Source organism: Strigops habroptila, chromosome 1 (assembly GCF_004027225.2).
Source record: "Strigops habroptila isolate Jane chromosome 1, bStrHab1.2.pri, whole genome shotgun sequence".
In the NCBI taxonomy this organism is placed as follows: domain Eukaryota; kingdom Metazoa; phylum Chordata; class Aves; order Psittaciformes; family Psittacidae; genus Strigops; species Strigops habroptila.
The window spans coordinates 13,386,683-13,511,645 of record NC_044277.2 but is presented as its reverse complement, the minus strand read 5'-3'; the positions used below and the strand labels follow the sequence as shown (position 1 = coordinate 13,511,645).

At 39.9% G+C, this 124,963-nt stretch overlaps 2 protein-coding genes across 8 annotated transcripts; both read right to left on the bottom strand.

Annotated features, from left to right (window-relative positions):
- Nucleotides 1–35,570: 35,570 nt before the first annotated feature.
- On the bottom strand, nucleotides 35,571–98,717 carry TAF2 (TATA-box binding protein associated factor 2). 5 transcript variants are annotated; one of them, XM_030480048.1, is made up of 26 exons: nucleotides 97,979–98,717; nucleotides 96,381–96,435; nucleotides 95,384–95,544; nucleotides 85,549–85,667; nucleotides 84,065–84,206; nucleotides 83,459–83,690; nucleotides 81,961–82,145; nucleotides 81,284–81,397; nucleotides 80,234–80,333; nucleotides 78,503–78,588; nucleotides 73,454–73,589; nucleotides 72,296–72,450; nucleotides 70,643–70,757; nucleotides 70,433–70,542; nucleotides 69,596–69,661; nucleotides 67,374–67,626; nucleotides 64,551–64,691; nucleotides 63,139–63,249; nucleotides 61,325–61,518; nucleotides 60,606–60,745; nucleotides 55,629–55,698; nucleotides 53,939–54,048; nucleotides 51,321–51,550; nucleotides 48,512–48,664; nucleotides 47,997–48,102; nucleotides 35,571–37,231 (listed from the first exon to the last, which is right to left on the bottom strand). In XM_030480048.1, the coding sequence occupies exons 1-26, from the start codon at nucleotides 98,029–98,031 to the stop codon at nucleotides 36,966–36,968; spliced, it is 3,603 nt and encodes a 1,200-aa protein (XP_030335908.1). In that variant the 5' UTR covers nucleotides 98,032–98,717; the 3' UTR covers nucleotides 35,571–36,965. The 5 variants fall into 5 exon arrangements, with proteins under 5 accessions (XP_030335908.1, XP_030335918.1, XP_030335945.1 ...); XM_030480058.1 differs by having other exon boundaries at nucleotides 85,549–85,664; XM_030480075.1 differs by lacking the exon at nucleotides 35,571–37,231 and adding an exon at nucleotides 41,865–41,926.
- A 1,747-nt stretch (nucleotides 98,718–100,464) lies between these two features.
- Nucleotides 100,465–112,777, bottom strand: DSCC1 (DNA replication and sister chromatid cohesion 1). Of its 3 annotated transcripts, none has more exons than XM_030504826.1 (10): nucleotides 112,544–112,770; nucleotides 110,203–110,371; nucleotides 108,741–108,875; nucleotides 105,784–105,874; nucleotides 105,545–105,700; nucleotides 104,316–104,454; nucleotides 103,747–103,799; nucleotides 102,407–102,564; nucleotides 101,699–101,847; nucleotides 100,465–100,924 (listed from the first exon to the last, which is right to left on the bottom strand). In XM_030504826.1, exons 1-10 carry the CDS (start codon nucleotides 112,711–112,713, stop codon nucleotides 100,816–100,818), a joined length of 1,329 nt encoding a protein of 442 aa, XP_030360686.1. In that variant the 5' UTR covers nucleotides 112,714–112,770; the 3' UTR covers nucleotides 100,465–100,815. The 3 variants fall into 3 exon arrangements, with proteins under 3 accessions (XP_030360686.1, XP_030360694.1, XP_030360699.1); XM_030504834.1 differs by having other exon boundaries at nucleotides 102,407–102,561; XM_030504839.1 differs by lacking the exon at nucleotides 105,545–105,700 and having other exon boundaries at nucleotides 112,544–112,777.
- Nucleotides 112,778–124,963: the final 12,186 nt, after the last annotated feature.

Genomic DNA, 124,963 nt, shown 5'->3' with positions numbered 1-124,963 from the left:
GTTTTATCTGAATAGCTGGAAACCACAGACTTCCAGAAAGGAAGGGAAGTGGCATGTTCCCTCTGCTCCACATTTTCCCATTTTCATCAACAACAGAAAGCTCGGCTGTTTGGATAAGCACTTCTATTTACAAAGCAAATGATAATGCTGAGCAGACTTAAGGTTCAAATCAGTGACTTACATATTATTTGCCAAGGCAAATTATTTACCAGGGTAGTTTGCCACTTTTTTCTCTGGTGAAAGCTTCTTTCATCGAAGTGTTTACTAACAATCACATTTAAAGGGACAGAGCCAAGATTCGTAAGCCCTCAGAAGGTCTAGTGGAAGGTGTCCCCCCCATGGCAGGAGGGTTGGAACTAGATGATCTTTAAGGTCCCTTTCAACCCAGACCTTTCTATGACTCTATGATCTTATGATTCTATGGATTGAGCTTCCCTTGGGACCTGTCCCATATTATATACTGGCATTAAGAAACTTCTTTAAACTATCTTGCAATATTAAACACATACAACTTTGAGCTTTGTTTAGAGGTATCTTTTACCTGCTGCAATATCCCTCTGCCCTTTTACAGGGCAGGGGCTAAAAAGCCTCCCTTTCCTACCAACATCTTACCACCCCACCAGCCTTTGCTGAGAGCTGATCCTTTTTTTATGCAGTTTCTAACGCGACTCCATTGCGCAGCTGCATCTTTGCACTGTAAGGCTCAGGAAAATGTAATTAGCCTGAAAAGACCTACATCTTAGCTACAGCACGACATCATGCACCTCTCCCTTGCACAGACCAGGACTGTGAGATCAAGGCCCATCTTTTAATGTTCACTTCATCACTAGCTGGGCTGGAAATTGAATAGGTTGCAAAAAATCTGTGCACAGAGGTCTAGAGAAAAGTAATCACCAAAATTTTTACTAGCTGTTCCTATAAAATTCTTCATCATTAGCCTCTGGTATATCCTGTGGTTAAATAACTTCACAACTAAACACTAAGTAAGTACAGCAATATGTGACAGCAGCAGAAGGGAAACCAAAGGTGTCACAAATAAAGTCACTCAATGGTGTTGCCTACATATCTCAGCTAAGGAAGTTCATGATTCCATGCGCAAATCATGAGAATCAGCAGCCCCAATCTTTCCTCCAGCCTGGGACCCTTGGGTCACTGAGTGACCCAGGCAAAACACAGCTGAATTTTCAAATCTGGTGGCCAGTTTTGCGTGCCCAAGCCAGTACGTCCAGCCTCATTTTCAGAGATGCCGAGCCCTTGCTTTTCCTGAATATCTTCCTTACACACAGGTGCTCAGTTCTTTTGAAAGAAAGTTCCTACATAAGTTAAGTTAAAAATGGCCACCCAGAAAATTAAAGCAAGAAACAGCCCCAGCAAAAATACAGCAGCATGGATGACTTCTACTGATGTGAAAATACATATTTCATTTTTCCATTCATGTAACCTCTCTGGAGCTCATAAACTGCACAATTTTACATAAGTGGAGGAGCTCGTTTTATGTTTTCTGGCCCATGTTGCAAGTATATTCTATTAATTAACTTCCTTTGTAATATCCTTTAGAACTATAGATGATGATGACTCTGAAACTGCTAATCTTTTTCATATGTGTTATGTAAGACACATTTTTCAGTAGCTCTGAACTGACCACATACCCAGATGCACAATCATCTTTCTGTCACAAGGGTTCTGCCTGAAGCCACCCCACAGATGCACAAGGAACTTATTAGAATAAACAAAGCCTGATGATTTTGTCCAGCAAAATTTCACTGCTAGGATCACTGGCAATTAACTTTTTAAACAATTAATTGCTGATCTACTCATCAGAACAGGAAAGACTTCCCCTGAAGTAATGTATTCCCAGCCCAAGAATGCAGTGGTTCAGTGCAAGTTTTAGGGCTAAATGAAACACATTAAAAAGGAATTTTAATCAGATCAACAGAATATGAAATACCCTTCATCAGTTATTGTGCATAGGAATTGGTCTTTGGCTTTTATGGCTTATATGATCATACTGATTATTAAATCCGGGATGCAAATCTTCCAACCAGCCACTAGGTGACACTTTACATGAGAAGTTCATACCGTAACATTTCCACAGTTACAAGCATTCATAGAACCGTAGAATGGTTTAGGTTGGAAAAGACCTTTAAGATCATCAAGTCCAACCGTTCACATAACACTGCCAAGTCCACCACTAAACCATGTCCCTGAGAACCACATCTACAAGTCTTTTAAATACCTCCAGGGATGGTGATTCCACCATTTCCTGGGCAGCCTGTTTCAATGCTTGACAACCCTTTTTGGGAAGAAATTTTTCCTAATATCCCACGTAAACCTTCCCTGGCACAACCTGAGGCTGTTTCCTCTTGTTCTATCACTTGTTTCTTGGGAGAACAGACCAACATGCAGCTCGTTTCATCCTCCTTTTAGATAGTTGTAGAGAGCAATAACGTCCCCCCTAAGCCTTCTCCTATCCAGACTTCTCTCCTCATCACACTTGTGCTCCAGACCCTTCAACGGCTTCTTTGCCCTTCTCTGGAACCTCTCCAGCACCTCAATATCTGGTTTGTAGTGAGTGGCCCAGGACTGAACACAGGATTCGAGGTGCGGCCTCACCAGTGCCCAGTACAGGGGGATGGATGATCACTGCCCTGGCCCTGCTGAACACACTGTTGCTGGTACGGGCAAGGATGCTGCTGGCCTTCTTGGCTGCCTGGGCACAGGCTGGATCATGTTCAGCTCCATCAATCAGCATTTCCAGGTTCTTTTCCACTGTGCAGCTTTCCAACTACTCTTCCCCAAGACTAGAGCATTCCATGGGGTTGTTGTGACCCAAGAGCAGGACCCAACATTTTGCTTTGTTGAACCTCATACAGATGGCCTCAGCCCATCAATCTGGCCTGACGTGATCCCTCTGCAGAGCCTTTCCAACCTCAAGCAGATCAACACTCCTGTCCAACTTGGTGTCATTTGCAAACTGTCTGAAGGTGCACTCGATCCCCTCGTCCAGATCATTGATAAAGACACTAAACAGAACTGTCCCCAGTACTGAGCCCTGGGGAACACCACTTGTGACCAGCCACCAGCTGGATTTAACTCCATTCACCACCACTGCTTGGGTCTGGCCATCCAGCCAGTTTTTTACCAAGTGAACAGCACACCCATCAAGCCAAGAGCAACCAGTTTCTCCAGGAGAATGCTGTGGGAAATGGTGTCAAAGGCTGTTCCACAGAGTTAATACAAAAAAGGCAATATTTACAGTCTGATTTAAACTAATTTTTCTTTATCTTTTTTTTCATGAGACAAGAAAATGCAGGGAAATTAGGTATATTGGCTGAATCAGAGGCTGGGGAATGAGTGGGCTCTGAAGAAATGAAGCTTTTCAGCTACTCATCTCCACTTTGCACTGGATGCTAGATGCAGCCACACAGGTGACTGGGGGACCAGGGTGAAAGCCTCCAGTATGCTTGACAGCAGCATAAAAGGCAGAAAAGTGAAGGACTTCTCCAAAGTGACCAAGAGGTCTTATGACCCACACTCTTCCCACCAAAGACAGCTCCCCCATATAGTTGTGGCCAAGGAAAACTGTTTGGTACATGAAATAGCAACTCAAAGAACAAAACCTTCTGATAAACTATAGAAATTCAAGCAGTGCCAACATCAAGCCTCCCCAGATACAAGTTCTATGAAACCAAATAAACTTCCAGCAGCCAAAGTGAACATGGGAAGATGTGAGTACGTCGCTGAAAACACCCTGAGTGTTTTTAGCAAAGCCAAAGAGGCACAACATAGCAAGAAGAGCCAATTTGATGTGTAAAGGACTTCTAACCATATTTTTTAGACTTTATAGATCAATAGCTCAAAACCAAATATCTTTGGCTCTCAGCTAGTGCAGTGACAGATAAACAAGATAGAGAAGGAAGGGAAGGCAAGTGTGTGAGAGCAAGGACAGTAAAATGAGCCAGGGTCAGCAGTCTCATGACAAAAAGAGAGGCAAAATGAATAAGATTCAGTGCAGGAGGGGATGAGCAGTCCCTCAGCAGAGATCAGCCCAGGATCCAGGCTACAGCCATATACAGAAGCCCAGAAACATGATTGCACAACCTTTGTATGCAAGAAAATACACACCAGGGTTGCTGAACGACAAGGGACCTGTATCAGCTCAGCTTGTAAAAGTAGCACTGAATACCCCAAAATAGAGTCATTGAGAAGTCCTTTTTACCTGAAGGAGGCAAAACGCTCCAGCAAGTGATAGATATCAAATGGCTGGCAAGATGGCTTGGGAACAAAAAGTTATGATCTGATCACAAAGGGTAGGAGAGGACACAGATGTTCACATGGGTACATTAGGGGATAGGCAGGATAGAGAGGATAAGAAGCTGTTAGCATAGGCAAGGGTAAGATTGTTCCTTCCTTGGGCTGTGGGACATGTTGTGAGATTTGCAGCAGCTTCTGTAAATATCTTTTGTTCTTATACACATAAAAGCTACATTTTGTGAAGGAGGTGAACTCCCTGGCAGGGGGCACAGGACTGGCTGCACCACCATGGCCACTGCTACCCCATGAGACTGGGAAGACCCACAAACCAGGCTGTGCTCCTGCCAGTACACCCTTCTTCTTGTCACAGTACCACAACACACCATGTGTCAGCACCTTGGCGCTTGAAGAACAGTCACCAGGTATCTGTCTGCTCATCACCACCCTGAGGGGAAAGTTATGCAAACCATAAGGCCTGGTGCACAGGAGGAGTGTGCTGAGGACAGCTTTCTTGGCCAGAAAGATCCATAAAGGGGTGCCAAACCCTCAGGGACTGTGACAGACAAATTAAAGTCTTCAACATTGCAGTTTGCTTTAGCCCAAGCCCTGAGGCATGAAGTGCCCTAGGCACCTATAGGTCCATCAACATTTCTGAGCATCCTACATAACGCCTGTAGGGCTCATAGAGCTCACAGAACTCGCTGAAGACAACCAGCAAAGCACGTCGCATTTCTCCTTTCCTCACCCTACTGTAAATGCCCTCCCAAGATGGCTGCCAAACTATGTTCTGCACAAAACACAGGTATATTGGGTGCATTGGGTTCATGCCTGTCTGAAACTGAGCCTACATGCTCTGCCTACCTGGAGACAGAAGACGAACCACCAGCCAAGGGAGGACCTGAGCGCCAGTCTCTGCTTTACTCTTGTATGGTTACTGTGATGAGGACTGAAACCCAAGTGAGTAGCCTTGTGAATATGAGGAGGACGTAATGCAGTGGAGAAATAAATTCTCCCCCACCCCACTTTAGATACAACAATTTCAGTGACTAAATGAGGGCTGTGGATTGGTGACAGCACTGCCACGCCCGAAGCTGCCTCTGAAGCATGTGGAGGGGCCTCGGCTCAAGAGCACCCTACACGCACAACCACCATTTGTGCCTGCATGCAAGCAGAGCAAGGTTTATAAGCGAGATCACATCTTTTATCAGATGTCTTTATCTTCCGATAAAGAGGTTTTCAGTGACCCGAAGAAAGCTTTGCGTGCCTGAACGCCCCCATCTCTCTCCTCCCAGCAGTACTACAGCTAATAGACCAACCGCTCCACCTCTCCCTGTGAACCGCACGTATGACAGCAACAGTATTAACACTAGTTCAACACGTATACCTTCTTCATCTTCAAAGAAACAAATATTTCCCAATTCAATTTCTGGACAATATTATTATTATGAAGCAACAGAAGTGCTTCATTAAAATGCACCAAGTTCAGAACTACATTTCTTAAGATAATCAGATATAAAAATTCTAGCATGCTGCAGAATAAAAACTGTCCTGTGATGAAAAACCACTTTTTCATGGAGTCAGTGAATGGGTGAAACATGAAGCCAAAGAGCCCATGTATGCAGCCCATGCAAGACTAAGCATGTATTCAGGTCCTCATGCTTGCTTTTTGTTGCTTGAGATGGTGACAGGTGTCACAGGTGCTCATCAACAGATTTACATCTGTCCTTTTAAAAAAACTGTAGACTTCAGTGGTGTGAAAATCCCCCACCTACCCCTTGACAGTAATCTTGAGGTCTCAAGGGCCTTGCATGGTACCTTGCATGTGCTACACACAATCACTGTTATTCATTTGGATTTTAGAAGTGATACAACCGATTCTGTCCCACAAAAACCTTAGCCCTTTAGAAACAATGAGTTAAAGCTGAAAGACAAAAAAACCTCCCAACAACTAAACCCAAACAAAAACAAAGAGGGGAAAACTACTTCAAGATGCAATAAAGCAGGTTTTCTAGATTTCAGATCATATTCTTAGTTTCGTTGTGTAACTTCTATGTACATCCTTTACCATGTTTGAACCTTTCTCAGTAGAGTATTAGCTTTGAATCTCCTGGGTATATAAAACTTCTTGTGGGGACTTCCTCAATAATCCTGTAACATACCTCTCCTGCTTAATCACTTTTACCCTCAGCTCAAACTCTATTTTGGCACACTTTTCAAGCTCAAGGCTTGGATATGATTAAAAAAATTCCAAGTGCTAATCTCTCCCCTACAAGTAAAATGTGGATGTAATTAATACTGGTTTGTTTACTTTGAGTTTGTTTTCTTTGTGAAACAAGAGTTTCTGTTTGTTTGTTTGAAATACCTTTTTTTTAAAAATGGTTTTGGCACTTCGATCAAGAAAGAAGTATTTTAATTAGTATTTTTCTTCTTGTTAATCTGAAAAAACCCCAACCCACTGACATTTTCTCAATATCAAAATCCTATTTGATTTCAGTTTAAAGAGATATGTCACTAAGAATATTGTTCTCAGATTGCCTGCAGCTGAGGCTTTGGACATTCATGCTCTGCAGCACCAATACTTCTTCAGGGGAAAAAGTGAAGTGGGGTCAGGCTGGAAACAGAAGGCTCCTCTGCAACAAACAGGGACATGCCTTCACATGGGCACATTTTCCCCCTGTTTCTATGCATAAAGAGGCATCTCAAGACTGAAGAACTGGCTGCCGTTACGGTGACCTGTAAGTGTCTGTGCCTAGGAAAACTTTCTTTGGCACGGTAAATGACTGCATGAACATAGAACAGGCTGTGGCAGTGTTGCAGTTAAGACAAAAAAAAAAGGCTGAGGACCTTCTGGGGTTTGAACCTATTTCACATGAACACAAGTCCGATTCAAGTGCAGAGCTATTTGCATAAGGACTGCAAGATTGCACCATTAAATGCAAGCAGTCCAGCAGAAATGGAAAAAAATCCTCCATTGAAAAGAAATCCTGAAGAAATTAGGGCAGCTGATGAAGATGTCCTCTGAAAAAGAAAAACAGTTATTAAAAGCTGCCTAAACTGCCTGATCAGATTCACTGAATGGCCTCATGAGCATTTATGTGGATTAAGATACAATGGGAACTGCACAGGCTTTTGCTCAAAGAAAAATGCATAAAGACACAGCTGACACTGTCACAAAGTTAGTCCCATCTGCAGCCCCTTTTCTGGGGTACTGATTTATCTCATCATTGAAAAACATTTAACTTACACAAGCTTAAGCTACCCCCAGCTGTTGAGAGGGGTGAGATATTCGATTCACTTGGAAATAACTGGATTTTCTGCCCTTTTCCTTCAGAACAGAAACAAAACCAGCAGCAGGGTCCAGATATCAAGTGTCTACCAGCAGTCCTGGCAGACTGGCTAGTCCTTGCCATCACTTCCATCCCTCTCACCCCAACCAACCATTCCTAGGGCCACACTGCCAGTCAAAACAGGCTAAAAAATTCAGGTTCTGCAGTTGGATGAGCTCCCTGCTCTGGTCCTCAGCCCTGAAAGCAGCGTGCCTGTGAGATACAGTGAGCTGCCAACTGCCACTGCTTCTAAACCCCAAGCTGGGTACTGGAGATAAGCAGCATCCCATGGCCAGGGAGGCAGAGGGCAAAGTGCAGACAAGCTCCTCTTCCCCCTCTCCCTGCTGCTCCCAGGGCAGCAGTGCCATGCTCAGATCTCCCCATTTCCTAACATGCATCTGCTGCTGCCCGTTTTAATGGCAATGCACAAAAGGGTAAAACAATTGCATGTTGCTTTTTAGGTCATTTCAGACAGATGGGCCACTTTCCAAGCATCACAAATTTTCCTGACTTGAACTGTGTCACCACCGCTTTAGTCCAACGCCAGCTCTTTTTTCTGATTACGGCCGAGTGCAAAGATGACAAATGTAAGTACAAAGGGAAAAACATCCTGTTGGAACAGTATTCCCTGTTTGCTACGGGTGAGAAGAGTAAAAGCAACATTTCAGCAACAAAACAATGTGGTCTGTTGCTGGATTATTTCTTTTAAACTCCTATTATAATGTGTAACTGAAGAAATGTCAAGCTCTGCAGGAATGCAATATAGAAAAAAGTAAAAGAAGGAAAGTGCTAAAAATCAAAAATATGCAACTCTGAGCTAGCATGGATTTGCATAAGGATTATCAGGGTTTTTTTATGTAAATACTTTTTTCACCTTTCAACATAAAACTTTGGAAAGGACTAAAGAGTCATTTTTTTAACTGATTAAACAAGTAGGCTGTAGGGAAACTCTGGTCACAAGTATCAATAGATTTCTTCAATATTTTGAACAAATAATCTAAGTTATTTGAGGTTTAACTTATCTTTTTTTTTTTCATCTAGCAATACAAGATTTTTGGAAAGAATAGATTCCTTAGCTTAATGGTTGCTGACTGCTGTAAACCAAAAGCAGCCCTCACAGAAGGCTCCCCACCCCAGTAAATCTCTTTTTCAAGGCAGACAACACTAGAGTCAGCTTGGAATTATATTTGTTGAAGTTTCTCAGGGCAGATGTTCCTGGACATCCATAGAGAGCCTGCAAAGCAGCTGGGACTATTTAATTTAGCGTCCTTTCACTGCCCCCTTCTCCAAGATGCTGCAACCAAACACCTTTGAAGGCGACATCTGACTCAACCAACATTAAAAGGACTTTAAGAGTGGAGACACGTTTTCCAGCAATAGTTTTGCCAGCTGAAGGTAGGGCCCCTAGGGCCTGCTGTCCCTGCTCAGGTGTGCAAACTCAGCATTTCAACCTTTTGGGTGAGAAAGGGTGAAGAAGCCCATCCCGGCTGCTTCTCCCCCTCTTCTGCACCATGCTGACTATGGGAGTTTCACTGCTTGCGTGATCTATCTCCAGATTGGTGCTGAGGGCAGGCTGGTGCTGAGGAACACTATGATTTAATCACCTTAAACAAAACAAAACAGAACAGGACAAACAAAACAAAAAACTCAACAGTTTGAGAAAAAAAGCCAGGATGGAGAATGGAAACAGGCAAAGAGCAGCAATATCTCCAGGTGGCAGCTGAAGTCAGCAGAGGAGATGCACCACTACCTGTGGAGTGAACTAGGTTCACTTTGCCCTGAGACAGAACAGGAGCAAATACAAGCTTCCTCTGAGGTAGCTTCAGCCACAAGAGCTGTTTGAAAATGAGTATTGAACTATACCCTCATGTTCATACCCTGCTCGTAGGCAGCCTAAGCCTGTTGAAGCATCTGCTTGGTTCTGCAGACAATTCAGCATAGGTTTGGAAGGTATTGGATTAAAAAAATGACACTAGTAAAGCTTCTGCTTTTGTTGCTTCCTGCTCTGACACATTATAAACAAAAGAAACAAGTCAACCCCAAAGGCCCATTGTGCCAGGGGAGGTGGAAGTGCAGTTGGACTGCAGGACAGAGGGCACAGGGCAGAGGCCTGGAAGGCTTTTAGAGAGGTGGCAGCTTCAGCAAATAAACCAGGTCTAACGCTGCCAGCAGCAACTGCCAGGACTGCACAGTGCTGAAGGGCACCCAGTATTCCATGACTGTCACAGCCACCTCCTGCCATGTGTGGGGAATGCTGGGCTGGCTGGACAGAACAACGGAAAGGCAGAAAAAGACATCTTAATATTGGGGGCAAACAGACACAAAATATATTAGGAGAACAGAACTTTGGAGTCTCCAAAATGGAATCTTTCCTTCTTGTTCTTTGTTGTTCTTTCTTGTTGTGGGGATTTGGGAGAGAAAACCATCCTTGTGATTTCTGCTCTATTGTGATTTCTGCTCTGTTGTTAATGCTCTGTTTCAGTTGTACTCTACCACACAACTCCAATATAAGTTAAGAGACATCAGAAAATTAAAGCCTATTTAGATGCGTTGAATTTATGTGGTCAAGCACAAATGACCTGAGTAATGAATCCTTTTGGACTTGGCATCCAGCTGAGACTGGGACCCTTCGGGCTGTTTCCTTTAAGAGAGGACTTAAATTGTGGCATCAAGGGATTCTTTGGTACACTCCTGTTGTTTACAAAGAATGTACAAAAAAATGCTGTTTCCTCGAGCAGGGAAAGGAATCCTATTGTTTTGGATATCCAAGAGGCACTTAAAAGCTTCTTACGTTTATCCTGAAAGGCCATCAGCTCCAGGGGAATTTCACCTAATTTTATAGCAGCATCCCTGTCCCACCCCAGGGGGGTGACCTTGCCCGTTTGCCTCTTTTCTTCACTGCCAGCTTAGCTGTGCACCCTCAGTGTAGAAAGAAAGAAAAAGCAAGCATTTACAAGTGACAGCAACATAATTATTACAAAGTGTTATTTCACTGGGACATTTTCTCCTCACCCCCTCATAGTGGCCATATTTTCATCTGCAGCATGTTTTGTCTCAGCCAAAATTCCTTTTGAGGGTGCAAAGAGAGCCTTTGAGGAATGCCCAAAATGACTGAGGAAGCTATAACTCTCCTAGGCTGAGCCACACACTTCCAATGTCACCTGCTGCAGGTACCAGACCACAGCCGCAAATTCATATTCTTCATTCTCCAAAGATGTCTGAACCAAGCCATATGTTATCTTTACGCAGCCTATGAAGTGTTAAAGTATTGCACTCAGCATCCTTCACTGATCCTGATACAGATGAGGCCTGGGCTGTCTTTGGTCTATTCTCACCATGACACTCACATCTGAGGCCAATGCAGAACATACCAAACCACTGACGATGATGCTACAGCTCCTGCAGTTGCAATCAGTGTTTCTCTGTGCCAGCTTGGTAGCCCTGACACCAATTTAGTATAGGGCTGATCCCTGCAGACCCTCTGCTGCTACCACAACACAGGTTCCTCACCACTATCAAGTCCCAGCTCCAGGAACCCCCACCAGCCCTTGGCCATCCGCTTGCTCTCCTGTCATGGCTGGGAAAAGGTTTTCAAGCTGTCACATTCATCAACAGCACCAGGGATGTACAGCTAATATGACTAAAAAGGTTATCCTGCGAGGGGAAATACACAGCAGTAAGTGAGCAAATATTCTGTAGATAGTAATTCCTACCTTGAAATTCTCCTACCTTGAAATTCACTTCATTGTTGTCCTGGTTTCAGAAACTGGGGCAATTATCTTTGCTTTTTTTCCCTGCTATTTGTCAAGAGTGCTGGTGCACCCTAGTGCACCAAAATGTGGTCCTGCCTCAGGCACTTGCACTTACATAGGGCAGTTTGTAGCAATTCTGCAGAGCTGAGCTGCTGGAGTCAACTCATTGAAAACACAAGGAGTGGGATGGGGTGTCCCTAGGCTCTATTCCTCCTCCCTGCTTTGTTATGCTGTTTGCAAAGCGCTGAGGGAAGTGTTCAGATCCTGTCCTAGGTTTGCACAGAGCTCTGCGTAAAACCTGGAGTGATTCCCTGTGGAACCCATTCGGAGAAGCCACATGGATCTTTCACATGGAATTTAAACAGTACACAGCAGCAAAATAGTTCTCAGGTGTTGATAGGCCCGTATGCATTTATTTCTATATTGACCTTTTTTTTGTGCACCAAAGTGACAGCGACCCTCTTCTCCTTTGCTCTAAATGCACGAAGCACAGAGTTTCATGGGTTTTGAGACAAAGGAAGTCTGTGAGATCATTTGGTCTGACACCCTGCAAACATAGTCATCATCTCATCCGGGGATGAGCCCAATGGAGGCTGCATCCCAGCTGAGCTGGTGCTGGCCTGGTGCAGGTGGTTCAAAAGCCCCTGTCCAGCAAGGTGCAGCACAGGTCAAGGATGCCACCAGCTTTGCAAGCCCATGAAAACCAGTTTGTGTTACTGGTGTTTCAGCAATAACAGGTTTTGCTCCGTTTCCATAAGTGACCCATTAATTTGGTGAGGTGCCATAAATGAGCACTTACAATAGCACATGGGAATTCGGACAAGGTTGGTGCTAGCCCCACAGCAGCCTCATGCCACCACTTTTCATTCAGGTCTCAGAAATATTCATTACCTCCACTTCCAGTTCAACTGATGTCAAAGGATTGCATTTGGCATCCTTCAGTAAAGGCTACTGTGCGAGCGCTGCTATTAGCAGCTACAGCTTTCAAGAATGATGCTAACATATCTTCACATATCTGGCATTCAAACTCAGCTGGTGTCCTTGATGAATAATTGGAAACCTCCCCACTGCAGTCACTTTAAACTTATAGTTTAACCATTGTATTACATCCTCTGAAATAAGGCAAGACTCTGTAGAATAAATATTGCTTCACAAATGGAGCATTGTTTTGTTTTCTTAACATCCTATAGAGGCCAGTCTCCTAGGAGGAAACATTTTTATAGCCTTGGACTTCATGAGAAGCTCTTTCACCCACCACCCCACTGCACATACAGAGGGGAGGGCTGCAGCACTTGTGTAAGCTGTATACAGAGCCCTGACACTGCTCAAGTAACACGGTCTTTCAAACCTGCTTTGCAATAGAAATGAGCTATTTCCTGGGTTTTTTTGTATCAGACAAGTCAATCCCCTGCTTCAACTTTCAGAGCTCAGCGTTTCCATCACAGACGTGATGGCAATAAGAGCAGCCTGCACAGCACTGACACATGCTGACAGGAAGATTGCATAAATCAGTAGTAATAAGAAGTAAATCACAATTAAAATCTAAGCAAATCAGAAGCAAAAGAGACTCAAAAGAGGGACCCAGTGATTAATACTTAAAAATCAGAGTAATTAAAACCATTATGAATCCAACCATATGGAGGGGAACTGCAAGGCATGCATGAGTTTTATTAACTCCTATCAACTTGCCTCTTTAGTCAGCACTTTACATTTGTGGCATAGGGAGTTATGAAAAAATTACAGATCCTTGAGGTGTAATTGGCCTGATTAAAGAAATCCATATATTTCCTCTGGAGAAAAAGTCTTAGGTAGAGGTGCCTGTAATGGGAACCCTATTTAAACAGATTGCCTTTAAGACTTAAGCACCTTAGAGGTGCTCGGGAAACTCCAGACACTGGAAATTTTAATATAAATCAAAAGCCAAGTGATGTGGGAATTTCAAACTCATAATTATGTACTTGTATAATATTAATATTGTAGGAGGTAAATACAAGCAAAACACAAGATACTTTGCTTCTGTCTGCGCCGGATGCCAATTTTAACATTGCTATAAGGTAACAATATACATGAAAGGCAGTTACTATGAAAATGGTTAAGAGAGAAGCTACATTCAGAAATCAAAACAAGCTATAAGAGATCGATGAGGCTTTAAAAATACATTTTCTTCTCTGTGCGTTAAAAATACTTTTTACTTTACTTATGAACCGGAGCACTTCAGCATCACCCCTGAATGCTCATTGAAAGGACTTCCAATTTGCCAAATCCCAATCCAAGTTGCGCTTGGCAAAAACACATTCACGCTACTTCATAGCCTGACTTTGCTTGTAATTATATTTATTTAAGGCTATTTTAACAAGCCAGAAAAACACAGGAGGTAGGAAGGGAGGGAAGATGCGCCTACCGTACCAGCGGGTCTTTTTTCTCCATGACTGAACCTTGACATGGAAACATTGCTTCTCCTCAGCCTGACAGCAGCTCCTGCAGATGGATGCGATTGCCCAGGGAGGTCACAGGCTGCCTTTGGCCCTGGCCACCCTGGGCCTGGGTTCCCGGTGCAGTGTTGCTGAAGTCAGGGTGCCAGCTGCCCCTTGGGACAATGGCTCCATTGGGAGATAACTGAGGGACAAAGGCGCTGCTTTCAGGAATGATTTTATATGCACGCATGTGACCTTTGCCTGAAACGAGTCTATGGAAAGCATCCCTGTCCTGAAGCTCTGCTTTCAAATGCAGCAGTCTGAAGCACTTGCTTAATCTGTCCCTTTTTTTTTCTTTTCTTTTTCACTTTTTGCCACAGATGCCTCAGGACAGGTCATGTGCAGATAACAAGGTGGTGCTGAGCCTTTTCTGATCATTAATAGAGCTATTCAGTAATGGATAGGATTAGTTTCTTCGCTTTTCAAAGTCCTTCACCAGAATCTACTAACTAGAGTGCTTTTATCTGCTTTTAGGAATTTAACTACAAAACCAGAGTACCCTAACTTCCAATACCATATCCTAAGCTGCTTCCAAGCTCAGGCCACTTTTGCTAGATTGCATATACTTTTAGATTTGTGCATCCAAATAATAGCAGTGCCTTTGGATTTTTAATGGATTGGAGTGATTTATTTATTGATTGTAAATTCTTTTGTTGCAACCAATTTTAAAGTATTTTGAAGGTTTCCTACTTGACTGGATATAAAATAGAAGCTGTCAAGACGTAGCACACATGAAATCCAAGTATTGCAGTAGCTAGGCTGGAGGCGAGAGTGTGAAGTTGGAGTTTATCACCTTTATGTTGGGATATGACAGCGAATGCTGCAGCTGTGGCGGGTGAAAGGAAGGTCCCTCAGAGCAATTCTGTGTTAGGTTATAGGAAAGGGTAATAGCAGGGTGTATCTTCAAGGTCAGCCAAAGTTTCCTTTGTAAGATCTCAATTTTTGCTGTTTATTGCTCTGACAGACTAACATTTGCACTGACATTTTTGCGCTGGAAAGAGTCAGGCTTTTTAATCTATTTTTAATGTAAGGTAAAATACACTGAACATTTTTCAGACTAAAAGGAAGGATGTATACTTTGCTATACTAATGCTAAAGAAAATTATCTGTCCTTTCCATAAACAGATCTCAGGCCTTCATACCCTAGAGAAACAGGTTGTATTTGGGGGCCAGGGAAGAATGGTCTTTGTTAAGTGAATACGTTCATCCGCCCCTACCTAATTCCAGCCAAATTTGGTCAAGTTACAAATCTTTAAGAGATCTTTGTGTATGTTCAGCACCCTGTGCAACTTGTTCACACTTAGTAGCTGAGCTCTCTGAAGATCATCTTTGGATGTCTTTGAGCCCCTTAGAGACCATGGGTCACACAATAGGTTTTAAAAGGTGCTCACAGTCACAATGGAATGCAGGAGCAGGGTCACATCTGTCTGCCCATCACACACACCCCCTACCAGCACAGCTGCACACAGAACTCGCATCTCTCCTGTTAAAAGCATGTGTTTGTGCATGCTGGGGAAGTGGATTCCTTGTCCTTAAATAAATCTTGGCCCATCCCCCAGACAAAATCAAATCCCACTGAAATCTCCCCACAGATTCCCCACCCATCCTCCGGGCTCCCTACAGCCTCTTCCCTCGCCATCAGTCCTTCAAGAGAAGGAACATTGAAAAGGAGGATAAACTCAAAGCTTTGAGGATCTGCTGAAGAGGTAGAAGGTCCTGGTTTGTAAATAAAACAGGGCTGCTGCTGGAAAGACAAAACAGAGTACCTGATAATGCACAGAGGCCATGGAAGCAGGCAGACTTCAAGTGTTTGATTTAGAAAGCTTAAAATACAGTGCCAGTATTTTTGCATGTCCCATCAAATAATTTCAAATACAAATTCAGTTAGAGATACAGAAGTACTAAAGGCAAGCAATTTAAAAAAAAATATTTTGCAGTGTCTAGAAGCAAAATATCTGAGCACCTTAACACAAGGGAGGAAAAAAGCACCAAAGAAGAAGAAACAAATTAGCAAACTCACAGATCTCCCCACCTCATAACAGGCTGTTCCCAGCATTGAGCTCCCTGATACTTGTTTGAATTCCATTTAAAGGAAGATGCTTCTCACTTCCCTTAGAAGCTAACGTGCAGCCTGCCAGGCTGTTGGCAATTTGTTATCCTTTGATCCCATCTGACTTTAATATAGTTTTTCTTTAATTTTTTTCTTTAATTTCAGCTTATTATTTCTAATTATTTGTTGCCCCAGGAAAATGTATATTCTTCTACAGCAGAGGGGCTTAAACTCATTGCTACAAGTGTTCTGCTGAATAAAGGCATGTTTACAGAGCATTATATGCTACCTGTATTTGGAGACAAGCACAAGCTTCCCCACTTAGCCTCATTGCAGCATGGTTCACAGGAACTAGCATGATTTAGTATTTCCCAATATAGCCATTGCAATCTAAAAATATTTGATAGATCTTTACACCCATTTAACAACACAGCATTCTCGGTCATATGGCTATCGACTTCTTTGAGTCATACTCTGTTAAAATAAATCTTAGTCAACTCTCATTCCGTATAAACAAACTCAGGCTATTTAGCAAAACAGATGCTGCTGTCTCTAGATGTCATGGGGAGCAGTGGGTGTTGCTTTAGATAATGCTTTGTCAGAATTAATGCACACCAGCTAGCACAGTTCAAGTAGGGGCAGTGGCCCCGAGCAGGGCACAGTCAGAGGAGTATACAATGCTGCAAGTGGAAACCAGTGACCATCCTTAAGGCCCCAAAGGCACAGGAAAGGCTTTAGGAATGGATTTTAACCCATAAACACATCCTTATTATATGTATCCTGGGCTGCATCAAAAGGAGTGTGACCAGCAGGTCAAAGGAGGTGATTCTCCACCTCTACTCCGCTCTCATGAGACCTCACTTGGAGTGCTCTGTTCAGTACTCAACATAAAAAGGACATGGAGCTGTTGGAGCAATTCCAGAGGAGGCCACGAGGCTGATAAGGGGGCTAGAGCTCCTCTCGTATGAAGACAGGCTGAGAAAGTTGGGGCTGTTCAGCCTGGAGAAGAGAAGCTGAGTGGAGACTTCAGAGCATCCTTCCAATATCTGAAGGGGGCTTACAAGGATGCTGGGGAGGGACTCTCCATTAGGGACTGTAGCGATAGGAAAAAGGGTGATGGCTTCAAACTTAAACAGGGGAAGTTTAGATATAAGGAAGAAGTTCTTTACTGTGAGGTTGCTGAGGCACTGGAATGGGTTGCCCAAAGAAGTGGTAAAGCTCCGACCCTAGCAGTGTTCAAGGCCAGGCTGGACAGAGCCTTGGGCGACACAGTCTAGTGCGAGGTGTCCCTGCCCATGGCAGGGGGGTTTTAACTGGATGATCTTAAGGTCCTTTCCACCCCAAACCATTCTATGGTTCTATGATATAAAGCTAAAGAAGTAGTTAAGGACCCTAAGATGGGTTCTGTGCAGTGCTACCACCAATCTTTTACAGACCTTGGCCAAACCCTGTGGAGTGTAACCAGTGAGCCATGACCAGGACTGGTGGATTAGCTTTCTGGACTTGGCTTCAGGCAGCAGTGAGGGCAGAGCTGGACATGCACAGAGTTATAGCTGCTACACTTAGGAAATCTCCACATGTGGCAGGCAGCTACTTCCCACTTGAAGTAGTCACTGCTCACTGTCACAGCTCAGCTGGACAGACAGTGGATTGCAAGTCCTGGATGAGGAATTAAAAATTCACCAAAAAGTCCTATATTGATCATGCAAAGCATCCAGTCTAATGAAAACCAAATCAACATGTTTCCAGGTACATTAGGTTCAGAAATTAGTATTTGGGAATCTGATTTCACAACAAATGCAGTGAGGAGAATACTTACAAAGAGGCACAGTTTCATGTTTTCATCTGTAGCCCAGACCAGGCTGTACTGGGAGGTTAATGAAAACAATAAAATATATTCTTTCTTTTTCAATATTCAGAATGTAAAGAGATGATAGTGGGTGAGACTGAACCTTTGCAAGAGAAAAGATTAGATAGGCTCAGCTTTAAAGCAGCTGTTTTCCTCATCAGAATCAGAAATCTGAACATCTCTTGATCTGTGCAATCAGAGGGAGTAGCTATAGACTTAAATCAGGCCACACATTGAGCACCTACATATGGATTTCCAGAGCTAACATTAAGATTTTATTTCTAAAAAACGTGTTTACAGATGTCCCAGTCTTCTAGAATAAAGGCCTTTTCAACATTATTCCTTTTAATCCCTCCATTTTCTGCATTCAACTTTAAACAGTATTGTTGCAAATAAACTCATCAAAAAATTATCCCGGCATTTAAATATGCCTTGGGCAGAACAGCACCAAAATCAACCATAAAAAACAGCACTTCAAAAAAACTCACATTGTAGATAGTCATGAATAAAAGAAGATTGTGATTTACAAGAAATCTACAACCCCTCCTCCTGTTAATCTGTTCCATATTTGATGATTGAGCATGAATTACAGTTGAAAAATATCCCGAGGGATTACTTAATATACCGCCTAATCCAGCCATCCACCCCCTGCAAAGTACAACCTCATGTGGTTTTGCTTCATTAGGAGTTTCTCTGCAGCTCCAATGTCCCGGCTCAGTTTCACCTCCTGCAAACAGGTCTGAGCATGAAGAAATGGCTTCTGTGGCCAGAACTGTGCAGAAATGTGTAATTCTCTACAAGCATAGTTGCACGAGCTGAGCTAATGGAAAAAGCATACTTTGTCCGGCTACCTTCTAGGCATGGCTGGAGTTGCTCCTTCTGCAATCTGAATGGGTGATGTGGTCTTGTATCTCTGGCTTTTCTTTGGTATGTTTTATTTTTCTTAACCCTTAGTTTACAGAATTACAGCTGGATAACAGCTTTGCTCAAAATCCAAAAGTTTGCCGCTTGTCCTACTTGACAACTTTTGTCCTGTTATGACATGTGGTTTCATTTCCATTACTTTGCCCACCAGTGGGGATGTTATATTGTTCTTTATCTTCAGTTTATGCCAAAATGTATCTTCACTTTGAAAAGTCATCAGGCCCAGAGCTTCCAAAGATCCTGTCAAAAGATTAATCCTCCCCTCCTGAGCAATGATTATCACAGTATATGAAGCTACAAGCAGCTATAAAATAGCACAGCTCTACAAACCTGCACCAGCAGGATCTGCCTCCTTGAGGGTATCTGCCATGAGGAGCTTGGGGTGGAAGAGAAATGGCCATAAGCTGTAGCCGTGAGTGAATGTGTGCAGGGAGACAAAGTGTGGATATACGAAGAATCATAAAGATCATAAACTAAAGCTCAGTTCCCCCTGACCAGCATGAAAAGGCTCTGCATGGGGTGAAGGTTTCCTCTGAGAGAGCATGAACTTGCTGAAATAGGTTAAAGCTTTATCACTTGGGCCATCATGCAGAGCACTCCAGGTGCTGGATAAGGCCTGAAAGGGGCCACAGGGGAGAGCAGAGCATTACCAGCATTGGGCAAGATCCTGCTCCTTGGCCCCAAGGCTAACACCACAGTTACTTCATCTACTTTCCATTTCACTAAAACATTGCTTTCTACACCTCCTATCCTTCTCTTCTCCCACTGGTTTTATTGCCCAAGGCCAATCCCCTATGCCCTATCCCAAACAACATCTCTAATCTAACACAGGTACAGCTCCACCTCATTGTGAAGTTCCTAGCCTTGTACAGTATGTACAAGTTATGCCAAATTCTGCATTCTGAACGAGATGTACAAATTTCTTAAATGAAACAACGAAACAGTAACTCACAAGTTGTAACTAGGGACCAAAAGGGAACACCAGGAATTTCAGTGCTGCTCTTTTCTGCTACAGAAAATCTAGTGTTGAAACCTGGTTTGTAAAGACCTGAAAAGAGATATTCCACTAGGAATAAGGGATATGTAGATTTTCTTATTTATTTCTTTTTTTTAAGATGAAGCAATATAAAAGTTACACAATCCCCACAAATTGTTCCCTTTTCACCAAGCAGCAATGTACCAGATGGTAACACCAATCCATAAGTGAGAGTAGCCAACAAACACAGCCACGAGTACAGCCAACATACCCTAGAAAATGAGCAGTCAAGAAACTCCAGAAAAGGCTTACAGAGGAAGGAGTGATGACTTCCAAGGGATTGGACACACAGATGGATTTGCAGGTCATACAATAAGAGCAGCCTTTGAAGCACAGTGAGGAATTCTGACCACTCACCAGTTGCTGTGCCAGCACGAAGCTGTTGGTCCGACAGTCGTGGCATGGTGGGTTGTTCATGTAACGTTTGTAATTCAAGACCAGCAGGCTGGCCTCCATCACTATGGTGCCTGGATTTCCATGTTCCTGAAAAGAAAGCTATAATCTGGGAAGAACATAAACATTTCAATCTTTTTGGGGCCAGGGAAATTGGTTGAATTTTTTGGAAGGGAAAAAAGAAAACTTGTTTCTTATTGCCTACAATTGGGGTATAAAAGCTATTTCAAGTGATTGAACAACTCTTCCTTTAATTTCAAGTGAAACCCATAGAAAACCCATTCTGAAAGGAAGCTACAACATGGATTAGGGCTTTCTAAGTATCAGGCTGAGCAGATACCAATCACAGTGACAGTAACAGCTGTCCCTGCATCGAAATGCACTCAATTCTCTTGAAAAAACAGAGAGCAAACTGGCCTGTTTCGGTTTGGATATTGCAGAGAGAAGCCGCTGTGAAGTGGAGGGGTTTGGGCTACGCAAATGATGTTTGACTTGAACTTTACATGTAACTGTTTGAGATGTATAAAGCAACTCCAGTTTGTTTGCAAAGCTTGGTTTATATTCCTGCTTACAATTTATCTTCTGCTTTTGATTCCTTACAACATCTGTGTCCTTTTTCCAGACCCCCCTGCATGGTTTTATTCACCAAAGCTTTCAGAGTTTTGTTTTTGTTCTAATGTTTTTGTCTTCTAAGTTGTTTTTATTATGATGTACGCCACACTGAGTGCTCTAGCAGCCTGCGAGGGATGTTTTCTAAGAAGAATAAATTATGGGCACTAATAAAACAAAGCACAGAGCTTTTGAACATTTGGTTTCAACGTGGAGGGATACTCTTTCATATGAGAATCATGTTGAGGATTTATTTCTAGGGGGACTTTTTCTGTTATTAAGATCTAACACAGCAGTATTTTAATAAAGGCTTTTTGTTTTTCCCTTGCCCACTCTTGTCATGGTTATTGCAAAGCTCTTCTGCTGTTTCTCATTTCACTGCAAGGTACCGATGTGCGTATGAAAGGTACACTGTGCAGGGTTTGCTTTCAAGTTTTCAGTTAAGTGGGGGAAGGGAGTATTTGGGGGTTTTGTTTGAGTTTCTCTTGTGGAGAGGGATGAAGGTAAGGATACAGAAACCAGGGGCAAAATAATTCTTTAAAATAAATCCAGGTCTCCCCTCTGTAAACACATGCCAACCAAATATACAAATTATGGCAAATTGGTTGGCTGTATTCACAACTAGGTTAATGCAAAAAAACAAGAACACTATAAGCAGGAGTTACGGCATTTCTTTGGACCTTCTTGAAAAGTCTTCCTTTCAGTAGGCTCAGTCCTGCAACATAAGCAATTTAGCTCTCATGAGTAGTCCTATTGACTAAAAGCAGGACCTGGATTTACAGGGTCACCTAAACCAACAGAAGAGTTTTGAATGCAACATTTTCCCATAAGTCACTTCCCATTATACCCTTTTGCCACCTGGACTCCATCTCCTTAAATCTGCTTTATTGGTCCCATATGTCTTTATTCAGTGAAGTGCTGAAGCTTTGATGGAATGGAAGGGATGTAAGCGAGCACCGAACAGCTTTCCTGAACCAGTGCTGCAGCCGCACTCCTGATTAATGCCTCCTTTCATATAGCTGCGTCCCTGCACTGCATGCATGGAACAGCCTCCCACTTGTAGTTCCCAAACACGCTGGCTTTCTCTTCCAAACCCGCTCAATGCTTAAAGTCCCATAGGGTTCCATCCCCACTGGTTCCTCAGAGCAGGGTCTCACCTTCAGCCCAACAGGTCTGAGGACTGGCAGCACCCTTGCCCCCTCCTTGTACCACCTCTGGCCACCACGGGACATAATTTATGTCCCCACAAGACACAAACACATTTCCCACACACACACTTTTGGTTGGATTTGGTTTCTGGCTATCAGCAAACTGACTCACCCCATCCAGGTGAGCCTCTGGGCTGATGCATGGGAATCCTCAGAAGTGGAATGGGAGGAGGATGGGAGGACGGACCACTGCATCCAGCAGTACTGGATAAGCTAACTCTAGAATCTTACCCTAATTAGGAAGGAGACAGCAGCAGCTCCATATATCCTTCCTGCAACCTGTCTCCATGCACCTTCTCCTTTTTGTTTGCATTTTATGATACAAAAATAGAAGAAAATATTTTAGTGCAGATTTCCCAAAAGCAATGGCAATTTTTGTGCCTAGGCAGATTTTTAGCTGCATCTAAACATATTTTAAAGGTAATATGTATTAGCTATAAACCTACTTTTACGTTAAAGATGCAGTTTGATTACATCATGCTCCAGATCAAAAAGTGGGGAGAGGGAACCATAAACTTTGCAATGTTTAACTTGAGCTCCAGAGAAAACATCTGAGAGCTTTTATGGGTATTTGCATTCCTCAGTGACAGGAATCAAGGTAAAAGTGTCTTGATTGTTTCTTCTTATCACTTTCCAGCTGTTGTGCAAAACTGGGAATCTGTTAATTGCTTCAGACACTGATGGGGTCAGATTGGCAGCAACGAGCAGCTCTGAGCCTTTCCCTTGTAACTGCTGTCATGAAAAACTCCTGTGTGTTTCCTTCCTCACTATGTCTCACAAAGAGATTTATGGCTGTGCTTTAAGCACGCGTCAATGAGCCAGTCAAGATTTACAGCAGCAAATTTGGAGGCTTATCTGCAACAGAATTTTCCCACTGATATATAATCCAGGCCATAATTTATAATAAGTGCTTGTATATTTAATTAGCTGTATGATGAGATGAAATACTACAGAACGGTGGCCTAAACGAAGGAGGCAAATCAATGGCTCTATCTCCTCCTAGGAGGGTGAGGAGTAAGCAGGACCTGAGGAATGAGACCAGATTTCCCAGCTGCACCATGCTGCTCACAAGCAGCAACAAGTAGGTGTATAGGAATACCAAGAAATGGATGTTTATTTGCATGTCCTGAGGTTTTGCTTCAGTTCTTGCAGGATCTCTCACCATCAGTGCTACTTCTGTCAACTCGTTTTCAACTGGACTCCCCAGCTTGCCAGCAGAGACAAGGACCTATACAGTGAATTTAAGCTGGTGATTGTGTTGATTTGTTTAGCCACCTTTTACTAAACAAAGGGTTTGAAAGCCATTTCTCCAGCACAGGACTATGAGGCTGGAACAGTGAGAGGCGAAGGACTTGTGAGAGGATGCCAAAGAAGAGGCCTGGGACAGGTGAGAGCTTAACACCCGTATTTTCTTTACATGCCATCTCTTGTCTCTTGTCACTGTGTTCCTTGACAGCTGTCAGTGATTTTATGAAATGCATGCCAGGAACGGGGACAGCAAAGCAAGGAGTCCCTGAAGATGGTCTAAGCCATACAGTTTCTTGTTACCAGAGCTCAGGTCTTCTCCCAGCTTATTACTTCTCAGCCAACAAAAGCTCAAATCCAGCTCCTCCCTCTCACTTTTTTGGCATGCGACGGGAGCATAATCTTCCTCCACATTTCAAATATCAAACCTTTCATTAGGGCTTTGAGCATTTTCAGTTTCAGTTGTTGTAACCTCTTCTGCAACATATCCACGTAGCCAAAAGAGCTTATACAACTCATGCACCACAGCAACTTGCCAGGCTGTGTTGAGCTGAGTTTCTCAATTCCATTTGGAGTTTGTTGTTATGGATCACAATTTTGAAATAAGCATATGTCAGACTTCATTAATGAAGAGCTGTTGAGCTGACTCAGAAAACTCCGTAAAGCTCTCTCTCCATCACAGCTTGATTTCAGGTTAGATTTCTTTGGTCCATCTCTCAGGAACTCTATTCGGGTCTGTTATTTGTAGCACCAGTGCTGCTATCACCCCTTTTGGCTCAAAAGGTAAAAATACCTCCAGACTCGGCTTCTTATCATCCCACCTGTAAATTCATTCCTTCAAAGAGAGAGAAGCATTTAATAGAACAAGCACAGGGAAGCCTGACCCAAATTAGCAGGTGATACCATCTGTCCTTCTTCTATTTTCTCTTCTTGGCTAACTGATAATCATTGCCATATAATGCCTAGCATATGAAGATCTTGGTGTAAAACCTGGTTTTTACCTCTTACAAAGTGCTCGTAGCAACCTTCAGAAAACATGTAATTATTACCAAACTGGAATTTTGATGTTTGAATTATCAGTCCTCACCCATCTTCCAGGGGACCAATATGAATTTCAAAAGTAAAATTAAGCACAAAATATACTTTAAAAGACAACTTTTCAAGGTGCCTTCCTACCTTTTAAAGGATTTACAGAGAACAATCTCACCTTTTTTCTTTCTCAAATTACCTGCAAGACACTCAGAAATTCTCAAAGCACAACAAAAAGCCATGTTAGGTATAAAACCCCACATGCACAGGAGAAATAAAACAAGCACTCAATTTTTAGAACTAATTATAGGAGCATGTACTCTCCAGCAGACTTTCACCCCTCTATTAACTCAGTTCATTCTTTATCAATAGGTAAAACCATCAGGATCAACGTGGAACTGTGCAAGTAAGTGAGAGCAGCAATAATATGATTTGCAAAGGGTTCCAAGAAGTTGTCGCCTCTCTCTTGCAAAGCAACAGTCTTCTGTCTCTGATCCCTTATGCTTTCGCCATTCGTCTAAGGTTGGAAGTAAGATGAAATTGTTAAATCAGAGGCTGGGGAGCACGCCAGGCTTCTGAGCCCGGGCTGTGAAAGGCCCCCTCTGTCCATTGCAGAGCTTTACAGGGACTGCAGACAGCAGACCTGAGACAGCCTTTCAGGCCTGTCTTTATCAGTCAAATCTCCTCTTGCACTCCAGAGGAACCCCCTGGAGAGGCTTCATCCCCCTGGTCGTGCTGGCAAGATGGGGCTCAGCAGTGCACCCCCAGCCAGCCAGACCGCCAGGCTGCCAAACGTTCCCTGCGCACAGCCAGTTGGCTCTCAAGCAGCACTGGCCTCCCTCTGCCTGCAGGACTGCTCTTTCTTACACCAGTTTTGATGTATGGAAAAATAAGATACCTGTCAGGAGAAGAAATTAAGCCCCTTTCAGTTTTATTACATTCCTTCCATTTTATAGGTAGGCTGTTTCTTTCTCGTTTCTTTCTCATTTGTTTTGCAAAAGACATTACAATGATAACTAACCAGAGGAAAGAGTTTGCTTTTGATTCCTTTGGATGAATTGCCTTAGAGAGGTTGTGTCTGAAGTAGGAGAGATTAGTACTGTATTTACTAACACACCACGGGCTCAGTGAAAGAAGGGGGGAGTAATCCCTCAAAAAAGGGCTGTTTGTTATAAAACCCACCACGAGTAATGAATATACCCCAAAAGAGCAAAGGCAGCGATGGAACAAATCCTTAATGTGAACCAGACCGAATAGCATGAAACAATCAGCCTGATGGGTGAAGTAGTGATTTGGCAAATGTTCTGACGCTCCTTGCCACGGGATTTCCGGACAGCCATGGTGAAAGTAAGTAAACACGCCCCATCAGAAATAATATTAGCAACAGGCACAGCAGTAACGCACAGCTGGACCGTTCATTCAGAAAAGGGATTCCTTCCTTTACCTGATACTAAAGCTTCCCCTCCCTTGGTGCCAAAACGCAGCTTGGTTACAAATGTCATACCAAAAATTCACTTCCATCAGAATTCACTTTTGAGCTGGAGGTGCAATGATGTGGTGGCTGAGTTCACACTTCATGTCAAAACCAAGAGGTTCCCTGAATGAATCCATATCCATAGTAAACATTTGAGGAAACGATCCAGATGCTGGCACTTTCTGGCTCCAAATCTCATGCTCTATCCATTACACTAAGAAATTCTGTGTTTCAGTGACAGGATTACCCAGGCCTTTCTGAGGAGTTTTAAGCCAAATCGATTTTCTCACCCAGAAAATAAGAATAAGAGGGTTAAACATGTAATGGGCTTTCAGTATTCACAATGAAAATGCTAATTGCTATTCTCCAATAGCAACTGAATCTTGATTTTTTTGTTTATATTTCATTGCTGGAACTCCTCCCATCCCTGAGGAGCATGAACTGTGTGTGCAGAACGGAGAGAAGCAGAAAAGAGATGTCTCATTTTTTCAAGAGAGGGATTCGGTCCCTCCAGGAAAAGGAATAAAATACACAAAATCACTTTATACTAATCCAGAGTTCCTTTAATGTCTTCAAGCTCAGATGACATCCTAAGGCCCAGCCCTTCTCTCTGATTAGCTGTGAAGAGATGTGAGCTTTTTTGGTGACACCAAACTTGGGGGGGATTTGAGACAATCCCCTAGACTAGAAATCAACAGCAACTATGGTATACAAAGGTTTGGATTGTTGGATAAAACACCAGGGTCCATGGGAAACATTCCCGCATTAAACTCAGCATTTGATTCCAAAATTTGACATCTCCAAGATGCTAGAGAGCTTTCCAGAAAACAAGACCATCACTCAAAGTGTGACAGGGGCTTCCAACTGTTTCAACATCTTCTCCAAAGAGCACTAATACTGAGCTTTAAACACTGAACACTGGGGTTTGATGCAGCTCCAGGAAAGTGCTTTGCTAAGCTTCGAAGAGGATGTGCTAAATTTGGAACATTGTCCAAAGAGAAAACCAATTATTTTCACCAGAAGTCCGTCTAATGTTTTGCAATGACTTTAAAGCAGGCAGATATAACAAGGGATGGCAAGTAGCCACTGACATGAATTATATTTCATCCCAGCTCCAAGGTCATTGTCAAATACTAATAGTGGTCAAATACTGAGGAGACACATGGTGTTCAACATGCAGCACAAGGCTGAGAGGAGTTTGCAGTATGGTTGAACAACAACCAGCTTTATCATGCTCTTAGAGGTATCAACATGGTCACCTAAACGCAAAATGTATCACCCAAAATGTACTACAAGTCACACAAACCAGGTTAGATTCCCACTCCCATCGGAGTGTGTCCTCTGGCAAGACATGGCTCTGCTGCTCTGACTCCAGTGTGTCCTCTTTATTCAGGTGCTTTCTGCACAGGTCCTGGTGCTGTACGCCCCTGTTTCGAACTGCATCATCCACAGTGACTAGCAGAAGGTCTTACAACACTCTTACTCCATCTGCTTCTCCACATCAAGAACACCCTGCAAACCAAGGCTGGGAGCTGTTCCAGATCAGAAATGTTGAGCCAGCTTGCTCTCATCAGAGCCATTTTGCAATGCTAAATGCTGCCAACAAGAAGGGGGCACAGCACCACACCCTTGCTGTTTGTACACTGCATAGCTGCACATCGGGGCTGCAGGACCAGCAGAATTTTCCAGTGCTGCCAGTGATACCAACAGCAACACAGAGCAGCCCAGCATGGTCACTACATACACATGCCTGACTTCTTTATCTCTGGAGCACCATTCAAAACCATTCTCTGCACAAGATAATCATAGAATGGTTTGGGTTGGAAAGGACCTTAAGATCATCTAGTTCCAACCCCCATGGCAGGGACACCTCACACTAAATCATGTGGTTGCTCAAGGCTCTGTCCAACCTGGCCTTGAACACTGCCAGGGATGGGGCATTTACCACTTCTTTAGATAACCTGTTCCAGTGCTTCCCCACCCTCACAGTAAAGAACTTCTTCCTTATATCTAAGCTGAACTTTCCCTGTTTATGTTTAAACCTATTACCCCTTGTCCTACTGCTAGTCCCAGATGAAAAGTCCGTCTCTGCCATCCAAAATTAAGAGATGTCTTTGCAGTAGCGCCCAAGAAATTTCCACGATACTGTGACAATACTCCTTTGAGGTAAAGCAGCATTATCACCATTTTCACACGAGACACAGAGACATTAACAAAAAATATCCATTAATTTTAAGAGCCTGCTTTAAGACTTCAAGAATCCCAGTTTCTAGAATTCATAGTATTATATAGAACTACTACTACAGTCTTTAACAGACACTAGCAGATACTTGCTGTACTGGATGTGTACAGCACAGACTCATCATCTCCAGATGGAACCATCAAGAGTCAGCAGTTCTCATCAGAGCTGTGCATTTCAAGCTGAGTGCTGAACAGAGAAGTTAAAAATGACCTTTTCTGAAAGTTATAGCTGAAATGACCTGCCAGCTTCCCATAGTAATCCTGTCTATGGGGACACAGAAACAGGACTCAGCTCTCCAGAAGAAGACTGAACTGATTTGAGCATGACCTGATTTCTCCTGCAGCTCATTCCCCACTCAAGTCACTGCTTTGGGATCATCCCATCATACTTTGATGCCACAGGGCTGTTGCCCAGATGGTCTTATGTCCACTTCAGTTGCAGCCTGAATCATATTCTCCAGAGTACTTTGTGATTGTTACTGATGCCCAGCTTCTCCACCTTGTTGCTGTTCCCTCTCAGATCTTCCTTTGACTTTATTCTCTGTCACCAGTTCATCGTTCCAGTTCTTGAACACAGAAACTCACAGGGCTTCAATTTCGCCACACTGGAGTCTCTTCTGGAAATTGGGCGAAGACTTGTAAATCACGTGGATGGTTTGGCCAGTTCCACCTCTCACATCCACTGAAAACTGCGAGCCTTTTCATTATTTCAGGCAGATGTTAGTGGATGATTCAGGGAGCAGATACACATAGTTGCCAGCCACTGAGCTGAAGAAGTCCAAGAGAGAGTCCAAGAGATTATGAAGTTGAGCAGAACGGAGTTATCCCAAAACTTGTAGCTTGTGCTCAGTTCCCCTGGGAACACACAGCACACACTGAGCAACGGATTCCAAAATATTAAGAAATAAGCTAGCGTGTAAGAAAAATAAGGATCTCCTGTTGAATTAAAGAGTTAGGTCATTAATGCTTGTTCATGTTACATTACTCACACTTGAGAGACAAATAACTATCTGTTGCCTCACTAACCCACATATTTATTTGAAGAAGTATTTCCCAAGAAGTAGGGAGAGAGAACCATTTCAACAGAAAAGTTCTATATTATGGTCTTACCATAACAAGCCACTTCACAGTAAGCTGATGTGTATCGTATACAAGCATCCATTGTAAAAAGCAATTAAGTGTATCTCATGTTACGGCGCTGACATGTTCGTTCATTCACAGAGGTCATTAGCTCACAACGGGGCCTCTCATTTCCATATGACTTACTGAGGTTTTGCTGTATTTCAGAATCAAACCTTAGTATGAGCATTATTAGCTCAGAAGGACATGAGCGGTGCCATATAACATCAATTTATATAGAAATCCTGCAAACATTCAGAACAAGTTTTATATAAAAAAGTCTACAGTCTGAATGGAAAGGATATAGTACATGATTAGCTCAACTTCACACACTCGATATGTTTAACAGAAGGCCATTCTTTCAAAAAGGAAAAGAAAAAAAACCTAATTCTAAACAAAACTACCTATTATCCTCCAGGCTGAAAGTGCCGCTCTGCTTCCTGTTTACAGACCGGCCTATGAACACAGTGCTGGACATGAGCAGTGTGTGGACGTGAGTCTCTGCTTATGTTTTGATCAGATACACTGGTCATCATTGCTGATGGAGTGCCAGCAGGATCCTCAGCCCAGCAAGCAGAGCCATGCCAGGCACACCGCTGCCCCTCTGCCCCATCACACTGGAGCTGTGCCAGGCAGCAAGAGCAGGACACTACCCATTCGGGCAGGAGAAAACACACGAGAGAGAGTCAAAACCTCCGAAAAAGTCAATCAATGAGCTATGGGAGTAGACAGTAGCTAGTTAGCAGCCTGCCCTCACCCACAGCGTGCTCTTGCTGGGTTCTCTATTAACACCAAGAAACACAGCACTCAAAGGCAATGGTCAAAAATTAAGCAGCCATTCCACATTACACGCATTATCGGTGTCTTGTTTTCATTTTATAAATGCATTTGTCTCCAGTTCAGTTATTGAACTTTTATTGAGAAAAGAGTACTGTTTTCAACTGCCCTCTCCACACTATTCTACTTAGAGGTTTCCATATCTCCTCCATCATAGCAGTAGTCAACCAATTCCTTGAAGTCATTCATCAATTCTCCTACAATGTAATTGCATTTCTCTCTTACATGAAGAGATGTAGGAAAAAGCTTTGTTCTCTCTCGTCCTCTGTGTCTTGTCCTAGATTGTAGGTGTTAAGTATTTTATTAAGCACTTTATTAAGGAAGATTTCCAGTGCTGTGGAAACAAACATCTATTTTTAAAAATCTGGGTCTTAAAGCAACTGGAAGTGTTCAGTATTTTGAAATTAGTCAAGTACTCATTAAACATGAATTCCAACATTTAAAAATGACTGAATTCTTTGATAAAATCATTAGAGATAAACTATTTTTTTATATACATACTGCTTCAAACATAAGAAAGATGCTTGTACAGACTCTGGCACTGTAAGGTGCCCATAAGATACAAGGAACATCCATGCCTGGTCCTCAGAGAGGAGAAATAAGCTGCAGTAGCCTGCTGGCCACCGAGCTGGGAACAGACCATGAAAAATCAAGAGACTCAAACCCCCAAGTCCAGGGTATCATCCTCCAACGCAGCTTAAACCACCTGCTTTGGTGGATGTCTTTGAGTGATGTCCAAGCTTCATCTCTCAGATGACTATTACATCAATAAACTGGAAGAAGACTTGAAGGTAAAGAAATAGCAGAGGAAAACAAGTGAAGACAGTCACAGCTCCATGGGTGAGCCCATAATACCTCAAAGCAGTAGAGACTGCAGTAGGAAGGTGAGTGATAGAACTGATGTGAGAGCTTCAATCTCTCCAAGTTTCCCTTCACTGCGGTGACAGGCCATCTCAGTCCCTCCTCTTCCTTCCTCCCTACCTCCAGTGTTTCACTGTACAAAAAAACTAGGAATTAAGTGACTAGAACTAGGAAAACAATAATGTACTGTCAGTAAACTTCCATGACCACTAGATCGACTTGAAAAGCTGTACTATTTCCAAAACTGCTAAAAAGCCTTCTTCCCCCATGTGCTTCAATTCTATTCCTGGGTGGGAGACGAGCTACAAAAAGACCAAGTCTTTTCTACGGTGTTGAAGTTTAAGGCATTAAAAAACTTCAAAGATTTAGCAAAATAAGTGACTGGGAGTTCAGCAGAGCCAGCAGCGTAAGTAAAACAGGCCTGGGACTGCTTGATTGTACACTGTAGCTGGGTGCTGAAGGAAAACCGTGGCCACCTTTCCATTGCTCTCACGGTGCCTCTTGGGTCCCATGCTGAAGCTCACACCTAAGAAGATGCAGCAAGGCTTGGGACAAGCATTCCAGCACCCGTGACAAACAGAGGGTTCCTCACATGAATTCAAACAGCTTTTAAACCCTAAGTGAATCCAAGTCATCCCACTTATTTCTGCAAAGGTGGGGAGCAGATAACCCCCAGAAGAGGCTTTTCTCTCTGAAATGGGTTTTTGAAAAGGAGAGCAGTCAGTCAATCACGTCTTCAAGTGTGCTTTATTTCTAATGTGCTTTCAAATGTTTTTCTTCATTTTAGGGCATATTTTTGTTTAGAAGTTTTATTAGTTACTTTTTCATATTTTACAGTATGATTTATTTATAAAATATAGGAACATTCAGAAAATGAAAAGTGCATTATCAGAATGAAATGCTTCATGTTAACACTTCTGAAATTCAATTCTGTGGATAAAAGTAAAATAGAATAGAATAAAATATAACAATAATAAATTAAAAATAATAAAACCAATTTAACCTCCCCCATTTGACCTGACACGACCTTCAGGGTAATTTCTGAATCATTTCTTTTGCCCTTTCTTGATGAGACCATTCGTCCTTTAACACAGCGAAGAAAAAATATAACGGCCAGTCACGTCAGCTCCTCTCACTCCAGCCTCTCAACATCGCCAAAATGAATCTGATTCAAAACATTCACTCAACCAATTCACAACAGAATTACAACTCCCAAAGAGGCACAGATGTAAAATCTGGAATTCTCCCTATCGCATTGTTTTCTCTCCGTGCAGTCGCAAGGAGCAGCAGAGCCAAACAAACCAGCTGCTGCTGCCAAAGAGGGTTTTGTTCCTGGTCGCGCCTCCCTCCCTCTCCCCGCTCCACCCTCAGCTCCACATCAGCCTCGCTGCCTACTCAGCCTCTGCCCAAAAGCCTCAGCTCAGTAACGTAGTGAGAACTACCCTGAGTTTATTCACAGGTGAGAGCTGCAGCAGGCCATGGAAGAAGCTGGTTGGCACCCAGAAAATCCAGCGTGGTCAGGAGCTTGGGGAGAAACAGGTCAGCCCAAAGCATGCCCACACAGCTGCACTTTCACTCAGAAATGAAAAAAATCTACTCAAATACGCCTTCAATTTTTGCTGTCACCTCATGATGTTACCACACCCTAAGCACCATACCTAGGTGAAGTATTTATCAGTAAAATACAAAGCCTTTCGAATGAAATCCTGACTCATCTACATCAACAAAGGTAACTAACGGTATAGGTTTCATTGGGCAAAAACAGTAATAAAAGAAAACCTTGGAAATGTGTTTAGAAAAAGTATATTTATGGTATCATATGACTGTGAAATAATACAGATTTAAATATTAGCTGCCATGGCTTAATGCTCATGCAAACACTCATATTATTATTGTAATTTAAAAATTATAAAACCAATAAATATATATATCATTAATAAAATACTTTTATGCATAGATAAAAAGATAAACATGAAAAAGTAATTACATCTCATCCAAAACATTTCTATTTATCTTGCGTATTCTAAAGGCCCCCGTGCAATATTGATGCTCCATTAAAAAGCAGGTTCTTAAGTTGCTGTGAATAAAGAAGTCCTAAGGAACTGAAAATATTGACATGACTAAAAATTCCTTATATTAAAATTTACAAAAATTATCATATTTCTATGAATATGAGATCCACCAAAACTAAACAGCTTTTATATCCCCAAAAGCTAAACAGTGTCAGATGCCTTGTTAGTATTGACACAAACCCTGATGCCAGCTGAAACACTCCATGGGATGGCACAATCCGTGACGGAACGATGGGATCGGCCCACCCACTAACTCAGTAGAAGTTGATTCCTGCTGTCCTTCCTCTACTGCAGCAGGACAGACAGACAGGGCCTGCAGTGAACCCCTTAAAGCTGAAATGAATGTCTATTCGGACACCTAAGGAAAACAGCTTATCCTAATCAGATACTTGAACATGTCTGTGAATCTAAGGGAAGCAGCAGTCACTTCATAGATGTTTTATTCTGTAATTGTGCGAAGAAATAAAGAAAAAAACATACAAAAAATAACCCCAAAAAGAAAATTCTGCATTAAAAATGCACATAGGTCTTTTAATATAACGTTTGCCCTATGCTTATGTGTATTACAATGTTTCTAATGAACACAATAAAGGAATTAATGTTAAAAACTAAATAGCAAAATAAATCCTCCAGACTTCGACTGCCTTGTGCATCTTCAACAACATATGCATTTCTGCTTTATACGTGCAATGTGTATTCTTCCCGTATTTGGATGCTACCTCACTTCAGTTTATTTCTCCTTTTGTTTCAAGCAGAGCGTACTGCAAACTAGAAGTTTTAACTGAAAATCAGAACCCAGACCAGAATCAACTACACAGGTTGGAGCCAACCTACGAGGTTTGAAGGTGGCAAGGATAAAGAGCTTAATCCACTGTCCAAACACAAAGTGTTAACTTCACGTCAGGTTATAGCCTTGAAATAGTCACTGATTTTCAGTAGACGAAAACCCCAAGTTAAACCTCCATCAGTGAGATCTCTGGCAGGCAAAGACCTGTGTTTCCTGAGCCTTCCATATGTGCCCATCACACCCAGTGAGCCACCACAGTGATTTCACTGACAGAAATGGAAGATCAAAGAAACCACAGAAATGGACTGCAGCAGCAAGTCCCTGCGCTGTGGAGGGCAAAGCATCTCATAAACATCCCCTGCAGCTGTTTGCCAATCTGCTGCTTGAAAACCTGCAAGAAAAGAGCCTTCGCATCATCATCCGGTGCCTGTCGAAGTACTTCCCGTCTCAACATTCAATAAAAGTATTTTTTCTTGCAAATAAAGCTAATCTTTCCCACAGGAAATATCAAGCAAATCTGAAACATTTTTTGTTGCAGCAATCGTTTCAGTATCAGAAGGGAGAGTTTGTTGCTCAGACTTCTTTCATTCTAGACAAGGAATACTGTGCTCCCTTTGTTTTTAAATTATATGCAATGTTACCCATTGTTCTGATTTAGAGGAATTTGCCCACCTAATTCTTAAAATGTGTTGCCCAAAATCACTGGCACTTGATAAAATACTTACTTTCATGTCTTACGTAACAAACTCTCATTAATCCTTTAGTGAGTTTCACTTTTGCAACAGTATTAAGTTGCCCATCTCTGAATGACCAGATGCTTTTCCCCTCCCTGCACCTTGCAAGACAGTGGGAATCTCTTGCTTTCACACACATCTACTTTCCCTCCAGTTCAGTATTTCCCATTCATTCTGACCGAGTTTGAGCTCTCTGTTGTCGGATCACCTGTGTAACCACCTGAAGTATTCTGACTTCTGAGCAGATCTACCAGTCTGAGCTCCTGCCTGTCCGTGTCACACTCCTTGCAGACCTCAAACTTACCTTGTATTCCATCACACACGTTAGTGGATGTTCTGAACCAGGATCGTGACACAACCTCAGAAATTGCACTGGAAAGTCTATTTAGAACTTTTTTCCCCCTCCAGTTTTCTATTAACAGTGTCTTTGCTGTATTTCCTTAGCATATATTCAATAATTCACTTTAAGCCCTTCAGTCAAATACATGACAGTAGAATTGCCACATTACAGCTCTGCCTCAGTCCTGTGCCTGAATCACTGAACAATACGAATACGGTTCCCTTCAGCGCAAGAGCGTAAATCCACGTCTCCAGAAGTAGAAACTACACCAGCCTAAATTATCCATGACCTCATTTTTAAAACATAAATGCATCTGCCTTTGCTCTCCCGAACAATGCCAGCTTTCACGGCTTATTAGCCCAGGTCTCCCACAAACACCTTTGGCACTGTTACCTCACTCCTCAGCCAAGGGAAAAACACCTACAACCATTTCCACCGACCTGTTACTATAGCCTCCTCACACCCCTCTCCCTGTGTGAGCTGATGACACTCACCCAGCAGCTCGCTGGCAAAAGCAGAGTGGTCATCTAAGCTGCACACATGGTTAGTGTACCCAAAACATGCTCAGGCCCTCATTCTACCTGTGCTTCTTTGTTGTTTTCCTGTTCCTGTTGCCTTTAGCTCATCTAAGGGGTAAGAGCTTGCATTTGTTGTTAGAGAGAAAACCCAACACACCAAGGAGGGCTTCCCCTCACATGAAGGAAGATTTGCTGGCATGGCAGCAGACGTGGGGAAGCCATGATGCTGCCCAGGTCCATCACAGCCAAATCCATCCCAAACTTCTCTTAACATGTTTTCCAAATACAACAATTAGCACAACTATCCATGCAGTATTAAAGGGACACAGTGTCTGAATAACAAAGTAAGTATATGTGGACTACAAAATACCCGAGTCTATCATCTTTCCATTCTAAAGATAATTTGGTATTACAAAAACTACAGGATTCAACAGCGGGTACATAATATAAAAGTATTTATTAACTTTCATGAAACAGAATATGGCTTAAAAAAGTCTTCCTGGGTCCCTGTTGAACTTTCTGCCTTTGCCTTAAGAAGGAGAATCAGCTTCTCGAAGGAAGTTGGGAAACTTCTTTTAAAAATATTTAGCCGAAATACAACCATCTTCTAGAAAGCTAAAGGTGAAGTGACCTCAGGGCAACAGAAGTCAACCAGTGCATGGAAGTAAAACCCCTGCCTTCACATACAAATAGAGAAAACACATAAAAAGTGGCAGAGATTATTTATCTCTCTTACCAAAACTTCTAAAAATGTAAGTTTTTAAATAAAACATCTGCTGGGTGTAAACAGTTCACTGCATAAAACACACCTGAAGTAAAGTAAATGTATACATCATTTGAAGTCCCAGACCTAGCTTAATCTACTAATGTATTTATTTCTCCTGGGGATTCATGAGCCGATCATACAGAATGCTTCCAAAAAACCACCCCTTCGCAGGAGGAAAGATGTGGTTTTCAATCTTTTAAGTTTATGGTTTTTAAAAATACATGGGGTTTTTTTAATTTTAGCAAAGCCATCTTTCAAAAGCATATTTCAATGTCAAGCTTGAAGAAAAAAATCTACCTCTGTCAAAATAATTCGCAAACTTTATTGGATTTTTAAAAGCCTGATTACAGGACAAAACATGCATTAAGCATTTTGCTAAAATTCCAAAAACATAATTGCAGAATGTCATTATATTCAAAGGGTCATGTCCATAATAAAAGCAGCTTAAGAGCAGCTTGGGATTTTTAAGAGTTTTAGTATGTGAAAAAGGCAAATGTTCTGTGTACTGTTCTTAAAATTCTGACATTACATTGCAATGGTTAAAGCAAGAAACAGCTCAACTGAAGACTACAGAAAATCCCTGTCTTCTGAGGAGGTCTACACTTGGTAATACAACACTACTCTGGAAACAGCACTTCACCAAAGGTCTGGCAATTGGCTTCAGCTTAAAACATACTCTGCTTCATAATGTTCTTCAAAGGATTAAAACATAATTGGTTCTGGCAGTACACATGGTCGGCATGATGTGCTGGGGATTGCCAGTGGACACAGGCCCTTACATAAAGGGCTGTTTTCTTTGTTTAAAATGGAAAAAAGAGTGGGAGGTGTGGAGAACAGTAAAATGCAAAATGACTCAGAGTCATAAAACATATTTTTTGAATCAGATTATTTCAACAACCGCATATGCAAATAGAATGCTTCAAACGAGGACAGTGGCAGAGCTTCTGAATTGCTAAGGCAATTCACATATTCTTATTTCCATAAAAAACGATAGAAGCTATAGTTATATACATCCTTCTAAGTATTCAGAGAATATTGCAAGTTGAACTCCAGAGAAGCCATCGATATCAGTCTGAAAGTGACGGGGAACGGATGGATCGTGCACTGGCTGGACTGTTAGAGAAAGCAAAGGGATCCTTTTCCTTTTCTTTACTGTCATGTTTATGTTTATGCTTATGCTTATGCTTGTGTTTCTTCTTCTTCTTCTTGTGCTCATGATGGTGGTGGTGATGGTGGTCACTATGTTTTGAGGAGTTTGATTCTTTACTAAACACAGACAGCGGAGCTGCTGAGACAGGGTGCATGTTCACCTCTCCTGAAGATTGTTCTTTACCTGAAAGAACAGATATAGGGGGGGTTAGTAAATGCTTAACTTGCACTGTTTTCAAGCAGAAGAAATTCTGAAATATTAGATAAAACCTACATTATCATTTAAATACACAGATAATGTGTTACAATACTTGTACCATTCACTACTTGGTTTATTTTTCTTCAGAAAAGGCTCTGAACACAATGTTCCTGTACTACTGACCATTTTGCAGAGCTACTCCTTCCTCCCTTGAAAGTATAAACAGACCCCAGACAATTAGGATCTGTAAAGAGCTAAGAAACTGCTCCAGAAATTCATTCTAAACAGAGTTGAAAGGCCACTATACCATGAATAATGAAAATATAACTGCTTGTGAAAACTCTGGTATAAAGTGCTGGACTGGCACCACTGAAGTGCAGGTTTGCAATGTGAATACATTTATTCAGGAGCTAACGTTCTCTGCAACAACATACAAACCTTCCGATACTGAACAGAACTTCTCACAACCAATTTAGCCTATTTGAAAGATTATACGGTTTTATTCTTAAACAAAAAGCAAATTCCAATAAAGACAATCACACCGTTATTAGTATGTATTTCACAAATACACTAGAACTACTTATATATTGAGTAAGCCTTGTATGTGAATCTGAGGAAGGAAAATCTGATTCATGACTTCTCAATTCCTGAATGACTTTCTCATTCTCTCTTTGGCTCATTTAGTATTTCATTATTTCACACAGACTGCAAAAGCTTCAATAGTACGGATGAAAGGGCAATAATCTAAGAATAACATTGTTAATGAGGGGAAGCACTTGGAAGGTAGGAAGGCTGGAATTCCTTTAGGCAGAAATTGAATCAAATGACTCACATTGTAAGAACGTGCTTTAACTACTACATAAATGTAGAAAAGCACCAACAGATTTTTGAAGGCAACTACTCCTTTTAAAATTCATTTTCTTCACAGCTGCTTTAAATGTTTGTTTGTGGGTTTTTCTTTTTTTTCCTACAGTTTTTTGTGAAAATATCCCTGTTAAATAACATGGAATTACTGTACATATAATTTGTAATTATCTTTTTCTGTATATTTGAAAATGGATTTTTTTCCCCAGTACATCTTTTTGGTTGGTTGGTTGGTTGGTTTCATTTATTTAAAGGCAAGGATGATTCGTTTATGGTAATCACTCCAAAGTCTGGAAGTCTGAAGAGCCAGCTCCCCGTAGTACGACAAACGAGCATTGAGAAAGATTTCCATGCAATCTTTCTAGCCTTATCCAAAAGATTAGGAACTGATTCACTGAAGCACACACATAGGAAAGTTTCTAGACTGTAGAGTTCTGGTTTTTGTTTGTTTTCAAACATGGCTGGAAAAAACAAAATCTACACCTGTATGCAGTGTTTAGAAGTCAGCATTAAAATACAAAACATTTTTACAGGGAGAATAATGGATGACTTACTGTGGGACATGGTGGAATCTCTATTGCTGGAAGTCTTAAATAGCAAAAGTGATGTTTCTTTCTCAAAATATGTTTGGGCTCAACCACAAGATGTAAGTATGGTGCAATATAAAGTTCTGCTGATGTTATGAAGGAGGCTGGATTAGAGTACAATAGGTTCCTATAGACTTAAAATCCCTACTATACAAGTATTTTAAACTTCCATTTGCCAACTTCAGTGGATAGTTACTACAACTGTTTTTAGATTGATACCTGGAGCCCTTCTCAACACTGCAGACAGCATACAAGTATTATATTTGATGCAAAAAACTACAAGATTGCTTCACAACATAACTATTTCTGATTATATTTCTTTTAAGGAACTCCTAGCTGTACCTAAACCTATCTCAGTAACCTGAGCTCATTCCTCTAAAGCATACAGCTTTTAGACAAGTAAGAACATTTTCTGCAGCAGCTGCAAGGATGCCAAACCAGCCCTTAATGAGAAGACAGATCAGTGGAAAAGAGCCTATCTGACTTGGGTCATTAGAAAAAGAATGGTTGGAGGCTGCACTTCAGAAAACCAAAGCACATGGTGTTTGACACCATTAAAATAGATTACAGGTGTTAAAGGTGACCTGTAGCAGGGACACAAACACAGCTTCTAGAAACACAGAAATAAAGGTAATGGCAAAAAGCCTGAAGATCAATTGGTGTTCATCCATAAAAGATGTAAAAACAGATTATCTAAGGTACAGAACACATTCTCATATATTCCTAAGCTATAGGAACATGATACATTAAAATATTCAAGGAAAACTAAAGTCAACTTAAAAGAAAACAAAAACCCCACACACATGCCACAAACCCTTAATACTTCACAGCTCCATTAGCTCCAAATTATGGAGTTATTTTTTATGGAAACTGAACCTGTAAGTCTAGACACTACATCTGTAACAACCTCAAACCAAGGTTAAACCTCTGAGCTTTACAAACTTTAACTCAGTATAACTGGCCTAAGGGCACGGGCTTAAGTCTGCAGGCATGATGGATCAGGAGGGCCAAGTGCCAGCAAAGACCAAGGATGCAATCTAACACACCCTTCTTGCCTCTGTTGCACTACCTGCTATTTGTGCACATTTCCTGCTGTTCACTGAGCTACCAGCTCTGCTAAGGCATCGGTCTGCACTATCACTTCTTTACTTATTTCAGGTGGGTTATTCATATATATATATATATATATATATATAAATCTATTCTTTAAAACAGTTAAACACCGCTGACTGAAGCAAATTAGGGAGCAAACAGAACAGTAACTTAAGTCAACAGGACTGAAGGGGTGATGATGAGCACCTAGAAACTGAAAAAGTCAGGAAGATCTTCAGGAACGGGAGAAGTAGGATCCAGCTGCAACTCAAGGGCTACTGAGGCTCAAGGAGACAGTCAACATCAGTAATATGCCACAAATAAGAAATAAAAGAATGTAATTACAAAAAAAATCTACTTTTACTGAGCCAGTAGTGAGAGTACGCATACACTTTCTTCGCAGAGGTAAATGATAGCTATGATCTGTGGGGTTTTAAATGCAAAAATAACTATCCAGAAAATTTCCTCCTACTGCTAAAGAGTGCTTTGAAATCAGTAATCAAATACATTGATCCTGGATGATGGTTCAGACAGGATGCACGCAGACTACCATGCTCAGTTGTCTGTAAAATGGACAGACCTGTAAAAGCTCTGTAAAAAACTTGCCAATTTTTACCTGTAAAATTCACCATTAAACTTCTTGCAGAACACTTACTCTTCATTTTAATTTCTTTTTAATTAATATGTACCTAAAGCCCATGCCAGGAAGCTGCCAAACTAGGACAGCAAGGCTAAGTAGGAATTGCTTTACAGGGCATTAATACTACCCTTGTATCATCAGGGGTAGCAGGACTGCTGTGCAGAGGCATGGAGCACTCCCTCTTCCTGCAGGGAACCCATTTCCTCCTGGCAGAGAGAGCAAGACTGGAACCCGGGTTTCTCAAATCACAGAAACCCACAATAAGTGGAGGGTGAGCCCAGGAGCTCGCTTCTGAAGTGGTTAGGAGCATTCCTTGGAAGAAAATGCACATACATGCGTCTATCCACTTGGATCTCCTTCTGTTTGGGATGTGGAGATTCCAATGTAATTATTGGCTTTGCGGTGTTCCAGCTAGCTGGGTAGGTGTTTAAAATTAGACAGGATAACTATCCCATGGGAGAAAGATATGAAACTGTCATGGGGACCAATGTGAGAGAGAATAAAATACGAAAACACAGATCTTGTAATTTAGTTTTAGAATGAAAGAAGGTTAGATCTTGATAAGCTTTCAAAGTAACACCTTCTGTCACAATGAAAATGGCTGTCAGATAATTCTAACATCCTCCTTACCAGTCATCCAGTTATCTGTATTTTTAAGAACCGTTGGTACATGAACACTGAACAACAGTGTTGGTTTCAGTGCTCTCCCTATTTTACTCTTGTTACTGAACTTTTACAATTTGGGAACACATAACTTGAGACTTCAACATGCCAACAGGCTTTCACAAGATCTTCCATATGGTTTCTCCTGTATTTCTGATTTTGTGTGTGAAGAGGGTGGGACACCACAGACTTACAGCCTCTAATTCTTTGCATGTACAATTTGTTTAAAATAGCTGACTTTTCCAAATCGACACTTGTTAAAAATGACCCCATGTGCACCCTGATTTATTCATATGTCAGAGAGAGAGAAACCAACTTCACAAATCACAGCAAAGGCTAAGGCCCATGAGTCCAGTGTTTCAGCTGAGGACAGGCTGGTCCTTCAGAACCTGACACCAGCCATCTCTGGGAAGAAGGAGACCAACACAAGCACATGAGCACTTTGTATATCTCCCCCAGAACATAAAGAAAGGTTGCTAATGAGAAAAATAATGCACTTTGCCCAGCTCTGGCTAGCATTTTCTCTAAAGAGAGAACACTGGGAGTTTTTAAGCTGAAAAGAGCTTAAAAATGGTTTTGACAATTACCCTGTTTTTCCTTAGTTCTACTTTTCTTTTTTAGTATTACCCTGGAAACATCCAAGATAGACTATTTTTTAATTTAATGCTGTGTTTATGCATCTGTTGAACCACCAACGAAGCACATACAAAAAGTTACCAAGCATAAATAATTATTTATTCCAGGAATAAATATTCCTGGAATTCCAGGCTTTCAGAGTGCAAGAGTGTCTTGTTATTTGTCTGAAGAAGTAGACTTTTCAAATTATATATATCTCTGAAGAAGATTTATCAATTTTCTGTCTAGCAGAGTGCTCTTTGAAGGACCATATGACAAAATTTAAAGTTTGAGAGTGAGAAGGTCCAGTTAAAAAAACAAAACAAAGCACCCAAAAGTTTTCTGAGGATGTGCTGAACAAATCAGTTAATTTGGCTTCAACATAAAAATTTTAACTAGTTCAAATTTACAGATTCATTTGACTTCACATTTTTTAGTGGGATTTATATCCAGATAGATAATTCCCTATACCTATACCAAAGGACAGCATCTGCCGAAGTACTGCATAGATGAGCTGGTGATTTAACCGAAATATAACTTTTAACATGTAACTGTTTTATTAATTTCCTCATTTGACTTTCACTTTACAACTATATTGCTTTGTCCTTATATTAAAATAATAGCTTAACTGTGGTGTTATTTTTATGATACCATAAAATATTCTTTAATATTCTAGAAAAATCTAGAGTATTTCCTACTCTAGAGAAAAAGAACATTCAAATTACTAAGTCAATTCAGAATACTCTGTGTGTCTACCAGTTTCAGGGAGTTCACTTGAAAATTTAGTTGTTAGCCTTATCCATCTCCTAGGTTTAGAATCATAGAATCAACCAGGTTGGAAAAGACCTTTAAGATCATCAAATCCAACCATTAACCCAAGACTGCCAAGTTCACCACTAAACTGTATCACTGAGGGCCTCATTTACACAGTTGTTGAACACTTCCAGGGACAGTGATTCCATTTGAGTGTGATCAGCTCTTTTCTCAGAGACAGGCACAGCTACACAACTATGTCATTTTTATTAAACCATATAGTTAATACACTGCAGCCACACACTGATGCAATTCTCATTTATATTGTCACTTTATCTGACGGGCTTACATTTCTATCAAAGCTGCTTTCATGCACTTTAGGATAAAGCACTTGAAAACACCCTTCCTTGTGAAGTGTGCAATTAACCACATACTATTTCACTGAGGCAAAATTATCTACAGAACCTCAAAACCTATGAGTCAGCAGTTTGGAAACAGTTATACTTTAGGTAATAAAGTCAACATATGTGTAATGGATGCTAGCAAACATACTATAGTAATGTTACATGCTGTTAAAGGGTAGTCTAACAGAACAGTTGTAACAATTTTTCCCTCATTAAAAATAATAGCAAAAGTCCATCATCAGTGGTGTCCTCATATCCAGGAAGTGTTTCTTTATGTATTTGTCTGTGTGCTGATGCTTCTGTAACCCTTTCTGGCAAGAAGCCTCTTTGGCTGAGCTCTGAGGTACTGGTGCTCTTATAGCTAACTCAGATAGCTCTACTGAGCTGCAGAGGAGTGGGCTTTTCATACAGCTCAGACTGGACTCCTACTATCTACTATACACTTGAAATGCAGTGATTTGCACCACAAGCTCAGACTTACTGTTGTAAATGCTCTGGTTAAACATAACGACTGCAGTAGTTTCCCTCTACACATTATTGCAGTATGTGCTGTATCCAGTTTCAAATTATTCCAGAAACAATTCAATACAGCTAAATCATTATCTCCTGAAACTGCAGACAGTAACTGTGATAACCAAGACCACAATCCTATCAACAGGTAATGAGTGTGACCACCAAAGTTTAATGTATATCTACATGGTAAAAAGAGTGACCTACAGGATCAGCAGTGGAAATTTCCAATTATGGTCATCCTGGAAAACAGCAAAGGATTAATGGAACGGCCAAAGGATTTTTGTGATCTGAGTTTGAATGCTTAGGATGTGTCCTCAAAGCTCCTGAATGTGATCAGAGAAAGGACTGCCAGTGTACAAAGAGAACACTGTTGTATTTCTTTTTTGGTTTTTTCTTTTGTAGAAATAAAGGGAGAATTGGACACTGCTTTGTATCAACTATCAAACTACCTAAAATAGTTGGGAAAATTCTAACTAAATGTTTACCACTGATGATCTGTTGAGCCTTAAAGATGTGTAACTTCACTGGCAGACCACACAGGCTACAGCCAGGCATTTATTTTGGAAGCAGAAAAGAACATGCCAATCAATAACCACTGACATATGCAGCATAACTTCTTAGAGGTTAGTTTTGGACTGTTGTACTTTCAGATAAGTAAAACATTAAAGTAAATATAGAAGTGTATCTTAATCTGATCTCACTGAAGTCAACACGTCTTCTTATAGTCTTAAATGAGAGTTTAAATCTACCTCTTATACAAAATCTGATCTTGAAATTCTTTTGATCTGAAGAGTAGGGAGCGTTACTACTATTCTTAGTGATTTAGTAGCAAATAAAGATCTGTTCTCGCATTAGAAATGTGATCTCGCACAGCACTAGAGGCTCTAAAGAGGCTGCCATGTTCCTAGCCCTTAGGGCAGATGAATAATCAATGCAAGAGCATTCTCCCAACAGTTCACAACTGCTTCTTTTAATAATGTCTTGAAAAATGCTCAGAATCTCTTATAGCAACCAGAGTTCACAGTTCTATTATTGTAGACAGGATGCTTTAGTAGGGTTTAAAAGATTTTCTATATGTACTACAAAAGGTGCTATAATTCTAGTACTGAAACCTGTAATCCTGCAAGAGTTGTAGTACAAGACTTCTTTTATTGCTCTTGTACTATGTCTCAACCCTAACCTTTCACATCCATGAGCAGAAGCACACAGGGAAGAAAAAAAAAGGTTTTAATGGAAAATAATATTTTCCTGGCTTTAGGGGGGTTACATCACCTTGAACAAATCCAAATTATCATTCAGGGTGGTGGGGAGCGTAAAAAAAAAGAAAAATAAAGGAATACACAGATACAGCAGGATTTAGACCCAAATGAACTTCCTCCTGGCAGCTGCTGTTCACAGGCTGTGTTTGGCTCATGACCTAACGCTTCATGTGACATGTAGGGACATAACCCACAGCTGTGAGAGGAAAACTGAGTATGGACTAAGAGCTCACTGCCTTCCAAGTAAGAGTCACAGAATGGAGGCAGACACAAGATTTTACAGATTTACTAACAACGCACTGAGACCATTTCAGAACCTGTTGTCAATCTATTTCACAATAAGCACTCACTGAAGTGCGCCCATCCTCCGTCATGGCTGCAAAAACTCCAAGGGCCTCAGGAAACATTATCTGTGATTCCTTTGTAGAACAGAACACTCCTATGCGTGAACAATTTTATTTACGTATGCTTTTATTTTTCCCCATCTGTTTCTTCTCAGAAGTATACAATTTCCTAAAGATTGAACTGTCTTTATTTACTCAGTCTGAAATTCATACATCTCTGCTTCTAAGAAAAATGCCATGAATAAGAAACAGGTGAAATTTTAGAAGCAAGGAATATCTGAAGTGGAACTGTTTCTTACTGCACAAACCAAAGAAAATGAAATTAATCTGAAGTGTTTCAAAATAATGCTTTTCAAAGGCTTATTATTGAAAATGAATTATGTAGCAAAACCCCTGCATTTGTCTCATTTGTTACCTAGGAAAGAAAATGTATTCCAGTGTGCTCAATGCCTGAATGGCAGAGGTGAGAAGGTCACTCAGCACACAAGTGAAACTCGAAGTAGCTTTTGACTGCTGTAGGTCTACAAAAGCAGCAGTCAACTGCCCATTACCCCACTCCTGATCAGGCCTTACCCTTTCTGAACTCTAGTGCAAACTTAATATGCAAGAGCTGGAGCACAGAGCTGGCGTACAGAGAGTCCCATAAGTCCTATTTGTGAAGTATTTGGCAGGGTTTTGTTTATGACTTTATAGTTCACAGAGTGTGTAAATCTAGTAAAAAAAATGTTGCAAAATACCATGTAAGAGTTATAAATACTAATCCTCAGTGGATCAGCTTTGCACTCGCGTGCCCTGGATGTGTCATTCTTTGCCGTAACAGAAAATGTGATGGTTGCCCATAACACTGAAGACAAACCAAGCAGCTGAGAGGTTTAAAGTAAAGGTTGAGCAGAATTAGGCTCCTAAGTTCGTAACAGCAACCTATATGCAGCCTTCGCCTTTACTCTCCTGAAATGTCTGTGCTTTAGGCAAAATGGTGTGAGTTTTGCTACTTTACATATCTAACAGCAAATCCATCCTGGTGGACCTGGCTGTATAGGCACATGTCATTAACCAAAGGCCATCTGGAATCCAGAAACTAGACCTCCCTGTGTTTTATGTCCCCATATGAACTTGATTTGTTAGCTGAGCAATGACAGCAGTTACCTTTTATAAAAAAACCAACAAAACCAAAACAAAACCTCTTGGCGGCTACAGCATCTGCCAAGGAAGTAAAACTGTTAAGTCCTAGGCCCTAAGGGAGTATGAGTCTTCGGCTTCCACACCCCCAGCCAGCACCACGGCACCAGCCTCAGCAGGACACTGAGAACAGGAACAGCCACCAGCACTTCTCTTAAATGGGGCCAGTAACTTGCCAGGTCACAGGGGAAGCAGATGAGGTCACCTGTCAGCTTAGCTCAGGACTAGGGCACTCAAGACTGAACCAATGTTCCAGATCCTGCTGCTAAGATCTACTTGTATTTTAGATTAAGCAACCACTGGATAAAAACAGAAAAACAAGCAAGAGGGTCATTACTATGAATCCTACTTCTAAGGCCAAATACTTCACTTCTACACATTGCAGTACTGCAACCTTAAAACCTTGGTTTGGATGCTTTTGTGGTTTAACTCCAGCCAGCAGCTAAGCCCCACACAGCTGCTCACTCACTCACTCACCCCCCCAGTGGGATGGGGGAGAGAATCAGACGGGTAACAGTGAGAAAACTCACGGGCTGAGATAAATACAGTTTAATTGGGAAAGCAAAAGCCGTGCACTCAAGCAAAGCAAAAGAAGGAATTCATTCACTTCCCATGGGCAGACAGGTGTTCAGCCATCTCCAGGAAAGCAGAGCTTTATCATGTGTTAATGGTTACTTGGGAAGACAAATGCCATCACTCCAAACATCCCCCCTCCACTCTTCCCCAGCTCTATATGCTGAACATGATGCTATATGGTGGGGAATATCCCTTGAGTCAGTTGGGGTCAGCTGTCCGGGCTGTGTCCCCTCCCAGCTTCTTGTACACCCCCAGTCTACTCACTGGTGGGGCAGAATAAGAAGCAGAACAGGCCTTGACTCCACGTAAGCACTGCTCAGCAGTAACTAAAAGATCCCTGTATTATCACAATGTGTTCAGTACAAATTGAAAACACAGCCCCATATAGCTACTACGGTGAAAATTAACTCTATCCCAGCCAAAAGCAGCACAGATGCCTACTGAAGGTCTCAAAAATGTTTGTTACATAGCCCCATTACCTCAGCTTGGCGCCAGTGGCACATTCTGGAACAAAACTTGAGAAATGTGGTTAAAATATTTTGAGAAAATAAGACTACCTACTGAATTTCTTTGTTACTGGCAGGAAAGTAAAGAATGTGGCTGTTCATCAATGAAGTTCAGCCTGCCTTAAAATTTCCAAGAAGCACTCTTCTTTGAGAAGTGATTTTGTCAAGTATTTTATCAAAAGGATACTAGGAGAAGTAGTAAAACAAAAGAAGTGCTTGAAATGAAACCATTTTACTCTTAGATGCAATATTTTCAACTTTGAAAAGCCCTTCTAAGCATTCTTGAGGCTTGTATGTTTTTCAATTACTGAAGATAAGTTATAAATCATTATGTGATTTTATGAGGAGAGATTTTCTTTTACCTAACAGTCTCACTATTTTTAAAGTTAATCTTCAAAACTATTTTTTTTAAGTGACTATAGCAAAATAAGTTTTACTTAATTACTTATGGGGTTCTATTTCAGCTTTATGTAACTTTATTTTTTCCTTAGCTTTTCACTTTTATAAGCATGATACATACCTGTCTTAGATATGTATGAAAATACATATGTACACAGTTATCTAGAAACATATTGGAAGCTAAAGAAATGTTCTTATGCACCCTTTACACACTTCCTGGAAATCAGTTAACATCTAACACTTACCAACACTTTATGTTTGGGAATAAACAGTAGTAAAAAAAAAAACAAAACCTACACCCAACTGAAATCGTTGAAAAATCCAAACTATCATTTTGCCAATAAATTTACTCATACCTGGTGTGGATGGTCTCTCCAACATATTCAAATGATGGTAAATAAAGGCTTGACTGTCATGAACTGTGTCCATATCAATTTCCTCCTCTTCTTGAGAGTTTGAGAACTAAGATATCAGGAAAAAAAAAATAAGCAGATGCTAATAACTCATAAGAATATCACTAAATAGAACTTAAAATATGTTTTTTTGTGGTAAACTGGGGGTGAGAGGGAAAGGAAGTGATATCTACCACTGCAAAGGAATAAAAATTCAGTGAAATTAAAAAGGGTCAGTGTGTTTTCTTCATTCTAATTTACCGTGAAGCTGTGTGAACAGGAGCATTAACCGTCAATTTTAGTTCTTGCCAGCCAATAAAGAATCTGATGGAAAATGATTTTGCAAAGCGTAACAACTACTGCACACATACACACAACGTGTCTTTTGTTTGAACACAGCTTTAAGGGAAGCCAGCAGAAGCCACTGCTGTTATTCTGAATATCCTACATATTGTGCAAGTTGAATTTCCATTTCTTACTCTGATTTTGAGTTTGACTTTACTGTCTTCATTCTTCTCTAGTATTTGCCCTGGCTCCAATGGAGACCCGAGTGGCATATCAGCCTTCCTCTTCACCCCCTGCTGATGACCAGAAATGCTGGATGCTGTTTCCTTAATAAGATGATCATCCTCCTGAAGCAGCATTAAAAGACCAAAATTAGAAGATAGCAAAAGCCATGTTTCAGCCTAAAAGAGACCTGATAGCTGAAAACACTTCTGAGTAAAGTGGGTGATTTGAACAAAGTTTTCCCTCTAGTTCTGGTAAAAAGTATCTTCTAAAACCCTGTATGGATTTGTGCCAACCTCTCCTACAAACATAGTTTCTCTTTACTTCTATCCCTGCTCCCTCTGCATATCTACCATTGGCATCTTTTCTGTCCCTTCTCACAATCATGGTACTGTTGGTGTGCAACAACATTTGCTGCCTCTGAATAGCCTTTCTATAAATCTGTGCCTCGCAGACTCTCCTCAGTCCAAATCACAGTTGAAAAACTATGATAGTCTCTGATTTACACATGGGATTTAGCTAAATCTTCTTCTAGTTAGCTTTAAAAGCTAATGCTTACTTTGTTGAATACGAATCATAACAAGCACTTATAACTTGGGTTGGGGTTTTTTGATTTCACAACAATATAATTAAAAAGTTAAACTGTTTTGTAAACTACTGCTTAGACAGTCCACATAAACAGGGTCAAAGGAATATAAAAATAGCAGGAGAGTCTACCAAGTTCCACATATAGCCAATAAAACAGGAGACAGGTGTTACAACAAGCCCAATACACAAAATATAGAAGGAAAAATACCACAGAAGCAAACATACTTAAGAGCCCGCTAAAAACTAGATAAAAGCTGTATCATAGACTCTCAAGAGCATAAGCTGCTCCACTGAACTGCTCTTCCTCTATCCTACAAAGGGCTTACAAAAGCCCCACATACTTGCCCTGAACAATTAAAATTCAATTTTATATAATGGGTGACTTTTACCATCCTCAGCAAATTCAGTGCCACAAGTCTATCAGTCCTGATTGCAACATGTTTATGCTATCAGAACATAGAGTCTACTTTAAAGAATCTAGTTAATCTGATGTATTCTATCACGTTAATTCATTTTCCTTCAAATATATATTTCCCTTTTTTCAACCCTCTTGTTTAACCCAACACACTACTGTTATGAATCACTTCTGGATAAACTTTGGCTGATGTGAGAGGCAATCTTTGGTTTATGTTTCTAGTTTGATTTTTTTAACAAGGAAAATCAGTTCCCTGAATTCTAGGGGAGTTCCATTGAAAATGGCAACCTTAAAGTAAGGGGTAGGAGAATGGACATAAGGCATAGAAGAAGATACAAGGAATGAAGTGTGAATTGAGGCTTACACTAATGCTGTATTTTCACACTAGTGTAAGCCAGTACAGCTGCTCTTCCTCACAGATTTCTGTCCTGGGCTGCCACAAGCATTTGTATAACCACATGATGAACTGGACCAGGAAACTGAACCAGCAGGAACTGTCTGTTCATAAAAAAGGTATTTTTCTACCAGATCCTGCCCTGATCCAGCTCACTATGCAGCAACACTCTGCGAGCACAAAGGATGACAGTATAGGAAAAAGAAGAGTTACAAGGAAGTTTTTTTGATTAAGATAGTGTGGCTGCAAGAAAAGTTTGGATGTTCACTGAACTGCAGCCCAAACATCTCCTAACAAAATGTCTCCTGCTATCGAATTCTGATGTTTATTCGCAGCAAATTAGGACTTATTACAAGTTGGGTAAATATATAGGATAGCTCTAAAGGTATTTGACTCTATCCCCCTACTGGAACTGGCCTGCAAGGTACTGTGATAACTGACTCTCAGTATACTTCTGAATATAAATGATATAGAAATCAACCATGTGACTGAACCATCCCATTCAGAAGGGTGGAAAGAGTTTCAAACATGCTGACCACATGTTCACATTCTCTTTCACGATTTACTCCGAAGCAGTTTCAATCAAATGTAGTTCTTGAATCTCATTATTTCCATGTGTGTTGAGTTTTACCCCTCATGATTGAATCTGTCCAACAAAAAGACTTGGTCTTGCAGCAGTGGCAGTTATTCTTAAGAAATGTAAGTTATTCTTAAGAAATGTAAGTTATTCTTAAGAAATTCAAAGACTTGAATAGCTTGTAACATCTATTTTTTAACTATGCAATGGATTCTGTGTTAGGACTGAAGCCTCCACAACCAGAAAGGTATCAACCTTCATGTATATGATTTTTCGGAAGTTGTTACAAATCCTTCAGAGCACAGCACTAAATAGTCAGATTCATGTGTTCAGTGAAGATGTGTTAAAGTTCCAACTTTCACATTTCTTAATGTTGTTTAAAAAGAGGTATATCTATTTTAAGATGTAATAAATTTCCTGATAAAAGGGTTTGTTTTGGAAAATTGCATCACTTGCCCTTAAGCAATATTCTTAGTCTAATAAAAAAGTTTTCATCACAGCATCAAACATTTCTGTGAATCGCTTCACGTCTCACACGCAATATAGATGAAGTTAAGTTTTATAAAGAACAGAAATGATGAGACTAGAAAAAAACAAGTAAAAGCTTGCATATGCTATGCAAAACAGGTAAAAAAAAAGTTATGGTATATGCCAGCTTTTCAAGTGGAAGGAATAAAAAGTAACAAGGTAAAAAGGTAGCTTAGCTAAAAGCATGAGAAGCTTGAACACAATACAAAATTAAACCAGCAAGCAAGGCAAGGACTCAGAGCCAGCTGAATGGGATGTATGCAGATGGTTTGTGCTTACGGTGTTCTGAAATCCTACTGACTGTCCGTGATTGTTAGTACTATTCACAGGTTCCTGATTATTTACAACTGATTCAGGGATAATCGTTGGATTAAGTACAGCCTTCTTTTCTTTCAGATTAAGAACAAGACCAAGCTCTGGTAATGGTAAACAAGAAGGTCTACTGAGGCCAAAGAGTGTGAAATAGAGATCCACAGCACCACATCGTAATCTCCAGTCATGTGAAGTTCCTAAAATCCAAAAGAGATTATTGTTAATACAGAGATAGAATCTTCTCCTCTCCCCCAAATAAAGCAGTTTAAGTGATCTGGATCCACCAGAGTATGACATTTTCTGTGCTTAAGATACGCTTCCCTCGATATTCCTGCCTTTTATTGACTCAAACTCACCTGCCACAATCTCTTTAAAAGGAAGGTTCTAAGTTGCTTGGGTTGTAAGCTAGACATGTTTGCAGAACAAGACTGGGAAACTAAGTGCTACACTAACTTAATGAAAACTTCAAGGAAAATAAATCACATCCACATAATTTTTTAAGTTTCACTTAAAACTTAAGTCTTCATTTTCACTTAAGTCTTACTATTGGACAATTAAATAGAATATTTTGTTACCAAAATGGCTTCCAGTATCAATGGATTTGGTCACACTTGCCTGTGTATTCCACGAAATATAGTAGTAGCCTTAAGCACGACCCTCTGGAAACTGCACTAGATAGAGAACACAAACCAGCAATGCATAAACATGCTCTCTGATGCCACTACTATGTCATGTACTTCACTGGGCACTCAACAGTTTAATCTGGATTCATACTGGAGATATGGATTCTTCTGCACAAAGCAATGCTTCATTGATTTTATTTTTCACTGTAAACTGTGTAGTGCTTTTGTATCTTCATACACAAATGGTCAAAGCACATTTGGCACCAATCACAACAGAAAGACATCTGACATCTGGTGCAACACTGCAAATACAGTGATTCTGGTGTTAACTCAGCCCAGCTCTTGACTGATTGCAAGTTTATTGAACATATTGTTCCACAGCAGGAATAGAACTCTATCTGGTAAACAAGACACAGATGTGCCAATGCCATGTTAATGTAGCTGTGCAAGACTTAGCATAAAATAAAATTACAAGGTCTATCCCTGTAAATACTAAGTTTCATGGGGCTAAGTAGTGTTTTGAGTGAGCTTAGCTGTACATACGCTTACCCAGTTATAAGTGAAAGCAACATGAATATTAATTAATCTGGACATTTCTAACATTAAAATACTCTCCAGAGAATGACATATTCACAAATACTAATTTAAAAACTCTTCTAATATTTCAGCAGCAAATAATTTACTCAACTTCTTAAACTAGTACATCTTTAAATGATAAGATGAATTCCCATTCAGTATCTCTCTCCTAAGCTTAAATATAACTGGTTGCAGACTTTCTCTGCAATCTTTGGAACTTGTGAGCATTATCAACTTAATGCAGATTAACACAGAAGGAAAAAGAAAAAAAGATGACATACATCGATCAGTTTGTTTTCCATTGCATGTGCTTATGTTAAATGAAAGCAACTCATGATTCTAGTATCGTGCAGCTTTAACCCTGGCTACTAACTTGTCTCACATTAACAAACATTTTTTCAAGGCACCCTGGAATGCTACAGTTATCCCTTACAGAAAATAAATTGAAACATTATGTCATCTTGATGCATAGAAATTTAAGTACTTAAAGCCCCATGAATCATAATAAGAATGTATACCCTATTTGTTACTTGCAAAAAGAGGTAATGGTTATAAGAAACACTACACACACTCTTCTCTCAAGTAAAACGAAAAACAAGCTCTGATGGGAACACCAAAATTGTTTATTTTCTGTGCCTGACACTTGGCAAATCCTACGAAACTGAACTACTGGTGGTAGTTTCCCCACTTCAACCCCTGGAGTGTATCTGTAAACTTCTGAACACTAAAAATAATGGTACACAGAGAACAGACAGCCTCCAATGACCTAAAAAAGCTATATAAACATTTATATGTAATCTATGTAGTAATGTGCCAGATGTTAAAGGGCAGTTTGTCAGTACTGGATAAAACTGCTTTAGTAATGAAAAACAGGTCAATGGTAAAGATGCCAGCCCTTCTCTCATTAGGATCTTTCCTAATCACACAAAGCAAATTGAGTCTTAAGTTTATAATATACTTCTAAAATCTCGTTTAAATTACCTATACAAATGTTATCCTCTCATATTCTCTCAGAGTTTAATAAAAGAGGACAAAGAGAGACTATCTAATCTAAAGCAAATTATAAAGAACAAGGTAATACAGACACCATCATTTGAGGAAACATTTGCGTTGAACATCTGGGTCAAAGAATCATTCTATGCAAAGTACATCAAAGCACACTACAGTAGTAGACAAAAGAATGAAAACCAAGGTTTGGTACCCTGTCACTAAGACAGTTCTGGAGGTACCTACATGATACTGAACCTCTGAGACCAAATTTTCAATTTCTAACTATCGAAATTAAGAGAGCTCTTGACATATTCTGAAACGAGTCTTTAATGCTTATTTCAGAAAACCTTACAGCAAAAAGGCAACAAAACAACCAACAAAGAAATAAAAACCAACCTGAATTCATCAGTTTCCAAAGTTGATCTACCAAAGCTTCATTACATAAAGGGGACTCCATGTTCTTGGTAAAAGGTGGATTCTTAGTCAGCATATCCAGAATCTTATGCCTGAAAGAAATAGAAGAAAACATCTTTATCCAAATGAATACACTAAGAATACAAAGTCTGTTCAGTTTGCAATGTTCTTACAAGCTTATTCAACACAAGATCCTTACTCAATACAGGATTTCTTCAAAAATTTTAACCAATGTTTTATGCTTTTAGCTCTTCCTTCTCTCCACAATATGCACAGACTCAGATTTACTCATAAGCAAATATAATACAAGCAAATAATAAAACTTAAAGATAACAACCAAGGTGCAAAGCAGCAGGATGTTATCAGACATTATTTTTAACAGTTAGGTACAAAACTGTAGCCTACATTATGCTCTTCTCTTTAGCAACAATCTTTTTTGCACACTGACTTTACAATTACAAATAAGGGGCAACTCTGGCAAATAAACTCTTTCCACACTGACACCGAAGAATTTTTAAACAACTTTAAATGTTTATGACTGATACAAAATGTCAGGACCAAAACCAGTGACTTGCACATTTTTCTGGAAAGGAAAACTGTCACCTCTGAAGATACGCCGGTGTATAAAGATTCTACACTTACCATGTTTGCTTACAGTATTTACACACTCAGCTGAAAGTAGACACATTTTTCTCCACTTTCTTTCTTTAAACTTGGCCTTGAAAACATTTTATGAATAAGAATAATTATTTGTTCTATTACTTCTTATTTTAAGTATTTTCCCCGTACAGGCAGCTTTCCCCTTGCTGTCTTATAATTTGGGACAATATTAGAGATATATTTCTTTTTTCTTTCTTTTGAAGGAGGCTTACATATTGCACTCAATTCAAAATTTAAACTCCTTTTTAAAAGGATACAAATAAAATTAAATCTCCTTCCTAGACTGAAGCTAAGCTTCCTCTCATGAGCCCAAATGTACTTAGCAAAAATGACAGAAATAAAACAGAGAACAATCTTGCAGCTATGATCTTTCTAAGAAATTACCTATAGAGAGAGAGTAAAAGTAATGCTATTTATCTTTGAAACTCAGTATTTTAATGGTGGCCATAAGAGGAAAGTGTTGGGGAAAAACAATTATCATGAACTCTTGTGTTCAAAGGTTTATAATGAATGTGCTAAAATATCTGCTGTTTTGGAAAACAAAGTTGGAACAAGCAATCCTAGAAATTACACCATATTTTCACATTATCCTTTCACCCCATCTACAGTCTAACAATTGCTTTACACTTCTTGCTGGCAAAACATTGTGTGCACTATGTCTCAACCTTTGTCTTTTCTAAGTATCACAAAGTCTTTTTGCTACCTGCAACATCAGATTTATTTATGATCAGGAAGTGACCTCTAACTTCAGACTTACACCACAGGGGCTGAACATAAAGAAGAAAAATAATACAATGGAGAATAAGAAAAGAGTATATATTAATTTCTGAGATGTGAACTGTTGAAACATCAAAACATGTTTCAATTTATATAAAATAACAAGAAGAAAAAACTGTTTTGTGAAGAAGTATTAAGCAGTTCAGGATTTGATCTATTCTAGAGATTCCAGGCCAAGAATTTGCTTAGCAGTTCCAGCGTTAGTGAAATACTGGCTCTTTATTAACTCACTAACCTTATGTAGGGTACAGGATCATTCTGAACCATAGTAAGTAACCATTGTAGTTCTTCATAGCTCCTATCAACTGCAAAGAAAAAGAAAATAAAATTCCTATAAATAAATGCCTATAAACGCATAAACTGGAAGGATTTTGATCAAGACAATCACAGGTTCCTGAATTAGAACACAAATGGCTTGAATCACTGCAACTAAAGAGGAATTTCATTAATTATAGTGCAAGTTCAAAGTAAAAGGTGGTTTACTTTACACTGAAATAGAAACCTACACAAAACTCCTTCATGACTCAGTTGTTCAACAACTACCACCGTGACTATCAGCAGGTAACTCTCTTTCTCGTGAGTGTTGATTGAGAAGATCACAGAGTAAATTATCATCTTGAGATTGTGTGCTTCCTAAAATGAACACATCCACATATCATTTAAACAAGCAAAAGTATTCTGTTTTCCATACGGAATAGAGAACCTAAAACTCTCATGTGCAGAAATCTGTGAAAGATTATTATCTATAAATAGGACAGAAAGAGGACAACTACAGGGCTTACATGAAACATACTCCTCTCAGTAGCCTTCCTTAGTTTTTTAAATCAGTATACTTTGCAATTCAAACGGATTTTGAAACCTACCAGCACATGCTTCTAGAAAATTGCTGCCTGTCACTGCTGGAAACAAAATCAGCTTGTTTAAAATTTAAATTAGATTAAAAAATTCCTTTGATTGTCAAAGTAACACTGCCAAACAGGAACCAATACATGATATCAGCAACACCAAATACACAAACCCTGTTTAGATGCAGAATGTATTACTTCACGTTCTGCGCCACTTAGACCACAGCTACACCATTCTGGAAGATGCCAGAGCAAATATCCATACAGACCAGAACCACAATCTCAGATATGCCTTAAAAATCAGAGAAATTTTTGAAAAGCTAGGCCTAGGACAAACTTTAAAGGGATTAGTGACTGCTTGTGCTCAGCTCCATGCACAGCTGCTTTTCCTGGCAGCTCCCTTCTTTGGGATAGAAGGCAGCTAAAATACTGCATACAAAAGTTGTTTTGCATGTAAGAAAAATATTATTGTATATTGTATATAATATTATAATTCACAATCATAAGCAACCTGCAATTATTTTGACTGCTAACAGAAGGGATTTTGAAATGTTTTTTGATTAGAAAATGAATCCTTTAAGCTGACAGTATTGGATGACAGAACCAAGAAACACCATACTTGGGGTTAAAAAAAAGGAGGGAAGTCTTTTCTTTTTAAACTTATTTCTGCTTGAAATAAAGTAAGTCTCTCCTGCTATTTGCCCTATAGTGTAAACGAGGCCTGAGAGACTTCCAAAGCTTTGCTATTAATGCATTTAACCTGCTCTTCAAATTTATGAAGCAACTACAAAACATTTTGGGGAGCAATGACAAATTAACATGATCTTGGATAGAACCAATCCTATTAGCCAGAATCATACAACAGCCCAGCTGAAAGGGACCTCAAAAGATCATCTGGTCCAACCTTTCCTGGGAAAGGGATAAGACTATCTAGCACCCTGTCCAACCGCATCTTGAAAACCTTCAGTGATGGGGACTCCACCACGTCCCTGGGGAGGTTGTGTCACTGAGTGCTTGTTCTCACTGTAAAAATTTCTTTCTTGTATCAAGACGAAACCTGGTGTAACTTGTACCTGTTACACCTTATCCTCTCCATGTGGCTCCTTGTGAAGATTGAGCTTCCATCCTCTGTAGCTGCCCTTTAAGAACTGGAGTATTGTGCAGAGTTCCCCATGAGCCTTCTCTTCTCCAGGGAGAAAAGACCTTCAAAAGTCTTCTCTCACAGGGCAGGTTCTCCAGCCCTCTGATCATCTTCGTGGCCTCTGGACTGCTCCAGTCTGCCCATATCTTCCTTGAATTGTGGTGGCCAGAACAAGACACAGTATTTCAGGTACAACCTAACAAACGCTGAGGAGAGTGGGATAATCACATCTCTATCTCTGCTAGCAATGCCTCTGTGGATGCAGCCCAGGATCTGATTTGCCTTCGCTGCTGCAGCAGCGCACTGCTGGCTCATGGTCAGTTGGCTGTCCACCAGGACTCCCAGCTCCCCTTCAGCATTGCTGCTCCCCAGCCACACAGATCCCAGCCTGTGCTGGGCTCTTTGGTTCTGCTGTCCCAGGTGCAGGACCTTGCACTCATCTTTGTTAAACTTCATACAGTTCTTGCTTGCCCACTCTTCCAGCCTGTCCAGGTTGCTCTACAAGATGGCTCTCCCTTCTGATGTGTCCACCTCACCAACCAGTTTAGTGTCCTCAGCAAGCTTGGTGAGGCTGCTTTCAATGCCGTTGTCCAGATCATTTATGAAGATGTTCCCTGGGGGACCCCACTTGTGACAAGTTGTCAGCCTGAGTAAAGACCATTGATTGCCATCCTCTGAGTGCAGCCCAAGACCCAACTTCCTACCCAGCTCACAGACCACCCATCCTGTCTGTGTCTTGACAGTTTGTCTAGGAGAAGACTGTGGGAAAAGAAAGATGTGTAGATTTTCATACTTCTGGTAGACATAAAAACAAGTGATTGCTTTCTGAAGTAAAAATACTCTTGATATATTTTCAGATTACAAGAGATGGTATATCAATTCTCAATTACAGCAAAACATCTCTGAGACCCTAAACATTCATGATACTTTAGAACAGTTTGTTGTTGCCTCTTCTAAACATGCAAATGCTTTGTTGTATATATATAGCTACTAATAGTCATATAACTATCAGAAGTGAACTTTAAAAAGTTAATAAGCCCTGTCCACTTCGAGCCAGTTAAGATCAACTGTCAAAGTCCTTATATGCTGCCTCAAGCATTTTACAGAGTTATCGTGTCTCAAAAAAAGACTTACTATTAAAGGCAAAGAAAACAACTTATTCAGTTCCATGGAGAGATTATTTCTTTTGAAGTAACTTTAAAAAAAGGCAGTGCTATTCCTACCCTGAGAGCTGATAGAAAAACATGGGAGTTCCACAGTGCCCCAGAAAATACAGACTTTCCTTTTTATGGAAATTACAAAATCTGTCAGCTTCCTTTACAAGAACTGCTAAAAAGCCAGCTTTGGCACAAGCAAGAGGTATTTGATAGCTGCTGGTTTACATCCAGTATGAACTGGAAACCAGGTAGCCAGGAACAATGAGAATCAGACCTCTTGGCAATAGATGGCAAATAATTTCTCCTTCCAAAGCCAGGTTTGGGCTCAGTGAGACAAGCGCTGTTAACTTCTGGATGGGTAGCTGAAGAAGTCAGTTAGCACACTGAGCTTTCAGATTTACCCCTCCACCAAACACTTGAAGTCTAACAGCAGAAGCTCATGTGGTTAGTGCTGGAAGGTTGTATCTGAGAAATGATATTATGACCAGTTAGACAGTAGGCTGTGTTGTGAATTGTAGTGACTTTATAGCAGATAGGTATTTGCATCTGCTACCTTTGCATCAGAGAAAAAGTCTTTGGCAAGGGGCAAGGCAGTTATGTATAGTAATGCTCTAATCCATCATTTCCAGATCTCACAGTGAGCTCAGTCAAAATTATGTTCAGTTTAATCACCGATTTCTTCAAGTAATCTTTCTACTACTTTTTTACCATTCAAGTTTTACTTTCCTGTAGACTATTTCAAGCAATTTATCCTACCTTGCTTGTACAGCAACCTGTTTGATCAGCTGTTTTAAAGTTCTACAGTATTACTTTGCAGTACAAACACTTTCTTATCCAAGTTAATTATTACCTATAAACACCATCCATGAAAGGTCATGAATTTAATGAGAAAACATTATTTCTATCAGTTTTTCTTTCCAAAGGGTGGGATGAATTAGTGAGGAGATTATTCTAAACGAATCAAGCTGATGAGTAAGCTTTCCATTCTCCTGCAAATCTTTCCACTAACACACTATGAAGGGAGGAACAAAGCGAGTAGCCTAACAGAGACAGAGATACACAACATCTGAATTCTAGTTGGGTATCATTCACAGGGTCACCAAATGGTGTATGTGGGTTATGGATAGAGAATGTGTGGTGAGTCACAAGACCGAGGACTGAGCCCGAGAGTGATACTCAGTGCACAGCCTCCCTTGAGGTTAGTAGTTTTTCGGTATGACAGTCTGGATTCAATCTGTAAGCATATGCCTCAATGCCAGATGCATTCACTCAAAGACTACAATTGCCTTAACACCTCCCGCCACCTATCTAGTTTGAGAAATCTTTGGACAGAATGACAGCATTAAGATCAAAGTAATAAAGCCCTCATAAAAAAGAGAAAACAATTATTCAAGCAAAAAGCAAAGGAAACTTTCCATTGCCCTGAAAATGAAAACATGATATATAGTTTTTAACTGCCACTAGCAAACCTGTCAGGATTGAATTTGAACTTCAAATGGCATTTAAGAAAGCTACCGAGTATTTTTTTAAGGACTTGCAACAGTCAACTATGATAAAGACAATACTAAGTAAATGGAAACAGCTCACAAACATAAGCTGTGTGTAAGAAATGACAAAACAGAACCAGCCAATAATCTAAGTTTTCAAAACATAACCACAAGATGCACGCAAAAAAGCAAAATAGCTTATCAAGAAGGTAAAGCAAAACCAAGAACTCTGACTAGCAATTACGGCTTAACTCAACTGAATCAAAACCATAGAAAACGAAGTGTTAAAAAGAAATTACCAAAACTCCTTACCACTACTCACTGTGCTGTCTATTCATTATTTCAAAACTTAGGTAGCTGATTCAATTTGCAAAACACTGAGAAACAATGCTCACCACATCTTCATAAAACTTGCATTTGCTAGGACACAGCATTAATAGAAATCTCACCTTCTTATTAATATATCTGTCATCACCCAAGCTCTTCTGGTGGGCACTATTTTAACCTAATATTAATGAAGTATTACATTTTTCTACTATATCCTAAGTGTTACAAAGTGTCAAAATACTTGACAAAAAGTACCTTTTGTGTAATCAACGACAGCATCCAGTGCTGCTATTCGGACATCTATGAAGTGCCCATATTCTGCATATGACTTGAAGAGAGCAGGATCACTTGGGACATGACCATTCTTCTGGAGCACCCGAATAGCTTTTAAACAGCTAGATAAGGTAGAAAGAGGAAATTTACATTAGATTGATGAAATGCCAGCCAAGAAGAATAAAATTACTTTCTTCAAAATCAAATACTGCAACTTTGCTAGAATTATATTATCAAATTAACATGCTATACTTACTTTCACACCACTAACGCACAGCTCTCATTAACTATGAATTAGGTAGAAACACAAACAGAATTCCCCACCATGTCAAATCTGTTGTTTGGTTTCACTAGAACTATACTGACACACAGAGAAAACACAGTTTGGATTACACTGTGTTATTGTTGCAAGGCAAAACTTCCATAAAGAGGCTCCTCTTTCATAAAGAAACTTCTTAAAGAGGCATAAGCATGATCAACTTATGCCTGCTGATAAAAGTCTATGCTGATAGAAATTAATGTTGAAAAAGAAAGCAATCAAGACAAACTTGCACTATCAGCTTTTGGAAATTGGAATCTGACACACATTTAAGACACACAAGCTAAAATCTCAAATATTAACTACAGAAGGGTACATAAACCCCAAAAAAGTAGCGTTAATGTGTCTGCGTCTCTTTACGTGTACAACTATTAAACCATACCTGACTGTAATTGTATGCCTGTAACTGGGAAGAAGCTTCTCCATATTTAGGAAACGGGTGATTTCCTCAAGGATAAGTCGAACATCAGGATTTAAGTTATCCAATGTTCGAACTTCATTGTTCACGCTGACTGCAGGAGTTACAGAGTTGGCTAAGGCATCGATCAGCTCGGCACGATAGTAGTTGTCTGAAAACTAGATAAAACCAGCATTTAAGCACAAGCAAATATAACAATACATATTCTCTAAAACCCAAGAAATATTGAAGCCCTGTTACACAGAACAAGATCTTCAAACAAAAATCATGTGAGAAACTGCATGAGAAAGAAAATTAGGAACAAATTTGTTCCAAAAATGGATTTGAGATTGACTGAGCAAGCAGACACACCGTCAATCATTAATCTTCACTCTGTAATAAAAGCATATTAATAGTAATACATTGTTTTATAAAAATGGAAAAATAAGGCATTGAAAATTTTCCAGATATGGAAAATAAAAGCCATTATTCCTAAACGACAGCATCTAAAACTACCTGTCTGTTTCTATATTCCATATCAAAGTTACCAAAGTTACTGAGTGCTTAGCACCTCAGAAAATCAGGAAGTTTATCTAGATAGCAACTTCACAAGATTCTGAGGTTAAGTAACAGGCTCAGTGGTGCTAAGTGTGGAAATTCTTCCTTCTTCATTCACTCCTTTTACCTAGGTTTACAGTTCTACCCCTTCCATTATGCTGGCTGGCGTTATTTGTTGGTCATGTTAGGGAGCAGCAAGAAGTACAAAACTAAAATTTATAAACCAGAAAAAAGAACTGGATTTGAATATTAGTTCATTTAATCTAAACAAACCCAATAGCTGTCAGATCCAGTAGAAGTTGTCGAATACATGTGTGGAAGGGATGTGTGGCAAAGTGAGGTGGGGTCTCTTCTTTGGTGGTAGGGAGATGTTAGAACAACCCACCACGTTTTGTGACTACTGGCGCTTGCATTCACGTGTCTAACTCACTATCTCTCTGCCCTCTATCTTCTGCTTATTTCAGTAATCTTGCAACAAGCATCTTGTTACAGTATGTGTTTCTACGCACAAGAAAGTGAGGCTTAAGATGCTTCAGATTTGTTCCACTTAAGATTGCCAGCAGTTGTAAACTCCCTCTGTAGCTAGGGAGATGGAATTTTGCATCGTCTCAGGATCTTAAAGGTCATCTAATCATGCTTCGGAGGTGGTCTGTGTGGGAAGGAACTTTAGATGACAACACTTCCAACTCAGATGCTTCAATTTAGTGATGGAACAATATTAACCTGGGTTTCAGCTGTCGTTTAACTAAATGAAGACAATCCAGTTCTGAAAGCTAGAGCTGAAATTCAGAGCCCACAATCCCAGAGCCCTGTGTATTGTTAAAAACGATTATTTACTTTCTATGCTCTTTCAAATACTCAAGATGAAAAAACCCAAAACCCCAATAACAAAACCAGTGCTTAACTTTGCAGGCTACATGTCAGCCTCATGCACATTTTCTCAAAACACATGGGTCTTTTGAATGAAAAAGAATGAAGTAAGAAAAGTATGCATGCACATGAAGACAGGCAGTTCCTTAGTAAGGCAGCAAGCACAAACAGCTTTGAAACATCCAAGAAATGCTGCCATAGAAATGTCAGCTACGGAACATTCTGTAACATTTACTGTTTACCTTAGTGTATCACCTTTTCATCAACTCTCCCAGCCAGATTTACATTAGCAGCATAAAACATCATGCAGTATATTAACTAAGACTTTTTTCAACAAAAAAATGAGGGATTAAAGTAAACACATTCTTTACCTTATTCTTCCTGTTATCGTTGTACTTGATCAAATCCAAAATAAACATTAAAACCTCCTTAGGACAGAGGTTGTGAACATCCCTCAGAAGGGCCATGGCAACAGGCATAGTCTGTGGAATAAAATTAATACTAACATCATTCTTACACTAGTGAAATAATAGTTATAGCCTGAAATGAGCTACAGCCTGAAATGAGCAATAAGCAATATAACCATAGCAAATCTCTGAAAAGTTGTATAGAAATACTTTCTGAAAGTCATATACACGCTATATAATATTCAGATCAAATCAACTTTGTAATTGTTGCTTAATAATTAGTCATAATGCAGAAAAAAATCTGTATATCCAAGAAAGGATTCTCAAGTCAAGGCACCATCAAAAAGGTAACAAATGAAAAATAATGAAATACAGAAAACGATGATGGAACTAATTCTGAGATGGGCACTGAATCAGGGTGTTTTTATGTGAACATGATTTCTAGGTTTTTATTACCATTGAGAGGTATAGACCCAATACAGTCGGAGAAGATGGAAGAATTATTAGCCAGACAGGTATTAGCCTGATTAGGTATTTATTTTAGAATGAGCTAAGCAGCTCTCTAGGCTCCACTCACACAGATTCAGGAGTCTTACTCTAGATCAATAAACTTCAGACATGGGATTAGAAGGGAGAAAGGTGTAAGATTTAGTGGGAAAGAATGAACAATGACAAAAAGAGCAGAAAAATACAAAAGAAGGTCCAGAAAGAGACAAGGGGAGAAGGATGAAGCTGTTTTGAACACTGTAAGAAAACAAAATCGGAGTTTTCTCCATACTGAGGAAAATGAAATCTGTGGAATAAGAACTCAATCGTCCAGTAATTACAAAATGAATCTTGAGAGAAAACCATTGTGACTCATTTTTGAGATTCACTGTACAACCAACTATAGGTTCCAGTAAATAAATCTGCATTAACACCAAAATAAGCTGCAGCTATACATGATGTTGACAATTGATAGAAAGGAGAGATCAAGAAGGATTATGCAATGCCTTGAACTAAAACGCCCACCACTTTAAAGTAAGATTTATGAGATTTTATTTACAATATGGTATCATTGCCAGTAATGAATAAGGACAGCTTCTGAATTCACCTAAAAGACAAAAGGAGTAGCTTTGTTACTGTGCAATAAATTCTATCTAAGAATGAGCTCACAAATATTCACAAATAATTATTGTATGTAATTAATCTATTAACTGATTTTTGACTAAGATGGAACAAATAGATGCCATATAAGAAATAACTACTTATTTTGTATTTTTATGAAGGGGTAAAGCAGGACTGTGTTATCCATGTTCCTGTAGTTGTCAACCATAGGAAGGTTTTGTATTTTGACATTTCTTTTAAAACATTCAGTGGAAAAAAACAAATCTTACCTTTTGCAGAAAGTAACTTTGAAAGTTCATGAAGTTGTTGGTCTTCACAATGTTTGGACAAGTCTTACAACAAAACATTCGGGTAAAGAGTGACTTCATGGCTGGTGGTCCTGTCCATGTACTTACCATGGAATTTGCAATCTGCATAATTAGGGGAAGGGAAATTGTATTAACATCACCACTGCAAATTTAGTTTGGCTGTAGAAAAATACACATTTCCCATAATCAAAAAGAATAATTGCCAAGAACATACTGTCCTTCAAAGATACATATTTTCATCAATGTATTATTTTACTTTAGCTAAGCTTTCACTGCCATCCCCAATATACCTTCTCTACAATAAAGGTAAGTTTTATGAAAGTTGTTCCACTTGGAAGATGTCTGCAACTAATTATCTTTCCATGATAAACTTCTGTTCTGAATTATTCTTTTATATTTTAGATGAAAATTCTGTGTTTATTAAGCCAAGTCTTTGACTCTACAGAAGCCAGTGATGGAAGAGGCTTTTGCAATACCAATCTCCCAAATTTACCCTGCCAGTAACCTCAGCCTAGACTTTAAGTAGGTCTCAGCCACCCTTAGACTAAGACCACCCCTAAAGTGAAAGGCAAGTCAGCCACCTCTAACTTCAATCATAAATCACAATGAGACCATGACTGAGACCAATTTATTGTTATAGTCTGTTTCGGTGTAAGGCGGGAAGGTTCCACAAAGAGAAAACCGCTCCTGTGCCTTGCCAGCATCCTTGGTTTCATGTGTTTGCAAAATCTAGAGATGAACAACAGTATTTTCAAATTAAATCACCAGTAGTTAAATCATCATCTCCTTCAGTGTTTTTTAGCCTCATAAGGTGTTCTGACTCATTGAATTTCTCTTTAAATACTGATAAAATCAAAGTTTTCTGCTTATTCTACTGATACACACTCCAAATTAAACGCATTTGCACATTCTCCGCACCATAACGCAAGTAGCCTGTCTTGCCTTATTTCTACTCAAAAAGACAGCAGGTACACTTCATTTCTGCATCCTTCAATTCAGTATAGCACAAAAAACTGGATGTAACTGTCACGCACAGCTAAGAAACTCCTCAGTGTTGGGGGGAAGTGGGCACGAAGTTTGTGGTGGGGCTTTTTTAACGCTTATAGCGCATCACCAATGCTGCGGTGGATCTGAACAGGGAAATCAGCCTTCCAGGAATTAATACTGTGACATTGTTTTCTCTTATCTCTGTAGCGTTATTTGTCATGAACTACTCAGCAAAGTGTGTGTGTGCGCCCCCCCCTTCTTTATTAATGAGGATTGAATATGTAACCTAGATACTTTACGCCCAAGACTAAAGTGGTTTACAACAAAGTATATGGTACATTTCAAAAGTGCAGGAAATTCAGTTTTATAACTGCTTGTCGCCTATCTTTTCTCTGTATCAACATGAATTCACCAAGAATGTTTTACAATAGTAAGCACAACCCAGCTAGAAGCTGCAAATAAACAAAAAAGAACCCTCCCCCAAATAAACATGAGGGACTTTGGTTTTTTTCAATGAAGAACACAAATCCTGAATGCTTACAAGCTGCAAAAATTAAACTGAGTTAATGACAATAGTAAGTGATTCTTACTGATTGGAACTACTAACAGAATGTATTACACTTTCCTCCTAGGTAACTCACATAAACATATCTACAGCTCTGTCTTGCCATGCTCCTTCACCTTGATTCAATGTCACAGCAATAATTTTTTACAATCTTTTTTCTGTAAGTCAACAACCTTATTTGTAGACCCCAGCTTTTTCATGCAACTAAGCAAAACCAGCTATGATTACCTGCAGCCCAACTGCCTGATAATTGGGCTGCAGTAAAGACCAAAAAAAGCCCCTATTGCATTTAAACATTGTAACAACTGCTCTTTTAATTTTTACCTGTGAATATACACTCTCAAATATTCCAGGTGAATTCATATTTGAAGTCAGATACTGACGGTACTAATACAAGTACATACGCTGCCGGTATTACATCAGTGTTTCATAATATTAAAATACTTTGTTACAAATATTTCTTGGATTTTGGCTTTAAAAATATGGCCAAAGGATTTATTTCTATACAGGTACTGAATTATTCTCAAGAGGTAAACAGCAGAAAGCAAGCTATATGCCAATAACCTGAACTCTACAAGCGGTGAATAAGTGTGCCTTTATGTACATAAAATATGTCAACAACATGCCTTTTCAGAAATTGTGAATTCTTCTGTGTTTCCACCCAGTTGTTTCATAAGGTTCTCTAATTTTCATTCTTAATGCTAATTTTGTGTCCAAAGAAAAAAGATTTTCTGATATCAAGGCAATTATTTGGCTGTTGAATATTTAATTGCAGACCAACATGATGTTTATTTTGTGCCCCTATTCAATATGAAATATTATAGGGCAGCAATGTGAATTCACATTAGACAGATGAATTTCAGCAATTCAGAGTTCTCAACGGACAGGCCAAGGAACTTCCCAGTAAAATAAAAAAAATATACTTTGGCTCTGAAAAAAATTAAACAGAAGTCTTTTATTTCTGCCACTTAATGAAATCTGGAAAAATCCCTTGTGGTTTTCATGTCTGACATCTCAGTTTTGACAATTATGAAAGCCTTCTGCAGTCTCCACTTACAGACTAAAATAATACAGCTTTCCTTTCAAATCAGGCATGTTAAAAATACTTGGCAAACACTTTTAAGAGGTTAAATATCAAGCCAGTTTAAGAACTGTGATGAGTTTTGACCCATTTTCAAACGTTTACAATGTCTAGTAGATTTCTTCTCTTGCTCCCATTCACACAACCTCACCTTTGCAAGGCAGAAGCAGGCCATCATTCTTACTCGGTAAAAACATTGCTCCTGTTCTAGTATATCAGTCAGTGCAAGTCGTGATGCTGGAGTGGGGAACTTTTCCAAGGCCAGAATGGCTTCTTCTTGTGCAACCACATCTCTCTCATATCGAAGCTGATACTGCCACATGAAATCAGATTGTTCGAATTCTACCTTTCTCAATACTGACATATCAGGGTCTATTCTTATCCAGAGCAAAGGGGAATCAGCACTAAGAAAAATATGAAAAACATTAATAGCTTAAAACATTTCAAAACTATAGAAATTCAATTGATGTTCTAACTTGTTACAAGTTATTTTTAAACCATTTAGATTCAAAGAACCAGAAAAATAATCTAAATTAGAGAAGACTTTTGAAAGTCACCTGGACCAAGCTCCTGCTTCTAGGTTGGCAATTCTGTAGCCTCCCAGGGCAACCTGTCCAAGCCTCTGATACTTCAAAGTGGATACAGTGGTTTAGTATTTTTAACCTACAGATCTGAGTTCATGGTAAACTACTGTATGACTTCCATATATCTAAAGCTACATCCTCAGACACTATAAATTTCTTAAGTGAGCAGCACTTCTACAGTTTAAGACTACAAAAAAACAACAAAGAAAATCTGGTGGTAAACACCAATATTTTTAATATAATTTTTATCAATAGATGTGAAAGTGCTTTACAAACACACACATGCTGGGATGTTGAAAGCTGACAAAGGGTAACCATGCAAATGCACAGAACTGCCAAGCCAAATAATAATAAAAGTTAAAGTATCAACAGATAGGATTAAAGTTTTAGTCCTACAGATAAAATCACTCAGTTATATTCCACCCAAACATTTTATACTTTAGTATTCACACAGCACTGTGACAGCAGTAGTAATTTATGGGAGCAACAAGCACAAACTGTGTAATAAAGTCGCTTACTCAGTTTTCCACATAAAATTGATAACAGTAAAATACAGACATGGAATCAGGAGAGAGTTTGGAATGGTGAAAAAAGCATCATTACAAATATAACGTGTATTTTTGTATACATTTGTAGAATATCTAGAATTAATGTAAAGATAGCTAGAGAGGAAAGGAGAGTGAAAAGAAGAGTGCAGATACGGTATTTAGAAGAATAAAAAAAGAATAAACATGATCACATACACTTGGAACAGAGGAGTCCAAACTGGACAAAAGAATGACAGTATTGCAGATTAGGTTAGCAGATAAATAAAGCATAAGTGACTTGCGTAAAATCATATACCGCTTGAAAGGTAGTTCTAAGATGATTATTGAAGTCTCAGCTTAGTGTAATGCAATGGCTACCTGAACATAACTGATCAGAACTATGCACAAATATTTATGGTAATTGCTCTTAAATATAATTAAAAGACTATTTTACATATGCCAACTATCATATAGAAACGATAACAATAACTTGCTAAATGTAAATATCACATATAAAGTTATTTCTCATCATTTTTCAGATGAGGTTAAATTTGTACAAATCTCCACCACTTTTAAGGTGACAAGCAATCTATCCTTCTTCAAAGAGACACTATTAGTTTTCAAGAGCAGATTATTTACTTCCCTCAAGCAGGAAGCAAGGTACCAACACCTTCAGTACTTCTGAGACCACCACTGGTTCCAACTCTAGGAGGGTAAAGCGGGTTGAGGAAGAATTTGCTTCCAAAGAGCTAGACAGTTCCAACTGAAATTAATGCCAGTATGAATTGTAGTTACAAAGCATTTCATCACTTATTTTCAATCTAAAAGGATTCCTTTGTAATTAACCACAGATTTCAGGAACTTGAGTGCCTTAGTGCCAGTTAAATGGTCTTAATTGAAGTCCAACAAAAATTGCTTGCTCTTTGTTTCAAGCAAATTCTTGTTTACATTTTACCTATAAAGTCAGCTGAAAGATATTATTAGATATGTCTAAGAATCAATTAATTTATTATATCACCTTATTATGCCTATTTTTTAAATCTGATTATAGTCGTTAACCCATACATTTACACTTTGTTAACATCTTCTCAGCTACAGAAAAAAAGCCTCAAGGAAGGCAAAGAAATGTGCTATAGTCTTGAAATTTGCCAGTCATATAATGAAGTACAATGTTACTATCAAATCCTTCAAAACAGCTTGCTTTAGACAAGGGGAACATGGCTCAGTCTTACATTGAGGAACTCCGACAACCTCCAACTTACTCCATAGCAGAAAGGTCCATGTCCACCTCTTCTCCATTCATCAGTGGAATCTTTTTCTTCTTATTTCTATTGAAGAACAGAAAATGGAAAAAAGTAAGTGTTAATTACCATACTAGCAAAGATATCTTTATAAATGGAACTTCAGCCTGCAAAAGTTCTTTCTGTATTTCACCACACTGAAAAATAATGCTCTGTCCAGCAAAAAAATATTTATGAAGTGGAGCTGTGCATCAGTTTAGCTCAAATAATAATCACCAATATTTTAGATTGGTTTAAGCTTGACTCCAATTAATTTTTCCAATTACACATAAGCATACAACTTTGAGAAGCAGAGGTCAAATTAGTTATTTAAATGCATAAGGAAGCTGAGAGAATCTATTTGGAAAGTATGTTACTTTTCTTGCTCATTAGGTTTAGTAAACAGCCCTGGCACTCTTAACAGAAAAGGAAAACTATGCAAGTGCTCCTTTCATATATCTTCATTTGAGGTACTCCTCTGGCTTACATTTATCTTCCCTCAAATTTGTCTTTCCCATTCAGATGCATTTTTATTTTGATTAATGAGAGTATTCATTCAATTTGTGCTATATAAATAAGCTCTTCAGAAATAATAAAAATACTTGTAATTCAGAACTGCATATCAAATGGAAGGTTTCCTGCTGTCTATAAACAGTAGTAAATTCTATTTTCTTGCCTTACATCACAGGTAAATCTTATTCAGTAAGATTAAGACAGTATAAACACAAAATATAAAAAAGCATATACTGACCATCAATGCATTACATTTTTCTATACATTCATGTTAAAAATATCTGCAGTTTGTATTTTCGTTCTTACCTTCTGCTTTTAGAATGGCAAGGTATATCATGTTTAAGACTGTTTTCTTCAATCTGCAATGTATGGTTGAATGATCCATCAAGTTCCTGAACTGTCACTTTAAGAGGACCCTTCAAGTTCACAAGATTTTGTTATTAACATTAAAACTACGCTTATTAATGCATGCATCATACTTGTATGTGTAGGTAAAATATGGAAAATTGACCTTACCACATATTTTTGAGTCCCAGGAGACGTGTAGTCTTGTTTTATTTCCAACTCCAATACATTCCTCTTTCTATTAAATGCAAAGCTACCATAAAATTTTACCACTCCACTCTGATCCCTAATCAGCAGTATAGGAATTCTAGTGCGCAATGCAGTAGTTATAAACAAACATAATGTTTTCATTCTTTACATTTCCTTTATGCTTCTTTATTCCTAGAATTTCCCATCCCAAGAAAAACAGGAAATTAAAACACTTGTGTTAATTCACAAACTTTTAAAGATTTTTTTTCTTTAAACAGTTCTCTAATGTCCAATCATGTACGTGCATTATTAACTTTTCTTCCAAGCTATGGTCTTTCAGCTACACACCTCAGACTGGATCTGTTCACGGTGGCTGCCTTCATAAAGGTCTGTGACTTTGTTATCAAGTACAGCTTAAGGCATTTTTAGGGGTTTCTTTAGCACAACGTTTACACTCAGCACTAACACAGCACTTGTTAATAGCATAAGATGGCACCAGTTACTAGTAATAGGATATTCTCCTTAACAATACAATGACCTGCTCTGGTCTTCACTATCACAGGCGCAACAGTGTTTGAAGCATGGTAGGGAGACTGCAACCATAGGATTAAACACCAGTTACACCAGTTAACAGGATCAGAGTCGGGGCCAAAGTCCAGAGAAGCTGAAAAGTCCCAAAATCTGAGCTACAATTCTTCCTTGCTTACAGAACAGATGTAGTTAAGATTCACCCAGCTCAGATAGTAATGCTAACATCTAGATATAGCTGCAGTGTGAATATATGCACATACAGAGCTCCTATCCTCCTCAAGTGCTTGGCACAGCTACATATGGAAATTAGAATATGCAGATAAAACACTAACTTCTCATATTAGTTCATAAATATTAATCATGCAGTGGGTTTTAGTTAGATACTGTGTTGCATGAACATCAAGTCTGTCTAAACAAATAATGTCTAAATATTAATACCTACTTCTGCTTTCTGTAAGAACAGTAAGGTATGGTTCTAGCCTGCAGTTACACTAATTAAAACAACCGGTTAAACGTGTTAAATGGAGCAAATTGAAATTTACCCTCATATCAATCCAAATAAGAAACCCTATTTTTTGGCTAATACCACTTAAATTTGAAAAATCAAGACACAGAGCTTAATTTTACTTGAAATTGTAATCTTAACACAAGCTACCAAACTATTAAATATCAGTCTATTTTAAGCTATCAATCTGAGCTTTAGGTTTACTTATTTCATGGTGATTTACTGGAAATCACATCTTAAAATGCACCAGACTATAGCATTTTCCATGTCAGACTTCAGCATATTTCTATGGGCAGTGTCCTCTGGAATCTCTTTAGTATAATTTGGCCTTAAATTCCAGCAGAGTTCTTGTGCTTCTTTCAAAGTAGAACTTAAAATCATGAAATACTTTCTAGTAAAGAATATGTGAAAAAAACCCAGCATACTCTAATTGACTATGAAAGGAGTGTGAACCATATATATCTAATTCAAAGAATAATGTACTTAACTGCTTTAAGCAAATATATTTCATACCTTTCTTCACATTCCTTTAATAGTGCCAATTAAAAACCAAATTTATTCTCCGTATTAACAATCCAGACCAAGAATAAAAAGGATACACCCACTGCTTTATTAAAGGTTGGATGTCTTTGCCAGAGACATTTGAGATAGATTTCAAAAACCCAGATGTGGAAACCAACATCTGACTCCACATGTGTGACTGGAACTTCTGAGATGAAGCAGTGCTGGCCAGACTCAACAACTTGTTGAAAACCTAAAATGATAAAAAGTTATTGCTTTCACAAATACTTTAATATATAAAATATGCTCTTCTGTTTAGTTGCAGCTGAATTGCAACTAAAGGCCAAGAAACTCATTCTCTGATAACTGACCTCAAAAAAAGTCTTTCAAACTAAAGACATTTCAGAAAATTATTTGCTTGACCATATCAGAAATTCTGATTTGCAGACACAAATGTATTTTTCTTTATGGCAAACCATCCACGATGCTGAGAAAGCTCTGAAACCCCAGCTTCTGAACATACCAAATCACTGACTAGATCTGCTTTTTAGAAATAAAATAGTCATCAGGTTCTCTACTTTGCTATTCCTTTTATACATTGCAAAAATAATGAAGATTTACATAAGGAAAGCTTTAAGAAAGGTGCATCTGCTGAGAACTACTTATAATAGCTCTCACCACAGCACATGCATGCTTTCCTTAAAAAAAACCAAACAAACCCAAACATGGCATTTCAAAAAACATATTCAGTAAAGAAGAAAAACTAAAACTCTACAGAAGTTTCGCATTTCAGAATAGAACTACAATTTTCTATTCAACAGCTTCTTCTAATATAAAGATCGATGCTCCCTCTAACACTGAAGATTTATACAGTGGAGAGAGCAAATGCTGGATACATTAATAATTTCATTGTTTATAATTTGGTTAGACTACCTCACAGAAACACCAGCTAGGGGCAGTAAAACAGGTCCCCAGTGTTAACAACCGATCACAATCACTGAAAGCAATGAAATACCTTAATATTAAAGAGGATATACAATATATAAGAAGTATTACAAGCTATGTGTAATGACAATAGCTAACCCATCATAACATAAATGACCTACATTTTATGTTTGTTCTATCCTGCTAAAACTGAAAATACAAACTAAATTCTGTGATAACCCATTTTGTTCTTCCTTAAACTCCATTTAATGAATACAAATGTAACTAAAGACAAAAAGCAGTATATTCCACATCATCATTTAAATACCTACCTGTAACATGAACTCCATGCTAATCCTGTTCTCAATCAGTCTCATAACAAGATGTGCTTTACACTGGAACATCGTGTAATATTCCCAGGACAATGTATGAGGGTGTTTGATAGAAAAATGTAAATGTGATGCAGGGCTGAAAAATAATAATAATAAAAAAAGCAGCTCTCTATTTTGCATTTTATGGAATGAAACATGAAACATATCTTGGCAACCAAGATTACAACTGCACCAACAATTATTTAGGATCTCTTCCGCTTTAAAGTTATAAATTATGACATGCTTAAAACAACCACACACTTGTACATTCTGTGTGACATGGGTGTATGCATCTGGCATATAGCCAGTGCTGCACAGAGAATAATGTGGTAATACATGATGTGCATTACTGTAAAGACAGTGATAGCGGTAACAACCTGAGCAAAGAAGTCTAGCAAGCAACTTGAGTCTAGAGATTACTCATAAATCGACATTAGATTAACTGAAACAGGGTAGACTTAGATTAGATACTAGGAAGAAATTCTTTAATGTGAGGGTGGTGAGACACTGGCACAGGTTGCCCCGAGAAGCTGTGGCTGCCCCATCCCTGACAGTGTTCAAGGCCAGGCTCGATGGGGCTTGGAGCAACATGGTGTAGTGGAAGGTGTCCCTGCTCACAGCGGGGGGATTGGAACTAGATGATCTTGAAGGTCCCTTCCAACACAAACCATTCTGTGACTTCCCCTGCTCCACTTGCATTAAAAGTGACAGTACGTGAAGAATATTTTATATTTAAACAAATTATTGTTGCAATTAAAGTATGAGTTTTAAAATTCACAGCAGACTTTCATGTGACGAGCAAAGGAATTAGTTTTTATTTTAGCTAGTGACTTTATGCTTTCAATACTTTGGCCAACTGCCGCCTTCTAAATCAGGTAACATGCCAAGGAAGACTAGGCAGAGCACCATGTTACAAGCTGCCACGCTGTAACTTGAACTATCTGTGGTGCTTCTTCACACATATCCTTCATGCCTGTAAGCAAAATATTTTAAATGGTTTAAGCTCATTCCATATCAAAAGACAAAAAATGCTGAAACCCTGAAACTTTTAAAAACAGAACTGATTTCTGGATTCTGCACAGTAATAAAACACAAAAAGCCTGAATTTTGATAAGCTTTAATTTTCTTTACCAAGTTTGACATTTCAGAACACAAGCATTCTGACCTATAGATCATTTCCAAATAGAAAAGTAGCTGTAATACTGGAATTCTTGAGAAAAATAGGACCTTCCATCCCTTCAATTGTTTGAGAAATGGAGATAACTACAAGTCTGGCTTTATTTTACAGATGAACTAAGCCTGTGGCTTTTTCTTTTTGTTGTGCTATGTTTTTTCTTTTAGTTCTTTTCACAGTGAATTTGAGTTTTCCATTAATGAATAACAAATATCTGAGGAAAATGGACCCACACCATGTCAGGCCAACTTCTTAGTGTGAATCCAGACATATTTTATGCTGGCTGGTGGACAATCAAAAATTGACCACTGTGACACACAGAATGCCAGCTCCTTAAAATTTCTGGGCTCAGAACTAGATTTTTCCCTGTGATTCTCACTTATAGATAACATAACTGAACCATTTCCAGATGGACCAGACACCTGATTTGTCCAAAGACTTTAGAAGAACACACTACAAGACAGAATGAAACAATTCACAGATTGTAACGATCAAAGATAACCACTATAAGCCTGATTTTTCATGCCAGATACCTCACAAACACTCTGGTCTTCCAGAACCTTCAAAGACTTATTAAACAAACTATTTAAACTTTGACCAATCTTTCCATACAGTTGAAAGATGTATGGCAGCAAGAACTGTTCTACCAGGACAGGACCAGCACTTAGCTGCTTATTTGTAGCAATTAAGATTTCAGGAGATGGCAAGGACCAAGGTAGCTGCAACACCTTGGTATTTTTTTCCGTCTTTCTATTTACTGGGAGACTCCCATAACCTTACTCATGAATGTCTGTTTAAACCTTAAGAAGACAAAAAAAAGAGAAGTATTTCTAAATTTAATCAAGTACTACCCTTCTTGGGTATAATAGGTGTATGAATAAGGAGGTACTTAGGTTTGCTACTTGCTGTTTCTAGTTGACAGGCAATTGCTAAAGTTCTCCTAATCCAAATTGTCCTGTTATTTTGGGTACTTCTCTGTTCTGAGGTAGGGATGGTTTAGCAACCATGAAAGAATGGAAATGCAATGAGGAAACTGAGGTTGTGGCTCAGACGTTATATAATAACTTGGTCTCAGTATAAAAACTATTTATCCAGCTTCAAATTATACAGTTGATTGACTTTGGTAAAATTCTTTTCTTGAAAATTACAACCAAGCCAGGACCCACATTCTTGGCCTTCTTAAATTGACTAAGTGTTGACTGATCTTGGTACTGGTTACATTATTTAAGTGCAAATCAAAACTTGAGACTTTTGCATTTGACAGTTACATTTTGTAGTTTATTCAATATCAATACATTTCTTCCCACTATATTTTTCTTCAATCATTATACTTCTGAAAGCTTGACCGAAATGGCACCAAATGAGAATTAAAATTAGCAATGTGGACCTAGAACCTTTGTTAAAGTGAAAAGCAAACTAGCTCTTCCATGGAAATTCATAATGCTCATGCTCTCAAACACACTCCCATCATTCAAGAAAACCTCTCAATATGCTACTTCTATTTAAAATATATCTATAAAAAGTTCTTGAGATTTTTAAATTTTACAATAGGGTGTTATCAGCACAATCAAAGACTGAAGAGAACCAAAATCTGAGAGGGGAGATCACAAAATGAAAATATAACACACAAAGTTTTGTTCTGAAGCTTTCACCCATACAGCAGTTAACCTGCAGTTCCCTTTCTTTCATTCTCCCAAGGTCTGGGATTTTTTCTTTTAAAGGAAGTGCTCTGGAGAGCAGTGGTTTTGTTTCACGAGGCTGAAACAGGAAGAATTTGTAAGACCTGTGTTTTGCACAGAAGCTAATTCATGTGTCTAAAAGTTTTTTTAACCCCAATGATTTATTTCCATATTCTAATTTAGTTGAAAATTTAGATTAGTAATTACCCTATTTCTTTCTTCATATGATTATTAGTTGTGACTGCTGTAATGCAAATACACTTGGCAGGAAACCATAACACAACCGCCAGAACAAGGAAATGCAAAAATATATATTGGAGAGAAATGTTGTAGACATCATCATGAAAATGCTTCCCCTAAATACAAATAATTTCACAGAGTCCGGAATATGCACTTAATTTACATAGACAGGAACTTTGCAATCTACAAGAAACAGCAAATTGTAATTCATATTTAAGTGATGTTAAGCTCATTATTAACAAAATGTAATACAATGAAGTAGTGAAATAGCTGTAGGAACACAAAGCATCTAACAGTGATACCTCACATAGAAGAAACACATTTAAGAGCATTAGTACAGGATTTTGTGAACTGTGTCTAATTCTAGAATAAATACAATAAAACTAATAAAATTAGCAGTTACAAAAAGACTTATTTTAGTGAGTTTCCTTTTTTAAACATGGGCCCTTTTTCTCTAGTTTCATCTGATCCTATTAATGTGAATTTAGTTTCTCTGTTTAAAGGAGTATGTTGCCAAGCTGTAATGCTGCAAATTAAAAAGTCTGCCAAGACCTAATTCAAAATCAGTTGTACCCCAAATTCAGTACCCCAAATTTTCCTTAAAAAACCCCAAACAACAGAAGACATAACCAACAGGGTGCCCTAACAACAGCTCCTGGCTGTAACTTGCTTCTCAGAGGTAAATGCAAGAAAAGCATGTAGGTACTTAATCTGCTTCACTACTTGAAAGAACAGGTCAGTGAACTAAATCAAAATCCATCATGAGCAGACAAGCAAAACTGAGTAAAAGCTTGGCATGGATATACATACACAAGCTGTATCTGTGATTGTCAACACCAAGAAAACACGGTAGTTGTTGAGGATTCGCCCGGCTGGGAAACCAGACAATATGTCCCATTCCTGATTTCAGAAAACAATTTCTTCTTTTTCATATCTCAAAAAGAGATCACTGGTCAAATTTCAAATGAGTCAGTTGTATAATTCATTCAGTTCTAAAGCCAGATTTTTAGTTTTAAATGCACAAAATCTGTATTTGCACACACTCATATGCAAGAGAACCACTGCTGCAGACAATTTTGGTTGTATTTTTACAAGACGAGGGCTTCTGCTGCAATAAAGACATAAGAAATTCACATATTCTCCCACCCCACCTGCACATGCTCAACCTCACAGCTTTGCACATGCTGCTCAGGAATTTCCAAAGAGAAACTCTTTGTGTGGCTGTGTCATAACTGGATAAATTTAGCCAAGAAAATAAAAACCCAGCAAATGGTTGTCGTTTAAACCTGGAACGACTTACTGATCTGACTTCTAGTAATACTTTTCTACCTCCAGTGGTTCACATACTACTCAGTGAGTAGTATGTATCACAAGAGGTAAGGGGAAAATTCCTAAGCTAGCATTACTGAAGCGACAGTTATTAGTGAAAATACAAACCCAGCCAGTTCACAGTTACCACTGGTACTTCACAGATTGCTGATCTAATACTTTTTTTCCAACTGATTAAGAAATTAGAGTAAGATTGCGAGGTGGTAAATGAGAGCAAAAAAAAAAAAAGAGCAAAGAAAAAGGAAACTGATGATACTGTAAAAAGCTGAAAGATTACTAACTACTCCAGAAATAGCTCAGGTCAAAATGCTGGCTCCATATTCCCTCATTCTCTTACTCAAAAGTAGTTTCATAAAAGCTTTAAAAACATTCATTATACTTCATTCCCTTCAAGACTTAAAGTGAAAGAAAAAAAAAACAAAAGTGATACAATATACTCAAGATGTACTTTATGAGACTGGTAATACATGCCCTGGGCAACCGAAGATCTTCAGCCTTTGGCCTTTTGCTACACAACACCCTGAAGACATATATTAATAGCCCCATAAAAATAAACCCTGTAATGACTTGTGGCTTAAATAAACATACTTGTCTTTCTCTTTTCCTCCTCCGAATATCGGATGCAATAACACTCCACCAGTCTTCAGTTCATATGCCACTATTTGATCTAGCTCCTAAAAAATACAACATACATAAGCAAGCATGATTTTGAAAGGTAGATAAATCATTTAAAGAAGACAGGAAAGCTTTTCATGTCACTGTTCGAGCCATACCTCCTAATTAAACTTGTTTACAAACACAAAGAGCATTTTAAAATCAGGGATGTTCCTCAGCATGGCAAACAATAATAAACAAGTAGAAAGCAGCAGTTAATACTTGTTCTGGGTCTGGATTGTGGGTCTACCCCAAACAATATTTAACTACATTATATCTAAAGAGTATTATTGTTCAATAAGTAAGTTATCTCTGACCAAAAGAAATAAAGGTGATCACCATCCCCTTGCAGTGGAAAGTAATACTGGGTATACCTACACAGTGGACTGCAGCATATAGCAGTTCACCTTGACCCATGCCCAAGCCAGACAGAAGCCAGCTTTGAACTGGAACAAGTTTGAATTTGTGTGGTGCTGTGCCCATGTTAGGAAGCACACTTCAAGGCAGGTTGTTTGCATGAACTCACTATCACCCAACAGTCACTATGGCTTTTGAATAAAATTGGGTCAGCTTGAGCACAGGGAGAGGGAACTGATGGATGGCTGCAACCCAGTGTTAGTCGAGGAATTTCCAAATGTTGATACATATCGGTATTTATTGATTCATATCAAGTTATACACTTTGATCCACTGGTAAAACATTCAAAGCAGTAAGAGCAGAATTGGAGGCCGTAACAGTAGCACCTCTTAGTTCTATGTGGAAGCACTTAGCTAATTCATAGGGAAGAACATGAGCAATTAATATCCAGAAGCAACTTCTGCTGCACACAGCAGTGAACTCTCAAGATAGATGTTCATCCAGTTCTGCTGTTCTCTAAAGCACCAACACCTTTAGCACAGACAGCACATGACTGGTGAGCTGAATATGCATTAGGCAGATAAGGATATGGTATTGAGTCCCATGTGTGTAAGGGATGTAAATGGAGCCCATGAGGTTAGGAATCTAGTTTTTTGAACAGGAAGAGTAAGAGAATGTGATGAGAGGAAGAAGATATACATCTTTCTGTGAATGAATGTTACTGTCAAAAAATGAGGAGTCACTGCTGCTATCACTAGAAATCACCTGTCTCGGAGCATTACATTTGGAAAAGATACAGACAGAAATTTATTTTCCAAAAAAAAACAAAGAAATCCCTTCAACAGGGGTCTTTTACTGTTTCCTTATTTAATTTAGCACTTCAATGATATTAGAAGATACCTGATCCACTATTGATCCAAGCTTACAATGGAGCCCTGCAGAGCTATATGAGTATGCATCACAGTATAACAAATCCATCAAATATATCTCATTATGAATCCCATATTCTAGGTGTTAACAAAGTACTTTTTTACTTTTTGTTTTTGTACAAAAGCCCAAATAACGAGCAAAACTAATTGCACAGAGAGACAACGAACATTATTATTCATAAGGCACAGAGAAACGTTAGTATGTTTGGTGATTTTCCTTGCAGCAGGTGGTAAAAATATCTCAGCTCTAAGTTTTGTCACTAGTAAAGATGTCTTTAGATTGCAATGCAAAACTATATTTATTACACTCTGGTTTTATACTGCATCTTCTTTGATGTAAAATGCCTGAAAGATATCGAAAACAGTCTATTATAGTTACCTGTTTAATCCAGTGGCGATACTCATTAACACCAAAGGTTTTTTTCATCCAAAGGCCATAAATATAACCAGAGATTCCCTTTAGCACCCATTCATCTGACCTATAATAAGAAAGAAGCATGAATTACAGCACTTCAGAAGGTATTTTGTAAAGGATGGTATTTTTGACCAGCTCAAAATAGCCACGAATTTCAGCAAGTTACATAACTTCTCTAAGTCAATAGGAGTCTGATGAGCTGTGAACCAATTTATGGAACTTGGCACCTGGATGGGACCGATAAAACTGAAAAGCCAGTGAAAACTGAACTTCTACCACAGAAGCCCAGATTAAAATATAAAACCAAACTATTTTAGCTGCAATAGTAACAATAAAACCATGAAAATGGACAATGAAGTTACAACAACTGCTAATCTATATGATCTTAATTTGTTAATAAACATCTCAATGCAATGCAGATTTGGACAGCAAGTAGACAAAATACCTATCTCACAATTTGGTGGACACCATTTAAACACCTATTCTGAAAGAGTTATGTTCAGAGAGAGAAAAGTATGGATGAAACCTACCAAATGATCATGAACTAGAAATCTAAACATAAGAATTCCCCTCCCCAAACTTCTTCACAATTTATTAGTTCTGTGCTCCACAAGTTCTTCCTATGCAGGCTACACTACCCAAAATATGACAGAAATTTACCGATGATACAGAAGAGTCTCCCTTCTAAAACTTCCAGGTGCCAAAGCACACTACACCATTCAGTAGCAATAATTTCTGAGAAAAGACAAGTTCCATCTCTGTCTTTGGAACCTTTATATCTCGCATTCTCCTTTCAAACAGAAAAATAAACAAACAAAAAAAGAAACCACCAACCACCCAACCTCATGGATTTTCATTTATTGAGTTGGATTTATTGTTTTCACTTTTTTCCCCCCTCATTCTTCTACAGTTACTGTTTCATTTATTCTTTCAATAAAAAGCAACATGCAAATTAAAATTGGAGCTTCCCAGATTTTCCCAGTTTTCTAGAGAGTACAATAGTAAAATACTTACCAGGACATTCTGGATATAAAACATCCAAAGAACTGCTGGGCCAGGGCCTGTGCTAAGCACCTCCTTGTCAGTGGAGTTTCATCTATAATCATTGCACTGTGCAAGAGATTTGTGCTGGACCCCCATAAAAAGAAAATAACACAATATGAGCACCAGCTCCAAAGAAACAAAATAGAGACTTTGCTTTAATAGCCAAAACAAATCAAGTAATTCCTTCACTGGGTTTCCAGTGAGATAGTAACATCTTTTTTTAATGCCCCTTATCCAGGCAGATCGCCTGCTATTATCATCTACATACAACTCTCTGTGTAGTAGTTTGTTTTAACTGGTGAAACTCTTTTGGATTCCTGGTACTTTATCCCAGCTGAAGAAACATAAAACTTAATCAAACTTCTTCACTTTTCTTAAATATTTCATGCATAGTGTTTCTAATTCAGAAAGAAAACCACTGCCAATTTTTTCTTGAAGAAGATACAAATCCAACATCTGTATAATAGATAAAACCAGAAATGGTGTTAAAAGTCTGTAATGTCAGCAAACCCCCAGCCTCTTCAAACTAAAGAGCCCAAAACTCAGGCTAGCAAAAATAATAAGAGCTCCACATATTTCTCAATAGTCTTGGATCTAGAGCTTCTAGGCCTGTGGATTTAGAAGGTGTAATTTTCTCAAATACTAACCTGAAAATACTCATGGATGCGTAAGCAGCTACTTCAACATAAGCTTCGTCTATAAAAACAGTCTTGAAACAGGAATACGGATAGCGACAGGTAAGAATCTCCTCATAAAACTCAAACACCTCATGCAGGTATGACGTGGTATGTTTGAGCAATGGGAGAAGTTGTGGTAAGCAAAAGTGAGTCACCTACAAGCAAAGGAAAATTTGGTACAAGACTGACAAATATATTTAAATCCATAAATATCAACTATATTACCTAACAGCAAAAAAAAAAACCCAACCCAAACAGAAACCAAAACCTACCCCAAACAGGGGGAGAAAAAAAAACCCCAACCAAACAAAACCCCACAAACCCTCCCCCCAAAGACAACAAAAATCTAGCTGCTATAAATTTCACAGAAAATAGCACTTTCAAGTTGGGATAATGACTATCAATGGCAGAAAAGTACACCAGGATGTCATGAGAGCAGCAACAGGAAAATAGTCTTAATTATAGCAGACAACACACAATAACAGTGTCTACCCAGAGGTGTCTATCATTTAAAAAACATGTGCCATTTCTCTTTCATTTTGCAATCCAATGTCTTTTAGAGATACTATTTTTCTCTTCTGCAGTAAAGAAACAGCTATTTTCAAATGAGTGAAGCAGTGCTACTGTTTAAAAGACTTGTTGCAGCTAAAACTACAAGTAACCTTTGATATTACTGTGTTTTCCACAAACTTATGATGCAGCCAATGACACTGCTTCAACAGTGACACAGGAACAAAGTTGAGATTGTACAGTTCAAGAAGTATAATTCAAGAGAGCTCTATAGAAATCAAACTGCAGAAATCTATCAGTTTGGATTTTTCAAATAACAACTGATATTTTAACAGTTATTATCTTTCACAAGTGAGTATGTCTCACCAGTAAAAGTCAACAGAATACCATTCTGAGGACTAAAATCTGATGTTTGCCTTTGGATCAAGTAAAACATAGCTATTTCCCAGTATGTTCCTACCATGCTTTCAGAAGAATATACAGGCCAGTCTTTATACTAAGCTGGTACCTTAATCTGCCTGCAAAGTCCATCCTTACCCAACCTGAAACTACAGGTGTAAATATAAATGGGTGGACGTCAACATTATGGGAACAATCTGTTAAGAATGAAAACCCAATATCAAATTTAGCTCAGAAAACTACTCAAATGTGTAGCAATCATTTTCATCTACTACCAGCAACAGGATTGGTTTAAAGCTATTTTGAGAAAGATGCTTTTACAAACTCCAGCTAAACTAGCCCCATAAATTTAGGCATAAATGGAATTATTGCTGATTCAAAGGCTTTATTTTGAAGATAAATTTAAATACAGGCATTACTAGACAACTTTTACCATATAATTGTATTAATGGAGGTCGTATCTAGACATACCAACATTTGACCAATATATACTGGTTGCACCAAAACCAGTCACTGATTCGTTACAAAGAAAAAAGGAGGCCTCTATGAAGATTATTACCTCATGCATATATGGATCAACAAGGATTTCAAAAGGTCCTATTGCCAATGAGATGTTAGAAGCTGCAGTTGGAATAGTCAGCATGTAATGAAAAGTCTTCTTTCTCATATCATGGGTATATACGGTTTCCACCAAATCTCCATTTGAAACAGCCACCATTGCAGCATCTACTGTATACTCAAGTTTCCAGGTACACAACTCAGAATATGAATCAACACAAGGAAACCAAAATCTAGGGAAGTCAGGATTGGGGGAAAAATGGTTAACAATTAACAATAATACTCTCTTTTTCACAGCTGATTTTTCTCTCAAGTTCCAAACTACATTCTTAAATACTCTGAATGTTGACATACTGATTCCCACTATATACCAATTTTATAAAGCACTACAAGTTTCTTTGCTGTTACCTCCTGCAGAGCTATAAAGGCTAGAAATCCTAATTACTAATCATTAGATGTTACTTCACATCCTTTCAAGCTCCTTTTGAAAAGAAATTAACTTTTACAATGTTTCAAACTTAAAAGAATTCGAAGAAATCATCTGCATTTCCTACACTTTGAGATTAAATAGGAAATACAGTCTAACATTCAAAGACAGTTTTCTTACCTTGTAGAATTTTGATAACCACATGAAAAGACATGAGCCCCTCTTTCTGCCATGCTGCCTTCCATGTTGGGTACCACAAAATGAAGTCCTCCTTTTGGCTGGTCCAAAGAAAAGTTTATATGCACCTTCAGGACTTTTAACTCTGCAACACCAAGACCAAAATGGGAGTAAACATATACATACGACATGAAATTTATTTCAGAATAATCATACAGGTTTGGACTCTTGGTCTTTCAAGATAATGTGTTTTCTTTCTCATAGACCTTCAGGTCCACTTACAAAACACAGCTCAAAAGCTTACAAAACTAAGACTTCTTATGCTTAACTTACAGGATACAAATTGATAAGAATCTTTATTAATTAATACAAACTGCGACTGCAGTTACAGTTCATCTTCCAACTCCCCAATAATAAAGAATCTTTATACACTGACTGTACCCTACCCACGACCTCCTTTGTACCTTGCTGAAATAATTCTCTACAAAAAACTGCATGTAATAGGCACATTCTTAAAATACATGTTATTGTCATTTGCAGTTTCTTAAAACCTCTTATTATAGTTTAAAATTTTCCTGTAACTTCAGTGTCTTTGCTTTGGTTTAGTTTCACAGAAATCTCACCTATGAATAGACTGGCAGGAAAAATCAAGCCTATGGTAAAATTTATCCAACAAGTCTCGCCATATTTTGGCATTAAACTTTAAAAAGAAAAATTATACCTGTTTGAATATTTTCCCTTCTAGGCTTGCAAGTAAGGCAACAGGAACTTAAACCGAAGTTAAAATAAACAAGTGTCTTTCCCATTAAGGTGTATCTGACAACACTGTGTGAGTCAGCTTCATGATACAGTTGTTATTATTCTCTCACAGGTCTCATAAATCCACGGGAAAAACTGATACAACCATGTAAGAAAACAAAAAACTAACAAAATCCATGTAACAAAATAATCAACACTGAAGACTGATTTATTAAAGCAGCTGCTTGTTCCCGGATCTAGTGTACAGTTTATAAAGTAGTCTACTTCTCTCTACCAAATCGATTTAAAAATGACCATTCTTCAAAGTGAGATGGGAAAAAAATAATACAGCCTTTTTAAAAAATTACGCATATAGACATATCCTTGTAAATTATTTTCTTGTTGGATCATACAAATTGCAAGCAACTTCAAAGTTACAAGTTAGCAAGTCAATATACTCCATTACAGCCTCTTCCTCATGTATACTTCTGGGCTTGTGATCACCCAAGAGTGAGTTTGTAGAGAGAGTTAAGAAACCTTGCAATCACTTCTCCATATTACTCAGAAGCATGGAAGTATTTTTCAGGCTTCAACTGGCAAGATATGGGCGACGAAAGAGGAAGCATCATGTCATAAAATAATGTAATGCTACTTCTGTTTATCTAAATCTACTATCTTCCTATGCAAACTAGTAGCTAACAACTCTGTGCATCCTAAATTAAGCTTTCAGTATAGTTTCTTTACTTTACCATCAACATGTTTCCACAGCTCTGAGGGAACCTTAATGCAGAGTTCTCCATTTCCAGCATCTGGGTCCACAGCACTGACTGCGGCAGCATAGGCATTGGAAAAATAGTTGAGATTCCTCCTGTCAGAAATACCCAGTTAATTCTTAAAGAACACACTGAACTACAAAAAATAACTTTGGAAATGATACGATTTCTATACTGAATTTCATGGTGCATGTTCAACCAAGCATTCTGGTTTGATTTTAAAGGAGTGGAGGGAAAAGGAGGAGTAAAGATTAGATTTCAATCCCCAGAACTTAAAACCAGGCTCTTACAGAAAAGATCTATGATCAAAAATCTTAAGCAGTAATAATCCCCAATAAATTAAATGAGAAATGCTCAGTGTTATTTTCTTCCCAATAAATATTTACATTTATTGGACTAGAAAATAAAACTTTTTTATAAAATCTGGATTAAGTTTCTGTGCTTATTCTAAACATCTGTCTTGAAGATGTGCCTCCTCATATATTGCAGTTTTGCTTTTAAGTTGCTTTTCTAAACGTAGTGAGATTTTAGCTTGGCAGTGGTATTCCTCCCCCCTTCCCCTCCCCCTTAGCTTGATGGATAGGAATAGTTTTATGCACTTGTAAATATCACATAAAATATTAGATGCTAGAGTTTTGGCCTTAACACACAAACACAGAAATACGTATTATACTTCTTAGTGTAATCAGGTTTGAGCTGTTTAAGCTACTATATATATTAGCTGCTACTGCACTGTGCATTTCATTCCAAAGTCATACCATTACTTCAGTTATGACTTAGATTAACTGTTGCCTACTGCATATGCCCACTGTTGAAGTTGTTATGAGCAGGATGATATCTTATTATTTAATATGATTATGTTGAAATGGTGGAGGATGACCAGTCAAGTCCAAAACTAACCCTGCTTTTGCTCCTTCACACGATAGCTTTCATACTTTCTAAAAATGGATTTTTAAACTGTAAAACATGGGAGCAAAACCTTTATTAATTATAATCCTCCAGTACAGAGAGTTCTTCAAAAGCTTCCACAACTCTATACCTGAAGAGAAAGTGCTTGAATGACTCATCACATTTTTTTCCAGAATTTAGGTACCACTGATTAATCCAACCAACATGGGGGCAAAGCCACAATCCAGCATAAAGCTATCATAGAATAGTTTGGGCTGGAAGGGACCTTTAAAGGTCACCTAGTCCAATCCTCCTGCCATGAGCAGGGACATCTTCAACTAGATCAGGTTGCTCAAAGTCCTGTCCAGCCTGACCTTGAATGTTGCCAGGGATGGGGCATCTCCACGCCTCTGGGCAATCTGTGCCAGTGTCTCACCACCCTCTGCGTAAAAAAAACTTCTTTTGTATTTCTAGCCTGAATCTCCCCTCTTTTAGTTTAAAGCCATTACCCCTTGTCCTATTGCCCTGCTAAAAAGTCTGTCCACATCTTTCTTATAAGCCCCCCTGAATTACTGCAAGGCCACTCCCTAGAGCGTTCTCTTCTCCAGGCTGAACAAGCCCAGCTCTCTTAGCCCGTCTTCATAGGGGAGGTGCTCCGGCCCCCTGATCATCTTCACGGCCTCCTCTGGACTCACTCCAACACATCCATGTCCTTCTTACATTGAGGGCCCCAGAGCTGGATGCAGTACTCCAGGTGGGATCTCACCAGAGCAGAGCAGAGGTGCAGAATCACCTCCCTTGACCTGCTGGCCACACTCCTTTTGATCAGCCCAGGATACAGTTGGTTTTCTGGGCTGTGAGCACACGCTGTCAGCTCACATCCAGCTTTTCATCCACCACTAACCCTAAGTCCTTCTCCACAGGGTAGCTCTGAATCCATTCATCCCCCAGCCTGCATTGATACCAGGGCTTGTCCCAACCCAGGTGCAAGATTACTGCACCGCAACGGAGTTAACTTTTGGCTGCAGACTCCACTCTTCCATGGAATCTGAAGTCCACACAAAGCAGACATGATCTCATGTCGGGATTTTGCTTTCATCTAACCATTCTCTGTTCACCACCCACAGAGAAAACAGCATTCAACCCAAATTACGGTACCTTACTTGGAAGACTGAAGGGTAATTAACCATGCCAGCATCATCCTATAAGTCTAGGTATGTCAACCACCATGGTTATATTCCTAGCCTTTCACATCTAAAAAACTTTGCTAAAACACTGAAATATATTGAGAACATATTTTCATGCAGTTCTTCATCTTTGGCAATAATAGTGCACAAATTCCCTGGCACCACTACCAAGACTAAGAATGTCAGGAGCAGTAAACTTGTCTACTTTGCTTGGAAGCTTCTGAAAATCGGACGTGAATAGTAAGTAGGAGCATATGAGCATAGAAACACCCAAATCACAAGTTTTAATACATAGTAATTTTTTCCCTTCAGCTATGGTTCAAGAACAATTCAAACCAACTTAAACTTCAGCTGATGTGTTGTCTCCTAGTCTCAGCCACACATTCCTACTCCCTCACTCATTAAGGAGACCACTGGTCATCTGACCCTGTGGTGATGCAGCTGAAAGTGCCAAATGCAAGAAAAAAAAGGGGCCTTTTTTGTTGCAGACAGCTTTCAGTTGTTTTATTGGTTTAGCTCCCTGATCTGACATACTGAGGGGTCAAAGAAGTGCTGCTACTGAGGCATGGGAGACTGCCAATGGGATCATAACCACCCCGACCAATGTTGCTTTAAACTGCCTTCAAATGGCATCCTAGGAAGGTAAGCAAGTATCATGGGGAAAATGCTCTTTAAGAAAAGACTGCATGACTAAGAACGAGCTTAGTAATTAAAGACACTGGCAACAGAAAACAACAGTAACATTCTGTTAGACTGTAAAGTCTCAAAGTTTTTAATTTTAATCTAAACTGGTTCTGAAAATTCACTGTTATGGATAGGGGATCCCTTTCCAATACATCAGTGAGAATTTGTTCCAAATTTGGGGATCATGATGAGCTTGTGGTTACATTTTAAACATCAATGGGTTCATAGACAGGAAAAGGTTATGATTTTACAGCAAAAAAAGGTAGATTCCACAGGGCTTAGCATTTTATGGAAAACAGTCTATTCTGATATTTCTATTTTTGTGACATGTTCCAATTCAAATGGGTGATTCATTGTAAAAAGAATCCATTGAAGGCTTAATACCACAGATTAATTTGTTTCATAGGTTGTACTATTCTCAATAAACTGGATATGGCCATTTTAACAAAAACAGAGCACATGCCAAAAGTTACAGCCTCAGGAACAAAGATCAATTCTCCTAATGCTAAGTGTAGGTTGACAATAGATAATCTCCAGAGGTCCCTTCCAATCCCAACCATTCTCTGTGTGATGTGATTCACATTTTATCCTGGTAGAGATACATTTTATCACCACAATTCACCCAAAACACTGTTAATTACAGCTCAAGTGGATGCTTGGTGACTGACTGGAAACTAGCTGCAGCAGGGCTACTGAAATGTCACACTTAACGTCAACTTGGCAAAGTAAGTTCTTTGATCCACACGTAATTCATTACTCTTCATTACTTGTACTTCATTCTACTTTGCTTCCCACATACAACTAGCACTTGGCTTTGGAGTCCAACCCCAAAATATATGATATAGCACATATCCAGCATACTTTTTAAATATATATTTTTATGAAATATGCTCACATATAGGCAATTTTTTAATAAGGCAACAATCTGAATCTTTGGCACACCGAAAACCTAATCTTCATTCTTGCCCAAGGCTAAGGGTTTTGCCACCTCTTTCTTCAAAAGCTCTCTACGCCTCTGTTTATTTCTAACAAACAAAGTCTGCCATGAATTTACAACTAGATAAGCATCATATCAGTGGAAATGAAAGCTATTTATTGCAGCAGAACACATGCTTAGCCCACCAGTTATTTTTCTATTTTGTGTGTATGCTAAAGGCTGGATCACTGACTCCTCAGAAGAATATTACAAGACATGCCCTGAAGGCTACCACATCACACTCCCTCACACCTTACTGCTACTTGTAACTAAAGCAACAGTGATGTTAGAGGATATCAAAATATCTTCATATTTTAAATGTTTAAAAACTACAGGCTTCAAGTTCAAAAGAAAAAAAAAAAAAAAGCTGAACTGGTGAATGAACAAACACTGCCAAAGGCTAAAACTACACTGAACAGAGGACCTACACACAGGAAACACAGGAAAGCATTATGTGTACATTAGCTACCTGTACAAAAACATATCTTCCTTTATACATGAGTAATAAGATCATGCAATAGCTTCTCAATCCTGCACTGCAGTTACCACACAAACATGTGAAGCACATAACCAGCCAACAGCAGGATCATCACAAACCTCACTTATCACAGATCAAACCACCGCACTGAAACTCCAAACTTTTGCTGCAGCTATTTAACAGTCTACAATCTTACCCATAGGATTTGCCTGTTTTAACATAAATGGGGCTGGGATACAAGCAGTTGTCTCAGTAGTCAGAAAACACGCTGTGGGATTTCAACATACTAGAGCACAGAAGAGTAAATCCCACTTACGTTATACTGACAGAATTGAGAGAGCAACAATTTACAAGAAAAGAGGGAAGATGAGGACAGAGGCAGCTGGAACATTCAACAACAGCAGCCCTATGCCAAGACCCAAACAGACATTCTCTAACACAATTTGCACTTTGCAAGATTGCAAACTCTTTCTTAAAAGCCTGAACCAGACGGGATTCTCTGCCACCTGGTGTACACATGGCAAAACGATGTGAATTGGTTTCTACCTTACAGCACTGTTCAGAGGTTTGCTCAGTCAGAGAGGAAGTTCATCCATCTATGCCAATGTGAAAAAGCTATGATGTCCTGAAGCCTCAGGAGGAAATGACAAGATGGAAGACCGACGTTATTTCCAGATAAAACTTTAAAGGTCCTTTTAGTTTTTACCTGAAATTATGGCTTGGGACTGATGGGTAAACTGGCAATGGCATCAAAGCTGAAAATATATTTAATTCACTAATTAAAGATTCCTAACATTTCCAACAAAATTCACCCATTTTTAATTCTCTTTTTCCTGAGGGTTTTTTGTCATTCAGCGTTGCAAGAGAAAAAAAATTGTTTCATCTTATGCAATGCTGAAAATGTGAAATGACAGAGACAAGGTGTCAGTGATTTTTGCATTAATAGATTATAAAACACAAAAGTATTACTTGAACGGAAAACAAGTTGAATGTTCAAATTCAGAGCACAAAGAGCTGATCTGACAGGAGATCTCACCCAAGAGGCAGTAAAGAACACCATGGTAAGACAGAAATGATTTCAGCTGGTGCTGCTTGGATTTCACAAAGAAAGCTCTCTTTAATCTTGACTTTCTCAACCCTCTTTTAACTATGTTTTCTTGCATGCCAAAATTTGCACAACATAAACAATTATCCACTTCACTTGACCTTCACCTTCTATCAGCAAACAATCTCTCAAGTTACAGACACTGCAGAAAGTCTTCACAAAGAAACAATTATAGTGGCTTTAAATACAGAATATTCTATTTTAATTGAATTCTCTTACTGAGGGAGTAAGAATTCTTTAAAATATTTTAACTTTTATAAAAAAGGTAAGAGAGAGTCCATTAAATTAACAACTTTTTCTACATACTTTCAGTATTCTTTTAGCAATCAACATTTAAGTAAACCAAAAGATTTATAAAAGCAAGAAAATGTTTGTATACAAAACCTTAAAACTTGAGGGTTTTTTATTTGCTACACACCACAGAAAGAGTAAAGCTACAAACCAAATTCTTTTAAATAAATGGGTTGCCAAGAACCATCTTCATTTCACATTTACTAGTTCAACAGACTACTGAAGAAAACCATGCAAAAGGTAACTATCCCTGTAACATCAGAAACAAAACCTGATGACTAATCTGTGTCCTGTTCAAAATAACTGATATACCTAGTTCAGCTGCAAGGGTACAAAGGACATCATCACTAAACTTGCCGTAACAAATGACAGCTTGGAAGAGATGACCAGATGATTCGATATAAAGACTACTACAAACCACTATGGTTTCCAGGAGCAGTTCTTTATAAATAAGGGCAGAGGAAATCCACTGATGATTTTCTTTTAGGGTCTAATTCTAGAGTTTTTAAGATTTCCAGCATAGAATCATAGAATCACAGAATAGTTAGGGTTGGAAAGGATCTTAAGATCATCTAGTTCCAACTCCTCTGCCATGGGCAGGGACGCCTGACACTAGACCATGTCGCCCAAGGCTCTGTCCAACCTGGCCTTGAACACCGCCAGGGATGAAGCATCCACAACTTCCTTGGGCAACCCATTCCAGTGCCTCACCTCCCTCACTGGAAAGAACTTCTTCCTTATTTCTAATGTAAACTTCCCCTGTTTAAGTTTGAAGCCATTACCCCTTGTCCTATCACTACAGTCCCTAACGAAGAGTCCCTCCCCAGCATCCTTATAGGCCCCCTTCAGATACTGGAAGGCTGCTATGAGGTCTCCACGCAGCCTTCTCTTCTCCAGGCTGAACAGCCCCAACTCTCTCAGCCTGTCTTCATACGGGAGGTGCTCCAGCCCCCTTGTCATTCTCGTGGCCCTCCTCTGGACTTGCTCCAACAGCTCCATGTCCGTTTTATGTTGAGGACACCAGAACTGTACACAATACTCCAAGTGAGGTCTCACGAGAGCAGAGTAGAGGGGCAGGATCACCTCCTTTGACCTGCTGGTCACGCTTCTTTTGATGCAGCCCAGGATACGGTTGGCTTTCTGGGCTGCAAGCGCACACTGCCGGCTCATGTTAAGCTTCTCGTCAACCAACACCCCCAAGTCTTTCTCTGCAGGGCTGCTCTGAATCTCTTCTCTGTCCAACCTGTAGCTGTGCCTGGGATTGCCCTGACCCAGGTGTAGGACCTTGCACTTGGCTTGGTTAAACTTCATAAGGTTGGCATTGGCCACCTCACAAGTGTGTCAAGGGGCCTCTGGATGGCATCCCTTCCCTCCAGCGTATCAACCGAACCACACAGCTTGGTGTCGTTGGCAAACTTGCTGAGGGTGCACTCAATCCCACTGTCCATGTCACCGACAAAGAGCTGAACAGGAGTGGTCCGTGTTTGCATTTCTGTTTGTAATCCTGCCTTAAGAGCAGAGATGCTGTATTTAATCAAAACTTAGCTACTACCATCATGCTCGATACGCAATTGTGAGCAGGTATGTCAATGGAAAAAATACACACCTGATACTTTGTGAACCATGGAATACTTTGTAAACTGTGTAATATTTTAACTTCCAAGATACAGAAAAGAGGCATACCAGGTTTTCATTAAGAATATTTGGTGACCTCTGTCTTTCATAAGTATGAATAACACAGGAGTTATGAAATACAGAGATCCTCTATTAAGTTCAGACAGCGATGTGAAAACCTGCAGCAGTGAAAACCACAGGCCACTATAGCCCTCTGTGAGACAGTATTTCACTTTGCATGCATTGTCCTCAAATTTCATTCACTGCTCTTAAACAGGGTAATATGGAAAAAGGATGATGTTCCCCTATACCACTAGGATGCTAAACAAAACCTCACTTTGTCCACAAAATGATAGAATTCTCTCTCCTGATCCCTTTCTTAAGATAATGGAGTGCCCACTCTGATAATTTTAAATGCTGCACCTTTCTCACATCTTCCAGCAGTTACTCAGGATGCAGTTATTACAGAATCACAGAATGGTTGAGGTTGGAAGGGACCTCAGGTCATCATGTGGTCCAACTCCTCTGCTCTAGCAGAGCCAGGAGCATGTCCAGACAGTTTATGAATATCTCCAAGGACGGAGACTCCATAACTTCTCTGGGCAAATTATCCCAGGGCTCAGTCACCCTCACAGTAAAAAAAGTGTTTCCTGATGTTCAGAGGAAACCTCCCTGGTTTCAGTTTGCGCCCATTGCCTCTGTGGCAGTGGACACAAGTTAAAATACAAGAAATTCCACCTGGATACAAGAAAATGCTTTTCTGCTGTGATGGTTACCAAACATTGGAGCAGGTTGCCCAAAGAGATTGTAGAGTTTCCACCCTGGAGATACTCAAAACCAAATTGGACACAGCCCTGTGCAACCTGCTCTAGCTGACCCTGCTTGAGCTGAGGGGTTGGACAAGGTGATTTCAGTAAGTCCTTTTCAACCTAAAGGACTCTGATTTCGTATTAGCCACTGTTAAACATGTATAATGCTTTCACTAGAAGTTCTTCAACAATTCAGCAAACTGTAAATTCAACCAAGCCAGCCAAAAGAAGGTGTGAGAACACAAACTAAGTTTCAGTAAAATCAGACGAGAATATTTAATGAAAAACATTTGCCCATGGTGCTTCTTTTACCGAAAACCAAACAGATACAAGATTTTTACCAAAGTCTCTTCCCACATCATTTCCCCAAAACATGTGGGAAGCTACATGTTTTTAAACTTGCTCTTCAATATCAGACAGTAAATAAATTTGAAACTTCTCCTTGCAAGTATTAAAGTGAGTTTAGATAATATTCTAAGACTTACACATTCATCTATGATGCTAATAAATAATGAAAGTTTGATTCCTTAGGAAAGACCAAAAGCTTTATTTTCCAGCTCTTCAGAATGATCAGAATTCCCCCAGTGAGGATTCTGAATTTTTGACTTACTGTGTCAAAATCAGATAGGAATTACAGAATTAACAGACTCAAATATTTCAGTATCAGAACTCAAACAAAATGTCAGAACTCTGATATTCTGTTCAGTCTCCTATATAAATGAACATTGTATTTGCAAGCTGAATTATTAAAACTCTTGCATAAGTGATGAATAAAGGAATATAGTGTCTGCCATATACAAACAGTTCAAATCCAAGGATACATAACTTAGGATAAAAAGGAGCACTTGAATTTCAGTAACTGAACGACAGTTCAGTTACTTTAATACTCTAGTTTACAAATTAGTCAGAGAGATTAAGTCAGGTTTAACCTGAAAACTAAGATGGGCTAAGAAACATCTCGGAGGCTCTAGTCATTAAGGCAATGGGTAGACAATCTCTTACAGATCCACATCATTTGAGAATGCCACTGTTCTCACAAATCTAACCAGCAGGACTGTACAAACTCTCTGCAGTTTGCTTCAGAGTAAGACTGGTTAGTTCCTATTTGCCTTCACCAGCTATGTAGTTAAACAAATTGATGCCACCTCTAAAGCTGCTTACTGAGCCCTCTCCATCTTTTCAGCTAGTAAATCTCTCAGACCAATCGCTGTCCAAGAGGACACAACAAACAGCTGAAGGACAGCATCTTAATTTAGTAGTCCAATAATTAACCTGATACAGTCACATGATTTGCCTTATTCCTATTATTTGTTTCAAAGTAATAAGTTCATTATACATTAGGCTACCTAGACATACTGAATAAAATCAGAAGCAACTCTTACAAAAACTTACTAGGAAAACAGGAAATATTCCCCAAAACCTTGATACCATATGAATATTCTTATGCTTAAAAATAGGAAGGAAGAAAAATGATAATCCAATCTGACATTACACATCATGAAAATCACTGAGACTGCTGTTGACAACCACCACTTTTTTCCCCATAAAAGTTTCACATACTCTTACAAAACAATACAAAGAAACATTAGTAAAAGAAGTTCTAAAGAACAATAACACAGAGTCAAAATTATTGCTAAAATTCTTTCCCAGAATAAAGTCCTGATACCAAAAGTTACCATTAGGAAATGACCAGCTAAAACGTGCCAGCACAATAAAACAGGTCATGCTTGACAGCAACAGAATACACTGCATCTGCAGAGTTTTAAAGACAACACTTACTGTTTTGATTCATGGTGACAAACCTCCAGTGTCGGATCGTTGTAGATGAAAGCTGCTTCTAAATCATTGACTCTCACTCTGTAAATCCGGCACTGTTTACTGTTCAGCTTGATTCTATTCAGGTTTGCAACTGTGGGAAATATTGTCAGTTCCACATAACCCTATGAAAACACAAATCAAAACCTGCTATAAAAATCTTTACCAACTCACAAAGTAGAGATATATATATATATATAAAAATCTTATTAATGCATTTCAAATGAAAATTGTAGGTAAAAAAGTGCTATTTTTTAATCTTAAAAGAAAATTGCTTTGCCCTTTTAGAATAGTCTAGAATACACTTTGTCCTACCATTTAACAGGTAGATTTTCCCAGCTGTGAAACAAAACAAAAAAAAAATGACACGACTGACAATCATGTTTGTTTTACTGGGAATGACCTGGCCCTAATGACTAGACTTCGAGTTACTGGCATCACTGTGTTCTTCATCACTATGTTTCCCATCACTATGTTTTAGGCTTTGAGCTCAAGACAATGATTTTTTTAGACCTAAGCAGAATTCATTTAGGCAGGTATTGAAATTCAGAAAAAGCCACAATGACTTCAGGCAGGCCTGAAATCATGGACATCTCTTCAAAGCCCCAGTGAACTCACACTCAAGCTACAGAACTCTATAAACCCAAACCCTTGCACCAGCTAACCCAGTGCTGAACATCAGTTTTAAATCGCAAATTGCTCTGTAATACTATTTACATTGCAGTGACCTTCTTTCAGAAAGCTTTTCCTTACAGAGATTAAAGTGTTCACAATTACAAAGTATTTTATTTAATGCATATCGAGGACTGCCAGACTTCTGAGAGGCATCAGATTAGAAGGTATAAAATACAAAGAATCTGAAGAACATAATTAGCTTGTGTGTGCAGTTATATCCTCTAAAAGCATTAAGAAAACCCAGACATTTAATTTCTACTTTCACATTTTATTAAAACATACTTACTACAACAGACTTTCTCTGAAAATTTATGTTGTTGATACAAACTACCTGGTGAGTTGTGCTGGAAAAAAAAAGAAAAAATTTAAAATAAGTAAAGTTTTACACAAATGTCAGCATTTAAAATAACGTTTTAACCCAGTTTTAAAAAAATAGAGAGCTCATACAGGATGTATGTACATATAGATAAACACTGTGTATAGCATGTACTTCATAGGATCACAGAACGATTTGGATTGGCTCTGCAAGTATTTATGATTGTCTAAATCTCCTACATGGTCCAAAATAAATAACGAATGGAAGGTGTACACAAGGTCAGAAAAGTTCCAGTAAAATCAAATATAGCATCGTACCAGAATGAATATTATTAGTGATACAGGAAGATAACAACATCACTTTTGAACATCATCTACCAGTATGTAAAAATCTAGCATTACTAAAGGCACAGAATCAAGTTCTAACACTTTAGTGATGTGCGGTATTAGAATGTGCAAGCAGCTGCACTGTCTGCAATGAGACACCTGTGGAAAATTTACCTGGTGAGTTGATTCTCACATGTCATTTATGTAAGCAGGTACCATACGTGAAACAACACAGTATGTGCTTTTACAATTTGTGTATCATAAGAATTTATTACTTTAAATAATGGTTATCTATTAAACAAGATAGGTATTTTAAACAAATCAAATGTATTTTCTTAGATTTTGAATGACATATTAGAACTCCTGGTAAATAAAATTCTTCATTTGAAAAAAGGAAGATAAATGAATAATTTCAACCTTTATAAAACTCTGGAAGTTATTTTTATATCTTTTCTGGATTAGGTGGCATCTTCACGACACTTCACAGTAGTGCTATTCACGGCTTAAGATACAACCTTGTCATAATTCAACTTTCATGCCACCATCACACATTATCTGCACATCATTCACGTACCCTGTGCATTAAAAATTGACTTTGCTTCAGCTAGGCAAGTTCAATAAAAATTCCTACAAGAGAATGATAACATCTAGTATCCAATATGGATTCAGACATTACCTACACATTAATACGTATAAGAGAACAAGAGTGATTCTATTTATAAATTAACTTGTTACAGATTTCTAAAGAAAACAAGGAATTATAAACAGAAATACATAAATACCCATGGAAATCCTCAACCAACTGCTTTTCAGTTTGGTTACAACCAAAACAACAAGTGCGTAAAAATGACAATTTGCTTAACAAAGCTGCTTGTCGCAAATGCAAGCATTTTTTACATATATATATAGAAAAGCCCTTAAGTCAAAAGGGTTTGGCAGAACAGTAGAGTGAGACATAGCAGCATGGTCTGTAGTGCTGATGGTGTGTGATCTCTAAGGTTTGAAGAGCACAACGTACATGTCTTTATGAGACTATATTGTTGACAGATCCACTGTCACTGAGCGAGTCCACTTACACAATAGAACATACACCTACAACACACATTTTCTGAATGCAAGCTGTATCATAAGCAACAGTTCCAGCCTTCTCAGGTAAACAGTTACGGATCAGCCTGCGGCCTGTTTCAATGTGCATTGGTCTCAAGTACAAAACTTAAAAATAAATAATAAATGGATACTTATAATTTATATGGTCTTGGGCTCTCAAATCCTTTGTCTCCTTTCTTCCTATTCATCCTGAACAGCAGCACTAGACAGACACTGCTGACCGTCAAAGTGGCATCAACATCATCCTCGCTCGATGTGTCCTTTGATTTTCCCCTGTGTCAGGTCGTACTTCATCACTCATCTTCCCAGTGGACCTGTGACTCCCACCAGTCAGGCATCTTCAGCTCGAATTAGCACCATAGTTAGCACACAAACGACATGCAGTCTTCTATGTAACCTTTCACGAGCGTAGCACGCTACCCCTCCGCAGTGGGAGCACGGTCCCACTCCAGCGGCGCTGCGTGCTCCCTTTCCGGAGAAGCTACGACAAATAACCGACTCAACAGGCAGCGGAGCTGCGAGCTACTGAATCAGAAAGGCCGCGGCTGCGCAGGCACGGCCGAGGCGTCCCCGCTCCGGGACAGCCGGCTGAGGCCGCACCCTCCGCTGGGGTGCGGTGAGTCTGTGGGGTCAGTGGGGAGCGCTGGCGGCGCCGCAGAGCCCCCCGCGTCCCCCAGCCTTATCGTCGCTGCGGGCGGCGGCTGTGCCGGCGGCTCGGCTCGGCCCGGCCCGGCTCGGCTCGCTGCGGATCGGCCCGGCTCGGTGCGTGCGGGGCCCGGCCAGCATGGAGGGCGGGGGCAGCGCACGGGCGCGGCGCGAGGCTCCCCCTCAGCAGCGCGCCCGCCCGGCCCCGCCGACGCGCTCCCCCTGAACAGCGGCCGCCATCTTGAAAGCAACCTTTAACCTCCTAGCGGTTGAAAGGTCACAGCCCGTTTAAAGGAGCTTTAGGGTTTTTTTTTAAGAACGGGAAGCGTTTTGGATCCCTGTTTTCCAGACGGGTGGAATACCGGTGGCACGGGCAGCCGCGGGGAAAAATAGAAATAAAGAAGAAAATACCCCCCCCACCCCCCCAAAAAAGAAGCCAAGTCACCCGCGGCCGGGTCATGCGCATGCGCCCTGCGTGCCTCCGGCGCAGGCCGCGGCCGGGGCGGGGCCTCGCCTCAGTGCGACGGGAGGCGGGAAGGGGCGTCCCGGGGCGCTGTGCGGGGCTCGGGGCTGTCAGGCGGCCGTTCGTCTCCCGCTCACCCCCCGGGGCTCTGCAGCAGCGCCCCAGCCCTCGCCTCCCCGACTGCTGCTGCCGTGAAGGTGCTTCGGTCCGGCACCTTGCGCCAGGGCCCGCTGCTGAGGGCTTGCACAAGCGTGAGGCTCCCGCCGCCTGCGCTCGCCATGGCAGCGCTGCGGTTACCGGTCTGTACAAGCGCACACAAAGCACGGCTGAGGTGCTATGGGGCGAGGCTCGCACCCCACATGTGCTCACGGGGGGATACTGAGACACATTTTCATATATATCATATATATCATACACACATTTTGTGATGCGGTGTCCCACAGCCTCCTCCAAGAGAAACTGTCACATTACAGTCCTCAGGAGTGGCCCGTGTGGTGGGTGGGGAACTGGCTGACCAGCTGCACCCAGAGGCGGTGGTGAATTGCTCCTTTTCTAGCTGGTGACTTACAAGTGTGAGCTCCCAGGGACCAATATTGGGCTCAACACTGCTTAATATCTTCATAAATTATCCGGAAGATGGGATAAAATGTACCCTGATGAAGTTTGGCAACTATGAACTAAGTAGGGAAGTGAACACTTCCAAAGGATGACCAGGATAGGCTGGAAGAGTGGGCTAACGGGAACCTGACGAAGTTCAGCAAAGACAAGCATAAGGTCCTACCCCTCAGTGCCTCCTCTCACCCTGCATTAGGTACACCAGCAGCTCCAAGGCTTTTGCTGCCTTACGTGTGGCTTCGATACAGCAAATTATTTTTGTTAAGTTTTTTAAAAATATATTAAAAATGTCTAATATTGAACTCTGGTTCACTGACATGCAGACAATCCCTTTTAATGATGACAAGGCACTCCACTTAATGACAGTACCATAAAAAAACCCAAAACATTTCATTACACAGTAATATTCCACCCTAAGTTTTCAAGGCACAATTTCCATGTGCAGTTATTTGTCACAGCAAAGTTTGAACTAAAAAAATCCTATTACAAAGTTTTGTAAGTTCTCTTTAAAAAGCAAAGGTAGTCTTCTGTAAAACTAATTTTATCTCAGCTACATTCTAATGGCAGTTCATAGGAAGCTCATAACAAGATATCCAGCTGTTCTCTCATACCTTCACTCCTGATAGCAATATGGTTTTTTGCAATATGTAAGAGGCAATTCGGCCAAGTGTTAAAGCACCAAGAGCTTGTGCCAATGTTACTCACAGACATGACCATAAAAAGAACCACCTTCCAAAATTAAGATAAGCCTCAGGAACAGTTTGTTCATAAGCTTGGCGAAGTCTGCAATATTCAACATGTCAACACTGCAATGCAGTCTTAATCTGTAGGAATGCTGACTAATGGGCAAAAGGCTAAGCATTCTGTTTTGCTGTTGGAATCAATTCAATGGATTCAGTTATCATCAAGGAAGTTTTCATTTTTAATGTCAGACTTCAGTTTATGGATAGACAACTAAAGTGTATTCAAGAAGCAGCTCAACTCCTGGCATAACTACAGACAGAAAGGAAACGGGGAGACTAGGGAAAGAGGGGGCAAAGGCTGCTGACACTGTAGTTTCTTAGAAGAGGCAAATGCCCTCACATTCTACTTAGCTGAGCAGAAAGCAGAATTCATTCAAGAAGCTTAGCTGCTTAAACTCAAGAACGCTGTATAAATACTGGTTGACAACTCCTTTCCCCAGAAAGCAGCAACGAGTAACATTCACTGTTACTCCATTCAGTATTCTCAGTTCTTAAAACAATACTTGTTAGGAGATGGGTCTTCTAGAATTATAAACTTTAACACCGTTCTGCATTGAGGAGCGAGCGTATTTTGTCAAAAGAGCCCCAACGGTCTGCTTCTCTGCACACAAGTCTCTATAGAGGAAATAAAGCAGATGACATTGGCATTAGAGATACTCTCATACAAAATGAATCCGTGAAATACTTGTAAATATAACAATAAACTGGATCAGGATATTGGGAGGAAAAAAACCCAACTCTGTAACTGTCACATAATGCTTCAAATTACCTCAAGTTTAGAACTTGGCTTTGGCATTTAAGGAACTGGCAAAACTACATTATTTACTCCAGAAACAAGGATTATGTTTTTTAAGGAGAGTTAGTTGTTTTTTATTATTACTGTTCTCTAAAGGGTTTTCAATCTAGCAAAACGATTAGCTTTGAACTACTTAATTACATTAGAGTAAATTTAGAGCCACTCATAGGGATCCGATGCAGTTACTTCTGGGTTACCATCTAGATTTGCTCATGTATATCCTGACTGAGTATTCCAGGCAGCACTGGAGCGTGAGTGTTAAAAGAAGGAATGACGCAGCACAGGAAGTAGTACTGCTCTATAGTTCTTGTGTTGTAAATCTGGAGACTGTTTATAGATGTCATGAAGTTTATCCTTTAAGTGTGCCTCAATCAATAGGATCTGCCTCCAACAGTAGAAACAGCTTTTGACGCAAGTTTAAATCCAACAAATATAGCTACAGTTCCCAAGGGTAGGGATTCCACTCGTACAGAATCCATATTCATTTACAATGGGAAGTATGGTATCTGAGGCAATCGTAGCTGATGATAAGTCAGCTATGCAAAAAGGGAAGAATATAACACTACTTTTAATAAAGAGAAATACATCCTTACTGTATATAAGGGGTAATATCCGGTTCTGTCCACTTTTCCCGTATGCTGAATAAGCTGTTGAATCTTTCCTGATTGCCTTCAGGTAAGTCTTCTACTTTTAGCAGAAAGATGGTCTCTGGTCTTGAGCTTCTATCCACAAGAGCCAAGCCCTGTAGATGAGCATCAGAGAGGAAACGTTAAGACAAAACAAACTTCCTTCTTCCTGGCAATAATCTGTACAAATTGCACTTAAACATCCAAAGCCTTCTAAAACTGCACTACAAGAGGCACAGTGGAAAAGTATCATAAAGGTGCTGTTCTACAGGCAGTGTTTATAATTTCCTGTATGATAAGAAGGGAGGGGGAAATCCACTGACTTCCAACACCCCTCTGCCTCCTTCGAGCAAAAGGATTTCCACAGTGCTTGCTACTCTGCTGGCTGTCACTCCAACCTGCTTGACAATAGCTTCAGTTTCTGTTCTAGTTACATTTACAGGTATCAACAGCTGCAACTTTTCCTCAGACAGTGAAACATGCCAGACTTACAGAAAGCTCAGTTGTCATGATTCCAGACTACTGGCGCTCACAGAGGATGCGTATAAGAAGTACTTAAACTCAAAAGCTGACAGAAATAACACATCAACAACCATTAATCAATAAAATGTATGTATGACACAAGGCAGTTAACAATGTACTTGTGAAAGAATCCATACTTCTTTATGTTTTTACCTTAAGCTGATCAAGCTTTGCTGTCATCCCTTCAGGGACACTTTGTTGCCAGACTTCTTGAAACTCTGATAAATTGAATTTAACTGCATTTCGCAAAAGCATTTGTGCTATAGCTCTGCATATTTTATCTTCATGCATCTCAAAGTAAACCTCCCCTGCTGAGAAACAAAAACCAGGTTATCTCAGGTTCTTTTTGATAAAAGAACAGCTTCATATTTCCATTCTGCTCTACAGTCTTCTACAAACCAACTACACTGTTTTTAATTTTCCTCAGGAAGAATCTGATTCAATATTACTTTGGACAAATGATGGTATCTTGTCATTCTCAAGTGTGAAATATTCTCTGTGTGTGCAGCACTGCCCCAGCTACAAGTATTAATTCATGTCAACAAATGTATTTGCCCTCCATCTTTTCCCCCTTCACAGCAACACTTTTTCCTACAACTTTCATTCCTATTTCAGAATGGCTTGTATTAAAAGTGTTTGCTGTCTGTGGTTGACCAATTCAACAAAACTTTCATGTCCTTAATCACCTTTAAATTCTCATTATTCCCTTCATCAACTCATTATATTTTGTTTTACACTGACTTGGCTAAAATTCTCAGAACAATGTCAGGCATAAACACTTCCTTTGACTTTTTCAGTCATCTGGACTTCCTGCAAACTTGTTTCTTGTGCAACCTGTCTGAATATACTAAGATGATAATCTGTGTCACTCCAACTACTTTCTTTTGTCCTGAAAGGTTAAGTGCAACTCCTACTGTAGACAAAGGTGAGATGAAAGCAACTGTGGGGAAGAATTCAGATCAAAGCACATAAATATTCTGTCTATATTGTCTATGGGCAGTGTAAATTTAATCAATACAATCAGTGGATCTTGTGGTGCAGTTCAAAGGACCAAAGGCAGATGTGTACTTCAGGCAGGCTGAACTCAGGGAAATCCATATGCCATTCACTACTTACAGTAGCACAATTTCTATTTGTTTAATTGCTTAGACATCTGAGACCTCCTACAGCATCTAAAGAGAGATTCCACCTAAATTTTACTGGTCATCTGTGTTTAGTTACAAATTTATGGCTTGTAGACACCCAATAAATCACTCCTGGTACCTCTGTTAGTTCCTCATTTTTCCCTAGTGTGTCACACAGTTTAATAGTTCTCTGTCCTATGAAACTTTCTCTGACAATTTTAGTTAGTTTTAGCTCACTGTTTCCTCCCTCCTTTTATCGGCACTGTAGCAAATTCATTTGTTTGGGCCATCATCACAAAATCTGCATTTACTCATCAATAACTATTTCCTTTATGCAAAATTAAAATACGCATGCTTTCCCAAACTTACCATCATCAAAATATTTCCTTCCATAGCTTAGAAGAATGTGTTCTATCATCTCTCTGGGGGAAAAAAAAATAAATAAAAAAAAAAAAATCAGAAATCAAGTTTTAAAACTGTTCATCAGACACTACAGAAACAGTTACCAAGAAAATGAAGGAACAGATATGGCAGGGGGAGGGAATCAAGGAGAATGGAGGATGTGACACATTTTCATGTCTGAAATGAACAAATTCATAAAAACTTAGAAGCAGAAGAGAAAAGGGGACAAAAAGGACAGATAGGAGTTAATTCTGTGGGCCGTCATCAGAGGTCTCTTCCACTTTCTAGTTATAACTCACAAAGACTAGAAGGTGTGAAGAGAATAAGGAAGAGGGACTCTTGCAGTGTCACTTCTTTGCAAATAGAAAGAATTGTTTCAGCAATAATGAGGCCAGCAGGGCGAGGGCAGTGATCATCCCCCTGTACTGGGCACTGGCAAGGCTGCACCTCGAATCCTGTATTCACTTCTGTATTCATAACTGTAATTAGTTAATAATGACTGCAGACTATTTTAAGTACTAAATGTCATGGCTTACGTGGGCTCTAGAGATCCAAGTTCCTCAAGGCAGGTACGTAAAGGAACCTTACTTAAAGACCAGGACTCTGAGTCTATTAGCTGAATCACATGATTCAAGAGTTTCATCTCATAGTCAAATTCCAGAATTCTCCAATATCCTGCCAAATAGAAAACCACAAATCAGTGTTAGAAGGAGAACATTAACACCTTAATTCTGTTGCCCTGTAGATATATTACAGGAGTCTGGACATTTAGATCACACCTTTACAAAGTATAACAACAGCATTCTGTCCTTTTCAGGATTGAAATTGGGAAACAGAACAGAACAGTAAAAGCAGCTGTAAAACAAAAAGAAGTTAAATCATCTCAATTATTCATAACTGTTCATGTAGATTAACTGTCACAACTACAAAGACACTACAAATTCCATCCGAAGATAATCAGACCTGGAAAAACTAGTAATTCATTCAGGCATAGACCTGTATGAACAGAAGTGGCTGCACTGGCCCTGCCAAGTGACAGCTCAGCTCCAGCCAAGTGCACAGAAATCCAGATGCAACAAAGCACAGATGTGGTACAATGGTGTTGCGCAGCTGTAAATGACAAAGAAAGGCATCCGCGAGATCCTTACCTACCTAATGGGACAGTACAAAGATGACTGACCAGAAGTCTTTCCAGTGGTGCTCACTGACGGGACAGGAGGCAAAAAGCACCAGTTGCAACAAGGGAAATTCCAGCTAGTTATTAGGAGAATTTATTTTCCCTTTCAGAGTCAAACACAGGAACGGCCTGAACAAAGGTTATGCAATCTCCATCCTTGGAAATGCTCAGAACAGAACCAGCCAAGGTCACGTGCAGCCATGCTCCAAAGCAGAGGTTTGGACCTGGTAACCTCCAGAACTCAGTTCTGCCCTGTATTATTCTATGACTCCAGGACTACTGTCACCTTATGTCCAGGTGAGGGTTTGGACTTGACCAAGTAAAGGATGAGTAGGACCTGTCCCAAGGCGAGACACTTGCTGCAGCCTTGCCTCACACAGTAGGAAGACTTCTGAAATAAACCCAGTCTGGGATGAAGAAAGGGCTATGAAAGGGTGGGAGTTACCTAAGGATTAGCTATTTTTATCTCTAGAACTGCAGAAAGTCTAAAATTCTGCATCCATGAAGAGGGCAAGCAGCCAAAAAAGTATTCATGCTATGGGTGGGATGATCTGATGGCAGTGTTTGTAGCAGCAAAGAAGGAATTACCCTGGGAAAAGCCAGACTGGTCAGTGCCTGCTTGGGGCCTGCTTGGTTTTATCCTTTTGATCAGCTTCATAGCAGCAGAGGTTATAGGAACTATGGAAGCAGACCTTAGTGCTTTGAAGTGACTTGCACCTTGAAAGATGAGGATGTGGAACGGGCCTTAGAAAAAGGAGACACATTATTTGGGGGAAAAAAGTAGGGTTAGTTCCTCATAAGCAATAATATTCTTTAAAGACTAATACCTTCAATTTTGCAGGCATCTATCACCTGCAAATGGTGCAGTATTTCTTCTTCACTTGCTTGAACCAGACTTAACAAATCTTCTGTTGTATACTGCAATAAGAAAACAAGGAAATAAAACAGGTTATCCTTACTCTTCCTTTGCTTCAGAGAAGTATGCTAAATGCATTGTAAGATATAATGAAGAGTAATGTTCCCCCTGCATACTCTGAGTTTTGTAAGGTTTACCCCACTCTCTGAAACCTTTACTGTAACTTACATTTTCTCAAAGAGTTATTCAATATAAAACCCAGTCTAAGTACAGGGAAATATTTGTGCCATGCACAAGTAATACACCTGTATTCCCAGCATGTCGAACTAGCATAAGTAGGCATCTTAAGTAAAGTATCCCAAAAAGAATGAAAAGTGAATGTGTTCTGTCTTTCCTAAATCACTTTTTTTAACCTGCGAGATTCAAAGAAAAGGCAAAACAAAAACCACTTATCCCGTTTGGATAGAAGTCAGAACTCCATCTTAGTACTTCCACTGAGGAAAAGCCTCCTCCAGCATGACCTCAACAGGTATGTGTTGTGTTTTGATATCTGGTAACCAATTAGAAGACATGTAGCACAGCCCCAGCCACAATACACACAGCATCTTGCAGTACAGTTACTTGGAGAGATGAGAGGGTGCTGTAGATACTGTCTGTGGTAAAGTTTTAGGAGATATAGGAGGAACAGAAGGTAACATGAGGCGTGAAGTAAAAGGAAGGAACACCAGACTTAAATCCATAGGAAACAGGGCTTCATCAATTCCTTTATTCACCTTACAGCCTTTTTAATCAACTCTAATATCAAAGTTTTGTTGATTATAGCATAAGAATAGTTCTATCAGAACAGAAAAAAAAAGGGTTAAGTACCTGAGATCCATTAGACTATGGGAACACAAATGGAACAAACCAACACTAAGTCTGGAACAACCACATGTTAAAAAAACATTTAATAAATACAGAAAGGTCTCTGCTTCCTGCAATACCATTCCTATTAAACATCATCAGGCTAAGCAGCACTGAACTCGCAACAGTATTTCAGCAAGGGATGGCCATATTGTACCGTACTTAAAGACGATTAGTAATTTAGAGCAGACATACCTCCAGATCAATATGCAAGTGTGTTTGTGAGTTAGACACTGCAACTCAGGGAAGATCGTGCTCAGGAGTCCTTGGCATTTATTCTCATTCTGAGACCTGGCTGGCACTCTTAACAGTTTTTTTGTAAGGAATGACTGCTCTCTGCTCTGATTCTTTTATCAGCTGCATCACCCTTGCAAGCGTGAAATGGAATGGGTTGACTTGCATCATGTCCACACCAGCAATTTCTAGATAACGTAGTTAGTATGTTTCTTATCCTTAACTCAGATGCATGTGATCATTTGCCATTTCACTGTAAAATCCAGGATTTTAATTTGGTGCACCCTGTATACTTGCCCATTTGTAAGTTTTCCTGTAGTCTGCTACAACACATCACTTTGCAACAGGCTCCCTTACAGTACTTACAGAGCTGTAGTTCCTTATGGCTCTTTCGCTGTGGTTCTCTGTGTACAATACAGTACTCAAAGCCATGAGAAGCTTGCAGCAAACCACCAAGAGAGTGATTTGTTTTCAAACAGATTAAAGGTGTCTTATCAGTTGCCAGCATGCAATGAATATTAAGTGTAAGCAAACGTAACAGTGGAAATCTTTACTACACACATATTGTTTGGGATTCCAGTGAGAATTAGTCCCATACGAAAGAGAGGTTTCCCATGGAGAGCTTTCAGATTAAAGTTCCACCAATGGCAAGATAAGATTTGTCTGCATTTATCAGCTGTATCTTGTTTTCTCCAGTAAACTGACAGACAAAATTCACTCTCCTTCAAAACAGAGATCAGTCCTTAAACTAGGCACTAATGTCTGGGGGGACACTGACAAGTTTTTATAATATTTGTTCAATATTAGCAATAAATATTATTCCTCACGATTTTTTTTTTTCTGCTGCTAGTCTTTGTCAATGCTTATACTTTCTGGACGCTTTTCCCTCTGCCATCCCCTATTCTGTTTTATGTCCTTCTGCACCTAGACCGGAGTAGATGGGAGAAGGCAGTGCTGAGGGAAAGATTCTGAAACTGATCAGAGATTAGTTTAATAGTCCAGAAAGACAAAGGCAGCATTTCTCTCCAAGGGAGAAAAGTAACATCTATGTTTGTACATCCAAGCACACATGGTTTGTTGGTATCAGCTGCAATCAAGCCACAACGTAAAATACTTTGGAGCAACCATTTCCGGTTTTTAAAGTCAAAAGAAAGCCAACCAAACGAACAAAACCCCAGGATTTTTATCAGCCTTTTGTCTGAGACCACACACTGCACAGTGCAGAGCTCTCCATCACTCTTTAGATCGTAAAGAACTTCCTGGAAACATAAAAGGGCAGCGGGACAGGATTTTGTGTTTTCCCTTCTTCTAAGTGTCAGTCTTATTCTCTCCCTCACATCAACCTTGTCATTCTCTGCAACTCCTTGCTTCTCCTTCGCATCATGAACTACTGATTGGATATTGGGTGTCCTCTGACCGGTATGACATGTCATACATCCATACCCAAAGAAGAAGGAAAGGCTGCATTATACCTTAGTGGCTATATGACTTTCAAGTAATTTAGAAAAGGTTCTAAAGACTGTCTTCAAGAAACTTCCCAAATGAAAAGGGAAATCCTCAGTTTCTTTCAGTGTTCTTCCTTTTCCTCTCCTTGTTAAAAATCCAAAAAGATCGCTTACCTGCTACTCAGTAGAAGTGCTAATAATTACCAATTTGTTTAGGCTTAAAAATATTAACTCAAAGCAGCACTGTGAAACATGGGAGGAAAGGCATTTTTCTAGTTAAAAGTGCATCTTCACTTTAATTTGGCCGTTAACAATTACAGGAAGGTAATTCACGTAGCTGACTGACCTTTGAAAATGTCAAAGCCTGATCTTTCCGACTATCTGGCCCTTCATACGGATCTTCCATTAAAAGCTTTCTCAGTTTCTTCAGTTTTGGTCGACATCTCCTTAATTCCCAATAGTTACTGGAGAAACCAGCGATCTACAAGAAAAAGCAGCAACTCTTGAAACATTTTGATATAGCATATTACACGGTTTACAAAGTATTCCATGGTTCACAAAGTATCAGGTGTGTATTTTTTCCATTGACATACCTGCTCACAATTGCGTATCGAGCATGATGGTAGTAGCTAAGTTTTGATTAAATACAGCATCTCTGCTCTTAAGGCAGGATTACAAACAGAAATGCAAACACGGACCACTCCTGTTCAGCTCTTTGTCGGTGACATGGACAGTGGGATTGAGTGCACCCTCAGCAAGTTTGCCAACGACACCAAGCTGTGTGGTTCGGTTGATACGCTGGAGGGAAGGGATGCCATCCAGAGGGACCTTGACACGCTTGTGAGGTGGGCCGATGCCAACCTTATGAAGTTTAACCAAGCCAGGTGCAAGGTCCCACACCTGGGTCGGGGCAACCCCAGGCACTGCTACAGGCTGGGCAGAGAAGAGATTCAGAGCAGCCCTGCAGAAAAGGACTTGGGGGTGCTGGTTGACGAGAAGCTTAACATGAGCCGGCAGTGTGCGCTTGCAGCCCAGAAAGCCAACTGTATCCTGGGCTGCATCAAAAGAAGCGTGGCCAGCAGGTCCAAGGAGGTGATCCTGCCCCTCTACTCTGCTCTTGTGAGACCCCACTTGGAGTACTGCGTACAGTTCTGGTGTCCTCAACATAAAAAGGACATGGAGCTGTTGGAGCGAGTCCAGAGGAGGGCCACGAGGATGATAAGAGGGCTGGAGCACCTCTCGTATGAAGACAGGCTGAGAAAGTTGGGGCTGTTCAGCCTGGAGAAGAGAAGGCTGCGTGGTGACCTCATAGCAGCCTTCCAGTATCTGAAGGGGGTCTACAAGGATGCTGGGGAGGGACTCTTCCTTAGGGACTGTAGTGGTAGGACAAGGGGTAATGGGTTCAAACTTAAACAGAGGAAGTTTAGATTAGATATAAGGAAGAAGTTCTTTACAGTGAGAGTGGTGAAGCACTGGAATGGATTGCCCAGGGAGGTTGTGGATGCTCCATCCCCGGCGGTGTTCAAGGCCAGGTTGGACAGAGCCTTGAGCCACATGGTTTAGGGCAAGGTGTCCCTGCCCATGGCAGGGGGGTTGGAACTAGATGATCTTAAGGTCCTTTCCAACCCTTACGATTCTATGATTCTATGATTCTATTTGGATTCAAAAGTACTTACCAAAAATTAACAGCAAAACGTGGTAATCTAGTCACTGAGAACAAGTGCTTCAGAAGGGTAAAATATAAGAAATTATAGAGAATAAGAAAGTAGAGAATTAAAACAAACAAGTAAAAGCCCAGAATGAGGCACCTGTGAATGAATAATATTACAAGATGCTTGGTCTGCATTCAGCTGTTCTGGAGTTTTGCAACCAGGAACAAACAACAGCATATTTGAGGTATCTGCTATTTTCATGTCATAGGTTTTATCTTTGCTGCACAACACTGCTTGTTCATTCTTTTCACCTCGGATTACTAGGCTGGAAAAGAAACAGCACAAAAATAAAGATGTATTTTTACCACATTTCGGAATGAATACGTATTAAACTTGCCTGATATTTTTTTTGCATTTATACATTGCTAAAGAACTTATAAACAGCAGTTCTATTTGGTAACAGCAGTCACAGTATACCAACATACAAAGATGTAGAATCATAGAATAGTTAGAGTTGGAAAAGACTCTAAAATTATCTAGATCCAACCCCCCTGCCATGGGCAGGACACCTCGCACTAAACCATGTCACCCAAGACTCCATCCAACCTGGCCTTGAACACCACCAGGGATGGAGCATTCACAACTTCCTTGGGCAACCCATTCCAGTGCTTCACCACCCTCACTGTAAAGAACTTCTTCCTTATATCTAATCTAAACTTCTCCTGTTTAAGTTTGAAGCCATTACCCCTTGTCCTACCACTACAGTCCCTAACGAAGAGTCCCTCCCCAGCATCCTTATAGGCCCCCTTCAGATACTGGAAGGCTGCTATGAGGTCTCCACGCAGCCTTCTCTTCTCCAGGCTGAACAGCCCCAACTCTCTCAGCCTGTCTTCAAATGGGAGGTGCTCCAGCCCTCTTATCATCCTCGTGGCCCTCCTCTGGACTTGCTCCAATGGCTCCATGTCCTTCTTATGTTGAGGACACCAGAACTATACACAATGCTCCAAGTGCGGTCTCAATGTAATTGTCAACTAATCTAAAATATCTTAACACTATGTTTTCTCCTTTCCTTGTCGAGTTTTCTCACTCTGAAAGACAATTCAAAGTATTTATGTAGATCAATTTCAAACCACCTCATCTGCCTAGTCACACAACTCCCCCAAGCACTGATTAAGTATTGATTAAAGCCTGAACTAGTTCACTAATCTTCAAAATTAGATTACAACTACAGTTGTTCTTTAATGTGGACTGAAACTAGCTCAATATGAAACAAGAAAATAAACAGAAATTCTGTCTATTGTGCAGCACCCTTCAGATAATTCCTTCTCAATAACATATATATTTTCTTGCAAGTAATCCCAAGCAGGAAAGAAAACCATCTTCTAGCACATTTCAGGACAAATAATCAATACAAACCCCCCTCTCCAGCTCACATACCTGATATAATAGAGATTCTTAATGAGGACATGATAATATCACAGCAGGGGAACATTCAGTTCCTCCCAGGCTCCGTATTAAGTACTCAGATTCAATTTAATCCAACTGCTCCTCTTGCTTCCAAAAGCTTGCGTGCATGAACAAAGCTCAGCCATGCCCCAAGTAGTTCTCAACGTGATTCAGGCCTCTAAAGCCATGACACTTTTTCAATATTGCAGTGAGTATGAATGGGCTTCCTAATGACATCTCTAAGGACTATTTTCTTTAGAGGGAGTCCTAATATTGTATCATTTAAATATTTTTATTATGTCCCTGGCACTGCAGCAAAGGCAGGAATTTTAAAACCGTGTCAAAAACTTATCTAGGATCTGCTCTTGGTTCAGAGTTAGATGCCAGGTACCCATCCTACCAAACGCCTATGCTAACACTGTACATCCTTTGCTGTTTGTCTAACAGGCACCCTCAAGAGTTAGACCTCAAAGAGTTCCAGCAGGAAAAATCTCCAAAGTCAGTGGGATTTTTTCACAGAGATAATCACTTTTACTAAACCCAAAGTGTTTGGCAACTATATTCATATGCCTCATGAGAAACTCTTCTCAGTTTTGGCTAGATGTCCCCTCAGAAGCAATTTTTCATAAAATAAAATAAAATAAAATAAAATAAAATAAAATAAAATAAACCAAATACTTCTTATAGGTGCTACTAGTTTAGTTTCCCGTGTAACAGAGCCAGATTTAAGGGAAAGTTACACCGTCACGCAAACTGTATTAGAAGAATAAAAGCCTGGAAAAGGCCACGTTTAAGAGCCATGTCAGTAAAGTTGGAACGGCAGAGCCCTGCCCCATCTCCATCCCGGCCGCACGGCGGGCCGAGCTCCAAGGGTGGAAAACTCCCGCCTCCCGCCGCGGGGCGGGCTTGCCCCGGTCCCTCAGCCTGTCCCGGGTCGCCGTCCCGGCCACCACGGCAGCTGGGCCCCAAAAGACGACGGGGTGGAGGGTGTCACCGCCGCCCGGGCCGGGCCGCGCCTCGCCTCAGCGGACACGTCCCACCGCGCCCGTACCTGCACCCCGCCTCGATCTCTGCGCAGAGGCCCGGCTCCAGCTGCAGCAGGCAGCACTCTCCGGCGGCCGCCTGCGGACCGAAGCTGAGGCAATGTACGACCGGCAACAGCTCCGCCGGGTTCAACTTGGCCGTCTGCAGCGTGGCGTCCACCTCCGCGCGGCTCCGCATGGCGCCCGCACCGCCGACCCGCTCCGAAACCCGCGCCGGAGCGCTGTCCCGCCCCGCGCCGAGGCGGCGCCTGTCGCGGCAGGGGGCGGGAGGCGGTGAGGCGGGCGCCGGCGTTGGGTTGATTCTCTGGTTGACTGCCATTCGCCCGGCCGCGGCCAGAGGGGCGGGCGGCAGCACTTTTGTATAAAATACGACAAAACCAGTTCCAGTGTGTCAGTCTCTGCCCAGCTCTGGCAGAGGCAGGACCCTCTGGGTACTTCCTTAATATCACTGCATGGGAGCAAGAGTGGAGAGAGGGAGGCTGACTGCCCGAGCCATCACTGCAGGGTGCAAGTGAGTTGAAGGCACCCACCAGCATCACCCACCCCTGCTCCTCCTGTCACCGCAGCTGCGGGGATAGCCCGGCCGAAGGCAAGTACCTGACAGCGCTCATTGCCATAGGATCCCTTAGGAAAGGCTCTGCACAGCCCCCATGGAGGAGTTTGCCTTCCTATGACTCAGGGAAGCTGGGCTTCGCGCTGTGGCCTGGCCCGTGGCATGGCAAAGATGAGTGAAAACCACAGGCAAGCGTGATTATTGCAGTGGAAATAGTCTGCAGCTCAGAGGTTCAAGAGCAAGTCTATTGACATTCTTAAACCATAAGATAAACATGAAGTGGAGGTTCAGAAGACAACAGCTGAGCACCACTGGGAGTCAGTCCTCTGCAAGGATGCCTCTTCCCTGCCTTGTCCAGGACAGCAGGCTCCCCAAATGCTACTGAGTTCTTGCTGTGGGGCATATTAACACTCATGTGTTAGTCCTAGCTGTCTGCTAGGGCAGCTAGGTGCATTAGCTAACAAATGTGCGTTAGCTAACAAATAATTACTTTGAGCTCTGAAGTTGTGTATATCGATTTGCAGAGTCCCTCTGTGTTTGGTATAAACCTGCACTGAATGATCCAGAGAAGGAGGTTGTACCATGTTTGTGCTGGAACCAGAAGCAGAAGCTGTTGGGATGGAGCCAGCTTGGCTCAATACCCAGCCCAGCAGAGAGCAAATGTTGGTATATGTGACTGAATCAGGCATCTGCCTTCGGAAAGTTCTTGGAGAATTGGAATTGGACTTGGAGAAAACTTTGGCTGAAGTCACGAGGCAGTTGACTCTATCACATGCGCAGTGGCTTGTTCAAAGACTCAGCCATATACCATATTTTTGTACTTTATTTCAGTTATTGAAAGGTGGAAATACAGTCATTATGTACACAGGAAATCTGAGGTACTCTGACTTTGGCTAGTTTATACTAATGAGTAGGTGCAAACTGATATGTGTACAGCCTTATTTGAGACTCTTACATTTTACTTTAATGTAAATCTGTACCTTCACACCTCAAAGGTAAACCAGAAAATCACTGTTCTACCAAGTAAATGCTCACACGCTTACTAGCTGTTTAAATAGCAGCTTGATTATGCTGGGTTTAATTTATACCTTAATTTGTGCAATTTTCCAGTGACCTTGTGTGCCTGCTGCTTCTCCTTTCTCCTTTTCATTCTGTGAAATAAAAGAAATGAGATTCTGATACAGCCAAGGAACTGAATCCGAGACATGAATTCATGGAGTTTGTATCTTAAGAGCTCTGCCATGCAACAAAAAAACAGTGGGAAGAAAATCACTGAATGTTATTCAGGAGTTGGCACAGATCGGTGGTCAGGAATATCTGTAGCTGTTATTAGTTTTTCCAACCAGTTTGTTTGTCCTAGTAGTTCTGGTTGTAGATGTTTCTTAGCTTGTTTCCTAAGGAGTAGAAACATATATGCTTGTGCTCCCTGCCATCTTTCTCTGCCTGTCCTTCATAACTCTGGAAGTTGCTGCTCAAGTTCAGGGAAATTTGGCAAGTAAAGTTCATAGATGTGTTGTGGAAATCGGTGGCTGGACAATATATTGGTGCCCCTACTTAGGGGAAAGCAGCTCTGATCCATTCTGAGAGGCAGCAGCCAACTGGCCTATCAGCAAAAACATGGACATAAATCTATAGGAAACATGTTTCATTTCTCAGGAAACAGCTTGTATTAGGCTTCTGTTTTCACCAAGAATGCTTTAGAGCAGTGACCTAACTGACAAAAACTGGTTTGTGTAGGAACTCATGAAGTTAGTTTCAAGAAACACAGATGAATCATTTAACAAATTTGGATTACAGAGAAAATTAGGAGATTCTGAACTGTCAATGTTGCTGTCAATTTATAAGGAAATGCTATGACAAGGAAGGTTGGTAGGATCCTGAAATTATTTTATCATGATGCTGTGGGGTTATTTATTTGCTCTAGAGTTGCCGTAGCATAAATGAGTACTGTTTTCACTTTGAGCTGGTACGGTGGGCTGAAACTGTGAGGATTCAGGAGCATGTAGCATCATGGTACAAGCAGAGGTGAAACTCTCCTGTAGCAAAATGGAAGAGTTTAAGCAGCAAGTAATTCAGCCATCCAGACTTAACTGATCACCAGCTGAAGTCAGTCCCCTCAGGTGCACGTGTTAGGCTTTAAGTGATTCCCCTGAGTGTGCAGGTCTCAGTACACCTTTCAGTGTAAGTGAGAAGTAGACTGAACTGCTAAGTATCAGCTGGGCTGAGGGATGAAGTCAAGTCTCAAGCAAGATAATCTTTGGTGTAGTTTTTCAGTTGACTGATGTTAATAGAAATTAGTGTTAACAGAATCTGGTTGACTAATGCTGAGTGAAGTTAGCAAACCAGAAAATGGATTGTTGAAGATTATGTCTTTGAAGTTCCTGGCCCTCTATAATGTTTCCCAAGACTCAAACATGAAGGATGTGAACAGCAAAATAAATGAAGGGTAGCTGTGACAAGTCAAAGAAAGGAAGTTCAAATAACTCCAAAGCTCCACAGCTAAGACATAAAACAATGAACCAGAAGATAACATGTTATAACAGAGCACATTACCAGTATCAGGCTCTAGTTATCAGGCAGCAGGAGGATGACTTCCCAGGTGTGATTTCAATTCAAGTGGTTGGGAGCTTTACAGTAAAACGTAGTGAGAAAATTGGGCTACATGAAATGAAGTGTTTAAGTGTCAAAGATGTACACAATAGAAACTTATGAATGTCCTTCAAAGCATAATGAAGGTGGCTGTGAAAATTAAAATATAATAGATACAGCACCAGAAAAACTGGCACAGCGTCAGAGTTGAATACAGTAACACGTTATCAGCCTGGTGATAATTGCACAATTCACAGTTACAGTTCTTGGAGCTTATTCCACAGGAGAGATGCAGTTTGATTAAAGCCTCAGAAACCTTAGTTCAAGGATTTATTTTTTCCAGCTGAAATGTCCTCTGTAATATTGAAAATTAGCATGTATGTTACATTTTCACCCATTAAATGGCAGTTTCTCATTGCCTAGAAATACCTGCCACTGGATCTGCTCATTGTGTTTTAAAGGTGGCTGTGGCAGCTGGACCTGTAAGTGTGACTGGGGTTACAGCTCTGGAAGCTGTTTTGGCATGTTGCAGGCTCCTGTGAGACACTAGAAGAATTACTGTCCACAATGAACATGCTACATTTCCTTCCTAGGAAAACAAGAAACAGAAAAAACAAAACCCAAACAAACCATCAAGAGAACAAACCAGAAAATATAATTATGCCATTGCATAAATCCATGGTGTACACATACCTTGAATAATGATTGTCTGGTCCGTCTCAAATGTAAGAACTGGGGAATACCACTGAAATGAACAGAAAGTAAGTTATGGGTAACAGGAGAGAAGACCTCTCTATGCAACACATTGTGGAACTTGTGAGATGTGGTGAAAGTCAAAATGAGTGCGATCTACAAAAGAGTTAGACAAGTTCCTAAAGGTTGGATGTGCTTGTCTCTGCTAATCACAATGTTCAGGTTTTAGTTGTAGCTCAGGACCTTAAATAAACTCAGATCCCCTAAACCATCAGAGCACATACTCTTCTGCTCTCCATTGGAGTTAGTTATTGAGTTAGACTTATTTCTTAGTTTACTTTTACCTTTTTTTCTTTTTTAATTAATAGCTAAAATAGCAAACCAGTGGCTATGTCTCAGATATTGAATAATTTGTAATCTCATATCCCAGTAAAACCATCATACCTGATCATGCCAGCCAGCAAAGAACGACAAAGCAGGAGATAATGAATCCAAGACTCAAACAGGGAAAATTTCAGCCAGTTACTAGAATAGCTCATCCACCTCAGATAAATGCTGTCTTGTCACTCTTGATAAGCCAACAAGGAGATATAAAACAGTTATATTCAAGTTAGGAGAAAATAAACAATTGTAACCAAACCTAAATACTGGTGTAAACTCTACAATTTAGGTCACATCTCAGTGACATAAAATTGGCCCTAAGCTGGAAACACTGGAGAAGAAACACTAGAAGCTGGAAAACACATGCCAAAATAGCCAGGACAAAAACACTATAAACACAGTTAAGAAGTGACTGAGAATTCCACGGTACACAGTTGCAATGCGAAAAAACCCAGATGCCCAATGCTTATGAGACAACTAGTACTCGGATACCCGTTTTGTTGTTAAGTCATTTCTCTAAAAGGACAGCATACGTAATTGCAAACAGAGCTGGAGGATCAGTCATGTCACACTGATGTAATTCATGATGAGGTGATAAGGTGGGGTAGATCTGAACAAGCTGGTATCCAGCTGACATTCATAGTGTCACCCAGCTTCAGCCAGTCAGCCAGGACATTGTTAGCTTCAGAGGACATCCTCACAGTGCACACACTGGTGCAGCGGGTGGGAAGGTGCTACAAGTTCTGTTAACGTTAGGATTAAAAGAGCAGTACATTGTCATTTATAGAGATACCATTCCCTTCTGGCCTTAGAGTATATGACAGGTGTGCATGTCACGTAATGCATGAGTACATCATTAAAATCTTTTGCTCCATCTACATTTGCTGGATATATCTCCAGAGTGCTTCTACCATGGCAAAAATTGTAATTCAGACTCAGCTGATTTGCTAGTTGGCAAAATTAACAGCAATACTTTACTGCGGGCCCTAAAATTTAATCACATAACACACCTCCTGCTAGAATTATTTTAAACAATATTATCATTAGTATCTAGGAAATAAATGTCTATAGATAAATGAAATTAAATGTTTTATTTTAAAAATACTTTGTACAGTGTTTTGTGGCTGATTTCAAGGCTCAGTCTGGAGACCTTACTAAAAGTGAAATCCTAAATGTCAGTATGTGTCATCTGGCATGTTATCTGCCATCCTGCTCCCCACTATAGCTAAGAGTCCTTCTAGTGATACGCCCTTTTTGGCCCCAAAACCATCTGCCTGACATGAAAGTGGATAAAACTCTGGACATCTCTGCAAGAAACACTTTGATCTGAAGATTTCAATTTACCCCCTCATCAGGTATTACTAAGGCCTATGCCTAAAGCATGAATGTTCCTGTATCTATTAGATTTTTGATATTTTTCTGTGGAGATCCTAACCATCTGATTTGTTTTTTCTCCTGCTGCTGAATCCTACAGCTTGTCTTGAGGCCAAACTTTTTTCCATTGTAATCACTGTGTCAATGAGCAGCTGGAATTTTTTTCTTACAGCTCTGTGAGTAATGATTAGTAGTGAGTGTATCACAAGGGATATCATATGCTAAGCTATAACTGGCACAACAGAAGTAACTTTCTGTTGATTGGATGTTTTGGCCTCTCAGATCTCCAATTACACCTGACTCAGAAAATAAATTCATTGCCTGTACAGTTAGGAGAAATCCTTGTCCTTTCATCTTCTCCCATGTACCTGCTGGAGACTGGGTCATCAGTTTTGGTGCAGCCCTTACCTAACAGAATTGCCTTTCTCCAGGAAATTGTCTGGTAAGTGGGTGATGAGGCTGCTCTCGTTGTGAACTTCTTCAGAAGAGATGCTGTGTGAGGCTTGAGGGGAAGTACTTCCCTTTGCAGAGCTAAATGAGTTTCCTCCTCAATTTAACTATTTGAATGAGAGAAACATCAAAGGCAGTTAAGAAACTTAGAAATCTTTGATTAAAAATTCTGTACAAGTTGTGTTCCTGTGGGAATGGGCACTGGGGTCTGCCAAATTGGGTTATAAGAAAAGCAGAGGTGTAGCTGATCCTGTTCTGTGGTGGGGACGTCCAGTAAGTGGGTCTCCTGGGATGCATCTAGGCCAGTTTTCTATACTGACATCTTTAAGAGTGACAATTTGGAGGGCTCCTCTCCAGAGAGGGGAGTCAGAGCAGCGAGGGAGGAAGGGTCTCATCTCTCTGCTGGTTGCTGTGGAGACAGGCAGCATCCCACTGTGAAGACGGTGTAATACAGAGGAGAAAAGCTCTGAGGGATGTCACAAAGACAATTTACTCCTTCAGCCTCCTTAGCCTGACTCTGTTGCTGCTGTCTTCCTTCCAGCTTCCCTTCCCTTCCCGATTCTCTCCCCCTCCTCAGCTCAAGTCCCATTTCTGTTCTTAGTAGGACTCTCTTCATTCCTTTTCTCTTCACAGCTCTTTCCTCTACCTTTTTATCCTCATTTCACCTCTCTTCCCTGAGTGAAAGCACCTTGGTGAAGTTTTCTTCCTTGACACAACTACAGACTGTTTTTCTGATGCTCTTCTTTCTGCTGAGATGTTGAGAGCAGGACAGTTTTCGCACTACAGTTCAGCCTTTGGCAATATTGTTACCTGGTTCTGTATTTCAAGAGATCTGAATTGTTGTTATGATAAAACCTTGCTACATTTCTGCTTCAACCCAGTTGTGTCTGTTGGTGCTTCCTTCTTCCACCAGTTCCTTTTGAACCCAGTTTCCCTGACGCAGAGCTGCAGCAAAACTCATTCTCCATAAAGAATTCTGGTTCTCTGTAGCACCAAAACCCCCTTCTCCTTGGTTCAGTAAAGGGACTGGTCATATCTGATCATTTTGCTAGATCTCAGGGCAATGTGGTATCTGATTTATTTTAGAAGCATACTCTACTGAGTTTGTCTCATTGCTTCAGCACTCTAAGAGATCCATAAATATTTTGAGAACACAGGAGGTCCCAGACAAACCTTTCCTTGCAAGGTGCTTTCATAAAAGAGTCAGTATTTTACTGACTTAAATTTTTCATTTTGACTAGATTAGGTAGTTATCTTGGTGTTCATTGTGGAGAGAAATTTATGATGGAGTCAAGTATGTTTGTGTTTGTAATCCAGTGCAGAGATTATATTGTCTACAGATTATTCCCTTATAAAATTACCATTAGCTTAATTTATCAGTCTTTTTGTTCTGTTGAGCATCAATTCACAACAATTTTCTAATAGGCATTTTCATACTTAAATTCTTGAAAGTACCACAGGGTGGCAGAGTGATTAAACACATACCTACTGGAGTTTATTATGGGGACATAGGCAAGACTTAGGCGAGCCAGAATAGCTGCTGGTGGCGATTATCCCAGCGAAGCTGAGCGATGCCATCAGTTTGCAGCATTTCTGACACCTTGCAGCAACGGTGCCATAGCTGCCATGTGCTGTGCCTGCTGCCTGTGCCCCAGGGAGGCCTGTCAGCTGGAGGAGCAGCTTCTCTGGCCAGTGTTCCTCAGCCACGGGATGTCTCTGTGCCGCACAGCCTCACCTAGCGACAGGATGTGATGTGCTTAAGGATGAAGACAATGATGGAACCTCTATTTTGGAGAATACTGTTTGGCAAAGACTGGTTTTCTTTATTAAAAGCCTCATCAATCATAGAGGAGTATGATTCTGTATCCCATGGAAGCAGATTTTTGGCACCCTGTCAAACTGTTTGCATCTATTCCTGACACCAGAACCACATATCCACAGATGTGTGTGCAGTACATGCTTGCACCCACCACCTACCCCAAACCCCGGATGTGGTGCTCACTTTAGGGCATGGAAGAGCCAGATCATCTGAGGTAGAGTGTGCTCCATCGCGGCCAGTGTGGAAAGAGCAACAGTCAACAGAAACTCCACCTGAGAAGTAGGAATAAGTAGCAAAGGACTAGTAAGAACAGTGTCTTAGACTGAATCTCAGCTCTTAGGTATTGCCTGTCAAAGAACAAAAAATGAGTGCCTGAGTGTTCAGAGCTGGCTACAGTGCAGAGTCAAACTGTGAGTTCAAGCTACAGTGGTTTAAGCCAAGCTTTTTGATCGTGCAATCAGACATCAGAGCTCATTAACAGAGAAAGCTGGGGGACAGCTTAAGAAGCTGGCTTTTACCAGTTAGCTAGTAGGTGTTGTCTTCACACTTGAGATGTGGTTTAGAAAGCAGTTCCTTCTCAGATCTTAGTCACACTTCCCAGCTGACTCACGCCTCCCAGCACGTGCACTAAGATGGATATTACAAGTCCGAGACTACGACCTGGACTAAACATACAATGTAGACACAGCTGAGTCTGAGTTCATAATTGCTATCAGTTAAATGCAGAATAAAGAGAAAACAAACCAAAAAAGAACTACTAGAAATGCATATGAAATCTTCAAAGATTAAAGTTTCAGACAGTTTTGCAGGTGCTTTTTGACAGGTAAATATTTTTGTGATGCTCAAAATTAGAAATTATTGCAAAGGAATTAGAAAATATTCCAGGTACAGTAGATAAGTAGAGGGACTCAAACAAATGGCATTACTGGCACTGGGTAGTGCAAAATGCTGTTTTAGCAGAGCATACTGTCAACTTGAGTTACTGGGTCTACTGGTCTGATGTGAATTTCTGATCTTTTATCTTAGTGAAGCTGTTTGTTTCCATAAAATATTTTTCTGTTTACAAAAGCAAGCACTAAAACATGTACCCATCTCTTGGCTGTGCTTTAGCTGTCAGCCCGCACAGGAATCTCGCAATCTCTGTCTGGCCCTGTGAGTGTTTGAACATTTTATACAAATGGAAAAGCTGAGTAAGGACAGGCTTAGAAAGCCTCTTTCAGATTGCTTCTGCATATCTCAGGATCAAAATTCCTTTTTCTCTGCACTTCAGCTCACTATTATAACAATTACCAAGTCAGTGACACATGAAATGTAAGAATCTAAACAGATATGAGTCTCACCGTGGTGCTGAAATGTTGGACAGATTGTGATAAATTCCTCCTGTTATCTCACTAGGGTGGCTTTTGCAGGAACTTGGATGTTATAACAGAAAAAGAGAAGTTGAAAACATACCTTTTTTTTTTTTCCCCTGAAAACATGCTTTTCCTGTGGTTTCTCACAGGACTAAAATTAGCTTGGCCAGATGCATTCAGTCCTTTGAATCACACAAGCACTGATTCTTCTGACCGGTTGTAGCAGACAACTTAAATTGTTTGAATTTAGAGCAGCAAATGAGCAGTAATGAATGTAATCTGTGCACTGCCAAGAATGGGAAACACTATTGTACATAGCCTGAAAAGAGGAGGAGAGACTGGACAATACCTGGTAGTTCCTCTGGTCCCCCTTGCCAGGCCTCTAGTGCTAAGGAAGTGAAACAGTTGAAACACAAAGACAAGTGAACTCTCTTTCCAAATAAGCATGGGAATATAGAGAAAAAACCCACATTTATTTTCCATCAGTGTTGCAAGAGCTACTTAAATAAAAGGCCAATTTAAAAGCCAAAAACCTATTTTGTATTTGTCTTCCTTAGTAAGAGAGGGACAAAGAAATTTTAAGTTTGATGTTTACATAATGCTGGTTCTTATACAAAAGATGGTAGGAAAAACAAGACTGTTAACCCATTGAACAGCTCACCTGCTATTGCCTTTTCTCTCTTCACATCTTCTTGCATGAGGTGATCAATGCCTTCATGATTTGTCATTTTCCTGTTTAGAAAACTCTAGTCATGCCAACAAGAGAAAGATAAACAACCTTATGTGGGGCTCAGGAACAATGCTATAGGAGAAATAAGAAGTATACACATGAATATTGGTAAATCTTTCATGTGAATGCCTCATGCTAAAATAAGCTTGCAGAAAATTAATTAGTGAGACTAAAGAATTAATTTATCAAATCTCAGATTAATTTATCAAGTCAAAATTTCAGCCACAGATGCAATATTCTTTAAAGCAGCGAAAGCAGTATTCTTATTTCGCTATGTAAACATTTAGCTTTTCACCGCTTGGACATTTACCTAATAAGATAAGAAAATTCATGCAAATTGCTAGAATGTTTTCTAAAACCAGTACCCTAACACAATGTGCCTATTCATGCCTGATGTTCCACAGAGCATCATAACCTTGACAGTTCAAATGTATAGCCTTATACCTTACTGCCTCCAGCATCACCAAAAGTAACTGGAAGACACTTGAGGTTCCACTCATGCCAGTGGTACTAACTCTCCACCACACCTATGCAGCTTTTATCACTCTCTGATGTGGAGGATGAGTTTTAAAGTGTCCCAGGGCTCCAGCTCAAAGATCTGCCATGCTTTTGGCAGAGGAATGCCTCACTGTTACCAGCGGCCTTCACCTCACTTAACCCCAGCCATGCTAAGGTAAAACACATGTATTCATACCTAAATAGACACCAACTCTTAATATTGATCCTATACCTATAAAAAAGAAATCAATCTACTTCCCAGAGGCTATCTCAGAGGGATCTCTTTCTCTCTTTTGCTTTCAGGAGTTCAGACTCTTCACATGCTGTCCCACCTCTTAAAGCAGCGTCTCAGTGTTGGTGGCCAGCTTCCCCTGGGAGGAAGGGTCAAGATGGCTTAATCTTTTGCTAGACCTTATGTTCTATAGCAGTCTGTACATTAAAAACAAAATACAAGCATCTAATCAGGTTATTTTATGCAGCTTATTACTGGCTCTTGGCTGAAATGTGACCCTTTAGGGTTATGTTAATTAACCATTTTGGGGTGAGAGCAGGCTTGGAGTGACTGATACCCAAGTCCCTCCTCTTAGGCACACTGTAACCATAAGAAATGTCAGTGTGAACACGTGGAACAAATTACACATGGGATATCAGTGCACAAAGGCAAACATAGCCATGTATAACCATTAAACAATTCAGTACAGGAAATTGCACTAGCCTGCATTTTCCAAATTGCAAGATATGCAAGAAAAGATAGGCATTTCTGCAGTTCCACAAGAACTCTAAGTCAAACCAATAGCTTGCCACTGCCCAAAGACAGCTTATTCCCTTTTTCTTCTCCCTCTTCCTCTTCTGTTGTTCCTGCTCCAAGCTGCCCAGGCCCACTCCACCTTGGTGCCAGTTCTGGCTCTTGTTAGACCCTACAGCCACTGGCACAGCTCTGTTCACTAGCCCAGAGGAAACTGTTCACTTTCTGTCTGTTCAGTGAATTGAATTGCAGCAAGCAGAGGTCCTAAAAGTGGGAAAACCAGCATAAAACACATTGCAGATTGTGCTCCCGGAGCTGAGAGCAATGGTTTATCCCCTTTTAGCAGTAGTGAATGGCTGAATCAGCCAAACCCAGGTGATGGAGCCAAGAGCTTACCCAGAAACAATCTGCAATGCACAGTAACATTCTCTTGAAATTGTCTTTCCTTCAGTCATGTGACAAAGTGCTTGATAAAAATTACTGTGTAAATTCTTTGTCCTAAAGATAAGGTCAGATGAGATGGTTGTTTCAATTCCCTTTTTGTTTCCAGCTTTGTGAATCTGTACTTTGTATGTTTGCAGTATAAGTGGAATTAGAGGGTGTTTGCAAGCTTTCAGATTTAGTTCATGTCTTTCAGATTTACAGCAAGCAAGCTCAGGGCTGTCGTGTTTACAGTCCTAAGGTGTTCTCTCTCCCTGGCCCCTCCCATGAATGAAATTAAGATAGTCTTTCTCCCTTTGCCATCCATGGATCTCTAGTGCTCTTTGAGATTTGCAAATGTTCTCCTCAGAATGCCTGTCCTGGGTTGAACCAAAGGTCCATCTAGTCCAATATTCATCTCAGTGGCTATAAAGAGATTCTTAGTGAACAGCAGGAAAGGCATATATGAAACGTCTTGCAAGTGCTTGCCTAGCTTCCAATTATTTTTAGAACAGAGAATTTCCTGAGCTGGATATGGCTGCTGTCTGCTTAGTAATCTTCTGCAGATTTATTTTCCATATATTTGTCCATTTTTCCGTTGACTCCAAGGCTATTCTTTAACATCCAGAGCCTCCTGTGGTAATAAATACCACAGGTCTACTATGGGCCATGCAAAGAATCCCCTTCTTCCAGTTGTCTGCAGCCTGGTTACTTCCAGGTCCACTTGATTCCCTCTTAGTTCTTCTCTTGGTTCTGAAACTACCATCTTGGTCCTGAACCGATGGCAATATTGCAAACTGTTAAGCATAGCAAGTTCCATGCAC

Bases quoted from the DNA above. Each gene is read 5' to 3' on its own strand.
- TAF2 (XM_030480048.1), bottom strand. From the start codon at position 98,031: ATGAATAGGAAGAAAGGAGACAAAGGATTTGAGAGCCCAAGACCATAT. The intron at 63,250-64,550 runs GTAAGATTTGTT...TTTATTCCACAG, and splicing joins AAAGTTACTTTCTGCAAAAG to ACTATGCCTGTTGCCATGGC. The intron at 54,049-55,628 runs GTTAGTGAGTTA...TATTTCTTTCAG, and splicing joins GATCCTGTACCCTACATAAG to GCATAAGATTCTGGATATGC.
- DSCC1 (XM_030504826.1), bottom strand. From the start codon at position 112,713: ATGCGGAGCCGCGCGGAGGTGGACGCCACGCTGCAGACGGCCAAGTTG. The intron at 103,800-104,315 runs GTAAGCCATGAC...TTTTTCCCCCAG, and splicing joins CTTGGATCTCTAGAGCCCAC to AGAGATGATAGAACACATTC. The intron at 101,848-102,406 runs GTAAAAACATAA...GCTCATCTACAG, and splicing joins CAAAGCTTGATCAGCTTAAG to GGCTTGGCTCTTGTGGATAG.